The sequence below is a fragment of the Balaenoptera ricei genome, chromosome 5, assembly GCF_028023285.1.
Source record: "Balaenoptera ricei isolate mBalRic1 chromosome 5, mBalRic1.hap2, whole genome shotgun sequence".
Lineage (NCBI taxonomy): Eukaryota > Metazoa > Chordata > Mammalia > Artiodactyla > Balaenopteridae > Balaenoptera > Balaenoptera ricei.
Window position 1 is genome coordinate 1 of NC_082643.1, and position 101,227 is coordinate 101,227.

Consider the following 101,227-nt stretch of genomic DNA (forward strand, 5'->3'; position numbering starts at 1 on the left):
AATCAAGTCCTAGATTTGGAATTAAATCAAAAAAGGTAATTTGGGGAGGGGGGATTTTTATGCATTTTGTCGATCTATTCTTCAGAAAGGTTAGTCGAAATACCCCCATTAGTGGCATGTGAAATGACTCTTCTTCTGTATCCTACCTCATTTGGTACTGTGATTTTATATACCTGCCAATTGATGGATAAAAAAAAAGACATGGCATATATTTTTAAATATGTATTTCTGTCATTTCATTTCCCTGTTTGTGCATGTCATTTTTGACCATATTGAACATACCACTCTGTGTGATGTGTAGGGCGTCTACTGTACGTGCGCCTGGCTGAGGGGTACTGAGCCCACCAGGGCAAGGGGGTGCTTTCCCCCACCTTCTACCAAAGAGGCTGCATGGCCCACCAGGGGACTCGTTCCAGATTTGCTGTCTTTCTGTGAATTTACTTATTCAGTCTTCAAATTTCATAGATCAATGTCCAGAAATAGTTTTCTGTATTAGGCGTGTATAGTGTTTGCATATATTAAATTTTAAAAATTAACCTGCTAAATGCAGTTCTCATCACCAGTTTCTTAGGTATTTAGGTTTTGTAACTAAATGCAGACAATGAACACCATTTCCCCTTTTGGCATCCAGGTTATTCAGCAAAGAAACGAAGAATGTGATCATACTCAATTTTTGATTGAAGAAAAAGAGTCAAAGGAAGAGGATTTTTATGAAGATCTTGACAGATTTGAAGAAAATGGTACCCAGGAATCACGCATCAGCCCATATACCTTCTGCAAAGCTTTTCCCTTTCACATCATATTCAACCGGGATCTCGTGGTCACTCAGTGCGGCAATGCCATCTACAGAGTCCTTCCCCAGGTAAAAGTACATCACACTCTCTTGGGGCCTGAGACAAAAGGCCACAAAGACACTGTTGTTACAGGTGACCATTCATACCTTTAACCCTTTGCTTATGTATCAGGTAACGTGGAACACACTGTACGTCACAGAAGTTCTGTAACTGTAAACTAAGTACGTTTGAGCATACTGCAGCTTTGCCTAGGACAGCTACTTACTTTTTTCTGTTTTAATCACAAGGGCAGTGGGAGAATTCTGTGGGAATAGTGTACTTGTTTTAATGAGGAAGTGAGTAACTTTCCAGTAACAATCAGTTTTCACTTAATTTATTCAACATGGAGCAAATAGTCACTGAATATCTACTGTCTGAAAATAACTTTCAAAATCAAGCACTGACATTTGCAGGGAAAAGAAAGGAATTTAAAATACACCAAAGAGGAAAGCGATAGAGGTTACTGTGGGGTTTAGTAGAAAAAGCATCAAAGGACAGCAGTTGGGTGATGCCAGGAATGTACGTTTGACTTGCATTATTATTATTGTTATTATATTATATTCTTCTTATTCAGACCCATTGTCAAGTCCTCTCTTCCTACTTTTTCTTTTCTCTCCTTTTCTGACTTTTGGAATTGCACATGACATGTGTCTAGAGATACTTTTTGCTTGTAATTAAGGACACTTAATTCGGGATGAACTCACACGGGATCTGGCGTGAACCCGTAAGTCTGGCAGCAGAACGATGTGCGGACTGGGCGGTTACTCTGGCTCTGCCTCTCCGCCATCGATGACCTTGACTGTGTCACGTCCCTCTTGGCCTGCTTTCCCCTTGTTATGCTGTGAGGCTGGAGGGTGGACGAAGATCACCTAGTGTAAGCAGTCACTCACTTCCCTTTTATTATTAATTAGCCGTCTCCTGATAAACTGTGAGTGGCGTGGGTGGTTTTGCGATTTAAATTTCATTTTAGGCCATGGACATCTAACACCTCATGCTACAACTTAAAAGCTAAGTTCCGTTCTTTTTTCTTCCAAAATTCTTCTCTTGTTTAGATTAGCTTATATTTGAATATGAGTCCCCCGATTCCATATTAGGTTTCACGTTCAGGCGACCGCTGGATGTTCATTTAGTTGCCGAGCTGCTTAGATGATGACGTGAGTCCACAGTTGAGGTCACTTTCCTACAAAATAATTACGCTTTTCTATGTTTAAGTGCTGTTGAGCTGGTCTAATCTAATAACTACTCTCAAATCATAAGAATTATTGACTAAGTATCCTTTTCTTTTCGTCTGCATTTTAGCTCCAGCCTGGGACCTGCAACCTCCTGTCTGTCTTCTCCCTGGTCCGTCCTCATATTGACATCAGTTTCCATGGGATCCTCTCCCACATCAATACGGTCTTCGTATTGAGAAGCAAGGTCATTGAGATATTATTTCAGTAAATGTGAGGAAGTAAGGTCTGTTACGGATTAGAAGTGTTCCACAGGGATAATTAGCTGCAAAAACATTCTGTGAGATGCAGAAGGTGTAGAGAGAGCAAAACCAGAGCCCGAAGGGGGTCCTATTTCAAAGGCAACGGTGCTGATTTGGGGGTTGCCTGTAGGGCAGTGGGACCCTCTCCTCTGGTTAGAATAAACGAGCGAGAGTTTGGAGAAGGCCTTGCCCAGGCTTCCCGGGTGCACACAATGAGACCAACAGCTCTTACTCAATATACAGCTACAGACTCCTAGTTTAGAAACCTGGGGACCTAATAAAGATGTTTTAAACTTTACCCAGAGCCGCTGGTTTGTTGTTCCCTAAATTGTCTGTTATTCTTCAGGCCATTTTTGTGGGGAAATACAAGTGATAACATTTTCATTCAGTTGATAGTTTAGGTGGTACCCAGATCTCGTAGTTTCTGTTCTTGGGGCTGATGTAGGCAAAGGGTTCCAGAGGACAAAGCTCATCCTCCTGTCCGCCCTCCACCTACAGAGGTTTTCCCCACACCTGCTTCCTGTATTTGGAACCAGCTGCTTCCAGCTCTGTGCATGTAGGGGTGGGCATGGGGACACTGGGTCTGGTCTTTGCTAGAGCCTGGGATTACGTGCTGTGGCCAAGGTGGAAAATCAGAATTAAGACTCACTGAAGCTTTCCATAAAGATGTGAAAGTAGCACAGCTACTGTCTTTCTGGGTTCAAAGGAAACGGTCAGTTGGCTTTTCTGCAGTGATGTAAGGCTGTCTGCTTGTTACCTGGCGGACTCTGGTGAAACGCCTCTCCTGCTCTACCTGGGCCGATGTTCTCCCTTACGGTTTGGTGGGAATGAGGTCTCTGGGTCCTTCTCGGCTGAGTCGTTAGGTAGAGACAAAGGCATGAGTGGACGGTTGTGTCTTGCCTTTTCCAGGAAGGGTTGTTGGATGTAGAGAAATCAGAGTGTGAGGATGAACTGACGGGCACTGAGATCAGCTGCTTACGGCTCAAGGGCCAGATGATCTACTTATCTGAAGCAGACAGCATACTTTTCCTGTGCTCACCAAGGTAATCACTGCAAGGTGAATTACAATAGATAGAAGTACCCATCTTGTGCTAATGAAGGAGTTCAATATCTTTTATTCAATTGTTTCTACAAAGTATGCTTAGACTTCCAAACTCTTTTTATATGCCTCTCTATAACAAGGATAACTTCATTGAACATTTGCAATAAACTCAGAAGAAGTCATGTCTTCTGTTTTATTTGCCATATCTTAGTCAGTTTGCTGAGTGTTTATGCCATTAGATCAGGGGATACCTAATCTGAAGGTAGGTAACTCTGTAGCTTTGTACCTTCTAAAGATGCATCATGTCCATAAGCAAACCTATAAAGCAGGTAATGCGATGGCAAAAATACATGGTTATATTTGACACCAAGAAATTACTTTTCTAATGATTTCTGGATGTAAGCTATTTTATGTTGAAACTATTTCGCTACTTTAACTGAGATACACTATTCAAAATATAGTTTTAAGTTGACACTTATGTAAATAATGTTATTTATAATAAACATTGGGACTTCCCTGGTGGCGCAGTGGATAAGAATCTGCCTGCCAATGCAGGGGACACGGGTTTCAGCCCTGGTCCGGGAAGATCCCACATGCCGCAGAGCAGCTAAGCCCATGAGCCACTACTACTGAGCCTGTGCTCTAGAGCCTGCGAGCCACAACTACTGAGCCCACGTGCCACAACTACTGAAGCCCACGCGCCTAGAGCCCGTGCTCCACAACAAGAGAAACCACCACAATGAGAAGCCCACACACCACAACGAAGATCAGCCCCCGCTCACCACAACTAGAGAAAGCCCACGCACAGCAACAAAGACCCAATGCAGCCAAAAACAAATAAATAAATTAATTAATTAAAAAAATAAATATAATAAACATTAGAGGGAGGTAAAACTGTAGGTTGGTATTTTCAAAATGTGACAAGCGTTCTACTAAAAGATGCATGGGAATTTAGAATAAGAAACATCTCTAAATTTACTTTAGAGCAGTAGACATAGGTAACTGTAGAGCTTGTTAGGTGATATTTTGTGTATTTATAACTTTGTGCAGACAAAATGTATGCACATTATTTAGTAACACTCAAGAAAGGATGTTTTGGTGGGCTATTGATTAAAAATTTAGTTTAAAGTCCAACTGATCACTTTTCATTTAAAGATATTGTCTTAAAGTTTCTGAAAAATCGAATGAATTTTGTAACACCTTCCTTGAAAATTATTAATATGGTATTAAAGACTATATAAGACTAATGATGGGTTTTTCCCCTGAGAGTATATATTATGAAAATAAAAGAGACAAAATTAGGAAATATAAACTCTATATTTTTTATTAATAACCTCCATTGATCTAACTGTATCTTCAACTGCTATAAATAGGTGTTCTTCCTTCTGCCTCTTTCCAAGTTGAGCATCGGTGGAATGACAGCTTCTCAATAGGGACAGTTTCTATTCATGGAGAGAAGGGTTTCTTCGGAAATAGAAGCAGGAAATTTGGAGTCTACTTGCTAATCACCATATGCAGAAATTGGCTACACAGTGACACACTCACCGACTGTCATATGGGACCTGGTCATGTGTACAGAGAAACCAGTACTCACACGAAATGAGATCAACTGAAAGCAGTTTTACTTACAAAATAAATAACCCCAAGAGGAAAAAAGTTACTGGCACAAAACAGAAATATAGATCCATGGAACAAGATAGAAAGCCCAGAGATAAACCCATGCACCTATGGTCACCTTATCTTTGATAAAGGAGGCAAGAATATACAATGGAGAAAAGACAGCCCCTTCAATAAGTGGTGCTGGGAAAACTGGGCAGCTACATGTAAACGAAATTAGAACACTCCCTAACACCATACACAAAACTCCAAATGGATTAGAGACCTAAATGTAGGATCAGACACTATCAAACTCTTAGAGGAAAACATAGGCAGAACACTCTATGACATACATCACAGCAAGATCCTTTTTGATCCTAGAGAAATGGAAATGGAGACAAAAATAAACAAATGGGACCTAATGACACTTAAATGCTTTTGCACAGCAAAGGAAACCATAAACAAGATGAAAAGACAACCCTCAGAATGGGAGAAAATATTTGCAAACAAAGCAACTGACAAAGGATTAATCTCTGAAATTTACAAGCAGCTCATGCAGCTCAATATCAAAAAAACAACCCAATCCAAAAATGGGCAGACGACCTAAATAGACATTTCTCCAAAGAAGATATACAGATTGCCAACAAACACATGAAAGGATGCTCAACATAACTAATCATTAGAGAAATGCAAGTCAAAACTACAATGAGGTATCACTGCACACCTGTCAGAATGGCCATCATCGAAAAATCTACAAACAAATGCTGGAGAGGGTGTGGAGAAAATGGTACCCTCCTACACTGTTGGTGGAAATGTAAATTGGTACAGCCACTATGGAGAACAGTATGGAGGTTCCTTAAAAAACTAAAAATAGAACTACCATATGACCCAGCAATCCCACTACTGGGCATATACCCTGAGAAAACCATAATTCAAAAAGGGTCGTGTACCACAATGTTCATTGCAGCTCTATTTACAATAGCCAGGACATGGAAGCAACCTAAGTGTCCATCGACAGACAAATGGATAAAGAAGATGTGGCACATGTATACAATGGAATATTACTCAGCCATAAAAAGAAACGAAATTGAGTTATTTGTAGTGAGGTGGATGGACCTAGAGTCTGTCATCCAGAGTGAAGTAAGTCAGAAAGAGAAAAACGAATACCGTATGCTAACACATATATATGGAATCTAAAAAAAAAACAAAACAAATGGTTCTGAAGAACCTAGGGGCAGGACAGGAATAAAGAAGCAGACGTAGAGAATGGAGTTGAAGACACGGGGAGGGGGAAGGGTAAGCTGGGACGAAGTGAGAGAGTGGCATGGACATATATATACACTACCAAATGTAAAATAGATAGCTAGTGGGAAGCAGCCGCGTAGCACAGGGAGATCAGCTCGGTGCTTTGTGACCACCTAGAGGGGTGGGATAGGGAGGGTGGGAGGTAGACACAAGAGGGAGGGGATATGGGGATATATGTATACGTACAGCTGATTCACTTTGTTATATAGCAGAAACTAACACAACATTGTAAAGCAATTATACTCCAATAAAGATGTTAAGAAAAAAATGGGGAAAAAAAGTTAATAGCTCATTAGAATAATAATAAGTTTTGAGAACAATGAGACACAATTTGATGGAGTTTTCTCACTCAATATGAGCATTTTAACCCTTCACTTTCATTTTACAGTTCCAGTCATTTTTCCTCTGCTCACTGGCAGGTCTTGTAAACCATTTGGTGGATGATCTGGCCTCTTTCCTGAAGGGTGTGTGTCAATAGTAAACTGTTTGATCATTTTATTTTTCTTTATTAACATGCTAATTTTTGCTTTGATTTATGGACATTTCTGCTGAGAATATATTGCAGGGAGACATTTTATTAATCCCAATTTCTTTAGTAAAGTCACAACACAGTTATGTCATTTTAGAGAAATTATTATTATGAACGACTAGAAATAATTACTTTGCATTTAAAGAATTCAAACCAAGAATGTAACCTTCAGACATTTTAACCAAATACTAAATTTTTTTAAAAGTCAACTTTTTACTTAACAGATCTTCACCGAATCAATAAATATTACGTTGTTCTAAGAATGACTTAAGTTACAAAGATGCATCAAATTCAGCAAGAACAAATACTGTTTCAAATAAATGAGAAAATCAGTCAAAGAAAATAAGAGTAGTAGAAGAAATTAGAGCCAGAAATAAGAGTGGAATAGAAAGTGCATGTTAGAAAGTCATGAGTACGGAAAAGTCATGTTGAAGATGGGTCATAGATCAGGTTGTAAACCTTTCATCATTGTGTGTGAAAGAGAAGACACCTAGTTACGTCAAAAAACCCCTAAGGCAACAGTGAACTAGCTTCTCAGAAGAAACACTGTTATCCTTGTTAAAGAGAGTAAAGATAACTTTTTCTTCATCTCTTCATAATGAGGAAAAACTGTGGCAATAATAAGTAACAGGCTTGTGTTAAAAACCCGAGCGGGTTTTGTAGGGCGGTTTTTCACATTATCTTTTAATTTAGGCTGATGGCGTTAGAAAGTGCCATTTGGCAAAACTGCATGTCAAGTTCACTGCTCTTTGATAGATGTTTAAATATTGAGAAGAATGAAGCACATTCCTCTCGCGTTTCTCCAGATTTTCTTACGCCTGACCTGCTGAATGGCAGGCGGCGGGATTAGACTCCTGGACAGGAGCCAGGGCGGTGTTGCCATGGGGACCCTGGGGACTGACAGTGCCTCCTTCTCCCTGTGACAGTGTCATGAACCTGGACGACCTGACCCGGCGCGGGCTGTACCTGAGCGACATCCCGCTGCACGATGCCACGCGGGACCTCGTGCTGCTGGGGGAGCAGTTCCGAGAGGAGTACAAGCTGACCCAGGAGCTGGAGATCCTCACGGACAGGCTGCAGCTCACATTGCGCGCCCTGGAAGATGAAAAGAAGAAGACAGACACGTAAGCACGTGCCCTGTGCTTGAAGAGGGCGGGCGGGGCTGGCCTTTGTGGTAGCCTGCAGCTCTGCCGTAGTTAAGACTGACCGTCGGGCTGCGACCGGGCCCGAGCTGGTACTGCTCGCTGCGCGGCAGGCCAGTAAATCCAGACACAAGTTGCTGGGGCAAGGAATAGCGATCGTAGTCGGAAAGACGGCAGACCCAGAAGATGGCGGGATCGTGTCCCGAACGACCATCTGGCCTGGGTTAGAATTCGGGCTCCTTTTATACCAAAAGGGGCGGGACCAGCCAAAGGGGCGGGACTAAAGCCAAAGGGGTGGGGCCAGCCAAAGGGGCGGGGCTAAAGCCAAAGGGGTGGGGCCAGCCAAAGGGGCGGGGCTAAAGCTAAGCTCTTCCTGGTTCCCGGCAGCGTCTGGGGCTGGGAGGTGTGAATGTCTTCCTTCCTGCGGCCGCTCCCTGGTGAGCCTGGTCAGGCTGTTTCCTGGGAGCTAAACAGAGGTATTTAGCTTAAGGCTCATGACCTGGGGAGCAGGGTTCCCAGAGATGGGCCATTGTGTACAATTTAGTCTGATAAGCAACACCCCGTTAGTGATTAGCTTGTAATAGAACACAAAGTTTCTTCCCTATAACAAGACTCCGAGGCGTGGGACCCGCCGTAGGTCTGGAGTCCTAGGTAAACTCTAACACATCACTTAAATAGAAGTTACGCACACAGAAATCAATCAGTCCTAATAGTAATTTTACAAACCAAGCTGGAAGAATATACGCTAAAGCATGTCTCTGGAAATCATGAGAAGAATAATTCAAGTGCATATTTCACGTCCAACTACCGGTTCATCCGTTTCCTCACACAAGAGGTGTACCGAGCTTCCTCTAGGTGCCCGGGCTGCCAGGTGCTGGGGGACACTGAGCACTGAACTGAGATTTGGCCGTTATATTTTAAAAGCGTTCTGTTCCTGGACTCCAAGTTATTTTTGGGTTCGGCAGGTGTGAGTCTGACAGACTGTAGTGTCTTCTGTGATGACAACAATTGCATCTGTAGTTTGATACATGAACAGAGCTATCAAAACACAAAACTATTATTTTTCTACGAGTGGTGGATTAAATTATGAACTATTGGGCAAGTAACATTTAAGATAATATTTCGTTTTCAAGTAATTCATGTAAACAAATACACATCGTGCGTACTGCTTGGCCTTGCTTGAGTATATTAATTAAAAGCGTGAAATCACTGACTTTCGTAAGAGAATTTTACCGGGGGTCTTGCGTGTTCATTTTTAACGTTTGTATGATAGGAAGCTATCTTGGAGAATTGACCTGATGTTCCTTCGTGTGAGAACTGTGTCACTCTACTTGACACCATAGGGTTGGTAACAGCACCACTTCCTGCCCTGTTCTTGCACTGGTGTGTGTGTGTTGCCTGTGGATGGTCGCTGTGCCCACAGGTAAACACATCAATTAACTGTTTATTGGCAGCTTAGATGGATAGAGAATCCACGTAAATGTCTGTCTTCATCCCTAGCTTCTTCCTCCTGCACTTCTCGTACTTTGTATAATGAAGCTGAAAACTGTATTTTCTTTGACACCACTTTACTTTCCTCATGGCCCTGAAGGGAACCCCTTAAGCGTTCCAGGTATTTGGCAAATTTCCAAAAGTATGTGGGATGAGGTGGGCCACTCAAATTCCTCCTGCTGCTAGAGAAACAACTCAAAATGTGTATTTATCAGTGTGTGGTACAGCTTCCACCATGAAAAATAACCCATTTTATGGAGCTTATAAGATTGTCCTTAGGACCAAGGCTCACAGTCACCTGGATTTGTAAGTCTGAGTTACTCAGATCCTGCTCTGGCTGTTATATTAGAAAACCACCAAGGTTTCCATCTTCATTGATATTTGCTTTTCAAGGTAATTTAATTGTAAACATTTACTATGAATTTTTGTTGAAATGAAGTAGTTGTACTGGTCACATTTAATATTCAAATATAGCTTTAAAATGTTGTATAAAATGTTCTCTGTTTGAAAGTGAAAAGTGAAACACTGAATACATTCCACTAAAGGTAGCGAAAAAATGAGACCTCAGCTCCATTTTGCACCTTAAGCTTAGCACCGGTGCCGTCTGGCCTAGGGGAGAAAGAGGCTCGGAGGTGGTGTTTGCTCCTGTGCGCCATCACGTCAAGGAACCGCAGGTCCGCTTGCTTCTGCTTCTCTTCTCAGCTCTCACCCCTCCCGTGTGCTCGCCACTCTCCCCGCTCCCCAGGGCCCCTGGTCCCATCAGCGTGGTCTCAGGACTGTCAACGGAAATAAGATCTTTTCTTGTCTAGACCAATTTCCACCTGCTTTATCCGTTTCTTCCATGAAGGAGTGAGGCAGGAATGAAACAGAAAAATCTGCCCTTTCTTTCTTTCTTCCTTCCTTTCCTTTCCTTTCCCTTCCCTTTCTTTCTTCCTTCCTTCCTTCCTTTCATTGAAGTATAGTTGATTTATAATGTTGTGTTAGTTTCAGGTGCACAGCAAAGTGAATCAGTTATATATACATATATACATATTCTTTTTCAGATCCTTTTCTGTTATAGGTTTTTACAGGATATTGAGTAGAGTTCCCTGTGCTGTACAGTAGGTCCTTGTTTGGGAAATCTGCTTTTCGCGTCAGATGGCAAGCGTTGAGGCAGATGGCTTATCCCTGAGAGGTGAACGTGCCCCTGGTTTTGTGGGATCCGTACGGTGCTAAGTGCTTGAATGGCTTCGTTCATCCTGTGACTGTCACAGCAGGAGCATTAACACACAAGCCCACGCAAGACAACTTCGACTTGCCGGTGTCAGTCCTCTGTTTTGTCTGTTTGTTTTGTTTGGCTTATTTTGATTTGCTTTGAATTGGTTTGGATTTGGGGATGTTCTATGGGATTAAAACAAACCAATTATTTATATTTTCTCGACTTGACTTATAAAGATGGCTGATAGCGGGTGTCCTGTCCGAACCCAAGCCTGCACAGTGCACACGGCACTGAAGTCTACGAGGCGGGCCGTAGAGGCACGGATGCTGCTCTCAGCATCTCTCACTGTGGCTTTATCCTCACCCCTCTGGACAGGTTGCTGTACTCTGTCCTTCCTCCGTCCGTGGCCAACGAGCTGAGGCACAAGCGTCCGGTGCCCGCGAAGAGGTACGACAACGTGACCATCCTCTTCAGCGGCATCGTGGGCTTCAACGCCTTCTGCAGCAAGCATGCGTCTGGGGAAGGCGCCATGAAGATTGTCAACCTCCTCAACGACCTCTACACCAGATTCGACACGCTGACAGACTCCCGGAAAAATCCGTTTGTTTATAAGGCAAGTCCAGGTCCTGTCCTAATGCGGTGCCATTCATGATTCTGAATTTTCAAGCCGTGGCTTCCAGAGGCACTGCGGTCACCATTCCCTGACTGTAGCCCTGCAGGCTTGGTACGGGCAGGTCTCATGCATTCGTTATTTACCATTTTCTTAAATAATTACCTCGCGTTCTAAAACATTCTCTTCCTTGTAACCCAGATGAATGGAACGGACGATTCCCTAGTTAAAATGTTAAATCCGTGCAGGTGGTTTATCACACGTAATATAAACATGGCATTCGTGTCAGTGGTCTGCAAGTGACATTTTTACTGAAAGGTAAAAGTGATTTGCACAGTAAAGAAGTCATGGAGCTTAAGAAGGGGACTGAGACCTGCTTTTAGATAACATCAGCTTGAGGGAAACATTTATAAGGCATTTCTGCCCTTGGTTTCAATTAGTAACACATGTAATCTTGGAAAAATGAAGTCAATGGAATATTGCTTCGTAAAGGCAAGAATGTGAACTAAGCCACCCCCAGGCATCTGGAGTCATAGAAGTGCCACAAGGACTATTTAATATTTTAGAGTCTTTTTCTGAGGAACCGTGTAACACTTGGTGAGCACGTCGTAAAAATCACTGGTTACTGACCAGGATAAATCACTGAACTGGGGGTAGTGCGGCTTTGGCCCATCCAACCATCAGTGTTTTAAGGGGAAATAGGGTAGTAAATTGTCCTCCTGGGTAGTGAGCATATCTGGGCTGAGAAAGCGGGACTTAACTAGAGGAAAAATAATGCCTGTAATCAGACTCCAAGTGCCAGATGGGTACATTTCAAATAATGACGTTTTCTTCTTGTTGGAGTTGAAGGTATCAGAATTTTAAGAGATTCAGGGGAGGAAAGTTGAAAGTTATTGATAGCAATTGGAAGAACACGTTTTGTGTAAGGGTAGCAAGTGGAACAGTCATGTTTGTACTGACCAATCTGTGCCCTGCTAGGTGGAAACGGTCGGTGATAAGTACATGACGGTGAGTGGGTTACCAGAGCCCTGCATCCACCATGCACGTTCCATTTGCCACCTGGCTTTGGACATGATGGAAATTGCCGGCCAGGTCCAGGTAGATGGTGAATCTGTTCAGGTTAGTAGATAAAACAGATATTATAATGGTAGTAATAGACCTTTTGGACAACCGATTTATAGTCTTGATTTATATTCATAATCATTAATCATGTACAAGGAATAACATCTTGACAACAAAGACTAATATTTTTAATGTTTTTTTAATTGAAGTATAGTTAATTTACAATGTTGTGTTTCTACTGTACAGAAAAGTGGTTCAGTTATACATATATAATATGTGTATTCTTTTTCATGTTCTTTTCCATTATGGTTTAATACAGGATATTGAATATAGTTCCCTGTACTATACTATAGATCCTTGTTGGTTATTTATTTTATATACAGTTGTGTGTATATGTTAATCCCAAACTCCTGATTTATCCTCCCTCTCCCTTTCCCCTTTGGTAACCATATCTCTGTTCTCTATGTCTGTGAATCTGTTTGTGTTTCGTAGATATGTTCATCTGTGTCATATTTTAGATTCCACATATAGGTGATATCACATGATATTTGTCTTTTTCTGTCTGACTTTCTTCATTGAGTATGATAATCTCTAGGTTCATCCATGTTGCTGCAGATGGCATTATTTCATTCCTTTTTATGGCTGAGTAATATTCCATTGTATATATGCACCACATCTTCTTTATCCATCCTTCAGTGGACACTTAGGTTGCTTCCATGTCTTCGCTATTGTGAATAAGTGCTGCAGTGAACATTATAGTTTTCTCCAGGTACATGCCCAGGAGTGGGATTGCTGGATCATATGGTAGGTCTATTTTTAGTTTTTTTAAGGAACCTCCATACTGTTCTCCACAGTGGCTGCACCCGTTTACATTCCCACCACCAGTGTAGGACGGTTCCCTTTTCTCCACACCCTCTCCGGCATTTGTTATTTGTAGACTTTTTAATGATGGCTGTTCTGACTGGTGTGAGGTGACACCTCGTTGTAATCTTGATTTGCATTTCTCTAATAATAAGCAATGTTGAGCATCTTTTCTTGTGCCTTTTGGCCATCTGTATAAACAAAGACTAATATTTTATTGAACCCATTGTATTACATTCTTCCATAGAAATGGGAAACCTGTCCACCTGTTTGAAATCTTCTTTATTCCATGTACTGAAAGTCACGAGGATGAGATAAAACCCCCTGTCCCTTCTGGTTTATTTTTTAAAATCTCTTTCCTGTGTCTCATGTAAGTTGCCAGATTCACATCTTTGAAAGCTTCAAACTTGACAAAAAGAATGTTTCTCTTGAAAGATTTTTGTGAGGGTTTTTGTCTGTAATATGCTTGGAGTTCTAGAGAATTCTTATGATTTTTATATGATGACTCTACGTTATTCTTTAATATAGAGTAAGCAATAATTCATATTATTGAATTTATTAAAACAGAGCTTTGATTTCTGCAGATAACAATAGGGATTCACACAGGGGAGGTAGTCACTGGTGTCATAGGACAGAGGATGCCTCGCTATTGTCTTTTTGGAAATACTGTCAACCTCACAAGCCGAACAGAAACCACTGGACAAAAAGGAAAAATAAATGTGTCTGAATATACATACAGGTAAGAGACACATCTAGTTATTTACTGATTTGAAAAATGTCTCTATGCATGTGTTTTAATTCCCTGGGTGATTTTATTACCTTTAACATTTATCACCTCTGCTCTTAGGATTATTTATTGTTTATTTGAGAAGGTGGTGTCATTATTTCCATTTTAAGTGATTCTTCACCATCTTAGGAGTTTCTGCTATGCCCATTGTTACTAAAACCTTGAGGTACCTTTAAATAACTTTGGTGTGTGTCCCTTTCCCCGTGCAGCCGTACTCCACGCTTCTCTCCCTGTTCCCTGTCCCCTTTAGATGTCTCATGACACCAGAAAATTCAGACCCACAATTCCATTTGGAGCACAGAGGCCCAGTGTCCATGAAGGGCAAAAAAGAGCCAATGCAAGTTTGGTTTCTATCCAGAAAAATTACAGGAACAGAGGTATGACTCATCAGTGTAATTCCTTTTTAAGACAGACTGTAAACATGGGGAGCTAAATCATAATCACTGAAAACACGTTTCATTTGCAAAGAATTCTTGCGTACGTGAACCCTTCAGTAAAGCAGCGGAAGTACTGAACCGTTAGTGAGCCGGTTAGAACAACACAGACTTCTTAGGGGAGACTTTACGGTTGCTGGTTCTGTCCTCTAATGAGATGAAGACCAGAGCACGAGACGGAGGAGAGCTGGCTGTGGTTGTTCCTGCGTAACCTGGCTCGGACCCAGCTGGGGAGCGGGCGGTGAGGGGCGTCCCGGGCACCCCCCGGCGTCCTCAGCTGTCGTGAGGTCGCCACCAGGGCCAGGACAGGGCCGCCTTCACGGGAGGTTTCCTGACCACGACGCTCCAGATCCTTCCGAGGGCCACGCTGTCACCTCGGGGAATGTTGAGGCATCTTTGGACACCCTAGTCCCTCGTGTGTCTTCCCTGGAGAGAAGAGTGATTTATACTTTTCCAGAATCTAAATGATTCCGCAGGGAAGCTATAGGTCCGTGCTCGTGCCCTGGGCGTACTCCAGCCTGAACCCAGGTGCTGGCGTCGGGGGGGGGGAGTTCGCTCGGGGGTCCTGTGACCCAGGGTGGCTCGTGACACCAAGGTCCTGCCAGCTTTGCCCCCTCCCAGTGGGTTGCATCAGAAACAAGTCTGATGCTTTGTTCCCCGCTGATGTACCTGGTTCTTTAGAGGAGGTGAGACTCCTTGACTATATGTCTTTTCCTGGATGTACACATTCCTTATAAATGCTTTTAGAGTAGAAGTCCTAAGAGGAATGGAATGCCAAGTTGTAAAGTATTCATCTTCACCTTCTCTTCACTGTTTCTACTTCTGGTGCCAGCTGGCTTCCCGATGTTCTTCTGATAAATTAGCTTCCCTCCGGCATTGCTCATTTTACTTGGGTGCTTCTGTCTCCATCCAGCGTGGTGGTGGGAATGACTTAGAAAAACTGTAGATACGAATGCAGATCAAATTTTATTTAAAAAAAGAAAGAAAATCTTTTGGGAGTCCTACAAGCTTTATTATCACTGAAAATTAATACCCTGTTTTTTCCACTTTGTAAAGGAAACAAAGCAGGATGACAACTGAATCTTGGACGTTGGGGTGAAGAGGACGGGGTGAGGTCCAGTCTTCCCCTAACTCATGCCAAGCCTGGGAGCAGACATTCCCTTGGTCCTTTTCCATTTCCCCAAGCCTTTCTCCTAGTTATCTCTTTCCTTATTCATTATTCAGCTTTAGCTCTGCTTTTGAGTATTTTCAAGGTTTAGTATATTGTCTGAAGTTTGGCTTCGTGTGGGTGATGTGAGCTTCACGTGTCTTAAAATCTACTACAAGCATCACCTAACATGGTGATTTGCAAGTAGTAGGCACCCAATAAATATTTGTTGAATTTAATTAAATGAAACGGAACAGTATTTGGCCATGTGTCTATATATATATATATATATATATATATATATATATATATATATATATACACACACACACCATGGTTTTCTAAATCTGTTCAGTGCTCTCTCTATATATATGCATATGTATATTTTAATGACTATAACATATAAAAAAGTTTTATCATGTTGGTGTATATCATTATAGAAATCATTTTCTAAAGGAGTGAATTCAGAATTTTAGGGAAAAAATGCAATTTATTTTCAGACTCCCCAAATAAGAATTAATATATCATGCTAAGAAAATACTGACTATTTTGAATTATGCTAACTTTCCTTCAGAAATAGAGAATACGCATTTCTGTTATTGAACTATTGGGTTATTCATTCAGATCACGTGGCAATTATAATTCCTCTAAAATGCTGTCGTTTGCATTGTACCCCTTGTATAATTATAAATCTCACTAATCCCATGCAGCTGTTAAAGAAAGCGGCACTGTTTCACAATGAGCTATTGCGTTAGTTTGGGGTGAATGTTAGGGGCTCTGACCACATCCAAGGAAAAAGCTGGAAGCATGGCTCTGGGGTGTTCCTGGTGGTCAGAGCCCTTCCTGGCCCTTTATTCCCAGAAATTAGCTCCTTTTTCTTAGCTCACAAGAATGTGACTATATCCAGGGCATCATGTTCAGAAAACTTACTTTAATTTCGACATAGAATGCATTCTTATTGGACTCATTAGCTTGTTGTCCTTCAATATCTCTGATAATTTATTAACACCTATCTTTATAAAATATAGTACAATTACTTTTGTGTAAAAATGTTTGTCTTTAAATTTAGCGTTTCCTATCAGCACATTGATATTTGTATAAAATGTTCTGTGTTCATGTGTAAGAGATCCTGCAATAAATTATTTTTTCCACTTGTCTCTAGACAGTTTTTAATTCAATAAAAATGAAATGAATAGTCGGTCATTTGATTGATTAGTGCCATTTTTGGAAATACATCTTATCACTTTGCCTGTTATAGGCTTTCATTTTGATTCCCTGCTGTTAGGATAAAGCTGAATGGTCCCTCTTCATCAGGCCTATTCCCAGATGGTATTTTTCTTCAGTGACAGCGGCAAGACCAGCCTTGGCAGGGGTGGGGAGGATATATGCACAGATACATGTGAAGTGACACTGACGAGCTCCCGGCATTTTAGGGGTGAAAGACACGTACAAATAACTAAAGCGTCTGATATTCATAGTGATGAAACATATTCAAGACACAGAAAGAATACTCAGAGCGTGAGAAACAAGAGGACGGAAGTGGGGTGGGAAGGAGGCGGGAGACCAGCTGGATTTTGTGGTGGTTTTGTCTAAAGGTGAATTAATGCGTCCCTTGTGGAAGCCTACTCTCAGTGCCTCTGGGTCCCATCTGTTCAGCCCTTCTGGGTAGCGCCAAAAAAACAGAACCAAATGTTATGTAAAGGTAAGAGTTTCTGTTTGATTTGAGGATAATATTGTACATGCTTTTAAACTTTTACAGAAGAACAGCAATTTATACCCACGCACAAATATATTTCAGCACCAATTCATTATCTCATTTTACTTAAATCTTGATTGATTCACCACATGACACGTTCTGTCTCTTCGTCATGGAAGGTGTGACCTTGTGGTTTGTAACGAGATCTATACGTTTGGTCTTAGTCCCCATCGCCTTTCTGGCCCTGAGCTCCTACAACTCTAGGAATTTCCTAAGTGAGAAAATGACAAAGGTGTCCTTCATCACGTTAGTGAGGTGACTCGGGGCCTGCGCTGGGTTGGGGGGAGCTTGTTGCCAGGTGAACCGACCTGGAGTTCAGAGGGTGGGAACTTTAGTCCCACCCTGACCGCGTCTCCTGGGAAGGGGGGGGGGGGGCCTGCAGGTTAAATGCTTGCCAGCAGCCAGTGATTTCATCGAGCCGGCCTGTGTGATGTCGCCTCCAGAGAAGCCCAGAGGTCAGAGAGCTTCCGGGTTGGTGGACGCGGGGCGAGGCAGGGGGGGCCTGAAGCTCTGCGTCGCTCCCATCTGGCTGTTCTGAGTCACATCCTCTTGTAATTATCCAGGCAGCTAGTGAGTAAAATGGGCCCCTCAGTGTGTGTTTCTCTCTGGCAAACTCATTGAACCCAAGTAGGGGGCTGTGGGAACCTTGGGTCTGCAGCCGGTGGGTCGCAAGCGCGGGTGACAACCTGGCCTTGCTTTGGTCTCCAGGTGGGTGCGTCTTGTAGGGCTGAGCCCTGAACTTGAGGAATCAGGGGCGATGGTGGCGTGGATGGTGTCAGAGCTGAGCTGCGTCGTAGGACACCCGGCCGGAGTCGTGAGAGTTGCTCTGTGGCGGGGAAGACACCCCACACTGTGAATGGGTGCAGATTCTTACAGGGGAAGAAAAGGGTCGCTTCCCTGCTCACCGGTAAGTGGGTTTCTCTCTGCGGCCTCGCTGCCGGCTCTTAGGGCCGCTAGGGGGCAGCAGAGGGCGCCGTGCAGCATCGAAGCGGGGCGGGCGGAGGGGGCAGGGGAAGGACGCGGGGCTCGTAGGAAGCGCTGCTCGCGCCTCTCGCCTCGGACCCAAGGCCGCTCCCTGCGTGCAGCCTGGAATTCATCCCTCCCACTGTCCCCTACGGTCAAAGGAACGTCATGAGAATAATGATTTCTACGCCATTATGGCCGTTTGTGTGGCAGGAAATCTATTACCATGCATCATGTTCAGAAATTGCACCCACATTTTTCCTGCTGATTCTGTAGGAAGGTGTGTAAACGTGTCGAAACAGGCCATTTGTACTAGAAGCTATAATTTCGTCCAGAATCATTATAGGCAAGCTAAGTTGTGTGTAGCTCATGTTAAAATCTATCAAATACAAATAAAAGTATTGTTTATTGACAAGGAGAAAATTGGAAAACCCCTTATTTTGCATTAAAAATGCATTTAAATGATTCTCTCTTGCTTCTACCATATTGGAGAGACGAAATAGTATAGGGTAGATGTAAAAAACCAAACAAAAGCAACAATCACTGTCCGGAGAGTCAAGAATCTGAGTCCAGTTCTGGCAAGGCCAACCCTGTGGTCTTGGCATGTTCTTTAACTTCTTAGATTCCTAATCTGTGAAAGGAGCTGGACAAGATGATGTCTATAGTTAATTCTTGCTCCAAAATTCCAACATTTCTGTGGTAAAAATTTCAGGACAGGGATGCTGTGACTTTGGCCTGGCCCTCTGGGGAATTCTTAGAAAGACAATCCAGTCTTAACTCTTTTTAAGTCAAGGAACAATGAGCGGATCAACTGGGTGATTTTAAAGCAAATTTCTAAGAAATGAACAACTCTCCGGCAAACACCTGCTGAAGACTTTTGACTCCAAGCTAAAATCAGAATGACTAGGTCATATTAGTGTATACAAGTATTAAAGCATTAAAAACTGGGCCTATATTTCCCTAATTGTGTTAAGTTCCAATTCTTTAGTAAAGAGCTGGGCTTTTGATTCTCTAAAAATAAGGGGAGGAAATGTACCTCTATTTCAAGCAATAATCTTTTTGAGTAGAAAATAACCTCTTAAAAATTAAAGACAGGAAGTGTCAGTGAGTGGTACATATAGGTTTTTTTAAAAAATTATTACCAATAAAATGTATTGCCCATTTTGTATTAACATGCAAAATATTTCCCGTTAAAAAAATAAATCTGTAGCCCAGAGGTGGAAACCACTTAAATATCCATCAGTGGGTACATGGATAAAGAAAATGTGGTCCATATATATAGTAGAATGTTGTCCAGTTTTGAAAAAGAAGGAAATCCTGCCATTTGCAACAACATGGATGAACCTTGAGGACATTATGTTAAGTGAGATTAGCCAGACACAGAAAGAGAAATACTGCATGATCTCGCTTCTGTGTGGAATCTAAGAAGGGCAAACTCATAGAAGCAGACTAGGAGGGTGGTTACCAGGGGATGGGAGTTGGAAGAAGTGGGGATTGTTGGTCCATGTGTACAAACTTTCAGTTTCAAGATGACTAAGTTCTGGAGACCTAGTAGACAGCAGGGTGCCTCTGGCTAATGATGCATTGTGACACCGTGCACCCCAGGTTGGGACTCGAACCCACGGGCTTTTAATTAGAATCACTCTCCTGGTGTCAGGACTTCCTGAGCCTCAGGTTCTTTGTGTCTCAGTGCAGGAGGAATTCAGCGAGAGGCAAAGTGACAGGCAAGAGGTTGATTTATTAATCTAGGACGCTTGTGAGGGATACAGGCGGGCAGGCGAGGGGGCTCTGACCTGAGAATCAAGCGGGCTACATTCTTATAACCAAAGGGAAGTGGGGAGGGGAAAAGACTGTCTTCTTTCTTGTTCTTGGAGTAGCCATCACTAGATCCTCCTTCGTATTGGGCGGGAGACTGGTTGACCCTATGAGGTCAAACTAGGACTGTCATAGTGCTCATTCAAACCAGCAGAAGGGTGGTGACATAGACTAAAACATATTAAGTCATCTCAGGTTTTGTATAATGAGGGTCTCCTACTTCGGAATGTCGCCTTTCCCTTATATTCCTGTCCTAGGTCCTAAGGATCATTATCTTGCTGGACTTGGCCAGCGGGGTGCAGGCCTCATCTTTTCACGGAATGGCCTGGGGCGCATCTCGCGCTTTTATTTATGAATTTATAGTTAAGCAAGCCTGCTTCCTTCCACAATGTTCTGATAGCTTTCTTGAGTGGTCATGGATTCACAGTGGTCTCCCAAAGTTCCCTCTCTATAATCCCCTGCTGGGATTTCTAAAACTCCCTGTGTAACTCTCCTATTTGATTCCTATCATTTGTACGCGAGAAATTTGCTAAGAGGGTAGATCTGAAGTGTTCTCACCAGGCATACACACACACACACACACACACACACACACACACACACGGTGACTATGTATTATGTTAATTAGCTTGATCGTGGTGATCATTTCACAATGTATACAAATATCAAAACATCACAAGGTACACCTTAAACATATGCAGTTTTTATGTCATTGATACCTCAGTAAAGCTGAGAAAAAATGGTTTTACCAACTTAAAAAATAAATTTTAAAAAATCCATAAATACTTTCGCTTTTGTGGTTTTCTGCATGACGTGAATACACCTCTGCATAATTTATATATACCCATGATTACAATAAAATCATAAAGCTCTGGGCAACCACAGCACCAAAACCTGACATAGTGATTACACATAGCTTTTAATATATTAGTACAAATAACATCCCCAAAGGGACTTCAGTTATTTTTGTGTAAAAATCATCGCGGTGAAGCCACAGGCTGAGCCAGCTGGGTTCTCTGCTCCTGGGCAATTGGGGCTCTGATGGGGGTGGGCAGGCTGGCCCGCAGGAGTGAGGGGTTTGTATCCTGGAATCAGAGACACGGTGGAGGCAGGGCCTGAGGAAAACATCAGTGTCCTGAAGTACGCAGAGTTCAAATTTAGGATCTGCCGAGAAAGTCTAGCAGCCTGTTTGAAGAAGCCAGCAGCTTGGAGGGTTAGAGGCAGGACAGATCTGGGAGCAAAATGTGTCTGAGCCTGAAGCCTTTGCAGGTGCCCAGTTCCTGTGCAATGATGTTTTTGGAACACATCTGTTTAATGATATTGTATCCTCAGTTTGAAGTGTAGAACAAGATTTAAATAATGGGGTGGTTGTTGTTCCTTGTGTATTAATATAGCTATTTTTTCCTCCAAAGCACAATATTTTTTACGTCTGATTAGGAAACTACAAGGGCGCTCCCTCAGCAGGGTCGGTTAGGAATATAATGTCAGTCATAATGCGAGTCACATATGATGTGAAGTTTTAAATTTAGAAATGTCTGGTAGCCACACTTTAAAAAGTAGAAAGAAACAGGTGAAATTGATTTTTAATAATACGTTTTATTTAACCCAATATATCCAAAATATTATCATTTCAGCATGTAGCCCATACCAGAAATTATTACTGAAACATTTTACATTCCTTGTTTCCTCCTAAGACTTTGTAACCCCGGGTGAATTTTTACATGCACAGCACATCTCAGTGCAGACCAGTGTTGAAAGATAAACCGAGGCATATTGGAAATGTTAAGGTTTATTTGAGCAAAACCCCATTCCAGTCAGGCAGCACTATAGTGGAATTGGCTAGGAGAGCTCCACTAGAGGAGCTGGGAGAGACTTTTGTTACTGAATGCACGTTCGTGTGCCTGATGCACAGTGAGGCCAAACAAACCGAAATGTTGGAGTCTGGAGCAGAGACAGGTTTATTGCAGGGCCCAGCAAGGAGAACAGGTGGCTTGTGCTCAAAACACCCGAACTCCCTGATGGTTTTCAGGGAAGAATTTTTAAAGGCAACTTCTGGGGTGAGGGCTGCAGGGTGTGTGACTTTCTTCTGACTGGTTGGTGGTCAGGTAACAGGGGGGCGGCTCCAGGAATCTGTGCTCAGCCTGAAATCACCACCCTCCACCTGGGTGGGGCCTCAGTTCCTGCAGAAGAGCTCAAAGTTACTGTTATGTGTATCCCTTCAGGAGGAACCAGGACCCTGCCCCAAGGCTGCACCATTGTTTCTTTTTTTAAATTTATTTTTTATTGAAGTATAGTTGAATTACAGTGTTGTGTTAATCTCTGCTGTACAGCAAAGTGACTCGGTTATACATATATATACATTCTTTTTCATATTTCTTTCCATGATGGTTTATCACAGGATGTTGAATATAGTTCCCTGTGCTATACAGTAAGGCCTTGTTGTTTATCCATTCTATATATACTAGTCTGAACCTGCTAGTCCCAAACTCCCAATCCTACCCTCCCCCATCCTCCTCCCCCTTGGCAACCACCAGTCTATTCTCTATGTCCCTGATTATTTTTCATAGATAGGTTCGTTTGTAACATTTTTTTAGATTCCACGTATATGATATCATGTGGTATTTGTCTTTCTCTGTCTGACTTACTTCACTTAGTATGATGATCTCTAGGTCCATCCGTGTTGCTGCAAATGGTATTATTTCATTCTTTTTTATGGCTGAGTAGTATTCCATTGTATATATGTACCACATCTTCTTTACCCATTCATCTGTCGATGGACAGTTAGGTTGTTTCCATGTCTTGGCCATTGTAAATAGTTCTGCTGTGAATGCACCACTGTTTCTTGACTGCTCCTCCCTTGTTTCTGCATTCCCTCACTTCCCTGATTAGCAACTGTTTGGTACTCAGGGAAGGCCCAGGAAGCTTAGAAACCCTATTTCCAACAAACAAGAAACAGGGAACATGGAAAGGACCTATACCCGGGAGGACCTCACAGGATCCTTCTTGGTGTCACTTTCATGGAGAAAAGGCAGGAGCAGAGTAATGGAATTCCTGATTGGCTATCGTTTAAAGCTTTGTTGACTGACTGACTAGTTGCTCTTAGGTTTCAATTTTATAACCTTGTTACACTTACAGGCTCAGGTTTTGGATTGTTTATGTCCGCCACCAGTGCATTATAGCCACATCTGTCTAACAGCCTCCTGTTAATTAATTTAAGCCAGCCACTGTTCAAGTGCTCACAGATCATGTGAAGCTGGTGGTCATCACTGGACAGCTCAGCTCAGATCCACAGGATGTTGATGCATGTGCTTGGATCTTCTATGAAAAGCGAACAGTCCTTTTAGGTGCTTGATTGTTTGCTCCTTGTCAGTACACTGAGTCATACCTTGTTATTTATAAAAACAAAATAAGAAAAGTAGATGAATAGTTGAAAGTGGTCATTAAGTAAAGAAAAAAGTATATGCATGCTCATACTTTTTCGTTTATAATATGCAGTTTTGAATAGAGCATTTCTTTTGAATGTAAACACTCTATGTACCATGACACAGTAGAAACGGTGATAAGAAGTGTAATAAAGAAAAATGAGTTCTATCTGAGAGATTTTTAGAAAACTATTTAAGGAAAAAGAAATTGGACCTTTTTATAAGTTGCTGACATTTAGCAACTTAGCATTTTCAGATGATAAAGGACCTTCCATTTTCACGTGACGATTCTTTTGCAATGTTTTTGCATAAGAAGCAATTATGAAGCACTATTATCTTTTGACAAAGCTAAGACTCTTTATAAAGATTTAGTTCATCACTCAGGTACCACCCACACTCCATTCTCCTGTTCATTTGTATTCCTGTTAAAGATTGTTCTTTCCCCGTCGACCTAACCTGCTATTTTTGCATTTGACAGGAATATTACCCAGGTATTAACTAAAAATTAATCATGCAAAAGGCAGCTGCTAGAAGTTTTGCACACGTATATACATGAACAGTTTTTACTTTGCTTGTGCTCAACAAAGTGTCCCAGAACTGTAGGGACTCTTCAGACTTTAGTGGGAGCAAATGTCCCTACCACACTGACCACAAGCTCTTCTATGTGATTTTACCAAAAAGTTGCTCCTGATGTATGTATTTTTGAGATTCATAACTCTTTAAATACAGCTCTTCGCATTCCTTAACAGGTAAATCCCTTTTAAAAAGAGTTCTTGTAAAAATAGTGCTAACACTATAATAAAAGTTACAAACTCCTTTTTAAAATGTGCATTTCTTTAAGTGTTGTCCGTATTGCAGCTGCTAACTGAACTTCAAAGACAAGATCAGGCTAAGGGGTGATCAGAGCCCCTGCTGTCCCTGAAGCTTAGGACAAAGCCTACATCACCAGGTGGCAATCAGGGGGCGATACTACAGTCACTACAGAACGCCCTTGTGCCCAACATTGTTTGGAACATTTTGCATGTGTTGAATCCTTGTAGCAACCCATTGAGTAAATATCCTTATTATCACCTCCATTTTACTTAGAAGGAAACTGGGGCACATAAAGTTTGGGATCCTCACCTAAGGTCAGACAAGAGTGAGTGAAGAACCAGTAATTATACACGGTAACCAGATACAGAGCCCGTGCTTCCAACCAGTGTGCTCTGAGGCCTCTCAGGTTACAGGTGAGCAGAGCAGCTGGCAAGTGATGAACTGCCAGTGTGTGTCTAAACATTAGAAGATTGTTGGTCAGGTAATAAAGGTCTAGTTGGACAGGTGGACAAAGAGCGTGAGGGAGATATGACAGGTGGTTTGGGTCCTGCATCTGATGACTAACACTAAGAACAGGATTTGGAGGCCTGAGGCACCGGCAAGGGACCAGCACAGGTCTAGAGAAGGGACACAAGGCAGCAGTCACAGGACAGAACAAGAGAACCCGTATGGTGTGCACTAGGAGAGATGTCATGTTAGTAATTGGCCCCATTGTGCCTGAAGACCAGATTGACCTTAGAGTTTTCAGGCTGTGAGACCGACTGATTCAAGAGGGGGCTCTGCTGGGCTGGAGGGGGAGTAGAGAAAGAACGTCATTGGCTGAGTCCTTCCATGAAGGCACCTGCTCAGAGCACAGACTGCTGGCTCCCTGGATGTAGAGGGAGTCCTCCAGAGGGTGGCAACCTCACCGTCCTGCACCTGCCCCCGTCACTAGCAATTTCTATTTATCTGTGAGGGCTGCTGACCAAGGGAACGTCTTTTGACTTTCCTTTCTAAGGCTTCAAACAAGGTCTCTCAGAAATACAGAAGACATTTCCTTTACTTCCCATCTTCTGTTGTACCTGGATGTAATCCATTTCCATTCTTCTTTTTGTTCTAATGTTGATGAGTAAAAACAGATATCTTTGTGACAGTGAAATATGAAATCTTTATTCATTCTTCTGGTGTTATATCAGTTTCCAAGAAAAGGAGGGACCTGACTTCTTCAATGTTTCTTATTATCAATCTTATTTGAGCAATAAAATAAATAATGGTGATATTGGATTGTAACCAAAGTATTAAAAAAAAAACTTTCTGAATCCATACTGATTTAAATAAGTGACTGAAAAAAAATTAGATAAATGAGGGAGATAGGACAACTCTTCCTTATGGAGTAATTCCAATAGAAATAATTACGAATGTATCAGCTACTTGGGGATAAAAGGGAAAAATCTGGAGAGTCTGAGTAATAGATCTAAAATGAAATCAAATTAATTAATAGGTACCTGGAGCTAACCTATTCCATACTTTTGGCTAAGAGTTTCGCTTCACTGTAAAAAGTAGTTGGAGTACTTAAAAATAACTCACTGTGTTATACTCTACTTAGCATAATAGAAAATTTCATTTTTCTCAAAATATGTTCAGGGAACAACACTATACATGTATTTATAGTATATCCCCGTTTCATATTTATATATTTTGTTGTATTAAAGATTACATGACGCTGTGTCTAGCACACCGTATATTCATTCGGGAGTCTTCCCAATTTGTCTTCTTGCATTACCAGATGTCAAGTCCCTGTTTTCTGTCCTCCATATTCTATATGCTTTGACAGATACTCAAGTTTGCCTTCTCATTAAGCCTTTGTATAATACAATTTCATATATTCTTTCACAAAATTTGAATATTGTATACACCGTTTAAGTCTTTCAGAATTTTCCCGTATCATTAAAAAAAAAGTCATTAATTCAATTTACCAAAATTTTAATATTAAGTTTATTCCCATTTTTTAACCATTACAAATAATGCTGCAATGAACCTCATAAATTTTTGTGCTTTTTTCTTGTTATTTTCAGAGGATACATTCAAGAAGAGCAATTTCTTGATAAGAATTAGTGCTTCTTAATGTATTTCTAAATTACCCTTCAGACAGACAGTGAGTGCTTTAGGACAGTGTTCATTTTCCTGTCAACACAACAGAGTACTGTTAGTATTTTTATATTCATTAACTCTTTCGAGCCCTGAATTCTATCTCATTATTTTCTTGTATTTCTGTAATTGTTGAGTGAGTTTTAGTATACGCATTATTTCCTGGCCACTCTCATCTCTCTCTTCCTGTGGGTGGGGCATATTTGTATTCTTTGACCTCTTTATGGGTGGGATGTTTGTTTTTACGGATGCTTTGGAACACACTATGTAAAAGAGATGTTAGTATTCTGTTAACATGCACAGTATTTTCCCCCTAATTTTCATTTCCTTTTGTAATGTTAGTTTTGGTTGAGCGTAATATCCTGGTGGATTTCTCTTCCTTGTCTTGTAGACATCATGACAATCTCTGACCGTGTAGAGAGTCGTATATCTGTGTAGCAGAAGTATTTTATGTGGAGTTTTTTTGTCTCCGAATGCCCAGATCAGAGAGACTGAATTCTTTTACAGTTACCTGCATCATGCTTATAAGATCAGGCATCCCTCAGTGCAGCAAAACTGTGTATCCTTTCCTTCCCTAAATCATGTTTAAAAATGAGTGCTGTAGACATCTTTAAAAGAATCATGCATGAGATGAGACTCATGCAGTTCCCATGTCGTACGGGTAGGTACCTCCTTTCCTTTCCTTCCTTCCTTCCCTCCTTCCTTCCTTCCCTCCTTCCTTCCCCTCATTCTCTCTCTCTCTCTGGCTCTCACTCTCACTCATTGTCTCTCTCTCTCTCTCCCCCTCTCTCCCTCCTGCTCAAAACAAAAATAATATAGGGCTGTTTACTGTAAGAAAGCTCCTTTTTGGCCTCAAGAGGATACAGGAATAGCTCCAAGGTGATTTTGATTTGCTCTTAATAGAGACAGAAATTTGCCAGCACTTTAGAAAGATGTACTAATTTATTCAGAACATCCGAATGGTCACTGACAGAAGTCACATTTAATTGGTGATGTACTGTGGTTTGTTAGCATATGAAAAATTGAATGTCATTTAAAGTTGATACTTGAGTTGTCTGAGCTACTCCTTCCTCTTTCCACAGGTACTTACTTATTGCAAAGGTTAAGAACATGGAATAATGGATTTGCATAAAAGCTGCCAGATATTATTGTGTGGATAATAACTGACCATAATGTAGAAATTGTTGAGCAACTTTTGCAGTAATTCATCTTCTTTCTTATTTTCTCAAAACCCCTAACTTTGGAAAAATCTGTGTCAATTGATTCTAAATTGGATTTGTAGATCGAAATCCATTTTCATATGACTTGTATTCCTGCCAGTCCCCATTCTTTATTCTGATTTTGGATATAGGCATTCCAATGAGATCATTTTTATTCTTGCTAAGCCCTAGAAGAAAACTTTCTATCACCTTAAATCTAAAAGTAATTACTCACATGCCAACATTCATTTTGCCTTCAGATGAAGAGTGATGCTCCAATAGGCTTTCAGAATTTTAGTAATGAGATGATTTAACAAAATAAGTAACAGAGTCCCTACATTAGATATACTTTTTCCAAAGTCAACCATTCGTTTCTTGCTGAATAAATGAATTTATTTGTTTTCTGAATGATTTAAAATAACTGTTCTTACCCACAAGGACCTACTGTGTAGCACAGGGAACTATACTCAATATCTTGTAATAGCCTATAATGGAAGTGAATATAAAAAAAGAAAAAAAAATATGTATAACTGAATCATTTTGCCATACACCTGAAACTAACAACATGGTAAATCAACTATATTTCAATGAAAATTTAAAAAACCAAATAAATAAAAGAAAAAATATTCACCATAAAAATGCTCATTAAAAAATAAAACTAAAATAAAATGTATTATGGAGCTTAAAATAAATAAATAAAATAAAGTAACTGTTCCTCTTTCTAAACATTGTTTCTCGTTTTTTTCTTCATGACAAGGAAAATTGCAATAAATCTCGGGTGATGACTACTCGCAAAGGAATAGTCAGAACAGAATACATTGACCGGCAATTTTCGGGGGTAAATTCTCAGTCAGAAGAGTTTTTCTTCCAGTAACTACCACACTCACCCGGATCACTCGCCTTACATCACGCCAAAACAACCCGACAATTCGGCCGATGCCTATACTGATGTTAGCCTAAGAGCCGTGCAATACCTGCTCCCTCGTGTTAAAGGGGACAGAGTTTACGCAGGACCCTCTGCCCGTTGCACTGGCCCTCTGGGCATCACCGTCCCCCTAGCAGGTTACCGTCCTCTGAATCCAATCGGAGCTACACAGATCGTGGTCATGGTTCTGCCGCAGCAGCTCCTTACTTTCTGGTAATTTCTTGTTCGCTAGAGAATCTCAACTTCCATCCTGCCTCTTAATGTCCACTGAATATTTACAGCAAAAATAAGATGCATACACATCAGAATGGACAAAAAGGACACTTAAAAGGCTCACATTATAATCTGATGGGAAACACAGTCTGTGTGAATTAAGACAGCAAAGTCAGAGACTGACGTGGCAGTAGACAGTCACGGGGGAGAAGCACATTCCAGAAAATCCCAGCAATTTTGCTTCCAATAACATAACCAAAAGGAAATGTGCAGTTTCATTGCAAGATCTTTGCTATAGTAAAATACTGAAATAATGTAAATATGAATTAGGGAAAAGTCAGTAAATAGATCATGGTATATTTATTGATGCAATTTTGTGCAACAAATAAACTAGATCTTCATGTGTTAACATGAATACACAGTAAACATGTAAAATAAAAAAGTAGGTTTTAGACTGACGTATATAGCACTGACTCAATCCATGTAAAATCTGAGGGAGATAGGGCAAACTATAATATTAGTTAAATATGAATGGTAGGCACGTGACTGTTTATTTTATTACTTAAATTTTTCAATTTTTCATTATATTTAATAATCACAAAAGTGTCAATTGCATATATCTCATTTTCTATGTTAATTTCTATATAAAGTGTTCAATTATCTTATTTAACTACCGATTTATTATAACCTTTAAGTAATTTTAAAGTGAGTGCTGATTAAATGTCATACTGTATTTAGACAAAAAGGAACTAAGTAGAGATTGAAGAATCTGGGAGAACGTAAACAGCGAAGTCAGAACCTTGAAGAGTGCGGAAGATTTCAGAACTTCCATGAAAAGGAAGGATACTGCTGAAAAACAGGAGCAGATGAGGAGAGTTACTGAGGAACAAATCATCCTGGTGACCTTGTGGGACAGAGAAAGAGCTGCCCTGGGTTAGTGTGACCAGAAAGAAGTCAAAAACGATGCTGCCTACGTAAGATGGACAGCCTGCAAGGGGCGATGGGAAATTGGAAACTGTAAAGTCATTTGGGATGAGAGAAGGCCACGATAAGAGAAATATAATACCTGAGACATGTTCTCATGTAGTATATTGTTGAGAGGGGATGTTGAATTCTGGGAGGCTATTTATCGTCCAGTTTCAGGAATGAAAGCCTGCGTTAGGAGAGTGGCCACGGAGCATGAGAGAAAATGAGAAAGGAGAGAACGTGTCCCAGGAGAAAGGACAGGATTTTGTGATTAGACGTGGAACACACGCTCTGCAGGAGCCGAGCATTGTCAACAATCCGGAAACAGCAAAATTAAAACCACCAGCTCAATACACAGTACTTAGGAAGGGTTTAGTGGGCACAGAACAGCTGGAGAAGCGGGAGCTTTGCAGTGGCTTCAGTGGTTTTGCCTGCTCTGGGAATCCTCAAGCTTGGTTTCTGTTTTTTACTGAATTTTCTTTTTTTAACATCTTTATTGGAGTATAACTGCTTTACAATGGTGTGTTAGTTTCTGCTTTATAACAAAGTGAATTAGCTCTACATATACATATATCCCCATATCTCCTCATATATACACTACCAAATGTAAAATAGACAGCTAGTGGGAAGCAGCCGCATAGCACAGGGAGATCAGCTCAGTGCTTTGTGACCACCTAGAGGGGTGGGATAGGGAGGGGGGGAGGGAGGCTCAGTATGTATTGAATTTTAACCGAGTTCATGCTCACAGCATTGAAGAGGTCTCGTGACGGCAGGAAGAGCTTGCAGTGTGCCCCAGACACTGTGCTCTCGGGACGTGCACCGTCGTGCAAGACGGGCGCTGGGCCCTCAGCCCTGCGGCTCCTCCAGTTTCTACTCGTCACCGGTCGTGAGGGGGTTCTCGGGGTGTGTGGCAGCTCTTGGATCCCGCGCAGCTCAATGAACAACCCCAAATGTAGGCGCAGCTGCTTCCCATGACCCTCAGTCCTTGGCCGAATGCTCAGTTATCGTGGATCTGAGCCAAGTTTACTTCCATAAACTCCTTGAGTTTCAAGGTAATTCCTCCTTGTGGCTGGAGGAGAGGCCACAGAAGCAAGTCTTCCTCCTCAGCCCCGTTTCTCCAGGCACCACCTCTAATTCTCACTGCAGCAGTTTCTACAATATTTGACCCATAGCGACAGACCCACTAAAACACCGACGACAATCAGGACTTGCAGCTTCCGGTGAAGTGTGGGAATTTCCTCTCCGAAACATGCTAACGATGACAAGTCTCACCAGTTTTCTGAGAGTCCTTAACCGCTTGGATGACTCAATTCCCTCCTTACTCCATTATTTTTTGCACCTTTTAGTAGAGTTTGATAGAGGAATTCAACTCCATATGTTACTTTTCCAAACTTAGATTTACTTTTTCCTCTGGCCAATAAATCTCATGAGTTATGACATCAACGGGGAGTTTTAGGTTAACTCCTGAAAACATACCTTTATCCTGAGATTATAGTTTACTCAAGTTTCATTTACATTTAGGTTTATAAGTAAAACTGTGAATCTTTCATTATGACATATAGCTGCTGTGGAGAGCTTAAAAATATGCTTTATGTAACACATCTCAGTTAATATTACTTCTCAAACTTTCCCCCAAAGATCTCTTTCTATGTGAAATGCACTGCCGGTTAGCACAGGACTCCCTGGAGGCCAGTGGTCACTCAACTTCAGGTCCATCTGGGCTGGTGGAACATCCCCTACCCTAACCTTTAAGAAACAAATTTGCAGCGACACAGGATTCCGGGGATTATTTTGAAGCACGGACATCCTACTTCCCGACCCATTCGCTGTCCTGTGGGGAAAGTTCTTTGTTAATTCGTGGCACTCTGGCCAGAAAAGAGCAATGATTCATAAGTGTTCTTATTTACCAGAAACAGATTGTCGCATTTTAGCCTGTATATAGTGTTCCTACAAATGTATCCCTCTATTCTGAGCCTTCCTCAGCCCTCACCACTGCCCTTTAAACAAAAAGAATTAATACACTTTATTTTTTCGAGCAGTTTTAGGCTGACAGAAAAACTGAGTGGAAACTACAGAATTCCCATGTACCCCTTACCCCACCACCCCCTAGATTCCCCTATTATTGATGTTTTGCGTTAATACGCACGTGTTACAATTGATGTTCCAATATTGATATATTATAATTAGCTAAAGTCCATAGTTTACATTAGGGCTCACTCTCTGTTTCATACACTCTACGGATTTTGACCAATGTCTAATAGCATGTGTCCACCACTACAGTGTCATGCAGAAAAATTTCACTGCTCCCCAAATCTCCTGCGTATTACCTACTTATCCTTCCCTTCCCTGAGTCCTGTAAACCACTGATTTTTCTTCTGTTTCTGTAGTTTTGCCTTTTTCCAGAATCCCACATAGTTAGAATCATACAATATGCGGTCTTTTCAGACTGGCTTCTTTCCCTTAGCAGCATGCATTTAAGGTTCTGCCATGTCTTCTTCATGGCTTGATGGCTCCTTTCTTTGTATGCCATTGCACTGTTAACACAATAGATTTTATTACAATCAAGATATCAGTAAATCCGCCCTGATGGAAGATATAAACCCGTTTCCGGAATGGTTGGCAAGTGTGATGCCCCATCAGTCTGCAAATACAATAGTGCTTCGTGTCTACACGTTACCCTTCCGGGCAGCCTCCAACAATGCCAGGACCACTTGGTTCAACGCCCCAAATCCCGTTTCCCAGGTACCGACTCTCTCAGGACATTGAGACCAATACCACTTAAGCCTAAGTGTGGTAGCCACTGTCTACTTGTTACATTTTATGCACGTTCATGAATAGTGTCCCCCAGAGATCATGAGTTCAAATATTCAGCTTCTGGGTGTGCCTCTTTCTGAAGGTTCTTTGGGTTCATCAGTAACATATGGGCATATGGAAGTATGAATATGATAAGCATAACCTGAGAAACAAAACCCAGTGATGATTTCAACCTGCTCTTCGTTCAGGCAGGTCATCAAGGGATGCTGATTGATACCTTTTCTGCAATGACGTCAAGGAGTTACTTGGGTTAACTTTATAGCTTGGCTTCAGGTCACTCTTCCATCTTAGAGGAAAAGCCAATCCAGGGGTCTTCTCAGCATGAATCCTGACCTGCAGCCACTCGTGAGAGAATTAAGGGGATTCATTGTCTCATGACGAAGCCCTCTCTCAGGAGAAGCACGACCGCATCCTCTCCCGATGGTATCTGCATTCATGTGCCGCTCCCCCCCCCCCCCTTCCCCAGCCTCTCCCTGTCCACCGTTCACCTGTCTCCACTCAGACCTGGCCTTTCGGATTCAGCCATCCTACCCACTAACAGACAAGTAGCAGAAATCGCCTTCCTGGAATGGCCCCGATTGTCCATTCCCGAGAGGAAGCACCTTCCAGAGGCAAAGGCTCTGGGACCATCGTGGCCATGGGCAGGGGCCAGCTCTTCCGGTCAGTCCTAGGTGAGCCACGTAATGGGCGACCTCAGTCAGCCCGTCTGTTCCCCTAGGAACATTTACACTTCCAGACGAACTGATGTCGTGGTGTCCATCGCTCGCACGGTGAGTTTCCCCTCCTTTGGGACACACAGGTGCAACCCTCGACCTGGGACAGCTAGATCCAGGAAAACAAGAAGCGTGGTTTGGGGCAGAGAAAGTCATTGTGTGATTGCAGCGCCCTCCGGCCTTCATTCTCATCCCCATCTCCTTTCTTCGGAAAGGACCGTTTTCAAAGACGTTCCTGCTCTACCATTCCTCATAGAGTCAGGTCAGCTCTTCATGACTCCATCACAGTCTCTCCATCTTTTAGGAAAAGCGTTCTGAGTCCAGCTCGAAGGTGGTAGGAGACATGCTAAGACCAGACAACATTAAACTGCGCACCATTTTGGTACATTGACAGCAGTGACCTGTCACCTGGGTCCATGAAATGTAGTTGGTAGAATCAAACAAACACAATCTGTTGCTTCAAGCCCTTAAAGGGACTGGATTCAGCCAAAGGGTAATAAAGCCCAGAGTAGAAATCATGCCTATTCTAGTCAGAACCACTTTGAAGCCACTGGGGTTCCTGGCAAGGGTTCTAACAACCTACCTGCCGACCCTTGTTCTTGAGCACCTTACCCAAAGCCTTTTAAGGCAGTCCCTTTTCTCTCAGCATTCACAACTGTGCCTGACCACATGGGAAAGCAATACGCCATCTTTGCACCCATCATGACGAGGCTTGGACACCTCTGTGCTCATTTACACTCATCTACCGACTAGCCAGCTCTGGGGCCAGAATCAGCGAGCCTCAGCCTTCACGTTCCAGGTTCCTTTTGAGTCAGCGGCAGGGTCTTCCAGGTGGGCATCTGATAACCCACTTTGATTCTCCTTCAGAATTCCAACACAGATTTCTAAAATCGCCTTCCCCATAGAGAGATATTCCTAATCGTTCAATTACTGGGGGCCCGTTTGTTTGGCCATACATTAGTCTGTAAATATCCAAGCATTATTCTGGGGGTGGGAATCCGAAGCCTCAGTTTCTCGATGAGCCTTCTGTTTTGCCTATTGTGTGGACTTACCCTTGCCCTTCAGCAACCAAAGTTTTACTATCTAAGGGGGAAGGGTGGCTGGTTTCCAAACTGACTTACACCTTTCAGTTAGGGATTTTCCATCAGTGCATCAGGCAGCTCGCTTTGCTAGAGCAGAGAGGGAATCATGACGTTTCGGCTATTTAGCAGTAGGAGCTGGCCATTGGGGGATTTTGTCGCTGGCTTTAAATGGACAGCTACAACCTGCCCTTGGGGACAGTGTTCTTCTCCTCCACCCCCTCCAGAGCTGCCATCAAATGTGCTCCCATGAGTACCATTTCCACTGCACCAGTGATTGCTGCTGAGTTGCTCTGTCTTTGCTGATAAGTCCCTCTGACCGTGCAGTTATTGAGGGGCTTAGAGTGATGTGATATCTCAGTTTCAGGATCTGTCTTCACCAGAGGCTGGTAACACAGAAACGATTGACTCCTGAAAGAATTCTAGGTAGTTGCTGCATCTGGTGATGGATGGTCCTAAATTTCCAGTATTTTACACCAAGATGCAGTATTAGGTTTCTGCCAGAGACTCTAGTCTGCCTACATCCATTTGATGATACTTCCAAAACAATGTACGCTTTAGTTAAATGAGAATAGTCACTGTGGGTGGAAACTGGGCAATTCTGGAGGTTCTCAAATGAAAGTGGAGTCAAAGGTGAAACCGACTTATTTAAGCTATCAGCCAATAATGGCACGCCCTCTGTCTCGTATAATAAATGCATCACAAGATGTCTCTTTCCTTCTTGTTCCCTGATCCGCAGTTTCATTCTAGTGCGTCCACTGCAGTAGCCTTGCCCTTTCAGCTTTAGGATACCGCCTGCCACAGCTTCAGGTTCCTATGTGGCCTCATCCCTCCTCAAGAGGAGGTCTGTATTAGGGGCCCAAGCCTTCATCGGCAGACACCATCCCTCGCTTCCGCGTTGTATCACTCCAGGGTGACCCATCACTGGCTGCCATGTCGCAAACCTAGGCGTGCTTGTCCCTACAGTACATCAAAGGCTTCAGGAGGACTAGTCCATTTTTCTGCAGGTGACAGAGTTGCAAATTTTGACTTTCAAAGCACGGACTCTCTGTGTTCCTACCTTGGTCAATCCTAAAAGAAGTAACACTCATACATCTGAAATTCTGGGGAACAGTTTGAATGCTGAACATGGCAACCAACTGAAGGTGAACATTCATCCGGAGGAGTCTTCTCCATCCCGTGGTGTTTACCCTCCCATTATCTGTGCTTGATCTTTTACGCAAAGAAAAGAAGAAAGCCAAGATTCACAGGCAGGAGATGGTACTTTTCAGCCACGTGGTCCCTCCCTCCCCTGGCCTGCATGTTACCACGTGCTGCTTCGATGGCACATTTAGTAATAGAGTCACAAGAGAAGAAGGCTGAAAGTAGACTGATTGCCCGAGGGGTAATGAGAACTCTGCAAGTCTTGCATTTCCTCCTTAGATTAAAGAAGTATGTGGAGGTATTGGAGAAAATGGTAAACACTGTGTTCTCCCAACATACTACAACTTTAACTTTACTTTCAAACAAACAGATTTATTTTAGGTCTCCATCTGTATAGGAAATAGATAGAGATCCTGTCCCTCCAAAAGTTAGTTATAAAATTGAACTCTCCAGATAAAAGAAAATAAATCATGTTGAATTTTCCTGAAAATGAAAAATTTCAGAATTTTATAAAGAACAAATTATATGTATTATTTCCTGAATAAACAAGTATCTTCTCTCCTCAAACATAGTTTATTTATCAGGTCTAATTTATACAGTTAGCCCTAAAGTATGTCTTTTTTCCATTACTCAAACTTTCATTCATTAAAAAATATTTCCGCCTTTTCGAGGGCGGCGAGCGCGGATAGAGCGTTATGAAGGCCTCGGGCACGCTTCGAGAATACAAGGTGGTGGGGCGCTGCCTGCCGACCCCCAAGTGCCGCACGCCGCCCCTCTATCGCATGCGGATCTTTGCGCCTAACCATGTTGTTGCCAAGTCCCGCTTCTGGTACTTTGTATCTCAGCTGAAGAAGATGAAGAAGTCTTCAGGGGAAATTGTCTACTGTGGACAGGTGTTCGAAAAATCTCCCCTGCGGGTGAAGAACTTCGGCATCTGGCTGCGCTATGACTCCCGCAGTGGCACCCACAACATGTACCGGGAGTACCGGGACCTGACCACAGCCGGCGCTGTCACCCAGCGCTACCGAGACATGGGCGCCCGGCACCGTGCCCGGGCCCACTCGATCCAGATCATGAAGGTGGAGGAGATCGCAGCCAGCAAGTGCCAGCGACCAGCAGTCAAGCAGTTCCACGACTCCAAGATCAAATTCCCACTGCCCCACCGGGTTCTCCGTCGCCAGCACAAGCCACGCTTCACCACCAAGAGGCCCAACACCTTCTTTTAGATGCAGGGCCTCCCTGTTCCCAGGTCTGCCCAAATAAAACTCGTTGGGAAAACCGCGCGCAAAAAAAAATATATATATATATATATTTCCGAAATGCTTTCTACGTAACCTCTACTGTTCTAGGTGCAGGGAATTCCATGGTGGAAAAAAAACCCCCAAAAAACAAGACAGTGCCTGTTTCTTTTTTTATATATAAATTAATATATATACTTAAATACAGACACAGACAGAGATGAAGATATGTATAAAGAGATAGATATCTACAATGGATTTTACTGAATCCCCAGAATTATAACATAAAGTTACAAAGCAGTGAGTTAGTCATGAGTAAATCTGAAGGTATCATGAAGAGGAAAGCAAAAGCTTTTGTCCTAAGTGGACATCAGCATTCCTGTATGCTGTTTTTACTCCCCAGATGAATCTGAGGTGCAGTAGCCCCCCGGCTCATTTCAGGGATTTTCAGCAAGAACAAAATGCATATCCAGTAGAAACCGGTGAATATATACTCAGTGATTTCTATAATTGTAATCACGCTGGCCCACAAAATAGGCTCAGCAGACCTCCAAGATCTGCTGGAATAAAACCAATAAAGAAAGTGAATAAATCATGTTTTTTCATGAAAAGCAAATTAAACATTACTAATTTTTAAATTATTTGAAGCTAATTAGTTAATAGTAACTGATGTTATATGAATATGAGTCAATGGTATCATATTGTTTGGTATAAATAATGCAACAGCAATTAATATGTCTTAATATTATCTCAGAAGGAAGAGAGAAAAGGCAAACATAAAATCCATTTCCAAAAATATAACTTAAAGACTTTGGAGGTTATTAAATCTCAGCAAATTCATAAAACCTCCTAGACAAGTACGAATTCATTTCTAAGTGCTGAATGGAGAACAGAAATTGGACATTAGGGCGGCATTACTGCATAATGATGTTTTCCAGAAACAAATTGCCAAGCCATTTGTGACCTCAAGTGTCCAAACGATTTCTTTTTGCAGTATTTCGTTACACGACAATATATTAACACAGTACTGCCTCCTTTTTAAGAAGTTTTCAACATCTATGTGTCTTTATTGTTTGTGCTTTTTTGTGGTAAATGGATATAACATAAAAGTTGCCATGTGGACCAATTTTAAGTGCACAGTTCTGCGGCATGAAGCGCGTACCCATTCACCATCGTCTCCAGGACCTTCTCATCTTCTCCAGCGGAAACTCCGTCCCCATGAAACACTAGCCCGTCGCCCCTCCCCCAGCCCCCTGTACCCACCACCTTCGTTTGTCCTTATGGATTTCACTGCTGTAGCACTGCCTCCTTAAGTAGACACGTTATTAATCTTTTGCTCCTCGCCTGGGCCGTGCCTAGGACGATGCTGTTTTGTGAGCGCGGAGGAACTTGTGTGTTTCCTCCCTGTTCAGGGGCTCAGCTGCCAGGGCCTGACTGCGCTCACTCTGCCTGACTCTGATGCGCTCTTCTGTCTCCCCCACGGCCTCCTCGCATAGGCGGTGAGGTCTAGGAGATCAGCAGTTACGTCTGCCGAGGACGGAAGGGGCGGGAGCGGTGCTCCGCGCTTATCAATAGATTCAGGCTGGTTCAGGCTCCTTGCAGCCGAGTCTGGGTGGAGTTCCGTGCAGAGGTCTGCGTCGCTTCGACCTGGACGTGGGGTTGGGGTACGTCTGAGGGGGAGAAGGTGCTGAGTGTGTCTAGGACATGACGAGCCCCGGCCTTTACTTGTGAGCACCCCTGTGACTTTGCTGCAGGCGAGTCAAGGGACTGGAAAGGTGTCAGATTTACGCGGCAGGCGAACGACAAGCCCTAGGGATTCCCTTCCTCCACTGATAGGCTAAACCTTAAGTACGAAAGGAAAAAAACACTGACATAAGTTTTTCTAAATTGAGGAACAACGAAATAACACTTACCAAGTAACTCAGACACACTCACTGCTTTTTGCTGCTGGGTTACTTTATAGTTTAAGTCACTATGATTTATTTCAATGTTCACAAGATTGTCCCTGGGAATACCAACAGAGTTAATTGAGCTCAAGATTCTCAGGCCTACTTTCAATTCCTAGTTGACAAAGGTAATATGTATTTTTGGTTCAGATGTTGTTTAGTGTTGAGTTAGACACATCACTGTATTCAGTACTAATCACAATAGCTTTGCTTGGAAGGCATTCACATCTTGTTGGTATTTAGGGAAAAGAATTTTTCCGCTGACCCAATACTTTTTCTATGCTTTATTCCTGAGAAACTGGAAAAAGACATTAAATGTAAACCTCTGCTGAGTATATTATTTACAAACATTGGAGTGTGTGTCTAATTTTACTTCAGGTCTTGGTCCTGTCCCGTGTGACTTACATGGTCCTGGAGAAAGCGCACGGTTTTCCCGAGTCTTGGCGCTCCGTCTGTGGCTGGGCTTTTAGACTGGCAAGAAGCAATTAAATAACGTATGGAAAGAACTGGCACAGAACCTGCATATACTGGGTGTTTAATAAATGGTAGTCATTTACCTGACATTCTTAATATATCAGGGCAGAGACTCTGCTTTCTTAATACATTCTGGAAGTCGTTATATGTGACCAGAGTAGCTAAACAATATTTTAAAATAACTTATGAACCCTCACCATCTCCAGCTCAGATTCCACCTTGAACTTCATTAGTACCTTGAATTACCTCTTGTTATTTCTACTTGGATGTTCAATAGGTATTTCAAATATTCCAAGCCAAACTCTTGATATTTCCCCATTTTAATGCAATAACACTGCACAGCCAATTCATCAGTAAATATTTGTTTTACCTTCAAATATGCCCAGATTCCAGCCTCTCACCCACTCACTGCTACCACCTGTGCCTAAGCTGTCATCATCTCTCACCGGGAGTTTTCCAGTCGCTTTCTGGTTGGTCCTTCTGCTTCCGACTTTAGCGTACTCCATCTCAATATAAACTCACTCTTTACTCTTCACACAAGAGCCAACATAATACTTGTGCAACTTGCAGATCCATCACTCTCCTGCTCAAAACTCCCCAGAGACTTCCCAGAATATGCCAAGGAAAACCCTCTGTGGCCCTGAGAGATTTCTGTCCACCAGTGACCCACACCCGGGCCATCCTTGGCCATCACCTACTCTGCCTGTTGACACATCTGGTTTCAAGCTATTCTACCCACACACGAGGCGTGCTGTTGGCCTAGGATCTTTCTCTGCATGTGGTTTTCCCTCCTGAAATGTCCTTTCCCCATTAATATCGAGGCCAACTCTTACATTGCCTCTAGGTCAGCAGTTTTCAAAGTGTGGTTGCAGACCGCTAGGGGTCCCCGTTATCTTTTAGGGAGGTTCACAAAGTCAAACTTCTTTTCATAAAGTACTAACACGTTATTTGACATTTTCACTATGATTGTATTTCAAGAAAGCTGCAGCAGCCACTTTTGATGTGGAACATCATTTTCACTTGAAGGAACGACTGACGAACTACGGTTCTTCAGACTATGAAATTTGGGGGCCATTTTCACAGTAATGAACAAAATGAGCTGTTGCATCCAAAATATAACGGAGAAGACTTGCAGTCAATAATAAATTGTAAGCTTAACTTTTACGCTAAAGTGAGAATTTTGGAAAATTTATGTCTGCTATGATGAGCTTGACAACTCAATTTTTAAAGACATTTATGGCAGGATAAGTAATGGTATTAAACTGAAATGTGCATTATATAATACAGTGGATCAATATTTGGAAAATCTGCATAGCCCAGAGAATTTTTCTCATGTCCAAATCATGCATGAGCAAAAGATCCAAAGTGCAAGATCAATGAATATAAACACAACTGAGTATGAAAAATTCACTGATACGTTTTGACATTTCAGTGCTCACAGCTTTCAGATGCCACCCTGCCCTTTTCTTGTCCCCAAAGAGTTAAGCTGATGAGAAGGCCATGCGCTTCCTGCTTCGGCACCTGGGAAAGTTCAAGCGCGCAGACTCTGACCCTCATCTGGGATCGCTCGTCCACGTCCTACCTCAAAACCACAAGGACAGGTAAAGCCAGCTGCCTTTCCTTGTTCTCTCAAACCAGGAGAGGTTCTGCCTGGAAACCTGCACTACTCTTCCCAGAAAGTGTCATTACGTGAGCGATAAGTACATCTGTCACACCTCCTGATGCACGTGTGACAGCATAAACCCAGCAGCCTCATGGAATGTTGAGTGGAGAGTTGACCCCCGTCCTGTGGGGCAACCACAAGACATGTACCACAGTTAGCATGCGAGGAGCTACTCTTGTTGAGTTTTGATGTGTAATCAAGGAAAAATATCACCATTATCCACAAAGGCTATTAAATACGCCTCTCTTTTCGAACAGTGCTTGTGTTCGATGCAAGGTTTTCTTTGTGTTCTCCAACCAGACGACATAACCAACAGACTAAATGCAAAAATGAGAGTCCAGCTCTCCTTTCTTAAGCCAGACACTAAAGAAACCTACAACATCCTAAAATAACACCACTCCTCTTCCTAAATTTTTTTTTTTGTTTTGGAAAATAGTCACTGTTTATAAAAAAAAACTTTTCTTTACCTCACCGTATAGCACGTTCATTATTGTTGTTTCAAATGAATCAAAAAGTAAAAAAATTCACACCTTACTTTTCTAATATGGCAAATATTGTTACTTAAAACTCACATGAAGAAAAGCTCATTGGACCCCCTCAGTGATTTATGAGAATGCAAAGGGACCTTGACACTGAAAAGTCTGAGACCCACTGGCTTAGATCTGCCCAGCTGTCACCTTCGCAGGAGGATCTTATTTGATGGCAATCCTCCAGGCTGAGGACAACCCTCCCCCCGACCCTAGCCGGCTCCTGCAGCCCTTTCCTCTGCCCCTTTCCTCTCCGGCACTCAGCACCACTGACGTGCCCTCACGGATTTACTGTCCATCTTCACTCCACGGGGAGCGAGTGCAGCAAGGCAGGGTTTTGTCTTTTGTGTGCGGAGGTATCTCTAGTTTTTCTAGCACCCTGGAATCCTGACACACACTAAGTACTCATGACCTATTTGTGAAATGGACAAATAAGGGAACAAATCAAATCTGAAAGCAATGAATGAATAGGTAAGTACATATTAACCTGTTTTATAAGCTGAGGTGGAAACTAACCACCTGATGATTTTCAGACACAACAATAATTCCATTAAGAATATATCCTGTTGTGTAATAACCTAAATGGGAAAAGAATTTGAAAAAGAATAGATATATGTATATGTATAATTGAATCACTTTGCTGTACACATGGAACTAACACAGGGTTGTAAATCAACTATATAGTCCAATATAGAATAAAAATTTAAAAATAAAAGAATAGATCCCATTAGCAATGTTTCCCGGAATCATGTGGTGTCTTTAATATATCTAAGAAGCATGGCTGTAAATCACTCTCCTTATGGTTTACTGTTTAGAAATCAGTATTCCCAAATATAATTAAGTCAAAATATATCATTAATATGTTTAATTAATTCCCATTAGTTTAACCCTGGGTAACAGGAGAATGTACTGTGTTTAAGTAGCTAATCAGGGGGCTATTGTAATATTTGCAAATAATAAACCAGTTGCCAAAGTGAAGGAAATAATAAAGTTGTTTTGGAAGTCCAGAAATTTTAGTAATATTGCAATCTTTCTGTGCTCCACTGTGCTCCTAATTTGCATGTAAACTGGTAATACTGTGTAATTTCCCAAGCACAAAACTCATAGCCATTTCCCAGCATTATCCATTTGTGTTTTTGCGAGAAGATAAATTCATCCCCTACAAAAATATCCCGAGGTTTACTCAGCTCCTCTCCGGTGTGTGACTTGCCCAGTAATTTGGGTCTCATTGAATCTACACCTCATGGTGATGGCAAAATTTTTCAGGACTTAAGTCCAGGAATATTTGTTTATGTCAGGAGAGGCACAATTATGAAATAAAATCTGGATTTTAATGAGGCTAAGAAGATCAAAGAAAAAACAAAGTGTTTATTGCATTTACAAAACACTAAAAAAATGCTTTCACGTGCTTGAGTCTGAGTGCTGGATTAAGGGGAATAAATTTGTTTTGCATAAAGCAAACCACTTTATACACATTTTACTTGAAAATGTGTTCAATTAAAACAAAAAATATTGTTTTGCTAATGAAATTGGCCTAAATTCAGCCACAATTCACTTCCCCATCGCCTGCTTCAGTCAGGCTAAGCTTCTTATCACCTTCGTAATAGAGTCCAGCAATTAGCACATGGGGCTCTGTACTGGTCAGAGTCTGGGGTTGGTTTGTGCCCCAAGAAAAAACATACAGGCTTCGTAATTAAATTAGGGGTGTTTTAAATCCTACTGATGCTAAGATTCTATACCTGCTTTCCTGACAAACTGTACGTGCGTTTTCTGATTTACTGCTCTGATTTCCGGTCCCTGTGCACAAACCAGTCTTTTAATTATATGTGTGATTCCTAACCCTGGCTCTGTCTAGGACTTGGGCGCCCCTGAGTCCAGCTGTACTTGTTCAGGCCCTTGCCTTAGCCTTCCTGGTACTGGCCTCTGCTGGTCACAAGCATGCAAGGTCCCTACGTGTCAGTTATGTGATAAGGTTGATTGCATAACTACTGACAATAATACAAGGTTTAGGAGAAAAAAACCAGCAATGTTTGCTAAGGTTGCCTTGTATAACCAGGGGTTTCTTTTCTGGTTCACCAATATGTCTCCAAAATGTTGCCTACATTCTCTGCAGGCCAAATAGGAAACCTGGAAGATCCCTTCCAGCCAAAATGTCACACAAAGTGCTCTTCTCGGGCACATTTAAGTATAATAGGAATAACACTATAAGTACATTAGTTTCCCATATTAAAATGAAATACAGAGACATCTATATTGGAGACAGAAGTGCTCATAGAGATATAGCTGCAAATTTTCCAGCTTTCCATCTTTTTATCTGCCAAGTGTTTGAAGTGATATCCTGTCCACCCTGTCTTAAAGAAAAGACTTTTTCTTCCTGATTTGAAAGATCGCTTTATTGTCTAGGCATTTACACCGGGAGCATGTTTTTTTGTTTGTTTCATTAAAATAAACACCAGCTTAAAATTGGAATCAAAACATTCTTTCAAAGTTAGATACTTGGCTGTCCAGAAGTAAGTCAGCTTTTATTTAGTTAATTTACTTTATTATAATAGATATAAGTACAAACACCAAATGTACTATATTGTTATTTCAGGCCCTCAGCTTAAAAGTATAAATAAGATACAAAGAGAAATGCTACATCTGCTCCCTGATTTTAAAAAAAGAGCTTTTTATGAAGTTTGATTTGTAATTTCTGATGGGTAGTGTGATGTAGCAGAAAGACACCTAATATAATCTTCAGTTCATCAAAATTGTAGACATATGTCTCTGTGGACAATATATGGAGACCAGAGTCATAGGTTTGGGGCATAAATTCTTTGTGTGCCACTAAGGACTTTCACAGGACAGTTACTTGAAATGCCGTGACTTCAGTTCCCTCATCTGTAAAATGAGACTAATTTGTATTCCCCCTAATACAGTTATTAGAAGACTCAAACTATATAATATACAGGTAAGGAACTTCACGTTTTCACACACTAAGTGATATTAGTCAGCATTATTCCCCAGTTGGGCCAAAAATGTAAGGTCATAAGCAAATTACTCGGACAGACCTCATTTTACTTCTCACTAAATTAAATTAAGGGATCGAAAGACACCATCTTTTCTATGTTTCAAATTCTAAGCTTTCATTGACAATTCATTGCTGTAAGCTGTTGCTTCCTGTGATTGATCAGAATTTCATTTCCTGAGTCTTTGAAAGTAAAGAAAATATGTATGTTAATTACAAACAATTTACAAGACTAAAACGATTACCTGATACATTGCTGGCTTTGATTCAACTTCCTGGAAAGATGTTTCAAAGCTTTTTGACTCGGAAAAGTAGAATAAGAAATGGCAGCAGGGTATTCTGTTTCTTCAAGAGGAACAGGGCAGCTGGAATTATGTGTTCCCATTGTACATAATCCCTTAACTTCAGTGTGGTCTGAAATGAAAATTAGGACAGGATATTCAGAGAAGAGGATTACTTCACAGTGGGGAGGACAGAGCTTTTTAAAATTTTATCATTTCACTTTCAATGTTTAGAACAGTGGTTAACAAGTTCAATCACTGCCCCCTTAACAAGTGGTATTTATATTTCATTTACATTTTAGTATAAATACATCAGAGGAGACAATATAAAACAAAGGCTTTACCCTTGAATTCATGGAGTCACTGGATCCAGATCTTTGTTAGAAATAAGAAATTCTTTCCAGAAAGTCTCTGGGCTTATTTTCATAAGATATCAGACATTTGGATAAAAGATGGCAAGTTTGTGTGACCTTGTGTCACCTTGAGAGGAACTTACAAACGTCATCCTGAAAGCCAGTGACTCAGGTGTAAACCAAACCTGTCCTGGGCTTTTCTCAGTAATACTGGTGTGAAATGTGCTGGAGGCGTCAGTGGCCCTCAGGTCTGGGGAGCAGTGACCTTCTCACTCAGCTGAGGTTCCCTGTCCTCTGTCCTCTCCTGGCCTGGACAGCATCCGGGCCACACATGCAGGTGTGTCCAGGCAGGGGAGTGGTGGTCGGCCGCAGCTTCCCTCTGGACAAGCACCCGGGCCCGTCTCACTGCTCTTCCCTTTCGGTAGATGTTCCGGTTCTTGTTTTCCTTGTGGGTTGGTTACTGAAACACTTTCCTGCGAACTCTTTGTTCACCAACACCGTCTGATTAATGACCAAATCTGGGCTTATTTTCTAGATTCTATTAGTGATACTCCTTTGGGGAATGACTTTTGCAGGCATCCTCTGGTTCTGGAAGATGACTGGGAACAACCCCCTCACTTTTCCAACACACACACACATACACGCACACACATGAACATGCACACACACGTGCACGCACACACACACAACCCCCCCACACAAACACGCACGCATGCACAGGCACGCACACGCACAATGCACAAACACACACGCACGTGCAGATACGCACACACAATGCAACACACACGCACACATGCACAAACACATGCATATGCACAAACACGCACACAACACACATGCACACACATGCACAGACACACACATGCACAGGCACACATGCACACAAACACGTGCACACGCACGCACACGCACACACACACACGCACAAACCACGCACTCGCACAGACACACACGCATAAACACACACACACAAACACACATGCATATGCGCGCACACACACGCTTAAACACACACAAACACAAACACACACGCACACACACGCACACACTCTTCTGACCCCATTATCCCATCAAACGCCCATCAAAATCCCTGCATGCATGATTTGTTTTCCCCAAATTCTCCCTTCCTCCCCCTTCAGGGATAGGAAGTTACAAGACATTTGACAGTATAACTTTAATTCCTCGGTCAGTAATACGACTTCTTCATTTTCAGCTTATAAGCCATTAAAAAATATCAGATCTTTTCTACCTATGCCCAATCCATGAAATATTTTACACCCATTAAAAAGAGACTGTTAAAGCTCTTCCTGTTGACCTGGAGATATTTCCACAGTGGGTTAGGTAAGCAAGTTTCATAGAAAGGTATATAATATGATTCCCTTTTAATAAAAGAACCAATGACTTAAAGTCATAAATATGAAGCTATATTTGCAGAGAAAGTGACGGTAGAATATACTGGAGTGTTAACGTTGGTTGAGGGTTAAGATAAAAGATATATAAGCAAAAATTGCTGTTTAAGAGGACGTTTTCCCCAGTGAAGGTGGCATGGGAGATTGTGATTTCATTTATGTAAAAATTATCTATGTGCATTTATATATAAGGTACATATAATGAAATGAATGAATGAAAGGATGGTCACCTAAATTTTGACAGTAATTTTCAAAGTCATGCTACTTCTATTGATTTCCACGTGATTCTTTTCTATTCTGTAATGTTTGAACTAGTCACAGCAAGCATGCTTTATTTATGTAATAAGAAAAATTAACAAAGCTATTTTAATTATAAAAATGTTTACAATTTAAAAAAATTTTAGAAATAAAAACCAGAACTCTCTTGCTGTCACTTTGTCACTTCATATGTTTGATTCAGATGAATCTTGAAATCAGAAGGGCTTTTCGTTTTGTTTTACTGCCTATGTAAGCTATTGTTATTAAATTTAAGAACGTTGAAAAACTACCTCTTATAGTCTCTCTTGTTTCATTTCTGAACTTTGTATAGTATGATTTAAAGTCTTGTATGATTCTGAGCAACTTTCATATAAATCCTAAAAATAAAGAAATAAATTAAGCCACTTACCGAGTATAGGAGACACACAGATGTAAAACTTTTGTAGGTCACACTCTACACCATTTCCTTAAAAATAATAAGTGTAAATATAGAGACTTTACATTTTATGTAAATACCTTTCTTCCATCCATCCATCCATCTGTCCATCCTTCCATCCATTTATTCTTTTTCAAAAAATAGAATGAAAACATAATACCCAATGAAAATGCACATTGAGAGGAAGAAAATAATGTTTTTGTTTACTTCCATGTTTCTTTCCATTTGTCCATATCATTCTAAAATCTTTTAAGCAGGAATATTAATTTTAAACTGTTCATATCTTTGAAATTTACACTTGCTTTCACACTTATCATCTCATTTTTTTCTATTGTAATCCTATGATGTGGAAATCATCATTTTACAAATGAAGAAACCAAGGTTCGGAAAGTGACTCTTGCCCAAGCACGTGGGGTCCAAGGCTCATTCTCTTCACCTTCTGTTCCGCTCTCTCTAGCCATTGATTTAAATATATGTGCGCTCACACACCTGGTGGGCTGCCTATCTAGCGATGGGCTGGGGCAGGTAAGTACCACTATCCGTTAAGCATCTGCTGCGGACCTTGAGACAACATCAATATGTATCAGAGCCAGGTTTCATCCTAGGCTGATTTGCACCTTAATACAGCATTTGTCTCTTGCCATACCCATGTATCTCTGGAGTGAGGCTCAATGTTTAGTCAACGGCCCTGAAAACAACCAGAAGAGATTGTCACTTAGAATCTGTGGAGAAGTTCAACCGACTAGCAGGCAGTGTGTTGTGTGAAGAAGTGAAAAGCTTCTCTTACTTAAGGATTCTCTTACTTCTTGAATGGTATTTCTTCCATTACGAAGAACAAAGAAATTTTGGAAATGACCCTTATCTGAAAGGCTGATTTTGAGGTTTGCCTCTACAGTTTGTTAGTGGGGATACTTTAGCAAGTTCATTTAATGTGCGTAAATCTCAGCTTCCTCATCTGTAAGTAGACTTAGAGGGATAGCTAAGCATCAGACCAAATCAGATATCTTTCTGTAAGCACTTGATACACCCTAAAGTTTGGGCAAATGTCGTGCTTTGCGTTTTACATTTCATTTTGCCGAGTTTCTGATTCCTATTATTCAGTTTTTGTTTTGTCAGAAATGATACACTTTAAAATTAGAACATTATTTATCATCTATCAATTCAGACTTTTCCCTGTAACTTTGGAAAGATAATTAGGAAGGAGAAATCAGAGCCAGAGCTAGCAGTTTTACAGAATGGCAGTTTTGAAGGAGCCAGAGACCAATAAAAAGTATTCTAGAAAGAAGGAAGTGGTGAGTCTTGAGATTCCTAAGCAGCAGTTTGTCAAGTCAAGACTCTGGTGAAAGGGGCAGAAGCAGCCTTAGTATATCCGAGTGTGTGTGTGTGTGTGTGTGTGTGTGTGTGTGGTGTCAGAGGGATCATCACGTGGGCAACTGGCAAACTTGCAGGACCAGACTGGTTTTGCCCCTTAATTCACTCTACACTTCTTTATAAATACGCTGGAGAAGCGGGGGTGAAGGAAATCTGAATAAAACTATCCAGCTCTTACATAGTCTGTTCTGTGTCAGGCAGTTTTGAGACCACTTGCATACTCGCTTCATCCCTGCTAGGACCTGTAAGATCGCTCAGGTTGGGCCCCGTGCTCCTTATTCTACAGGAGCTGCAGAGGTTACGTGCAAGGCCGTGTAGATGAGAAACTGTGGAGCTGAGCTGAGGGGCCTGGGTTGGAGCCCAGGTCCTTCCACCCTGCTTGTCCCGGGCTTGCCTTGGACACCCATGGCCCTGAAAGCATTTCAACTGGATGCAAAGGGAGACCAGAGATTCTTTTCTGACAGCAGCAACGACGGTTTCTCAACAGGGAAGCATTCAGCGTCGGTAACATTTATATAGAGGATCTCAGTTTTCTTCCAAATTGAGAAGCAGCTTTAGATGAACAGCTTTAGATGCTTGATGAACAGCTTTAGATGCTTGAGAACACCCAATTTAAGATGTTGAAATAAGATTTGGGGACCGGCTCAGACAACACAGGGTTATTTTCGTTTCCAGAAATCTCCGCTATGAGCCCACGATTTACAATCTGTTGGTTGAGGTTTATTTGTCAGGTGGATGATTTTCCATCACAGAATTTTGTAAGAATGGAAAACAGCTTTAGGATATGTTTATCCTAATGTTTCAGAAATTCAGATTCAGAAATAAACATATATGTTTATTTCCATGTTTCAGATTAGGTAAATGTAATTAAAGAGAGGGACAGGGCCATTCCCTATTTACCAGGAAGCAGAAAAGACAGACATCCACACTGCTTCTCTATGTGCCACACTGCTTCTCTATGTGCCAAGCTTTGCGTTCCTGCAAACAGCCAGAGGTGCTGTAGGTCCTGAGATTCTGCAGCTTCATGTGAGCGTTGCATTCTCCCCAAGGGTATTCTTGCTGGGCTGTCTTAAGACAAAATAAACGCCTGGGTCAGGAGATCTGTCTGAGTCAATTCACTCCTTTCCTCCCCAAGAAGAGAAGCTGATACACATTTTTCCTTTTCTCTCAGAGGTCTCTGAAATTTTTTTAGTTGACAACATTTGCTTATTTTGCCTACTCTGTTAACCTGAAAATCCCTGAAGGAAAGTCTAATGTTTGTCCTTTAATATCTATCCCAAATACTCTGTACCTGTAGTGAATCAATAAAATCAGACAGAGTGCTCTAAAAATTAACTCATACAAGGAAAAATAGTATCATTCCTGGAAATGATATTTTAGCATATTAATCAACCCACTCACAAAACAGTCACCAAAATCACGCACAAAAAAAGATCCTTTAAAGCAGACTCACAGACATGAGAACAAACTTGTGGTTGCCAAGGGGGAGGGTGGGGGAGGGATGGAGTGGGAGTTTGCGATTAGCAGATACAAACGAATATACATAGGTTGGATAAACGGCAAGGTCCTAGCGTATAGCACGGGGAACTATATCCAATCTCCTGGGATAAAGCATAATGGAAAGGAACATAAAAAAGAATATATATATATATATATATATATGTATAACTGAATCGCTTTGCTGTACAGCAGAAATTAACACAACTTTCTAAATCAACTAAATTTCAATTAAAAAAAGAAAGATCCTTTACTGAGTACCTATTATGTGCCAGGCAACCCGGTAAGTGCTTTCTTTATGTTATTTCACTTAAACTTCATTATAACTGTGAAAGGACACATTACCCCGGCCCCCAGTGTGCAGAGAGGAGATGGAAGTTCAGGAAGCTAAACTAGGAAATTACAGAGCAAGGGGCTGGCAATGGAAACCTGCCAGACTCGTCGGATTCCAAGAGTACTGCTCTGCCCGCTGACCTCCTTCTCAGAACGTCCCGTTGAGAAAACGCACAGTTCAGCCACGTGGGCATTGCTCTTACTGTCTGTTTCCAGATCGACTGAAATTCAAAGTTAACTTGGGTTTGATGGGCTTCCCAGCATTCACTTACACTGTATATGTGAATTCGCTGTTTTTCCTAAATATGAGCCTCCCAGTAAAGGAAAAGTAAGTATCTGACCTGAAACTCAGGAATTTCTGGTGGTGTTTGAACCCCAGATGCAGGAGAAAGGAATTTCTGGCGAAAGGTGTTATTTACGTACTTATGGGTTCGCTACCCCCTGAGTTCCATCAGACTCTGTGTTTTGTGATTGTATTTACCTGCACCTGGCGGAGGGTCACCGGAGCATGCATTCCCACAGGTGATGGCAAGCTTAACCCATCAAACTGCGGCACCTTCCTCCGTGAGTGGATAACAAAGATGATCCCAGCGTCGACAAAGCCGAGGGTTGCGTCATCAGTAAACTCCTCCTGAAACAAACATGTGCTTCTTCCCAAATTGCAGATTGACCGCAATTCTGTACAAGTTTAAGACTGGGTTTTATCATCTCATGACAGCATCTGAATTACTTAAAATCAAATATTTCATAGCAGTACGCAATCTCTTTTGACATAAAAGCTGTGAAAATTAAACACCTAAGACCTACTCTTCATGGCTGAATCACACTTGAAGGCCTGGACAGTTTTCCCTGGATCACCTCTTGCCTGAGGTGATATCACGTCCGTATCATGACTGTCAACCACCTGAGTCCCCTGGCCCTCTCTTCACCCTGCTTGCCTTTAGTTGTTTCCTCCTTGGCTGTTCTCTTTGCTTATTTGCTTTAGAAAATCCTTTGGCCCTTTGCTTCTCTTTGCAATTGAAATATCTGGCCTGAATTAAAATTCAAATTCATTTTCCCCTGAAAGTGAAGACTTACATGACTTCGTTAGCACTAGTGCTTTTCTTCCAGAAATCTTATGTCAGATGAAGAAATTGAAGACTAAACTTCTGGTGACTTTGTTATTAGTTGTAATTTCAGGCTATAAGGAGAGGGAATAGGCCTTGATGAGGGAATAGGATGATTTTTCTTGTGAATGGGTCAAATACACATGCAATGGCATTTAATGCATATGCTCAGCCTTCCATCTGAAACTCAGGACCCTATTTCTCCTGGTCCTGTTATGACTCTAAGGAACACTTAACCAGCTGGTCTGGAGGAATATCTCAACTCCATTTACTTATGGAACTTTGCGTTGAATTTGTAGAGTTTAATTGCATTCTAAAAATATGTGGGCAATTCTAGCTTGTAAAAGTCATTATATAATATTCGAAGTGAACGTACGGCTAATATTTAAAGGACTTGAAAATTTTGATGAACTAGAGGTGCGAGCTCGGCTGCATGTGCTGCAGCGTGCAGCACTGGATTAGGAGAAATGCTTTGCAAGTAACCAGTGGCTTCGTTCACTTGGTTTGGGCGGTGGGTGGTTTGATGGGATTCAGGGAGGCTAGTTTTATTTCTCATCTCTGCCATTAATTGTGTGACTTTGGATACCTGATTCAACAGCATTTCAGAATCTTCATTTACAAAACCATAATACTGGAGTAGAACACCTCTAAGTGTGTAACACCAGAAATGATTGTGCAAGACAGAAGGTGAGGGTCAGCCTTGGGTGAGAGCTCTACCAGCTACTCTCGAAGGTAATACCACTGCATTTCTTAGGTGTCTGGACACCTCCTAGGCCTAAGCACTTAGAACTTCTTAGATCAATTACAAATTTACAGAAGTAGGCTTAGGCAAAGTCCATCTGTATGATATTTTTGCAGAGCAATTATTTTTTCATCACCTCTTCAGACTAGAGTTTCTATGGTTTGTCAAAGGTCTGTGTAGGGCTTCTTTCTAAAACATATTGCCTATTTTCATGAAAATCTAAAAGTTGTTTTAAAAGTGCATTGGGTCGTTTTAAATTAACTGTATACCTTGCGATTTAGAAATCTCTAGTTTCCTTATTTGGTGGCATGAACGTTTCCAGAGTCATAACAATGATAGTAACTGATATAGCTAAAAATATCCAGGTTATGCCTCTAAATTGGGTCTTTTTAATCTCTAAGTCAGTAGTTTCATCCATGGAAGTCTTGGCTAAATTAATAAAAAACGAATTTGTGGGAACAATTTGACAAGGCACAGTGTTCTGAGACTCTGGTGCATTCTTGTTTGTCTTGAACCCTGGCGAAGTTTAAGGAAATTCAATACCCAATTGACATTGAAGAGCAAGCTTAAGCAAGCTTCTTCCAGAAACACCTTTTCCTTTGCTTGGATATTTTCACTATGATTCAAACAATTTCCATATTCAGTGAATACATGTGCAAAATCCTCCAGTATGAAAATAAACCAAAGAAAACACAATCAGTTGGGTATTTTGGTCACTTCTGAGGTTTCAATTGCTATAACTTTCTTTTCTTGATAACAGTGCCTAAGTGAGAATGCAGATATAGAAGGGAGAATAGGCAATCTGGTGATTTTTGTCTGTATTCAACAACAGTTTTCCTTTTTTGTAATATGCATTTGTCAATTTGTATGTGATTATATAATTGAGACATTTTCATACACAGTTAACTCTTGAACAACAGGGGTTCAAACTGCATGGACCCATTTTTTTCAATAAATATGTGCTACAGTACTACAAGGTCTGTGGTTGGTTGAATCCTCGGCTGGGATTTGGAATCACGGATAGGGTTTTCCTTTTAAAAGGACTGTCCTGCAAGAAAGATCACCAAAGACTTCCGTACTCTATCTTTTCTTATCTAACTATATGAAAAAGGAAGCATGTCTCATGTGTATTCACACCCCCTGATGTCATAAGGCTGAGCTAATGACATCTGATCTTTGAGCAAATTTAGATTGATTCCCCACAGGAGTAAACTTTACCTCAATGCAAAATGATACAATGAAGTAGCTTATTATATTGATAAAATTTGAAGAAATATTGAATCATTACCTCTGGGCCCCATGGCTTTCCAAAAAACTCACATTCTAACAAAGTGCTACTGTTCAGATAAAAACCATTTGTCTTGACAAACTGCGTTAATGCTGAAGTTTTGCTTGCTTGCAAGAAAATCAATAGCCTCTTTAGAGCCAGTGGAATTGGTACTGATTTCCTGAGGATGAAGGACTTTGGATACGATATTCCGTAAGAAAAAAATAACGCCAAATGTGGCTGCAGCTTCTGTTTGGAACCTATTAGCAGGAATAAAGGCAATATTTAGAATAATAAACACTTATTATCTAGAAGACAATATCTGAACCCTAGCACCTTCTCCATCTTATCTCCTACATTTCCCCTCATTCATGCTACATTCAAGCAAAACTGGATTCCTAAGACGTCTTTGTCACCTCCTGCAATCTACCTTGTTGTTTCTGCATATAGTTTCGTTTACCTAGACTACCTCCCAGACTTTGCTCTGGATACATCCAAACGGTCTCCACACCCCAGCATCGAGAGAGAGGTGGGTGGGTAATTGTTAGCAACATAGTTTAGGATTCAGATTTCCTGGATTCACATCCAAGCTCCACCATTCTCTGGGCCGAGTCCGTGTGACGACCCTGCAACTCTCATTTCTAAACCTTTCCCTCTTGTCTGCATCTGGTTAGAACCTGCCGTTCATTGCAGGGCAGGAGCTTTGGCTGCTCACGGACACTGTGTGTGTGGATCTGCGACCCCAGCTGGTTTGCGGGGGACAGCAGCCAGCCTGCACTCCCCCAGCCCTGTCCGACCCCCGCCTACAGCTTCTTCAGATCCGGCGTCAAGCCAGGGCGCAACCTGGAGCAGGTGCCCACTTACCTTGCAGGTCACCGGTACCACCAGGATCGGAGGTGAAACACACATTCCCAGCTCGTGTTTGTTTCCCTCACTTCAAATCTGTCTTCCTTTCTAATTGTTGATTAGAAGCAGCAGTTAGAAAGGAGAGGCAGCAGACCTGCAAAGTCTGCTTGCCCTGTGACTTAGCGGGCTGAATCCCTAGAATAAACCCCTTATTCTCTGTCAGTCATAGAGGTTCTGCTCCTCTGGGTGAGCCCTGATTGTCACAGCAACTTCATGGTATGACTTAGCACATTTTCTCATCTGACTGTGATTCCGTTTCCCCACTTATACAACTGGTGTATGTTAATAAGTGATACGGGTTAATATATAGATATATTTTGATACAACCCACCTCAAGCTGTCATTTGTATGATTACGTTATTTTTCCTAAAACATTTAGAAGAGTGCCTGGAATTCAGTGAGTGTAAGGTATATATTTATTGAATGAATGTCTCATTATCGTCAAAGTGATTTTCTGTCAATCATAGCAGAAGTAATCTGTTTGCCCTAATAAGTACCTTGTAATTCTTTTATTTTGCTAAGCAATTTCTGCTTTGCATTATGTATGGTTCTTATATATTCATACCCTAACTTCTTTCAAAATGTGATTGGTATTTTCATATTTTGGATAGTATATTATACAATATTCTATTATTATACATCTTGAAACTGAACAAACTTCCTCTCTTCAAATTGGTTGCCTGGCAACATAGAATAAAACGCGTACCCGCTCTTGGTGAGCGTACAGGACGTGCGGTGCAGGGTTTGTGTGTGATTTTGCTCTTGGTCTTCCTTTATGTCCCAGATTCTATATTTTGTTTTCACTTTCCTTTTGTCTTTAATGTAATTTTTCTCTCTCAGGACAGCCACATTGAACCCTTTTTCAGTCAAGGTGGGGCACACACAAAACCAAAAATAGGAAAAAAAAATCCCAAACCAATATCATATAATTTTAGAGATGAGAAACTGCTTTTTTGACCAGCTCTTAATAGAATACCTTAAGTAACCAGCTCTGAGCCTGCTAAGGCCTGTCTTAAAACCACCAGCCCAGGTCCCAGAACCCTATAAATATCCTCTTTGACTCCCCCTTTCTTTAGAGATCCTGTTCAGCCCCCCATCATCGTGGTTTTCTACCTAACTACAGTACATCTAACAACCTTGATTTTCTGGGGCAAAAGTGTTTTTTAGTGATCTTTTGGGGAGTTAAAAACCTACATTAGCAACAGATTCCAGGGGGGAGAACAGTGTTAGCTCTAAACTGGGGGATGGAGCTTTAGCCTACTTCAGGTTTCTAACTCTCTGACCGACAGGCACCAAGGATCTGCTCCAGAGCCCTGTGACTTTGGATCTTGCACAGGCTCAGCTAATACTGCCCCATACAATGTTCACTGGGTTCTTTTCAAAATGGTTATGCAGAGAAATGAAGAAACTCTCACAGGTGTAGGAGGTATGAATACAATAAGTTAAAAGGTTAAAGAGGAGAGCTTTTTAGAACATTGCTGTAGAAGCTTTTTTATTATACTAATAATAGTTGAGATCATGGGGGTAATGTAGGTGGGTGAATTAAACTTAATAAAGTCTAACAATATTTGGAACAAAGGAATTGATAAATTTTGTGAGATATATTGTTCAGCATAAAATCAAAGTGTTTTGCTCCGAGTTTATTTTCACCTTTAATGCAAACCCCAAAACCCTTCCAAATATATTCCTTCAGAAACCTTGCTTAGTTATAATCTGTGTTACTCCTTCATTTAACATATGCTGATAAAAGGCTAGTAAAAGAAAGCAATGAAAATACATCGATTTGTTAAAACAATTTAACAACTGATCACCAATTCCCAAGCCTGAACTTCTTAGCTGTATTAATACCTCTAACTACACTTGCCCAGATTATGACCCAAACAAGTAAGTTTCATCTCAAGTCCACGTCGATGCCTGACTCAGCTCTGCACTGAGTCCCACTGAAACAGACCCAAGTGCACTGGAAATTGGAATCAATTTCCAGACCTCCACTCTAACTCAGAGGTTAGGAAGAGGCTGCATTCACAGTGGATCTTCTCCAATTTAGGAAAGAGTTCTTCCCTGTCAGTCATCACAAATCTCAGCATTTAATGCGCCCTGGTGTGTAACAATTTCAGGGCCCAAAGGCAAACATTAGTGGAAGACACCTCTAAGAATTAATCACAAATCCTTAAACTTTCTCTTGTCCTGATATGCACATGATTCTGGTTAGGGCGAAGCATGGCATTAAACATAGGGTATCTGAGCCCTTACTGGGATCCTCTGAATTGACAAAAGCTGATATAATATGGTGAAATTTGTTATTTTAAATGTAACTGGATTATTATTTGCTACTTGCAGATTATTGTGATAGTCAAAGTCCACAGATTAAAAATTTCTGTATTTATATCAATAAAGTAATTAAAACTTTATGAAATCATATGAAATATTTATTCCTATTACAGTCAATCCTTATCGTATTTTATCTCATAACATTTATTTTTGATCTTCTAAAACTAAGAAGTAAAGTTATTTCAAGCTATGGTTAAAATTTTAGATGCCAATTTAAAATATGCAAGTGAAATACATAGTTTTTTTAAAGTTCCTTTATATGGCACATGAGCTAAAATATTTGAAGACAATAGGCTTTGAGAACCAGACAATAGACAACTTAAGTTCTTTTCCTGATCTGTCAATTATTTGCTAAACAATGTTGGTGAGATGCTGGTGAACTGATATTCAAAGTGTCTATTCGTAAAATTAGACTTTGGGCGTTGAAAAAGTCTCTAACCACCACTGTACTGATGAAGTCTTAGTTATCTGTCACCTATAAATAATTCTCTTATAATTAAGAATTTTCCTCTTCTACAATTTTAGTTTCTAGACGACTGAATCTCACTTTTCGTCTGGGCGTTAACTATGTCTAACTGAAGGATACACTATCAGTTTTCTTAAAATGCCACCATCTAACACCAGAGTCTAAATCATTGATTTGAGATTTGAGCTATGCAAAATAAATTAAATTTTATACAAGTTAGGATTTCATTAGAAACATGGAAGTGCTAAAATCCTAGAGTATTAAATATTTTCTTTGAGATCTTTCTTCATTTTGAATCCAGGTGTTGACAGCCATGCATTTCCCCGTCCGCAAGGCTTCATCTCAGAGTGCTGTCTAATGCCATGCGATTTTTTTCTTTCACTTTCACTGGTTATTTAGGTGTGTGCTGTTTAATATCCATATGTTTGTGAATATCTCAAATTTCTTCCTTCTAATTGCACTCTCCTGTATTGATAGTTGCTGAACATTCTCTGAATGATTTCAAATCTTCTAAAAGTACTGAAGCTTGTTCCACGGTCTTGCTACAACCTACCCGAGAGAGCATTCCACGTGCGCGCGAGAAGAGCGTGTGTTCTGCAGTTGCTGGGTAGTGATCTATAGATGTCTCTTGCGTCTTGTCAGCTTAGATGGATTTTCAAGTCTTCAAAGTCTTCTATTTCCTTGTAGATTCTCTCCCTAGCTGTTCTACTAAGACTGCAGTACTGAAGTATCCAAATATATTCGGTGAATTATATCTTCCTGATAGATTGCCCCTTTATCATTACAAAATGACCCTCTTTATCTCTAGTAACACATTGTTTTAAATTTTGTCTGACAGTAAGATAGCCACTCCTTATGATAGTTGCTCTTTGCACATGTCTTTTTCCATCTTTTCCTTTATTCTATCTGCATCTTTGAATATACAGTATGTCTTGTTTCTTTAATACAGTCTGACAACTTCTGACTTTTGATTGTATTGCTTAACCCACTCAAATTTAACTTTCTTATTGATATATTAGATTTACATCTGCCACTCTGTTTGTTTTATATGTCTCATATCTTTTGTTCCTATAATCTGTCTCTACTGATTATTTTTTGCATTAAATTTTCATTTTTTTACTTTAAAATTTAAATCCTTTTATTAATTTTAAAACATGTTATTTATTTATTTATTATTAAATAATAATACTTATTCCAATATAGTTTATTTTCTCTTCCCACTTTTTTTGGTATTAATGTTGTACATATTATATCGATATTTTTATATAATTTTATGTATTTTAAAGAAGATGAAAGAAGAAAATAAATCAAGTAAATATCTATAGATCATGGCATATTAACCTTTTTACTTACCATTTCTGGTTCTCTTCATTTGTTTCTGTGGATTTAAGTTACCGTCTGGTGTCATTTCTTTACTCCAATACTGCCTTGCTTCCACCTTTTATGCTGTTATTGTAAAAAAATATGTTATAGCCTAAGTATTATACACTTGCATTTTAAATCAAGTAAGAGGGATGCCCGGCTAGCTCAGTTGGTAGAGCATGAAACTCAAATCAAGTAAGAGAAGAAAGGAGAAGAAATACACATTTCTAATGTCTTTTAAAATTGCAAAAATACATTTCCTGGTATTTTTGTGTTTTTTTTCATATGGATTTGAATTACTCTCTGAGTTCACTTGCTGTCAGCCTGAACAACTTCCTTTTAGTATTTCTTGTATGATGGGTCTGCTAGCAATGAATTCTCTCAGCTTTTGTTTCTCTCTGAAGGTCTTTATTTTGCCTTCATTTTTAAAATATATTTTTGCTAGATATAAGATATTTGGTTGGCACATTTTTCCTTCAGTACTTTGAAAATCTCATCCCACAACTCCCTGGCCTCTATTGTTTATAATGAGAAGTTAGGTGTCAGCCTTATTGGATCCCCTTTTACGTAATGAGTTGGTTTCTTTTGGCTACTTTCAAGATTTTTTTTTTTCTTTTTCTTTGGCTGTCATTGTTTCCATTATGATGTGTCTGGCTGTTAATCTCTTTGCATTTATCCTTCTTAAAGTTTGTTGAACTTTTTGGATATGTAGACTATTGCTTTTGTGCAAATTTGGGGAGTTTTGACACATATTTTAAAAGTATTTTTCTGCTCCATTCTCTCTTCTTCTGGTACTCCCGTTTTGCATATATTTTTATGCTTTTTTGGTATCCCCCATTTCTCTGAGGCTCTATTCATTTTCCTGTGTTAGTTTTTTTCTGTATGTTCCTCAGATCACATACTTTGTCAATTTATCTTCAAGTTCACTGATTATTTCTTCAGCCAGTTCAAATTTATTGCTGAGAACCTCATGGATCTAGTGAATTTTTCATATCAATTATTGTACTTTTCAACACCACAATGTCCATTTGGCCCTTTGTATAATTTCTATGTCCTTATTGATATTCTTTTTTTGATGAGACATTGCCATTATAGCTTCCTTTATGTCTTTAATCACGGTTTCTTCAGTCCTTTAAATATATTTATAATAGCTGCTTTGATGCCTTCATCTGCTAAGTCTGATATCTAAGCCGGGCAGTTTCTGCTGACTTTCATTTTTCTGTGTATGGGTTCATAATTTCCTTTTACTTTGCTTTTTTTTTTTGATGTTGAAAACTTAACATTTCAGATAATATACAGTAGCAAATCTTGATACCAATCTTATTAGTTTACTAGGGCTACCATAACAAGTTATCACAAACTTGGCACCTTAAAAAAAACAGAAGTTCATTCTCTCATTGTTCAGCAGGTCAGAATTCTGGAATCGACGTGTCAGTGGGGCTATGCTCCCTGCAAAGGCTCTGGGGAACCCTTCCTTGCTTTATCCAGGTTATAACAGCCTCACATATTTCTTGGCTCCTGGAAGCATGATGCCAGTTTCTGCTTTTTCCCTCAATATCTCTGTGTCTTTTTCTGTCCTTTTAACGACAGCAGTCGTTGGATCTGGGGATCACCCTAATGCAGTATAATCTCATCTTAGCCAATTACACCTGCAATGACCCTATTTTCATATGAATATATGAAAATATTTAATATTTTCTGAGGTTCTGGGTAGATATGAATTTTTGGGGAGGCACTACTTCACCACTGTAATAATCCTTCCTCCCCCAGGAATTGCTGTTGTTTGCCTTTTTTAAAAATTATTTTTTGCTTAGTGATGGATGGGCTATTCTGATGTCACTCCTAGAGGGCACAGCCTTAGGCAGTGGTAGAGTCATCTTTTGATGGCAGTTGCTTTAACTGGCTCATCTGATCATCTCTTCCCCTAACTTCCCTGTTAAGCCATCTGCCTCTACTGGTATCACATCCAGGAGCTAGGCTCCACTAATTGCTGGCTCAATTTTTTTTTCGTAGACTTCATTTTTAAAAGAAGTTTCAGGTTCACAGCAATTTTTAAAAAAAATTTATTTATATTTATTTTTGGCTGTGTTGGGTCTTTGTTTCTGTGCGAGGGCTTCCTCTAGTTGCGGCGAGCGGGGCCACTCTTCATCGTGGTGCGCGAGCCTCTCACTATCGCGGCCTCTCTTGTTGCGGAGCACAGGCTCCAGACGCGCAGGCTCAGTAGTTGTGGCTCACGGGCCTAGTTGCTCCGCGGCATGTGGGATCTTCCCAGACCAGGGCTCGAACCCGTGTCCTCTGCATTGGCAGGCAGATTCTCAACCACTGCGCCACCAGGGAAGCCCAGGTTCACAGCAATTTGAGAAGAAGGTACAGAGAGCTCCCCATATACTGCTTGCTCCCAGCTACCACAGCCTCCCCCCATTATCAACATCCCCACCAGAGGGCACGTTTGTCACAGTTGATGGACCTACATGGGCACATCATCATCATCCAAAGACAGAGTTTATACCAGGATTCACTCTTGGTGTTGTACATTCTGTGGGTTTGGCCAGTACACAATGTCATGTCTCCACCATTATTGCATCACACAGAGTATGAAAACTGCCCTAAAAGTCCTCCGTGCTTTGCCTACTCATCCCTCCCTCTCCTTTGATCCCTGGAAACCACTGATCTTTTTACTGTCTCCACAGCTTTGCCTTTTCCAGAGCGTCATATGGTTGGAATTATACAGTAAGTATCCTTTTAGATTCAAAATTTTTTTTAAACTTAGGAATATGCATTTAAGTGTCCTCATCTTTTCATGGCTTAATAGCTCATATTTTTTTTAACCACTAAATAATGTTCCATTGTCTGGATGTACCACAGTTTATTTATCCATTCACCTACTTAAGAACATCTTGGTTGCTTCCAAATTTTTGAATTACGAATAAAGCTGTTGTGAACATTCATGTTCAGGTTTATGTGTGGTCAGAATTTTCCCACTTTTTTGGCTAAATATCAAGGACCAAAATTGCTGGATCATATGGTAAGAGTATGTTTAGTTTTGTAAAAAAGCATGTCAAACTGCCTTCCAAAGTGGCTGTACCATTTTGCATTCCTCCCAGGGATGAATGAGTATTCCTTTTGCTCCACATCTCCACCAAGATTTGATGTTGTCAGTGTTCTGGATTTTGGCCATTCTAATAGGTGTGCCATTCTAATAGGTATCTCATTGTTGTATTAATTTGCATTTTCCTGATGATATGATGTAGAGCATCTTTTTATATGCTAATTGCCATCTGCATGTTTTCTTTGATGAGGTATCTGTTAAGGTTTTTCGCTCATATTTAAATCAAGTTGTTTTCTTATTTTTTTAAGTTTGAATGGTTCTTTGTATATTTTGGATAAGAGTCCTTCATCAGATATGTCTTTTGCAAAAATTTCTATCATTCTGTGGCTTGTGTTTTAATTCTCTTATGCTGTATTGTTTTTAACAATATCCTGGGTCATAAATTTCTCCAGAGTCTAATCAAATTAAATTTGGGCCCTTTTACAGAAGAGTTTGAGGCCAGTGTTTGAGAGTTCTTCTGACCCCAGGAGGACTCTTCTTGTGTGCCTCTTTCCTGGATTCTCATTGGAAAACCACTGGCCTGTGGTTTAGCTTGTTTTTATAGACCCACTAGCCTCCTCTTAACTGCTTTACCACCAGAATATATGGTGTTTTTGCGAGCACCCTTAGGCTTGAACTTCACCACACTCTGTTCAAAACAGAGCTCCTCTGGGGAGAGCTTCAAAATTCATTTTTCTTATGGCCTTCCTTTTCCACCCAGCAAAATATTTACAAGGAGGATTCTGGGCAGGGAAGAGGTATCTGGTTTTCTGACTTTGTCACTCTCAAGGTGGAGCCTCCATCCTTGGGCAGGCTGGATGAGGGTGATTATCTCAACCTACCAGGCCTTAGACAGAGCTTCGACCCTGTAAGTGGGGGTCACATAAAGAAGGGAGCCCTCAGCCTCTTAACTGTGGTCGTCTGGAATTTAGCCTTTGTGACTTGAGCCGGGTTGGATGATGAATGTTGACCACCTGTGTTTCCCAGGGCACAGTGTAGCCCTTGACTAGAAGCTGGGAGGAGAAAAGCCCTGACTTCTTGGTCAAACCCAGCTGGAGCGGACCTCCTGTCATGCTGGGACAGAAAGGGGGAAGGAGGGAGTGTTTGTGGCTCAGGTTCTGTGGACTCTCCCTGTTCTGGTTGAGATTTAGTGGATTTTCTTGAATAAGTATGTCTTCATTTGTTATATTCCCTGAGGACAACTTCCAGATACTTTAAATGGCTGTTTTTATATATAAATATTTAGGTGCATTTTATTATATCCTAATTTTTGTAGTAGATTCAATGATTTTCTCTTTTTTTTTGCAAAATTTTAAAACATGCTATTTTATGTGATAGGAATACTTCCCATGAGATCTGCCCTTCTAACAAATGAAAGTGTGGGATGCAGGATGGTTGACTCTAGGTGCATGTCTGTACAGCAAGTCTCTGGAGTTCATTTATCCTAACTACCTGAAACTTTATGCCTGTTGACTAGTAGCTCCCTATTTCTATACCCAGCCCCCTGCCAGACCCTGGCAACTACCATTGCAACCTTTGATTCTATGAATTTGACTATTTCAGACAACTCACATAAGTGGAATCATGAGTATTTGCCTTTCTGTGACTTATTTAACTTAGCATAACATCCTGAAGGTTTAGCCACATTCTCTCCTATTGCAGAATTTCCTTCTTTTTCACAGATGAATAATATTCTGTTATATGCATATACTACATTTTCTTTGTCCATTTGTCAGTCAATGTGCATTTAGTTTATTTCTAGATCTTAGGCAATGCATATGGGTGTGGTAATATCTCTTTGAGACCCTGATTTAAATTATTTTGTATAAAAATTTAAGACTGAGATTGCTAGATCATGTGGTATCTCTATTTTTAGTTTTCTGAGGAACCTCCATGTTGTTTTCCATAGCAGATGCACCATTTTGCATTCCCACCAACTGTGTACAAGGGTTCCAAATTCTTCACATCCTTACCAACATTTCTTGTCTTTTGTTTTTTGTAATGGCCATCCTGACAGGTCTGAGGTGATATCTAATTGTTGTATTGATTTGCATTTCTCTGATGCTTAGTGATATTGAGCATTTTTTCATATTCTGTTGGCCATTTGTATGCCTTCTTGGAAGCAATGTCTATTCAAGTTCTCAGTACATTTTAAATTGGGTTCTTAGGGTTTTTTGTTTTTGTTTTTTGCTGCTGAGTTGTAGGAGTTTGTTAAATTCTAAATGGTTAATTTTTTAAATACAGTTTACCAGTTATGGTTGTTTCTCTGGGGAAAAGATCTGTGAGGGTCCTCACACTGCTGTTCTCAAGATGATAAACACATTTTCTTTTAATAAAGGATATCTTCAACCAATCTTTGCTTTCGTTAGATCACATACCATTTAAAATAGTACAGAGCAAAAGTATTGAAAATATTTGGGGGCATTTGATTTACTTCTACTTTTTGGGACCTTGATACATATATTGATATATATCTAAAAATCACAGGAACATGCTATAATACCTACTGTATATTGAGCACCTGTCCAAACAACACCCCAGGGATGAGACAAAATGGTGTATATATTACCTGATCTAATGACACAGCAAGCATGTGAGGTAGATGATATTACATCATTTTGTACGCACACATATTGAAGCTTAAAAAGGTGAAGTGACTTGTCCATGGTAAAAGAGCTGATCAGTGGTGGATCTGAAGGAAGCCACCTCCACCTCCCCCAGGTGAAAATCTTATGTGCAGCTGTTCTTGCTTGACCACAGACAGTGACAAGGCTTTTCATGGACGGCCTCGTGGGGAAGCTGCCCTCCCCATGGGAGACCTGGGGCACAGCCAGGGACATACAGTTCTTTGCAGGGAGCTGTGGTCAAGGGCTCAACAACAGCAGAGCAGTAAACCAAGGGTGAGCACAGGTCACACGCCCATGGAGCTGGGTGCGTTTCTATTACAATAAACGTCTCACCCTAAACACGTTGAAGCATTTCACATCTCCATACTTTAGCACAGTGCTTCTCTGTATCTTCAAGTTATTCGTCATCTCCCCCTACAAACTGCCTGGACATCCTTTGACACTCACACTCCGTGACACCCAGAAGGGACTGTCACATGTCATCTGTGCTCTCAGAGCCCCTGCACACACGTTTAATGTAATCTATAATCGCCACACATACTGCATTGTGATTGCTAATGTTTCTCTCTCTTTTGTAAATTAACAAATTTTTTAAATGCAAGGATAAATACTTGTACATCTATTTAACCACAGGGCTTGTTGCTTAGCCCAACATATAATTGTGGAGGGAAAGAAGGAATAAAAGAAGGAAAATGGAGAAGAAATCAATAAGCTTCTTAGCCCCTTACATTTCAGTATTTCAGTACAATTTAAGACCTTCAGTGGTTTTGTGTATACTAAATAGCAAACAATAAACTATTTCAGTCATCCAAGAAAGGTTATACTAGCAAAGTTATAGAGACTTGTTATTATTATTTTTTTCATCTTTATTGTAGTATAATTGCTTTACAATGTTGTGTTAGTTTCTGCTGTATAACAAAGTGAATCAGCTATACGTATACTTATATCACCATATCCCCTCCCTGTTGCTTCTCCCTCCCACCCTCCCTATCCCACCCCTCTAGGTGGTCACAAAGCACCGAGCTGATCTCCCTGTGCTATGCGGCTGCTTCCCACTAGCTATCTATTTTACATTTGGTAGTGTATATATGTCCATGACACTCTCTCACTTTGTCCCAGCTTACCATTCCCCCCACCCTGTGTCCTCAAGTACATTCTCTATGTCTGCATCTTTATTTCTGTCCTGCCACTAGGTTCATCAGTACCGTTTTTTTAGATTCCATATATATGCATTAGCATACAGTATTTGTTTTTCTCTTTCTGACTTACTTCACTCTGTATGACAGACTCTGGGTCCATCTACTTCACTACAAATAACTCAATTTCATTTCTTTTTATGGCTGAGTAATATTCCATTGTATATATGTGCCACATCTTCTTTATCCATTCATCTGTTGATGGACACTTAAGTTGCTTCTATGTCTTGGATATTGTAAATAGAGCTGCAATGAACATTGTGGTGTATGACTCTATTTGAATTATGGTTTTCTCAGGGTATATGCCCAGTAGCGGGATTGCTGGTTGTATGGTAGTTCTATTTTTAGTTTTTTAAGGAACCTCCATACTGTTCTCCATAGTGGCTGTATCAATTTACATTCCCACCAACAGTGCAAGAGTGTTCCCTTTTCTCCACACCCTCTCCAGCATTTATTGTTTCTAGATTTTTTGATGATGGCCATTCTGACTGGTGTGAGGTGATACCTCATTGTAGTTTTGATTTGCATTTCTCTGATGATTAATGATGTTGAGAATCCTTTCATGTGTTTGTTGGCAATCTGTATATCTACTTTAGAGGAATGTCTATTTAGGTCTTCTGCTCGTTTTTGGATTGGGTTGTTTGTTTTTTTTGCTATTGAGCTTCATGTGTTGCTTGTATATTCTGGAGATTAATCTTTTGTCAGTTGTTTCATTTGCAAATATATTCTCCCATTCTGAGGGTTGCCTTTTTGTCTTGTTTATGGTTTCTTTGGCTTTGCAAAAGTTTTAAGTTTCATTAGGTCCCATTTGTTTATTTTTCTTTTTATTTCCATTTCTCTAGGAGGTGGGTCAAAAAGGATCTTGCTGTAATTTATGTCATAGAGTGTTCTGCATATGTTTTCCTCTAAGAGTTTTATAGTGTTTGGCCTTACATTTAGGTCTGTAATCCATTTTGAGTTTATTTTTGAGTATGTTTTTAGGGAGTGTTCTAATTTCATTCTTTTACATGTAGCTGTCCAGTTTTCCCAACACCACTTATTGAAGAGGCTGTCTTTTCTCCATTGTATATTCTTGCCTCCTTTATCAAAAATAAGGTGACCATATGTGCGTGGGTTTATCTCTGGGCTTTCTATCTGGTTCCATTGATCTCTATTTCTGTTTTTGTGCCAGTACCATATTGTCTTGATTACTGTAGCTTTGTAGTATAGTCTGAAGTCAGGAAGCCTGATTCCTCCAGCTCCGTTTTTCTTTCTCAAGATTGCTTTGGCTATTTGGGGTCTTTTCTGTTTCCATCCAAATTGTGAAATTTTTTGTTCTAGTTCTGTAAAAAATGCCATTGGTAGTTTGACAGGGATTGCATTCAATCTGTAGATCACTTTGGGTAGTATAGTCATTTTCACAATGTTGGTTCTTCCAATCCAAGAACATGGTATATCTCTCCATCTGTTTGTATCATCTTTAATTTCTTTCATCAGTGTCTTATAGTTTCCGGGAGATAGGTCTTTTGTCTCCTTAGGTAGGTTTATTCCTAGGTATTTTATTCTTTTTGTTGCAATGGTAAATGGGAATGTTTCCTTAATTTCTCTTTCAGATTTTTCATCATAAGTGTATAGGAATGCAAGAGATTTCTGTGCATTAATTTTGTGTCCTGCTACTTTACCAAATTTATTGATTAGCTCTAGTAGTTTTCTGGTAGCATCTTCAGGATTCTCTATGTATAGTATCGTGTCATCTACAAACAGTGACAGTTTTACTTCTTTTCTGATTTGGATTCCTTCTACTTCTTTTTCTTCTCTGATTGTTGTGGCTAAAACTTCCAAAAGTATGTTGAATAATAGTGGTGAGAGTGGGCAACCTTGTCTTCTTCCTGATCTTAGTGGAAATAGTTTCAGTTTTTCACCATTGAGAACGATATTGGCTGTGGCTTTGTCATATATGGCTTTTATTATGTTGAGGTACATTCCCTCTATGCCTACATTCTGGAGGGATTTTATCATAATTGGGTGTTGAATTTTTTTGAAAGCTTTTTCTGCATCTATTGAGATGATCATATGGTTTTTCTCCATCAATTTGTTAATATGGTTTATCACATTAATTGATTTGCATATATTGAAGAATCCTTGCATTCCTGGGATAAACCCAACTTGATCATGGTGTATGATTCTTTTAATGCGCTGTTGGATTCTGTTTGTTAGTATTTCGTTGACGATTTTTGCATCTATGTTCATCAGGGATATTAGCCTGTAGTTTTCTTTCTTTGTGACAGCTTTGTCTGGTTTTGCTATCAGGGTGGTGGTGGCCTTGTAGAATGAGTTTGGGAGTGTTCTTCCCTCTGATATATTTTGGAAGAGTTTGAGGAGGATAGGTGTTAGCTCTTCTCTAAATGTTTGATAGAATTTGCCTGTGAAGCCACCTCGTCCTGGGCTTTTGTTTGTTGGAAGATTTTTAATCACAGTTTCAATTTCATTGCTTGTGATTCATCTGTTTATATTTTCTATTTCTTCCTGGTTCAGTTTTGGAAGGTTGTGCTTTTCTAAGAATTTGTCCATTTCTTCCAGGTTGTCCATTTTAGTGGCATAGAGTTGCTTGTAGTAATCTCTCATGATCTTTTGTATTTCTTCAGTGTCATTTGTTACTTCTCCTTTTTCATTTCTAATTCTGTTCATTTGAGTCTTCTTTTTTTTTTTTTTTAATGAGTCTGGCTAATGGTTTATCAACTTGTTTATCTTCTCAACGAATCAACTTTTAGTTTTATTGATCTTTGCTATTTTTCCTTCATTTCTTTTTCATTTATTTCTGATCTGATCTTTATGATTTCTTTCCTTCTGCTAACTTAGGGTTTTTTTTGTTCTTCTTTGTCTGATTGCTTTAGGTGTAAGGTTAGGTTGTTTATTTGAGATGTTTCTTGTTTCTTGACGTAGGACTGTATTGCTATAAACTTCCATCTTGGAACTGCTTTTGTTGCATCCCACAGGTTTTGGGTCTTCGTGTTTTCATTGTCATTTGTTTCTAGGTATTTTTTGATTTTCTCTTTGATTTCTTCAGTGATCTCTTGGTTATTTAGTAGTGTATTGTTTGGCCTCCATGAGTTTGTATTTTTTACAGTTTTTTTCCCTGTAATTGATATATAGTCTCATAGCATTGTGGTTGGAAAAGATACTTGATATGATTTCAATTTTCTTAAATTTACCATGGCTTGATTTGTGGCCCAACATATGATCTATCCTGGAGAATGTTCCATGAGCACTTGAGAAGAAAGTGTATTCTGTTGTTTTTGGATGGAATGTCCTACAAGTATCAATTAAGTGCCTGTTGTTTAATGTATAATTTAAAGCTTGTGTTTCCTTAATTATTTTCATTTTGGATGATCTGTCCATTGGTGAAAGTGGGGTGTTAAAGTTTTCCCCTTTTATGGCTGTTAGTATTTGCCTTATGTATTGAGGTGCTCCTATGTTGGGTGCATAAATATTTACAATTGTTCTATCTTCTTCTTGGATTGATCCCTTGATCATTATGTAGTGTCCTTCTTTGTCTCTTGTAACTGTCTTTATTTTAAAGTCTATTTTGTCTGATAGGAGAATTGCTACTCCAGCTTTCTTTTGATTTCCATTTGCATGGAATATCTTTTTCCATCCCCTCACTTTCAGTCTCTATGTGCCCCTAGGTCTGAAGTGGGTCTCTTGTAGACAGCATATATATGGGTCTTGTTTTTGTATCCATTCAGCCAGTCTATATCTTTTGGTTGGAGCATTTAATCCATTTACATTTAAGGTAATTATCGATATGTATGTTCCTATTACCATTTTCTTAATTGTTTTGGGTTTGTTATTGTAGGTGTTTTCCTTCTCTTGTGCTTCCTGCCTAGAGAAATTCCTTTAGCATTTGTTGTAAAGCTGGTTTGGTGGTGCTGAATTCTCTTAGCTTTTGCTTGTCTGTAAAGGTTTTAATTTCTCCATTGAATCTGAATGAGATCCTTGCTGGGTAGAGTAATTTTGGCTGTAGGTTTTTCCCTTTCATCACTTTAAATATGTCCTGCCACTCCTTTTGGCTTGCAGAGTTTCGGCTGAACGATTAACTGTTAACCTTATGGGGATTCCCTTGTATGTTTTTTGTTGCTTTTCCTTAATGCTTTTAATATTTTTTCTTTGTACTTAATATTTGATAGTTTGATTAATATTTGTCTTGGCATGTTTCTCCTTGGATTTATCCTGTATGGGACTCTCTGTGCTTCCTGGACTTTATTAAGTATTTCCTTTCCCATATTAGGGAAGTTTTCAGCTGTAATCTCTTCAAATATTTTCTCAGTCCCTTTCTTTTTCTCTTCTTCTTCTGGGACCCCTATAATTCGAATATTGGTCCTATTAATGTTGTCCCAGAAGTCTCTGAGACGGTCCTGAATTTTTTTCATTCTTTTTTCTTTATTCTGCTCTGTGGTAGTTATTTCCACTATTTTATCTTCCAGGTCACATCTCCATTGTTCTGCTTCAGTTATTCTTCTATTGTTTCCTTGTAGAGAATTTTAAATTTCATTTATTGTGTTGTTCATCATTGTTTGTTTGCTCTTTAGTTCTCCTAGGTCCTTGTTAAACGTTTCTTGTATTTTCTCCATTCTGTTTCCAAGATTTTGGATCATCTTTACTATCATTACTCTGAATTCTTTTTCAGGTAGACTGCCTATTTCCTTTCATTTGTTTGGTGTGGTGCGTTTTTACCTTGCTCCTTCATCTGCTGTGTATTTCTCTGTCTTCTCACTTTGCTTAACTTACCGTGTTTGGGGTCTCCTTTTCACAGGCTGCAGGTTCGTAGTTCCTGTTGTTTTTGGTGTCTGCCCCCTGTGGGTGAGGTTGGTTCAGTGGGTTGTGTAGCTTCCTGGTGGAGGGGACTAGTGCCTGTGTTTTGGTGGATGAGGCTGGATCTTGTCTTTCTGGTGGGCACGTCCACGTCTGGTGGTGTGTTTTGGGGTGTCTGTGGCCTTATTATGATTTTAGGCAGCCTCTCTGCTAATGGGTGGGGCTGTGTTCCTGTCTTGCTAGTCGTTTGGCATGGGGTGCCCAGCACTGTAGCTTGCTGGTCGTTGAGTGGAGTTGGGTCTTAGCGTTGAGATGGAGATCTCTGGGAGAGCTCTTGCTGTTTGATACTTCGTGGGGCCTGGAGGTCTCTGGTGGTCCAATGTCCTGAACTTGGCTCCCCCACCTCAGAGGCTCAGGCCTGATGCCTGGCTGGAGCACCAAGACCCTGTCAGCTACATGGCTCAGAAGAAAATGGAGGAAAAAAAGAGAGAAAGAATAAAATAAAATAAAGTTATTAAAATAAAAAATATATAAATATTATTTAAAATAATTTAAAAATTTAGAAAGTAAAAGAAAGGAAGAGAGCAAGCAAATCAATAAACAAATCTATCAGTGATAATAAAGTCTAAATACTAAACTAAGATAAACATAAAACCAGAGACAAATTAGATGCAGACAGCAAACCCCAAGTCTACAGTTGCTCCCAAAGCCCACCACCTCGATTTTGGGATGATTCGTTGTCTATTCAGGTATTCCACAGATGCAGGCACATCAGGTTGACTGTGGAGTTTTAATCCGCTGCTCCCGAGGCTGCTGGGGGAGATTTCCCTTTCTCTTCTTTGTTCGCACAGCTCCCGGGGTTCAGCTTTGGATTTGGACCCGCCTCTGCGAGTAGGTCGCCCGAGGGCGTCTGTTCCCGCCCAGACAGGACGGGGTTAAAGGCGCAGCTGCTTCGGGGGCTCTGGCTCACTCAGGCGGGGGGAGGGAGCGGTACGGAGGAGGCGGGGCGAGCCTGCGGCGTCAGAGGCGTCGTGACGTTGCAGCAGCCCGAGGTGCGCCGTGCGTTCTCCCGGGGAAGTTGTCCCCGGATCACGGGAGCCTGGCCGTGGCGGGCTGCACCGGCTCCTGGGAGGGGCGGTGTGGAGAGTGACCTGTGCTCGCACACAGGCTTCTTGGTGGCGGCAGCAGCAGCCTTAGCGTCTCCTGCCCGTCTCTGGGGTCCGCGCTGATGGCCGCGGCTCGCGCCCGTCTCTGGAGCTCGTTTAGGCGGCGCTCTGAATCCCCTCTCCTCGCGCACCAGGAAACAAAGAGGTAAGAAAAAGTCTCTTGCCTCTTCGGCAGCTGCAGACTTTTTCCCGGACTCCCTCCCGGCTCGCCGTGGCGCACTAGCCCCTTCAGGCTGTGTTCACGCCGCCAACCCCAGTCCTCTCCCTGCGATCCGACCGCAGCCCGAGCCTCAGCTCCCAGCCCCGCCCGCCCCGGCGGGGGAGCAGACAAGCCTCTCGGGCTGGTGAGCGCTGCTCGGCGCCGAGCCTCTGTGCGGGAGTCTCTCCGCTGTGCCCTCCGCACCCCTGTGGCTGCGCTCTCCTCCGTGGCTCCGAAGCTCCCCCCTCCGCCACCCGCAGTCTCCGCCCGCGAAGGGGCTCCTAGTGTGTGGACACCTTTCCTCCTTCACGGCTCCCTCCCGCTGGTGCAGGGCCCGTCCCTATTCTTTTGTCTCTGTTATTTCTTTTTTCTTTTGCCCTCCCCAGGTACGTGGGGAGTTTCTTGCCTTTTGGGAGGTCTGAGGTCTTCTGCCAGCGTTCAGTGGGTGTTCTGTAGGGGTTGTTCCTCATGTAGATGTGTTTCTGATGTATTTGGGGGGAGGAAGGTGATCTCTGTGTCTTACTCCTCTGCTGTCTCGAAGGTCCTTTTGAGATTTGTTATTATTAAAAAAAGTAATTTTTACCTGTTTAAATTACAGAAGGTCACGGCTGGGAACTCTGTCTTCTCCACACATTGCACCTCTGTAGATGTCATGGGGGGGGGTCACCTGAAGTAGTTGGCCAGACGGCTATAGATGTGCCAGACCATGAGCCCCATGGAGCTGGGACCACCTTGCGAATTCTACTGTGGTTCCGGACAATGTCGTGGACCCCATGGAAGGAGTGGAAATGGCAAAGTCATGGTCAAACTCCTTGCAGTCAGTGCGAGGTGGTAGATTTTCTTTGAAAGGCAGAGCTTTATCTTTTCTAAGAGTCTTTAAGTTTAATCAAATAATTCAACAGACAAACAAAACAAGGAATTAGTTAGGGAACCTTAATGCTGTATGTGAAAAATACAACCCACTTAGGTTTAAACATGTTCCCCTTTTATGGGTACACATGAGGACTCAAAATTCATCTTGACCACAGGCAATGACAAGGCTGTTCATGGACGGCCCCATGGGGCACAGATCGTTTAGGAGTCAGGAAGTGTGGACCACCGAGGTCTGATGAGAACGTGGGGCTGTTCCGCGGGTGTCTCTTGCTCATGCAACCCTATTCGTGCCGCCCCATTAATGTTGCATTTTCAATAGCAGCCCACCCTGAAAGGGTTGCGTACAATAGCTCATGATCTTTAAAAAATTGCCTCTGGTCCAGGCTTTGTTCTGGGAAACTGTGGTACTTTAGCCAATGTCTTAATCTTTCTAATACTTTGCATCTCTCCTGGCAAACGGGCGCGACAATCTCTGCCTCATGAGTCTGTTTTAGTAAATAAAAGAACACCTGGCGATGGCTCGGTACCTTACCTGGACCGTGGTAAGTGCTCACTTCACATTAGCTCCTTTTGTTATTCTGCTAATTCAGTGGCGATGTGGTAACTGGCAAAGGCTCCTGTCTAAGATTCTCATTTAAGACATGAGTCCTTAATAGTCTCACAGATGCTCATAATTAGGTGAATTAACCTTTATATCCTTTGCTTCAATTCAGGAAGCATTCTTTATGTCAACGAATCAGCATTAATTTACTTCCATAAGGTCTCATTAAATCATTAGTTAATATTTCATAGGTTTCTAATCAATCAGCTAAGTAAGCTTAAGTCACGGGATATATAATGATATATAAGAGACTCCTATGAACATTTTCTAAGGGACTCCATTTCATCTGCAAAGTGTTAGGACACAATTCCAAATTATATTATGATTATTTTACAGAGACTGTAAACTAAGCAAGAAATTGTGTATTAGTCTGATTAGCTTGACTTTGGACCAACATTTTATAATAGCTCCACAAACCACAAACTGTTTTTTTAAAAAATATTGAATTAGGATATATGTGTGTATATATTATATGTACACACACACACACACACACACACACACACATATGTATTTAAAGTAACTGCACAGTCCCATAGCAAAAGCAGAAATGTCTGAAAAGCTATTATTACTGTTCATGAGCAAAATAAATTTAATAATGCTCTTTTACATATTATTTAGCCATTAGCAACAAACACATGTGGAGGATTTCCTCTGACAGAAGGACAACTCAGTCTCAAGGAATCTGGCACCCTTCCCACCACAGGGGAAGAGTGACCTAGTAATCAGTAACTGGCCAACCAAAGTATTGCTGGTTGCAAGCGTTACCTTGAAAAATATGTTTCAAGTTGATCTGTCAAAAATCAGCTCATTTAGGGACTTCCCTGGTGGTCCAGTGGTTAAGACTTCGCCTTCCAATGCAGAGGGTGCAGGTTCGATCCCTGGTCAGGGAGCTAAGATCTCACATGCCTCACGGCCAGAAAAAACAAAACATAAAACAGAAGGAATATTGTAACAAATTCAATAAAGTCTTTAAAAATGGTCCACATCAAAAAAAAAAAAAGAAATCTTTAAAAAACAAACAAAAAAACACAAAAATCAGCTCGTTTAATATAAATCTACCCTTTGACAACTGCTTGCGCTTTCCTGGAGTGTTCTCTATCTCTTGCTAGGGTTTCAAAAGAGTTCTCAAAAATATTGTTTTAGATGAATGGTGAAGAAACAAGGGGATGTATTACTGTGAGGAAGGTTAGAATTGGTTTAATAAAGAGCCTACCAGCCTACTGGAAACTTCTTACTTTCCCAATAATACTTCTTATGTAATTACTACAAGTGGCCCTTGCATTGAATACTGATCTTTACAGAAGCATTTTGAGGAACATTGAACAAGCCTTGCTGTATTTTGAAATAAAAATTGTAGGCACATGATAAATAAGAATCAGACCAAACCAAACCAAACCAAACAAAAAACAGGTTCTAGCATGTAGGAATATTTTAAAACTACATATATTCGACTTCCTCATATAAATGACTTTTTCCTAAGTAACAGAAGCTGTATGACTTATATCCAAGGAATATTGGAAGTCAAATTTCCCCAATGAAAAATATAACCCCCTTTTCCTTTGCTAATTTCTCACTTCTAGAGATGAAAATTGTAACTGTTCTGAGGATTTTACACCTTTCTTAGCCTGGGCTTTTATTTTCCCAATCTGCTCCATCCCCAATTTCAGTAAGCAGGAGTTCTTGAGGTCTAACCAATTTTCATCAATAACCACACTCATTGTGTGGCCTTTGTATAAAATACAGCAGTCGAGGCTGTGAAACGTGGGGCAGTTTCAATGTTTGTGTTGCTATGTTTTGCCCCATAAAGCACATAATCTGGAAACCAAAAATGCTGGCAGAACCAGCTATGGGCATTTATGGACTCAGGAGAAGCTATTGTAGAGTGAAACCAAAAAACATAATTAAGGCAACCATTTTCTCAGAATTAGAGGGACAACCTCGACGAATACTTGTGGTTTTAGAATCACCTCTAATGGACCAGGCTAATTGAATCTCAGGAGACTCACCGGAGATCGTCTCCTTAGTTTTCAATTCTACCTCTCTTTACATCACTTTGAATCAAAATGCAGCTGGGGTGAAATCTGTGGGGACAAAGATGTCTTTTCCTTGTTGAAGTTTCTTTCTAAATCACAGATGAAACTCTTTTAAACAGAAATAGTAATCAAATGAAAATGATAAAATAAAGCACCAGAGAATATTTCCTCGAGAAGAAATGATTGCTGAAAGCATTCAAATTCAATAAAGCACAAAGGCTAATTATTGGTTCATATGAACACTTTTGAGAAATTATTAGAACTTTTATATTAAATAATAAACTGGAGAATATGCATTATTGCGTATAAATGGCTCCATCTCCTGACAGAACTGAGGAATTGCGTGTATCTCAGAGCCTTTTAGAAGCGCCATGGTAACATTTTACAAGTATATAACCTCTAACCATCAACATGGTTAGATATGAGTCACAAGTATTTTCTTGGAAACTCAGGACTCGAAGTTGAAACTAGTCTTATATGGAAACAAACTAAGAAATTTCAAGAGATGTAAATGAAAGTCCCAGGGAGACTTCCCCAAGCATCCAATTAAAGACTTCAGGAAGAGGGTCAATCTTACGACGACTATGCGTTTCTCCCTCCGAGAGCTCTCCTTGGGGTTAATCACAGCTTCAGTTACAGTCTGTCAAAATCCAGGTGCTCCTGACTTACCTGATGACCCTTCCTTCCCTTGCCGGCCGCCCTTCCTTTCTTCTCCTGGGCGTCTTTCCGCAGCATCCTGGAGGTTACATGTCAGTGTCCTGTCAGTTACTCACTGGTTGGACTTCTAGGGGCAGAGTCTTTGGCTGATTTCAGTTTGGGAACAGACTGCCTGCGGGGGCCAATAATGCACCTGGGCAGCGGGACATGGGTGCCCTGGGGGGAGAGCGCTGGAAGGAAACTCAGGAGAGAGAAAGAGGGCCTACAAAGCCGTATTTTACCTGCACCGTGATTTAACCAAGGCTCAGGCATAACCAGAAATTTTCTTGACGTTCCTTTCAGTTTCACTTCCTCTTCTTCCTTGCTCACAACCTTTAGTTGCTTCCGCATAGGGCCTCAGCGCAGAGGGAAAAAAGAGAGTGAAACACAGAAAGGAAAGAAGGCCAGCAAGATCTCTCCCGTCGTGCCTACCCTTTACTTGATAAAGAATACAATTTTAAAAAGCCTCATTTTTATTTGCTCACGTGTTCCTCTCTTCTGTGACATTTAAAAATGGTGATTTCCCACAACACTGTAAACCAACTATACTTTAATAGAATGGTTTTGAAAAGTAAAAATAAAAATAAGATAGATAATTTTGGTTGCTCTCGCTTGCAGGGCTCTGATACCGCCTCATGGATGCCTCGTCTACTTTAGGATGAACATTGTTGCATTTTCTTCCTCTCCGCTCGTTTAAAAAGTATTTCACCATCACCTCCCTCTACTCTGGCGACGTGTAGTAAATTTGCACTCCATCTTTGCCTGGCGAGGAAATGCCGCCCCCCACCCCAGCGTTTGCCTTCACCGCCCCTGTTCGAAATCAAAGCCCAGCATCCTTCTCCCTCAACGACCTCTGCTTGCTTCTTTGTTATTAACTCTCTAAGTAGCTCAATAAAAACACAGACCCTTCCGCTTTCCTTCCTTCTGCTTCCCCTGCTCACGCCCTTGGTTTGCAGAGCAGATGCCTTTGGCCAAAGATCGATCCTCAGCTTTCTCCCATCACCACCCCTCAACAGGCTCACAAACAAAAGAATGGGGAATTCAATGACAAAGCCAAATCCAGGGGGAATCTAGAGGGTTCTGAATTAGTGCTATCTACCACCCTTGCTCAAGTAGCATCAGCAGCAGCAAACCGCTCATTACCACGGAAGACCGCAAAGGATGAAATAACGAGAGTGGATAGGGGAGAAAGAAACCATTTTCTCTGACCTTGCATTTGAATCCAGAGCATAAACAACATTCAGAGTTTTATGCAGTGTCTAGAGAAGTATGCTCTGGCCCACCACCAGTTATACAGACACACTTGTATGGTGTTCTTCAAAAAATCTTATGTGTTTTTAATAAAATTTTTGATCCGATTGAATAGGCATACATCTAAAGGTATAAAAAAGTTATCTTTAGCTACTACTTTTAAATTTAGCTTTGAATTAAAACTTGTATTTTACTATCTCTTTGGGGCAATGCATAACCATTAATAGTGATGCAATTTCTTTTTTAGATTTAGACAAATCTGATACGACTACAGGGTCTGCAAAGGAAGACAGTGTAAAGAATACCTTTTCTTTTATTGGAAGTAGATATTTTTCTTAATAATCTTGGAAGGGAAAAACAAAGCAAACTCACAGCTTAGCATGTTCTTAATAAATACTTTAATGCTGCCTTGCTTTGGGTTTGTATTAAGACAAAAACCAGAACTGCTGTTTTCTTTATGCCCTGTATGTAAGCATTGTGGGTTAGTGTTTTTGTATTCATTACAATATTTTTTATAAAATACTAAACGGAAGAAATTGGCTACTCTATCATACCTATTCAAAGCAAATAAATTCACAGACCTAAAACAATAGCATTTCGTGCAGAAAGGGACCTTATGTTGCCACCAAGGCCAACCCCCTATGCCACACTCCCACCCTCACTCATTCAACAGCGGAGAAAGCTCAGACCTGAAGAGGAAGAATGTAAATTCCACGAGGGCCGGGCTCTTTGGCTGTTTCGTTGTATTTGCTGTGGATCTACCCATCTGGTAGGTAGGAAGCAGTCGAGAAATATGTTGAATGAATAAAAAGTTTGCCCTAGCCTTGCACTTTCATTACACACATGCCATCATGATATAAGAAAACGACTGTAATTTTTCCAACCTTTTATTTTGAAAAATGCAAACTTATAGCAAAGTTGCAAAAACTGCACAGTGAATACCTATGTACTCTTTACTGTAATTCATTAATTTTAAACATTTTCCCACATTTGCTTTATCTTCCTCGTTAAGTGAAACTTCCTCTTCTTGCTTAAGAAAAGGGACATCTTCCTGTGTAAATAAGATATAAAAATCACATTCAGGAAACTTAACTTTGATACAGCACTCTTATTTAGTATACATCCCATACTGAACATTTCTAAATTCTTCCCCAATCAAACTTTATAATGTTTTATTTCCCAATTCAACATCCCATCAAGGATTATGGATTTTATTTCCTTGTCATTTCTGTTTATTCACTTTTCATCCGGAACAGTTCCCTACCCATTAATTTATTTTTTGCTTTTTGGGTTTTTTTTCTGTCTTCTCATTACATTGCTAATTTTGAAGAATCCACGTCAGATGTTTTGCCGAATGCCTCTCAGTTTGGGGTTGTACAGTTTCTTCTTCGTCATCAGGCTCAGGTCTAGTATTTAGGGTCATTGGAACCACACGGGGATGAGTGTCCTTCACAAAGCATCACATCAAGGAGCACATGACCTCAGACTCTCCTCCTATTGGTGACAATAAGCTCGATCTCTCGGTTAAGGTGTGTCAGTCAGATTTCTCCTTTGTAAACATACCTTTTCCCTTTGTAATTAATAAGTAATCTGTGGGAGATTAGCCTGTCTCGTCCCCAACATTTCACTCAGTGATTTTAGTATAAATCAGTGAGTCTCATCTTAATTAATTATTGCTATGGTGTTTACAAAATGATGATATTCTCTTTCTGTCTTTCTTGCTATATTTTGTTGGCATTCTTCTCTAAAGTAGAGCTTTAACTTTTGATCTCCCCTATTTTTTAAAAAATAAAGAATTTCTTTATTATTCTGTACATTAAAACCTATTTCCATAGTTGCTATTTTAAAAAAATTGTTTAAAATGGCACCTTTTCTGGAAGAACTAATCGAAATAAATTACTGTATTTACTACTGTCTATTTTCAATAATTACCTATTAAAATTAGTAACTCAAAAATATATTTTAGAAGAAAAACATTGTTAATTTGAGAATACAAACTTGTGATGTTTTGTACTCAGATCAATCAATTTAAAGCACCAAAATACTTAGCTGTAGAAAGGAGATAGGGTTCATGATATTTTGGCTCTCAATTACTTGGGTGGTTATAAAAAGAGTGGTAAGGCAACATATAGACATGCTAACTTTTGGGTGTTCCTTGTAAATAACTCAGTTTCCTCTGCTATATGTATTTTATCCTTTTCTAGCAGATATACTAGAAACAGAACTTCTTGGGTCAACACAAAATCGAGTCACAGATTCTCTGTTTCTTTATTCTATTTTTTGATATTTAATAAGATGTTGAACTTGTTATCCAAACAGAATTCTTCTGATTTGCATTTTTGTGCACTGATTAAATGAAATGCCCATCCTTCGATTTTTAAATATAGGAAGCAACTGTTTTGTAATGCACATAGGAGTAATACACACAGGAAAATGTTACAGATCTGTAACACCATCATTAACAATCATATATTAAATGCACCTCGGATATATCCTAATTATTTCTATGTTCAAAAAGCCCATCCCCGGCTGGTGTGTTCAGCCTTCTGGAAATGAAAGGCTGCGGGGACTGCTGGTGAGTTTCTCACTTCAGCTCTGCCATACCTGCCATTGGTCCAGTCCGTGGGAGGTTTGTTTGTCACTCAGCTGCTGCCACGCCACCGGGGAAACAGCCTCTGTATAAGCACCTCTGGGGCTTTCTTCCAGCGTTGCAACTGTTCCGGAAATTGGTCAAGGTAGGGAAGGACTCTACTAACGCTGAACCTGCAGGCCCAGGAGGTTGCAAAATCATGTGTCACCGGGGTCAAGGTTACCCGGATAGCGTCAAATTATCCAAACATTGTACTGGCAATTGTATGTTCCTGTCTCTTTTCTCAACTCTGACCTCTTATCTCTTTGCACAGTAGAACATTTGGGAGAAATTTACCTACCATCCAACGACTTAGAACAAAAATATTGATTTCCCATAATTTTCATACCTTTGGGAACTATTCTAAAGAAGGGTTATAAGTTGTGCACTTAGTGCATCTTCCAAAAACAAAGCAAAACAAAAGAACTCAAAGATGGCAATTTTTTAAAAAAAATAAATTTATTTATTTATTTATTTTTGGCTGCGTTGGGTCTTCGTTGCGGTGCGTGGGCTTCTCATTGCAGTGGCCTCTCCCCGTTGCGGAGCACGGGCTCTAGGTGCGCGGGCTTCAGCAGTTGCGGCACACGGGCCCAGCCGCTCCATGGCATGTGGGATCTTCCCAGACCAGGGCTTGAACCCGTGTCCCCTGCATTGGCAGGCGGACTCTCAACCACTGCGCCACCAGGGAAGTCCTAAAGATGGCAAATTTTAAAAACTGAACATTCATGAGGTGTAGATCATCGGGCATGATATAATAGAAACGATTTAATTTTTTCTCATGTGAATTTCACACACTACAGTGGGGTTAAAAAAAAATTCACGTCCACCCGGAACCTCAATGTGACCTTATTTGGAGATAGAGTCTTTGTATGGATAGATGTGATCTGTTAAGACTCTCAAGATGAAATCATCCGGGTTTTGGACGCAGGGACACACAGGGCGGAGGCTGTGTGAGGACAGAGGCAGCGATTGGAATGATGCTGCCATCAGCCAAGGGTCTCCGGGGGCCCCAGAAGCTGGACGAGGCAGGAAGAGTTCCTCCCTGGAGCCTTGGTGGGGGCCTGGCCCGGGCCACGCCTTGACTTAGAATGTTGGGAGAACTGTGAGAGAATAAGTTTCTGTTGTTTTAAGCCACCACATCTGTGGTAGATTGTTTCAGCAGTGCTAGAAAACCCGTACACACACTAGAGAAATCAGATGGATTTTAACTGAGGATTTGTGGAAAAGTTGTGAGGTTCCTTGGCAACTAAGCCTGACGATAAAGCCTGGTTTTCAAAAGTGAGCAGTGAGTTTATACACGAGATGAAACTCTTCTGCAGCTCTGTAGCAAAACAAACGTGACAATCCAGGTGAATGCCAGGAAAGATGTGGAAGATGGAGAGAAATACCTCATGACATCTATGTCACAGCAAAAGGCCAAAATCTCTGTAATGCTTTCAGTCCGTCAAGAACAATGAGACGTATTTTTACACTGTGCTTGGGTTTTGCATTAAATTCCCAGGGATAGTTGTCTTCATTCAACAAAGACAGGACACCTGATGTGGCCCAGGCGCTGCTCCCAGCTTGGCAGGATGCATCCATGAGCAAAACAGAGATGACTAATCTTGTGGAGCTGCTGGTTTAGCAGCAAGTGACAGTAAACCTAATCAGTGAGTAGGTTACCTAACGCGTTGGAGAAGGAAATGTGCTAGGGGAATAAAAGAAGTAAAACCTGGCAGGGGAAATCAAGGGTCCTCAGTCTGAGGAGACAGTGTGCATGAAGGTGACAAATGCGGAAGTCAGCGTGTAACAGGGAAGAACAACTCTGACTCCATACTGGATCCACTCCTTCTGCTTTAACCTTCGTGTTCTAGGGGTAGGGGAGAGAGGAGAAGATGAAAATAATGTGAAGAGCCCACCTGAGGTTCATGCTTATGATTCTAAGGTGAACCCAGGAGCATGGCACTAGGACAAGACACATTTGTAATTTCAAATTTTCCTGTAGACATAAAAAAGGAGAAACAGGTGAAATTAATTTTAATCATGGCTCTTTTGTAACAAAATAATTAAAAAATATTATTTGGACTTGTAATCAGCATAAGAATTATTAAGGAGACATTTCCCCATTCTTCTTTTAGCCCTTGGTCTTCAAAATCTGGTGTATATTTTACACTCACATCTCTATTTGGACCAAGCACATTCCAAGTGTCCATAGCCACGTGTGTTTAATGGCTACAGTGTTGGCGGTGCAGATGCCGGTGGTGACGGCGGAAGTGACTGGCTGAGAAAAAGTGAAGTTCAAGATCCTCAGAGGAGGAGAGGGAACTGAAAGTCCAGGCTGCTCATAGGACCGTCTAGACGTGTATTGAAAGTTCCAAGAATAAACAAAGGAGAACCTTTGAAGAGAAAGCCAATAAGCAGGTAGGTAGAACCACTTGGACACATGAGAGGACAGTGCAGGATTCTGCCCATCATCGCAACAGTGAGGAGTGATGCAGTTTTTAGAGAGAAAGAAAGAAAAAAGAATAGTCTGAAAACAAGAATAAGAAGTGAGTAGACAGCCATAAAAAAGAATGAACTTCTGCCATTTGCAGCAACATAGATGGACCTAGAGATTGTCATACTAAGCGAAGTAAGTCAGACAGAGGAAGACAAATATCATCTGATATCACTTAAATGTAGAATCTAAAAAAAAATGATACAAATGAACTTATTTACAAAAGAGAAACAGATTCACAGACATAGAAAACAAACCTGTGGTTACCAAAGGAGAAAGGTTGAGGGGGATACACTGGGAGATTGGAATGGACGTATGCACACTTTTATATTTAAAATAGATAACCAACATGGACCTGCTGTAGAGCACAGGGAACTCTATTTAATACTCTGTAATGACCTATATGGGAAAAGAACCTAAAAAAGAGTGGATATATGTATATGTATAACGGAATCACTTTGCTGTACACCTGACACTAACACAACATTGTAAATCAACTATATTCCAATATAAAATAAAAATTAAATTAAAAAAAAGGGAGTAGAGTTTCTATCGCTCCCCATGGTACGAGGCCTGGGGGGTTGTGGAGAGAAGAAGCAGCCATGTTGGAGAGGGCTTCTTTGGGGATGAATATCTTTAGGGGATGTTTTTCTCAGGAAAGTGAAATCAACCTGTTAATCAACAGACACTGGTTTGCTTACAGCTCTTAGGAGGTGAGAGGGTCTTTGCTGGGGTTGAAAACTTGTGTAACACACACATATTTACATTTTTCAACATAAGTAAAGAGAGATTTGACTAAGTTTATAATATTTAAAATAATTGTTTTTCTAGACATGGGAAAATTCGGGGAGTATTTGACTCTAGTTAATGATTAGTCATTTCTGGGAGGTGGAACCTGGTGACTTTCATTTTTGACTTGGTGCTCTTTTTGTATCAATATTGTCTTACAATGTGTACATTTTTGTCTGAATAAAGAAAAATTCAAATACCTATTCTTTCCTGGAGGTCCTTTAATATGATATAACCTCTCTCCTGAAGAAAATACGGGATTTTCAAAAGAATTGTTAAGTGACTGAGATTGTTGTGTGTGTGTGTGTGTGTGTGTGTGTGTGTGTAATACCAAGTTAGATAACAGATACAAAGGACAACCAAAGTGACCAGTAATGAAGGAAATGCCAGAATATATCACCTCAAATATGCTTCTTTGACGTAAAAGTTATATGGAGGTGAAGGCAATTAAGAAGCAGTAAATGCAGGAAAAGTTCCCCACTTTCTGCCTAAAGGCAGGAAATAAATCCTCCTTTTACTCTTATCAGCCCAGAGAAGTCACCGGAGAAATCTGCAAACAAAACCTACTCCTCTCGCCCTTATATCTCAAGTTATTTCTTCACTATTTACTACCTCAAACCCCTTTGTCCTGTCAATTCTTCACAAACTTATTGTTTCTTGGTCTACAAAATAGAAAAGCTTCCTGCTCTGGTCCTTTCCGGGCTTCGTTCCCTGATGAAGGCTCCTGTGTGCATGCTCAAGGTCAACAGCATTCGTAAACTTTCCTCCTGTTGATATGGCAGTTTGACTTTCAGACACAGCCAGGGACCCTCGAAGGGTCGAGGAGCACTCTTTGCTCCCCTTCTGTAACAATTCTGAGCATTCACTGTACACAAGCGAAAACCAGCCTTCACCGGGACAAATGTGTTTCTCAGACGACATACCAAAGCAGGTGGCTAAAGACAGCTGGGGGGACTTCCCTGGTGGTGCAGTGGATAGGACTCCACTCTCCCAACGCAGGGGTTTGATCCCTGGTCAGGGAACTAGATCCCACATGCATGCCGCAACTCAGAGTTTGCATGCCACAACTAAAGAGCTGGCGAGCTGCAACTAAGGAGCCCACGTGCTGCAACGAAGACCCGGTGCAACCAAATAAATAAATAAATATTAAAAAAAAAACAAAGACAGCTGGAGTCTGTGGGTGCAAGTGTGTTTGCAGAGTCGCTGTTGATGTGCTGAATTGATCTGTCAGTTGAGGAGATAGCCATGGTTCTTTCCCTTCTGTGACATGAGGTCTGCCCTTGGCTGGTGCCAGCAGCTATGGTTTGCAGGCCCATGGCTCTTTTACAATGGCCTTTTTAGCTTGAGGTGACTGAAAACTTTTGCTTAAAATAAGCCACGACTCGCTCAGGTCTGAATGATAATTTGAGTTTAAAAAAAGGTTTAAAGTTGTCATTATTTTTCTTTTTTATCAAGATAAATAATGTATTTTTTTCTTTTCCATGACGGTTGATTACAGGATATTGAATATAGTCCCCTGTGCTCTACAGTAGGAACTTGTTATTTATCCATCCTATATACAATAGTCTGTATCTGTTAATCCCAAACTCCCACTCCATCCGTCCCCCAGCCCCTCCCCCCTGGCAACCACAAGTCTGTTCTCTATGTCTGTGAGTCTGTTTCTGTTTGGTAGATAAGTTCATTTGTGTCATATTTTAGATTCCACCTGTAAGCGGTATCCTGTGGTATTTGTCTTTCTCTGTCTGACTGACTTCGCTTAGTATAATCATGTCTAGCTGCATCCATGTTGCTGCAAATGGCATTATTTCATCCTTTTTTATGGCTGAGTAATATTCCATTGTATACATGTACAACATCTTTATCCATTCCTCTGTCGCTGGACATTTAGGTTGTTTCCATGTCTTGGCTATTGTGAACAGTGCTGCTATGAACATAGGATGTGCATGTATCTTTTTTGAATTATAGCTTTGTCCAGGTATATGCCCAGGAGTGGATCATATGCAAAGTTGCCATTATTTTTCTGTTTGTTTTTTATAGAATTTCTTTCTCTTACATTTTGTGGTTCTCCTACTTGCAGTTATTACAGTTCATCAAGTGGGTTATACTTTGTCAATCAGTTTGAGCAAATATCAAGACAATAATCTCTTTTAGGAGACAAAGTTAGTTTATTAACAGAAGGCAGCCTAGCAGAGTAGAAAACGCATAGTGTTTGCAATGGCCTGACTCTGCCATTGACTGGCTGTGTAGCCAGGAAAGGTCACTCAGATTCTCCTTAGGATCAAGTACAATGGCTTCTCATAAAGTTGTCCATGAATTAAATGAGGTAATGTGTCTGCTCCATGGTGAGCTCAATACTTGTTAGCAATGACTGTTATAGATTAGCCCACATTGTCAAGTAGAGATGACTTGTACAAGTTTTTTTTTTGTTGGAAGAATCACAACAATTATAATTACAAGCAGATGTTTCCAATGTTTAGATAGAAAGATATTACAGCTATTTCAATCTTCAAAGTCATGTGCAGCCTATAGTCTTTTTTTTTTAACATCTTTATTGGAGTATAATTGCTTTATGTTGTTGTGTTAGTTTCTGCTGTATAACAAAGTGAATCAGCTATACGTATACATATACCCCCATATCTCCTCCCTCTTGCATCTCCCTCTCACCCTCCTTATCCCACCCCTCTAGGTGGTCACAAAGCACCGAGCTGATCTCCCTGTGCTATGCGGCTGCTTCCCACTAGCTATCTATTTTACATTTGGCAGTGTATATATGTCCATGCCACTCTCTCACTTCATCCCAGCTTACCCTTCCCCCTCCCCGTGTCCTCAAGTCCATTCTCTATGTCTGTGTCTTTATTCCTGTCCTGCCCCTAGGTTCATCAGAACTATTATTTTTAGATTCCATATATATGTGTTAGCATACAGTTATTTGTTTTTCTCTTTCTGACTTACTTCACTCTGTAGGACAGACTCTAGGTCCATCCACCTCACTACAAATAACTCAATTTCATTTTTTTATGGCTGAGTAATATTCCATTGTATATATGTGCCACATCTTCTTTATCCATTCATCTGTTGATGGACACTTATGTTGCTTCCATGTCCTGGCTATTGGAAATAGAGCTGCAATGAACATTTTGGTACATGACTCTTTTTTGAATTATGGTTTTCTCAGGGTATATGCCCAGTAGTGGGATTGCTGGATCATATGGGAGTTCTATTTTTAGTTTTTTAAGGAACCTCCATACTGTTCTCCATAGTGGCTGTATCAATTTACATTCCCACCAACAGGGAAACTGCAATAGTTTTGCATTACAGTAAGTCCCCTACATATGAACGATTTCCATTCTGAGAGCGCGTTCGTAAGTCCAATTTGTTCGTAAATCCAACAAAGTTAGCCTAGGTACCCAACAACACAATTGGCTCTATACCACTGCTTTTACGCTTGCTTCCAGACACCCTGGGCTTGAAATGAAGATCCTGTATTACTGTGCTCTGTACAGTCCTGTACAGTAAAGTATACGAAAGCACAGCCCCTGGGGAGGGTGCACACACATAACAACGTACGCCAGACACGTGAACTAACTTACGTGACTGGACGTGCGAACGCACGTTTGCGTCTTTGAAAGTTCACAGCTCGAAGGTTCGTATGCAGGGGACTTGCTGTATTTAGTTTCAGAATGTCAGCTGACGGCAGCGCACATGCTCGTGGCAAGAATGTTCCACTGCAACAGGTGGGGCTCGTGAGGAGTCTTCCCGCCCCCCCAGCCTTGAGGTGCTTTCTGTGCAGGCAGACGAAGGCTCTGGTTCCATGCCACCTGTGATGCGGGCATGTGTGCGCTTGTGTTCACATTCATGTCGTCACCCACAGCCCGTACTTCTGTCCTGGGCAGAGGAGACAAGAATTCGGGTGAGCTGGATAGGGGTCTGTCTGTTCACACCCGCCACAGCCTCGACGTCACCGCTCTGCTCTGCTGGGAAGGGTTTTCGCAGTCGTGGGGACAGACAGCAGTGCTGGCAGGATGGAGGCATCGCTCGGCCCCGTCACTGTCAGCAAACAGCACTCGGAAAGGCCTGCCTTGAAACAAGTGTAAGCAGTCACGCCGGGGCCAAGCACGCACTTTCAGCAGACAGTAAGTTACACCTGTGACTTGAAATTTGCTGCATGTACAACTTTATTGGTAAGTTTTTTTTTTTTTAAAGGAATTCCTTTACTTTTATTATTTATTTATTTGTTTGTTTATTTATTTATTTATTTATGGCTGTGTTGGGTCTTCGTTTCTGTGCGAGGGCTTTCTCTAGTTGTGGCAAGCGGGGGCCACTCTTCATCACGGTGCGCGGGCCTCTCACTATCGCGGCCTCTCTTGTCGCGGAGCACAGGTTCCAGACGCGCAGGCTCAGTAGTTGTGGCTCACGGGCCTAGTTGCTCCGTGGCATGTGGGATCTTCCCAGACCAGGGCTCGAACCCGTGTCCCCTACATTGGCAGGCAGATTCTCAACCACTGCACCACCAGGGAAGCCCCTTATTGGTAAGTTTTTATACATTTGCTTTGGAGTTTAAATCCTTTACAGGAGTCAAGCTTCTGATATCATGTCTACCCAGATCTGGGCCTGGCTGATTCCTTCCTACCGTTTGGGCTCGCTGGTGGCACCTCTCGGAGGGCCCGTTCCTTGTCAATCAAGCTTCCCAAGCCCTGCTACTCCCTGTCTCATGACCCTGTTTTATTTTATTCATTGTGATCTAAAATCATCGTCTTTTTTTCTTAATTCATCTTAATTTTTATTGTCATTTTTCTCTTACTAAGAGTATTATCTTTATGGAAGAATGGATATTTTCTGTGCTGCTTGTCATTTGAACCCTTGAGCCTAGAACACTGCTTATACCTTAGCCATCGTGCTCAATATTCTGACTGAATGAATGTTTTTAGGGCAAATTTAAATAACCTTATAATAACATAGTTTAACACTTAAGATTATTTATATTTTGGTACAGTGTTTTAAAAGATTCTCCGTTGTTGGAGAGATAATGAACTAAGCGATTTTAACTTCTAAAACCCAGGCTGTATTTTAAATACCTAGGAGCTTATGAAATACAAATGCTATGTAGAAAATACTAAGCACTTTGTTTTTTACACCAGAGATATGAGCCTTTGGGTGTCCTATTGATATTTTATCCTATTAAGTTTGGATGCATCTCTTTTAATTTGGCTGTTTAAACAGATCCAAGCCTTGAAGCAAATTTGGAACTAGTGAGACTTATCCTTTCACAAATGCCTTACTTCCTGGAGAACTAATAAACCGGATTTACAGGTCAGATTCTGGTTATTGCAATTCTGTCACTTAAGCAAATAAAAGTTAAAATCAAAGTCAAATCAGCAAATCATTATCATAAAAATTGATTTCTTTGTTGTATAAGACAATTAAAGATATTCCTAGGTTTACAGAAATGCAAAACGTGGGACTTGATCCTTGATAAAGAGGAGAGTGAGTAAAGGGCTGTAAAAAGAAAAAAAGCTTCTTACCTGTTGTGGCTCCTTTACTCTCACACGGAGCAGTTTACTTCTGGTCACCAGATGTGTGGAGGTTTTTCCCCCCATCAAGCGATTGTCTTTTCTTTTCCTTCGGAATTACTGATGACTGTTGTTACGCCAACGCAGACTTAGAAATCCCACTTGGACGTGGGGCGAGAGTGGGGAGATGGTGGGCAGCAGATTAGCCAGTGGGGGGCATGGGGAACCAGGGCCCGGGCTCGTTGCCCCCAGACGAGGGCTGCTGGGGGTACGGCCCTCACAGGCGGGGTCTCTGCCCCGGAGCACAGGTGCTCTCGGTGCAGAGGCCACCAAGAGCTCCCCACAAAAGTCACGAGAGGGGGCAAGGACAAAACACATCCAAAAGGAGGAAGGAGGAAGGCGGGACACCAGCAGGTGTCTGTCCTACGATTTCACTGGCTTCTAATGGTTTCTACCTGGAGATGGCGTCAGATCCCCCAGGTTAGGGGTCAGCCCCACAGGACCGCCTCTGACTGCCACTCAGATGCCAACTGCAGCAGTAGTTCCTCGGGTCACCCACAGCCTCCGTCCGATTTGGCTACAAACTGGAGGCTCCCCTGACCCCCTCCTCAGGTCCGATTACTTGCTAGGACGGCTTTCAGCGCTCAGAGAAACACTTCCTCGTGTTTACCAGTTTATTAAAGGGTGCAGATGAACAGCCAGATGAAGAGGGCTGCAAGGCACGGTGTGCGGAGGGGTGCAGAGCCCCGCTGCCCGCTGAGTGCCGCCCTCCCACACCTTCCCCTGTGCACGCAGCGGGCCCTGGGGAGGCCAGGCTCTTGGGATAGCGTGGAGGGTTCATCACACAGGCGTGACGGATCTGTAACCCCATTCTCCGCCCTTCTCCCTTCACAAGAGAAAGGGGCTGGGCCTGAAAATCCCGAGCTTCTGACGGTGGCTTAGCGTTTCCAGTGACCCGCCCTCGTCCAGGACCCCACCCAGAGGCACCTCCTTAGAACAAAAGACACTCCTGTCCTCCAGCAAATGACAAGGGTTTCAGGAGCTGTGTCAGGAGTCGGGGTCAAAGGCCAAATATTAGAACAAAAGATGCTCCCACCACTCTTATCACTTGAGTAATTACAATGTTTCAAGAATTCTGTGCCAGGAACTGTAATCTCCCAGAGAGCTACTGAAGTCTACCAGCTGGGAATTACAAGGCAGCACGTCGGAATGAGGGTCTGGTTTACATTCGGCTCTCTTATCTCCCAACATTGGCAGCCTCGGTTCTCAGAGGACCGAAAATGCATGAATCTGTGAAACAACCCTAATGCGGTGTCTGGCACGTAATAGGCATTACAAAAGTTACATACTTATTTTCTCTTTCTCTTTATTGAATTTTCTCCATCCATTTGTGCAAATCATTTCACACATATTGGTCAATTATTTGGGAGTGATCAATTTAATCTTGGACTCATGAGAATTCAAAATGCACAGAAGATAGTGAACTGCACCGGAACGACTTTTATTGACAGGTACTCAGCACGTTGTTGACTTCCCCACCTGCCTGTGTGCAAATATTTGCTATAAATATACAATCCACAGTGCCTGAGATTCATAATTTTAAAGCAAAGCTCACTGACTTTCTTCAAAGGTTATCCATGTTTATCCCCATGTTTCTAAGTACTATCGATAGGCTCCTTCTCTGTTGAGTAGCTGAGCGTTTAGATTGGTCCTTGACTCTGCTGAACAAGGGGTGATGGGAAGAGGAGATTCACCTTGGCAGAACGTTCGCTGCCTCCTTGTTTACCTGGGTGGATGCTGCGTGCCGAAGATGCGAGGGAGAGAACACACCGAGCTCACCTGGAGGAAACACAGCCCAGTGAGCAAATCAGGCGGAAAACCCCAGGTTAGCAATCAAACATAGTGAGTCTAAGAATTTAAGTACAGAGTCTTGTTGAACACTGGGGAGGCGAATACAGTGCTCCGCTGGGGTTATCACGGAAAGCGTGGAAACAAAGCGCAGGAAGTGCCATGTTAAAGAACGAGGAAGAGTTCAGTGGGAGAGTCGCGGCGAGCGCGCTAAGGATGAAGGACTAAAAAAAAAAAAAAAAAAAAAAAAAGGATGAAGGACTTAGGAAACTGCAGATCTTAGTCACTGGGCTTCAGATTTATTAAGAGATGTTTGGGTTGGAAGCGATGGGAAATCATATCTGAAAATTGCACAATCAGGGTGAAATCTTGGGTTCTCTGCTAATAAGTTATTACGCAGATTTTGTTGAATATTTAAAGATATGTTTAGCCTGGCAGCATCAGAATTGGCTTCCCTCTTCCTTTTCAAAGAATTGACTTGTCTATCTGAGCATTTCACAAATTTTCCTGACTCAAAACCCCCTTTAATAATATTTTTATGTTTAGTACTAAGTATTACTTGAATAGTAATAACATGAACCATATGAAGTTGCTGATATTCAACTATTCTGACTTACAAAAGCAATAATTTCATTTGATTCAAACAATATATTATGGCTACATACCTAAACTTTTTCATTATTTTATCCATTTTATACAATTGATTATAAAATGTGTTCTTAGTACTCTTAAAAATTATATGATATATGAAGATTATATCATAAAATTTGTTTTTGTACAACTCATACTATATAGACAATTTTGAATGATTTCTCATTGTATAAATAGTACAGTTATCTAAAAAATTATATTAATTTATATAATGAAAAGCATAATCTGGGAACATATATTAAATGGCAAAATATCACGTTTGACCTAGGGAAAGAATGAATATTAAAATGTTGGTGGGAGTTTCATGACAAATCACACCAGCAATAGTGGACAAAAGCCATTTCTACCCAGTGGGCTAGAGCAGCCTTGCACAAACGCATGTCCCACGAGTGTTTCTTTTTTTTCCTTTTCCCTTGGAAACGAGTGTAGAAGGAAAATCATCATTGTGTCTCTACTGCTAAGAGAGCTCCTACGTGGAGCCCGGAGGCCACTGGGGAAATGTGACTTCAGGGCGTCTCAGCCCGGATGGAATCTGACCTTTGACCACTTATCGCTTATCGCCCTAGTGAAGGCGTCCAGAACATCGGCCAGAAACTCGAGACACTTTCCAGACCCTCACCCTAAAATAACTCGCCACAACCCATGTGCTTTTTGGACCCCTACCCGAAAACGACGCATGATTCCTCAGGGACAAGCATTTCCTGACCCACATCAAGAGTCCATCATCGTTCTCGCCAGGTAACTTTAACAACCTCGTGGCTTTTTGTCTTTACAAGCCCCTGACTCTTTCTCTTCCTTAGGACACTCTTGGTTTTACCCGAATCTGTGTCTTGCAAACGACAGTTCTTCAGACCACAAATAAATTCTTTTCTTAACTGCAGCCTCTGCATTGTTTGGGGGTCGACCTTTCACGGCATCCGATGAATAGGCTACACCCCCAGCTCTGGCGCAACCTCGGGTGCGAGTGAAGCCGCTGCGGGAGTGCACGGCGCTCCAGCATCTCCTCCGCGGCCCTGGACTTGCTGGTGAGAGCTCCACTCAAGGCTCTCACCTTGGGAGAGGTTCTGATTTATTTGTCTGTCCTCTGTTGTTGACTTCTGTTTTCAAGATGTCGTTTTCTATTTGGTCCGGGGAGTAATTACTGTCGAATATGGAAAGTTCCCTCTCTAAGGGTCAGTCTGCAGAGCAATCCCACTGGAACTCCTGCTGGGTTTTCATATGAGAACTGCGGACCCCGGCCCTGCAAGTATTTGTTTTGCTGACTGTGATTACCTGGGACGATTAACAATTAAATTGACCTACTTGGGGCTCCCTTGAAATCCCTGAATTGGTTTACCTAATTTATTTATTCATTTATCTAATTTATTTGTTAGTCTATGTGTCCAGTCAGTTAGAAAAAAGGATGTAAGACAAAATAGGGAAGTACATTTCAACTGGTATTTTGAGGGCTCCAAACACACTAATGAATCCACTAATGCTTCCCTCAGAGACACTAACTCACGATTACTTCAAAGGATTTCCAAATTGGAAAAACATCCTCTGAGGCTTCTGAAGGTCTCCCTCCGCCCCCCACCCCACCCCTGCCTCTTCCTGTTCCTCTGAATGTCCGCTGCAGTGTTCTCCCTGCTGCCCATCTCTCTCTGAACTTATTTCTTATAACACTAAGATTGATCTCCCATAGAAGGCAGCAATGCATCCAATGGCCTGGTGACATTGTCTATGATTATTATAATCATTGCGAAAAAACTGTTTTTTCAAAATTCTGACCTTAAAGGGAACAAAAGTCTTCCTAGGAGCAGCTTGCATTTCTCTCCCGGTGGCTTTGAAATGTAAATGTTCTACCAGTTCTTCAAGAACCCTTTTTTAGATCATCACCAATCCTAAGACTGAAGATTTATTTAAAAGACTGAGGAAAGGGGTCTTTTTAAACACAAACTACTAACAGGACTCTCTTGTCCAAACCACCTTCTTAAAATTGCTTGTCAAGGACAAACACAAATCTTAAAAGTCTTCCCCACAAATTATAAAAGCCATCTAAGCAAGTTGATTTACTTTATTCCAACTGTAATTTATAAACTAGTGACTTTTGTGTTATAATTGATTTATGGCTAAAGTTTGCTTGTTTTTGGTGGCGCCACTTGGCCTGTGGGAATCTTAGTTCCCTGACCAGGGATTGAACCCGGACCCCGGTAGTGAAAGCACTGAGTCCTAACCACTGGACCACCAGGGAATTCCCTGGCTAAAGTTTTGAAAAGAAAGCTATGAGATCTCTGTCTGAGTCTAACACTTTGTATGTCTAGATATGTACATTTTAGATATGGTATTTTTTTTTACCTCTAGATGGTATAACCAAAATTAATTTGTAAAGAGTTCTATTTAATTGACTTAAAGAAAATTAAGTACTTATATAAATTCTCAGAAATATAATAGAAACTAGCCCAAATGAATTTCAGGTTCATGTGGTCTGGGAAATATTTGGTATTAAATTAACATTTGGTGTAAAACTTGTTTAAGTTTGCTGGTTTAATTAATACAGACATGTTGTTAGAGCTATCAGCATTAAGTATAATACTTTTATTGTACCTAGGTTTGCTAAAAGTCAAGTAATTTCACGTTATCTTTTACAAAATTTGTCAGCAAGAAAAATAATTTGGTGTGATATTTTCAAAAGTAAGTAAATATAAATGGGAAAAGAGTTTTTAGATGAACTCTTTTAGAATAATTATGTTTTATGATATGTCTACATAACAATAGTTTCCCCAAAACATTTTGGTAATTTAAAACTTCAGAGTTTTGCTAAGTTTAGTTAAATGCTAGAATGTCTAGATCATTTCCAAATAAGATAAAATACTGAAACCTTTATTGCTAAACAAGTCTAAGTTTACCTACTTTTCACCTCTTTTTCAGATAGACTAAAACTATTGGGTCTATAAGTAAATGTGTATATCTTGTGCCTTATTAAAAGATTGTGCTATAAAGTAGCATATCCTTTTAAAATTATAAAATGTGTTTATAAGTATGCCAAGCCATGCAACATTAATACAATTCACAACTGTTTAGTTCTTTATTTTTACTAAAAAAAATTTAGGGTTTCAAAGTATTAAGAATTCTACTTAATATATGTAATTAAAACTCCTAAAATTATAAGGAAAGCATCTTTGAATGAAAGGAAACTTTTTTAAAAAAGTATAAAGAATGGAAAAGCATTTGTTAAGGGAAAAAAAGTGATTTTGTCCTAAAGCTGGTTATTTGTAAATGGGAAAGAAAACAAGGGGCAAATAAAATGGAATTAGAAGGTTGTAAAAGGTTTTTAAAAAGGAATCTATATATTACTTCTACATTTATTTATTTATTTTTGGCTACGTTGGGTCTTTGTTGCTGCGTGCAGGCTTTCTCTAGCTGCGTGCAGGCTTTCTCTAGTTGCAGTGAGCGGGGGCTACTGTTCATTGCGGTGCGTGGGCTTCTCATTTCGGTGGCTTCTCTTGTTGTGGAGCATGGGCTCTAGGTGCACGGGCTTCAGTAGTTGTGGCACGTGGGCTCAGTAGTTCTGGCTGTTGGGCTCTAGAGTGCAGGCTCAGTAGTTGTGGCGCACAGGCTTAGTTGCTCCGTGGCATGTGGGATCTTCCTGGACCAGGGCTCGAACCCGTGTCCCCTGCATTGGCAGGTGGATTCTTAACCACCGTGCTACCAGGGAAACCCAAAAAAGGAACCTTTAGAAAGGAATTTTATGAGTGGCCAATCTGGATAAAATCGGAATAACTTTAATTTAGTAAATGAGTTTTACTAACAAAAGTAAGCTGGTGCAAAGTTAAAATTTGGTTTTTCTCTCTGTTAAAAGACAAAGTTTTCTTAGATTATTGGTCTGGTCTTAATGATAAATTGTAAACAAAGGTTTTCTTTACTTTTAATGCAATCTGTCTGGAAAAACAAAGATTTTTACAACTATATAACCATCTATATTTGCCTGTGACATCTTCAATTGTTATCTTGGTTAAATGGATAACTAAGCATTGTTTCACAGTGACCCCTGATCCAATTTGACCAAGTGTTTTAAAATTTTTTGATATTTTTGACAAACTTCCCCAAATCAAATGCTGTTCTTTTTACTTAGAACTAACTTTGAGATATGTTTCAGAGGGCCCCTGAAATATCTCAAAGATTTGTTCTCTCTCCTTATAAAAAAGGGTCGTTAATTAAGTTTATTTGATATGTTAAAGTACATGGGCAAGAAAGACTAAGACTTCTTTATAGGCATATAAGTGTTTCAGAAACTGTGAAGTTTCTAGAAATCTGATATTTCTGGTGAACGTTATCAGTCAATTCTATTTATTGTCTTAAAATGTTGTATACCACAAAGGAAATAACCTAATTTCCTTTGTCAATTGCACTGTAATCAGCTCTTTAACCATGTCATTTTAAGTTTTTTTTTGTCATTTCTAGACAGTTATTGTTTTACATTGATGCTTTTACAAACATGTTTCATATTCAGAGAGATACAAGTAAAGGACTCTGACACACTCTAGAGTACAGTTTTCTAATGAACTTTCAGATCATACCATTGAACTGGGAAAGAATTTATGAAACTCTAATGAAGAAACTGATGGCTTCATATAACTGCTAACAAAAGATAAAGACCAAGAATGTATTCCATGGGACTGAATGAACTGATGGGGATGATTACAATATTTTTGACTTTTTTCTTTTTTAAACCTTGCTGGTTCATTTATGTTTTGCTCTTCCAGGTTTAAAGAAGCCTCCTCTCTCAAGCTGTCTATGACTTGCAGCAATTTGATAAAGTATACCTTTGTAAACAAAGATGAAACATTTATCTTATTCTCCCTACCCGATCCCTCTAGAATTCGGAAACTCTTAGTATTTTTATTTTTATTTCAACATAGTTATTTGCGTAAGTTCAATAAGAATCTGTTCTCCTTATTACAGGACACTATTGGAAGTGTTATATTGCCAAGGCTTTGACTGGAGTGTCATAGTTGAGAGAAACAGACTCAGATGTGACCAGACAGCTTTAAGGAACTAAGATTGACTTTATAGAGCCAATAAGATTCTTGGAAATATGCACTTGGTACCTTGGTTACATGGTTCCCAGCAGCGTAACCAGCTTAGTAAGGAAGGTAACTTCCTGGAAGGTGCAGAAAACTCAAGACATTTTGGGGACCTCAAGAAGAGAAGAATTCACCCAAATCTGTAGGTACTGCAGGCAAAGTCTGATAGCCATCCTTTGCTTGTCTTTCCTTGCCTTGAGAGGTCTTTAAAAGTTCAATCTGGGATTCCCTGGTGGTGCAGTGGTTAGGACTTGGTGTTTTCACTGCTGTGGCCTGGGTTCCATCCCTGGTCAGGGAACTAAGATCCTGCAAGCCATGAGGCATGGTCAAAAAAAAAAAAATTCAATCTGAGATTCCTTATGAAAAGTTCCAGCAAATCCTGTTTTAAAAAGCCTGTATAGTCAATTGTTATTGTTGTTACATGTATATAAATAATCAGATCAAGTTTTTTGAAACCAGACATTTTGCAAACAAGTTAGTCTTAATTAGACTATCTTTGGTAGAAATGAGGGTGTTTTGAGAGATAAAAATTATGTTTCAGTAATATACCTTTGTGGATATTAGGTTCCAGTACTCAGTTGTCTGTGAGGTTTTGCTATTTATCTGTAAACTGGACTAGATCCTGAATTCTTCTGGTTTCCTCCAATATCTGGCTATAATTCTCCAAACTAACATTTTCAGTTCTTCTCCCATTTTTTAAAAACTTGGAATCATTGAGAACTAAAACTGCTCTTTTTCCAAAGTCATGGGAAATAAAACTGGACAACTTGATATAAACCTCAGAGAAATCACCATAACATCATGTCTGTATAGACAATCTTTGTACCTTTTGTATCTGAGCCACTCAGAAAGTTTACCTAAACACCCAATGACAGCATCAGAGACATTGCAAAACATGCTTTGAACCTGACATCTAGAGATCAGCTGCCTCCACTCTGACTCGGTGCCTTCTTGCGATCCGGATTACAACTAGTGATTCTAATTATGCTTCTGATTTGTTCTCTCTTTGCTGTTTTAAACAGTTTATGCTTTGTATCTTTTGCTGTTGTGCTATGATACCTTCCACAGGAATAATGGTAGCTTGAGGTCTTGAGATGATTAACCACTCCTATAGGACCCCTCCCGATGAAGATGCATGCCTATTTTGAAGGCTCACTTCCTGGATGGCTTCGTGCTGCTCTTATGGGGCCATAAACTCTCAAAGGGCATACCTCTCACACAGCCGCCTCTTTACCCCTCAGTGGGACATGCTTTCTGAGAACGAGCCTTCCCAGAAACAAGGGAGTTGATACTGATGCCAAATAACCAAATGGTTGACCATCAGTGCTTTCTAATGGAAGATCTCAGTCAAAAGAAGGAAAACAAAAATGGAGTTGGTATTGTTAACAGAGCTCTCCAAAATGGAGCCAGGAGGCCAGTAAGGAAGTGTGACCTGTGCACATTAGCCTGGATGGAATCTGACCTTTGACCACTTATTGTCCAAAGAAGGCATCCAGAACATCTGCCAGAAACTCAAGATACTTATCAGACCGTTACCCTAAAATAACCCATGACAGCCTGTCTTCTTATCAGATCCCTGCCCTAAAACAACTCATGCTCCTTAAAGACAAACATTTCCTGGCTCAAGCTGGAGTCCGTCACAGTTCTCACCCGGCAACTTTAACAACCTTCTGGCTTTTTGTCTTTATAAGGCCCTGAGTCTTTCTCTTCCCCAGAACACTTTTTTGGTTTTACCCGAATCTATGTCTCCCAAATTGTGATTCTTAAGGCCCCAAAAATCTCTTTTCTTAATTACTGCCTTCTGCATTGTTTTTTGGATGACTCTAGTCATCCTAAATCCACACAGAGGAAAGGAATAGTCCCTTAATTGAGCCATAATTCGCAACATGAGTACCCCTTCCCTTGAAATTCGTGTGCTAAGAGTTTCTTTTCTGTTTCTTATGGGTCTGCCATAATAGTTACAACTGAGCAAATATTACTTGTTGATGGCTGTTCCAGAGTTTTACCAAAAGACTTTGCAAAGCTCCTACTTGTATAACTAAGTTTAAATTCCAGGTAAAGTTTTTTTTTTTTTTTTTTTTAATTTTAAAATTTTTAATTTTTTGGCCACACTGCACGGCATGTAGGATCTTAGCTCCCCGACCGGGGATTAAACCCACACCCCCTGCACTGGAAGTGCAGAGTCTTAACCACTAGACCGCCAGGGAAGCCCCCAGGTAAGGGGTTTTAATTCTCTTGAGACACCCATCTATGGGAATAAAACAAAACATCAACAACTACAAAGCAACAAAGTAAGGCTACTTCATACAACAAATGGCAATTCACCAAAGCAAATAAATGAATGAAAATGGATTGCTGAATGGCTGCTATGTTTACAGAACTTTATTTGCTTGGAAAGGAAAAAGATTTTGAAAAACAAAGGTAACTATTTCGTTCCTAAATGATGAATAAGAGATCTGCATATTGCTTTGGTTTTCTCCAAAGCAGAGCCTGAGGCAAGGGCTTGAGCATAGGGAATTTCTTTGGGAACTGGTCCCAGGAGGAGGTGAGGTGATGAGATGGGCAGGGAGGGAGGAAAAGCCAAAATCAGGGTTCCTTATGGAGGTCAAGGCTGCAGACAAGTGGGGATCCCATTCGTATGGTTCCAGAAGGGTGTGGGGTGTTTTCAGAATCATCTTCTGAAAAACAGGATGCTGGGGCATTTATCCATGAGAACTCCCCTCCCGGCTTTGTGCTTCCATGTCTGCCACCACCTTTAACTGTTGAGTAAGAAAAATGGGAACAGTTGGGTTGGGGCGTAGGGTGGGGATTGCGGCAGTTCTAAGATTTGAGGGTTATGCGAAAGAAGGAAAGGGACCTCCCCTCAGCAGATTACAGGTGGCCTTTTGCTTGAAACCAATGCTGTGTGGCTGAAGGAATAAAGTAAATTCCCCTCACTTTCTAAATTACGCCCAACACCAGCTCTTGCTAATTCTTCCCTTTGCTCCATCTCACGGGCTCACTCTCTACCCCCTAATCTTAGACCAAGAAAAGGACCAGAGACATGGGTTTTTATTTTGACAGTCAAGTTATTTTTGATATTCCTTTAATATTCTTTTAGGACATACCTGAGAAAAAGAGGTTATTTTGTCTCCCACGTTTTCAGTATTTTTACTTCTACAGATTGGATGGTTTGGATGGTTTCCTTCGGCCCAGGACTGGGCGTGACTCCTGCCTTCTAAGCACGGACATCAGGCCGCTTTGCCTCTAGCATTTTCTCTCCGTAACCCGTGGGTACACAGAGTTATGTGCTTGAGGACCTGTGAAGAGCTTAGAAGAGATTACCACAAAGCATTGCCTGTAGCCATATGGTCTCCTCTTTTCACCTGCTCTAATGTCTGAGGTTCTCACCCTGAGATTTCTTTGCGTTACAGTATATTTCTAGAAGGTCTGTATAAAATATCCAGTACATAGCTATATTGGGAGCAGTAAGTACTATATTGGTTATAGAAGTTTTAAATCTGATCACGAAGAAAACATTTTCAGTATGGGGTAAGCATCAGGTTGACAAATTGGTTTTCAAGTGGCAACATTTAAGTGTTGGCAAGATGCTGACCAGAATATAACTAGTCCTAAATCTCATAATACTTTCTATTGCAAAAATGAATGAGGGCTTCCCTGATGGTGCAGTGGTTAAGAATCTGCCTGCCAATGCAGGGGACATAAGTTCGAGCCCTGGCCCGGGAAGATCCCACACGCCGCAGAGCAACTAAGCCCATGCGCCACAACTACTGAGCCCGCGTGCCACAACTACTGAAGCCCGTGCGCCTAGAGCCTGTGCTCCGCAACAAGAGAAGCCACCGCAATGAGAAGCCCGCGCACTGCAATGAAGAGTAGCCCGTGTTCACCACAACTAGAGAAAGCCCGCGCACAGCAACAAAGACCCAACACAGCCAAAAAAAAAGAAAGAAAAGAATGAGAATACATGTGTTTGAGGGGCCGTCATTGTAGCTACTGTCCTGGCTGAAGGAAACAACTCTTCTTAGGTTAACTTAGGATTTCTCTGATGCACTGAATTCAAATCTTTGAATAATCAGCTGTCGTGTTACTCAGATAAGCCACTGAATTGACACTGCTTAGAAGATCTAAGTGGAATGTTATTTAAAAAAAAAAAAAGACAAAATTTTTTTGCTTCTAAAATACCTAATTTTTCTAATTTATAGTGAAAACAACATTTCCTTATTTCTTTCACTAGTATGGGGACCAGTAAGTGAAGATCACTTCTCAGCCGAAAGGCTTAAAGAGAGTAGAATAAATTATTTAGCTGTATTCTTTGTAAACACACACTTAGTTGAATAACCACGTGGAGAAAGAGGAGCTATTAAATATTTTCTGCTTCCAGACACTCTGGGCCAGCACACCAGGAGCTATTGCTACCTCTTCTGCTGACAAACCTCTGTCCAGGGAATAAGCAATGGCCTGAGGTATCTGTAAAAACCCCAGTGGAGTACAGAGATCTAGGATGTGGTTTAGGTGATTTCCCAGCTCTTATAACATTTTCATGCTGCTTATACTTCTGTAAAACTGCATTGATGTTACAATTTATTATAGTCGTAAAATCAGAATTTTCAGGTGGATCAAGATCTTCGAAATTACCATCAATTTCAAACACCTTCATTTCTTTTGATGAAGAAGTTGATGTGTACAGACATTAAGTTAATTTTCCCATATCGCAAATTAGTCAGCCAAGACTAGAAATGAAGCTTCTGACTTCTGATGACAGAAATCGATCACTGTAGACGGCGAGAGAAATAGGAAAAGCTGTCTCTCTGTGTGGTTCTTTGTGCCTCTCAGCGGTGCGTAGGGAGGGGCATGGAGCTTCTGCTCTGTCTCCAGGGACCTCAAAGCAACGGTTTAGAAGTTGGTCCAATAAATACTGTTTTCTAGAAAGAATGCTTTCGCACAGACATTGTTTGGAACCCTGGGCACATTATTATCGTTTAAAAATTCTCTGCACTGCATCATAACAGGTGATTTGGCAACATTAGAGCTTGGATGCTGCAGTGCTAACTTTGTGCTCTCAACGCGATGTCACCGTCACCATTTTATTAAACATGTACGTCCACCTAACCAAGCTCATTACATATTGTATCCTGGAAAAAAAAAAGAAAAAAGAAGTAAAAATAAAAACTGTCTGCAGACAAAGTGGGATGAGTACCACTGCCTGGTAATCAGGGTGCGACAGGTGACCAGTAAATTAATAATGTGCATTTAAGTTCCAATTCAATACAGCGGCCTAACTGCTGCTAATCATTAGATGAGACTCAGG

The 101,227-nt window shown here is 40.9% G+C and overlaps 3 protein-coding genes across 3 annotated transcripts; 2 read left to right on the forward strand and 1 right to left on the reverse strand.

The window, feature by feature from the left end:
* The first annotated feature begins 601 nt into the window (after nucleotides 1–601).
* Nucleotides 602–16,648, forward strand: GUCY1B1 (guanylate cyclase 1 soluble subunit beta 1). The gene is made up of 9 exons (XM_059924320.1): nucleotides 602–862; nucleotides 2,133–2,249; nucleotides 3,214–3,347; nucleotides 7,703–7,900; nucleotides 10,983–11,220; nucleotides 12,196–12,336; nucleotides 13,725–13,879; nucleotides 14,178–14,304; nucleotides 15,418–16,648. The coding sequence occupies exons 1-9, from the start codon at nucleotides 602–604 to the stop codon at nucleotides 15,439–15,441; spliced, it is 1,395 nt and encodes a 464-aa protein (XP_059780303.1). The 3' UTR covers nucleotides 15,442–16,648.
* Nucleotides 16,649–36,132: 19,484 nt separating this feature from the next.
* LOC132366302 (large ribosomal subunit protein eL20-like) lies at nucleotides 36,133–36,734 on the forward strand. The gene has a single exon (XM_059923860.1). It carries the CDS (start codon nucleotides 36,152–36,154, stop codon nucleotides 36,680–36,682), a length of 531 nt encoding a protein of 176 aa, XP_059779843.1. The 5' UTR covers nucleotides 36,133–36,151; the 3' UTR covers nucleotides 36,683–36,734.
* Nucleotides 36,735–37,064: 330 nt separating this feature from the next.
* ASIC5 (acid sensing ion channel subunit family member 5) lies at nucleotides 37,065–86,879 on the reverse strand. The gene is given in 19 exon segments (XM_059924321.1): nucleotides 37,065–37,219; nucleotides 37,222–37,254; nucleotides 38,608–38,699; nucleotides 44,557–44,725; nucleotides 47,022–47,078; nucleotides 49,320–49,365; nucleotides 49,368–49,487; nucleotides 50,731–50,880; nucleotides 52,641–52,760; nucleotides 53,386–53,472; nucleotides 53,474–53,624; nucleotides 72,080–72,221; nucleotides 72,224–72,277; nucleotides 72,280–72,333; nucleotides 72,336–72,370; nucleotides 75,676–75,742; nucleotides 77,896–78,004; nucleotides 79,558–79,667; nucleotides 86,726–86,879. Coding segments are annotated over 19 exon segments (1,905 nt in total).
* Nucleotides 86,880–101,227: the final 14,348 nt, after the last annotated feature.

Excerpts from the sequence above, each read along its gene's own strand:
- GUCY1B1 (XM_059924320.1), top strand. The coding sequence starts at position 602 with ATGAACACCATTTCCCCTTTTGGCATCCAGGTTATTCAGCAAAGAAAC. Across the intron at positions 13,880-14,177 it reads GTGTCTGAATATACATACAG|ATGTCTCATGACACCAGAAA; the intron begins GTAAGAGACACA and ends TGTCCCCTTTAG. Across the intron at positions 14,305-15,417 it reads GAAAAATTACAGGAACAGAG|GAAACAAAGCAGGATGACAA; the intron begins GTATGACTCATC and ends CACTTTGTAAAG.
- LOC132366302 (XM_059923860.1), top strand. The coding sequence starts at position 36,152 with ATGAAGGCCTCGGGCACGCTTCGAGAATACAAGGTGGTGGGGCGCTGC.